The sequence below is a fragment of the Pelobates fuscus genome, chromosome 8, assembly GCF_036172605.1.
Source record: "Pelobates fuscus isolate aPelFus1 chromosome 8, aPelFus1.pri, whole genome shotgun sequence".
NCBI classification, from domain to species: domain Eukaryota; kingdom Metazoa; phylum Chordata; class Amphibia; order Anura; family Pelobatidae; genus Pelobates; species Pelobates fuscus.
This window is the reverse complement of record NC_086324.1, coordinates 37,490,171-37,634,349: the sequence shown is the minus strand read 5'-3', so window position 1 is coordinate 37,634,349 and position 144,179 is coordinate 37,490,171. Positions and strand designations below refer to the sequence as shown.

Sequence of the window (144,179 nt, the reverse complement as noted above, 5' to 3'; positions counted from 1 at the left end):
AGCGCAAGCGCCATCTGATCCATTCTGTGATCCATGGCTTCAAACCTAGGATCCAGAGAGGCAAGCTGACTGTTTGTACTCACAGGATCCATTGGCCCTGTCGTAATGTCAGGATCGGGACAGGGATCCAACACGCAGAGTACAAACAGTAGCCAGATACGTATACCGGACCTTAGAATGGCCGGACTAACGTAAGTAGCACAGTATAGAATGGTCAAAGACAAGCCGAGGTCGAGGGTAACAGAAGACAGGTAAGCGAGAGACAAGCCGAATCAAGGGTAACAGAGATAAGCAGAGTAAGGTAAACAAGCCGGGTCAAAACCAAAAGGGATAATAGAATACACAAGCACTGAGTGACTAGAACAAGCTAGAACCACGACAGGGCAATGAGCTAATGAAAGAAGCTCTGTTAAATACCCTGTTCAGAGCAGTAACCATGCCTCCGAGGCGTCTTGATTGGTCCTGCAGTAATTGACTGACAGGTCGTTCCGGGGGAGTGTCCTGATGACTACTTCCTGCCTAGATGCTGTAAAAGGCAGTCACTCCTTCGCGGCCGGCATAGCATGACCGGATAGACCGCGGGGAAGGGTGCCATCAGACCGTCTGGATGGAGGAACAGCTAAGTCTCTACCTCTTTCGGAGGTAGAGACCACAGGTACCCTGACACATATACACGTCCACTGATAGGAGACGCGGAAGGTATTAAACTGATATGAACATTTACTAAACTCACCACTCCGAGTGCTGTTATTTATTTAATTTTTTTGTGGTGAGGCTTTACAGGACAGAGTGCTTCTCCACGGGACATGTTAACTCACGGGCAGCTGGCTCATCAAGGAACCAGAGCAGCTTGAACGAGGTGACCTTGCTCGGGTCCCAGGTGTGCGGTTCCTAAAATGGCTGCCATATACACGTCCACTGATAGGAGACGCGGAAGGTATTAAACTGATATGAACAATACTCCACTCCTATCAGTAGGTCCGTCCCATTGTGATTTATGCCCCCCACCCACCGCGCAGGGATGGGGGCCGGGGGGGGAGGAAAGTAGGCCCCCCCATTGTGATTTATGGCCCCCACCAACCGCGCAGGGGTGGGGGCCGAGGGGGGGAGGACAGTAGGTCCCCCCATTGTGATTTATGGCCCCCATCCACCGCGCAGGGGTTGGGGAGGACAGTAGCTCCACCCAGTGTGTATCATGGGCTTTGAGGACAGGTGTCAATCCATACCTGCCAAGTGACCCTATGTAGGGGGAACAGTCCCTATTCTGCTCTGTGTAAGTGTGTATCATGGTCTCTGTGGACAGGGAACAGTCTCTATTCTGCTCTGTGTCAGTGTGTAACAGGGGTTTTGAGGACAGGTGTCAATCCATATCTGCCAAGTGACCCTATGTAGGAGGAACAGTCCCTATTCTGCTCTGTGTCAGTGTGTATCAGGGATTTGACTATCTTTATTCAGATTCAAAAATTACAATTCCAGGAAAAATTTAACAAACATTTACAAGAACATGTTATGCACATCATAGAAACAACGTGAACCTCTTTAAAGCCACAAACTCAAGACAAAAAATACGTACACACAATGTGTAAGGGTTTGAAAGAATATTCTGAATCCTTACATGTTTACTTTATCGTTTGTTTGATTTTTGTGAACCATATATAAACTACAAGCAGCGTGAAAACTATACAAACTCAAGTGGCCATGCTGATCAAATTAAATAGTATGCTTTACACAGCGTATAAGGGTGATGTCACAGCACAACGGGAATCTAACAGGGGAAGAGGTGAAAGTCATCCTCCCCCTCCCACGACCCCGCCATATCTGCCAAGTGACCCTATGTAGGGGTAACAGTCTCTATTCTGCTCTGTGTCAGTGTGTATCATGGTCTCTGAGGACGGGAACAGTCTCTATTCTGCTCTGTGTCAGTGTGTATCAGGGGCTTTGAGGACAGGTGTCAATGTTAGGTGATTTCTGCCCTTTATGGATTAAAAGCAGACTCTGCATCAACTGTGTAATTTTCCATGGGAGTTTTGCCATGGATTCCCCTCCGGCATGCCACAGTCCACGTGTTAGTCCCCTTGAAACAACTTTTCCATCACTTTTGTGGCCAGAAAGAGTCCCTGTTGGTTTTAAAATTCGCCTGCCCATTGAAGTCAATGGCGGTTCGCCCGGTTCGCCGGTTCGCGAACATTTGAGGAAGTTCGCGTTCGCCGTTCGCGAACCGAAAATTTCGGGTTCGCGACAACACTAATGACAACGTTGTCATAATCCAAAATCTGTGTTCCTGGATTCTCTCTGCATTTGGAAATATTAAGGTGGTTTGCCATCCTCTGAGCCTGGAGCACCATTATAATTATTGGTTTAATTACCTCGAAGGATGTGTGCATCCACCCTACTGGAAACATATTTGGTAAAAATCTATTCCATCAATTCAAGCAATTATTTAACACATTTATGGCTACATCTTGCAACATTCTCTTCATGTATAATGTCACATACAAGGTATAATATCACAGCCATGTATATTGACAAACACACACAGTTATTTAAGTGAAAATTCAAAGAATTCAAGAATTTTTCTGGTTCAGCAATTTTGACCTTAAATTTGAAATTCACTTTAAATTCTCAATTTCATAACTAACCCTATCCGAGAGCATCTGCTGATCTTGAAAATTGTGCAGAGTGTTTGGTGGTCTACAAAGCACAGTATGTATCAGCAGCCACCTTGTGCGTGACATCCAGTATCTCTACATGCTTCAGAAAATTGTTGATAGAACGACTGGGGTCATACTCTACAGATTCAGCCCAAGTTCAGCAAAAAAGACCAACAATGTGAAATAGCTGACATCAGCATTAGCTACTGATCAAGCAGGAAAATGCTGGCCTTCTCATAATGATATGTGTGGCTTCAGTAAATTACACAGGAGCATCATTTCTCAGTCAGAACCGTGTGTGTGTGTGTGTGTGTGTGTGCTAAAAAACTGGCATACAGTACTTGAATGATGAATAGAAGGACAGAGTGCAAACTATACATTAAGCCATCCTTAGTGCACATGATATATCACAGAACATAATGGACATACATCTATTATTAAGTGAAAGGTGTGATCAAATGTGACTTCCAGTACTGTACAAGTCATCTTATATTGTGCTCCGACAGTGCACAGCATAGAAGGACAGATGAATGCATTTGTCAGTGTTAAGGTATTGTGTGCAGATTTGCAATGCATTTCTTGTAATTCCCTATAGCTGTGCAGAGGAGATAAGGGGTTCTATACGACTCAACATAAATGAATGTCTAATTTGTAAGACGGTTTTTATTCTTACCACAAAACCTCAACACTAAACATTATTCTCAAATGTACATAACATTGATATTTGAGGTAAACTTGTTAGACAGTATAGAGTTTTAAAAATTAAATTGCTATGTTGAGTAAACCAAAAAATTAAGTGCTAGCTTTCAAATTAGCAATGAGATGGTCATTTCTTCATTTTGTGAGATCAAAAGTGAATTTTTACTTATTAAATATATTTATAATGCTGGTTATGATTGCTTATGTTTATCTGCCTAACTCTTTTTCTCAAAATTAAATCACTCTATGACTCTCTTAAATCTGGCTTCTGTTCCATCCCCTCTACTGATACTGCCCTTACCATACTGATTTTATCTCTGCTAAATCTAAAGGACATTATTCTCTCATAGTTCTCCTCAACCTCTATGCTGCTTTTGATAATGTTTACCATGCTCTTTTTCTTTAAATCCTCCTTCGCCCCATTTCCTGTCTCAGGCAGCATTCCCTAGAGCTCGGTTCTTGGTCCTCTTCTCTTCTCCATCTATATTGTCTCTCTCAGTAACATTGTTTACTCCTTTGAACACTTTACAAATGATCTTTCATCTATTCCTTACTGCATGTCTTCCTGTTATCTAAAATGTAATCTTTCTAAAACTGAATTCCTAATTTTTCCCCCATCAAATAGTCCTCTTCCTCTTCTATCTCCCTGCATGTCAATGGGACACCTATTACACTATGTCCTCAAGCTCGCTGATTTGGAGATACTTTTGATTCAGTTTTTACCTTTTCTCCTCAGATCCAGTCTGCCTCCAAACACTGTAACTTCACCTTAAAAATATTGCTTGCATTCGCCCTTTTCTTACTCAAGATATTAACACCTGTTAATGCACTCATTTACCAACTTGACTACTGCAAATCACTATTCATTGGCCTTCCAAATAACCGTGTTAACCTTTCTTCCGTCTCCTTCTGATGCCAGGCTTAACTTCCGGACAACTCGCTACTTCAAGATCTCACCCATTTGCCAATCATTACATTGACTTCTACTAACCTTCAAAATTCCAGTCTGACTACTAACATCTACCTACAAAGCCCTCAAAAATTCCACTCTTCACTATATTTTTTCTTTACTAACAAATACACTCCTTCTCATTCCCTTCGCTCTGCGAGCAACCTTGTTTTTTCATCTGCTTGTTCCTGCAAGTTGTCTTATCCATCAGACCCTCCTCCTCTCTGACATTCTGTTATATCTCTTCTGTGTCTTTGTCTTTACCCCTTTGTCAAAGACTGTAAGCAGGCTGAAATATATAATTCTTCCAGTACTGATGACAGGTGGAAAAACGACAAGGAGACCCATTCACCACTGGATAACATATAAGTTTCTTTTTATGACAGTAGGGGGGAGGAGGTTTAAAAAAATCAAACTAACTACTAAATTCTCTGCAAGACTTCCTTCTTGAAGCTTTATAAATAAACCAAGATACATGTTATCTTCCATTTAGCATTAATCTCAATAATACTGAAGGACAAGTATTCAAGCAATAAAGTTTCATGGGTAGACAGCAGATCAAAACCAGTGTTATAGCATTAAGTTATTCATAAGCACACTACAGTGAGAAAGTTAATTTGAGTTAGTTGCCAAGAATAAACAGTGTATGTTTGTGTTTTTGTTATCAGTGTATGCAGTTTTAGTACCACAAGTTCCATAGATTATGAGATTATTAATATATATTTTCTCTTTTTTAAAATGCCATTTATAGCTGATCATCTTTGAAGATCATAAATACAGTAGCATGTCCCTAATCATGTGCAGAACTTGTCATTAAGATGTGAATATTTATTTAGAGAAAAAAGAATATGCTTACTATATAATACACTGGAATAACACACCCCTCACAAGTGTACCTCACACACACTATACAAAGTAAACACAAGGACGTATATATAAACCCAAAGGCGATATATACAAAATAGAGGGTGGTTAGGAACAATACAACCTGAATATGGCTGGTAATAAACGTGGAATCTACAAAATAGTAAAATACAAAATATGGTGAAGTAAATAGGGCAAAGATGAATATTGCACGTGGTAGAGAACTTACAAGAGAGACATAGTCATCGCGCCTGTCACCCCAAAGATCCCAAAATGGAGATACACAAAATAATAAAAAAATATAAAGATAAAAATAACAAATGGACTATAATAATAACGTACTGATAATGAGCATAAAAAGTCCAAGGTAGTATCCAACGCGTTTCGTCACTATGGTGACTTCCTCAGGGATATAGATGTGTTGTAATCTACATGGTTTATATACCATGCCAAATTTTCAAATTCGCGGGGAAATTTTGCGATCACGTGTTACTTCCGGTTTTCGGCCATTCGGCTTCCTGCGTTCCACCTTGGAACGCATAATGTCACTTCCGGTTTCTGGTCTAATCCAATTGAGAGGGCTTTTTGCGTTCCACCTTGGAACTCATGACGTAATTTCGGTTTCTGATCTAATCCACCCTCTATTTTGTATATATCACCTTTGGGTTTATATATACGTCCTTGTGTTTACTGTGAATATTTATTGGTTACTTAATCAAATCTCAAAGAACATTTATATTCTTCGTCAAATGAAATTATATTTCAAATGGTAACAGCTACATTTTAAACCATAAATAGAATGTTATAAAATTAACCAAAACATAGAAAAAAACAAATGTAAGAATAAACAATAACTCTAATAGTTTGTCCTTCGATGAGTCCGCGCCCAGGTCTCAAGATAGTTTTTGTTCACTTATACCATTGCAGGGAGAAGCTATACAATTACATATCAGACTGACCCCACCCACGTGAGCAGTCGGAATTTGAAATCCCGACATGCTTCTGTTGCACAGGAAATGTTGCAATCCCAGATAATTATTTCTACCCTGGTGGGCATCATTAGCTATGTGTCGTGGACAACCCTCTAGGTAGAGTGAACAAGTGGTCTATGCTAGTTTAAACTTTTATCTTACAAAAGCCTAGTTATATGAAAATAAATCAAAACAGAGCGTAAGAAAGCACAGAAAACAGACAACATCTCTGTGCACACATAGAAGCTGCAGCTGTAACAACAAAAACAAAATGACATAAAAATAGATAAACTAAAGAGGTATGAGTGGAGACAACTAATGCTATAGTTTGGCTGATCCTGAGACAAAATAAGTAGGTCTCATTCACCTGTCTTCTAAAATGCAATATTGTCAAAATCAGTGTGTACATTTACTAGCTTGGCTTAAAAGTTATTTATCATGTCAAATGCGCATATGGCATCTTGTTTTTTTTTTCATTATTATTCTAGGTATGTCCACAGCATGACGGTGTATAAAAGAAGAGGATTTATGATGAGTGTGTGAATGCAGGTAGATATTTGTGTGGATGGTGTGTATGTAAATGCAGAGTTATATATTAAAGAGTGTCTAAGTGTCAGTTATCAAATCATTCCTTCCAGTTAACCTGTGGATTCATATGCTGGTTGGCCTGGTTCAGTGTCCATTCAACCCTATTGGTCTACAAAATCTGTTTACCCAACTGGTTGTGACCGAAACCATTAAAGCAGTTTTGGTGTGGATCACTATCACTTTGCACCCAGTATCTCGGGGAAATCAGGTATCGGGGGCTGTTAATGCTTCAATCTAATGTTATATTGTTGCAGATGTGCCTGTGTTCTGCTTTTTATGCACACCTGGAGATCACCACTGTGGTACCACCATGATTCCCACACTTCCTGTTATCATAACATATTTATATTCTGCTCCGTCCTCAGCTGCCTGCCTACATTACATTGTATTATCGTAATTGTCTCTTTTTTTTCGCAACAGTCATAATGCATCAACTATATACATATTCTTTTACACTCCAGCATTCACACATTTTTTAAACACACTTTTTTTTAACTGTGTATTTTATTTGCCTCTAAACATTGCCCCCTTCTGAATGTACATTCTATATTAACATTCTACATTCACTGGAAATCATAAATCAACTAGGGCTGTCTTATATTTGCTACGGCTTTCTAAAACAAATGACAAGATATAACATTTGTGGTTATAGACTATGAATCCTGTGATTCCGTTTGCTATGATACCTTTTCTGTTCCATCCAAATGCCTTGTATGAGTTTTGACTGTGAAAATGAATTACTGCTGAGTAAAGGAATGTCACACCTTGTCCCAGGAGATTAGTGACGTCAATACATCCCTATAATAAGAAGCGTATGTGAAGATATATATATGTCTATTGCACAACATGAATATATTATAACAGCAATGGCTTATAATTCTTCACACTTCATCATTTTAAAACAACGATTTTTATCTGAAACACATAGTTGATATTGTGATTACTGGGTTCAAGAGAACCCAAAATTTAATCAATAATTGCAATATGGTAGTTTGTAACACAAAACCATAAAAGCATTTAGATAAGTGAGGCAGGACATGGATTATTCACTAGGTTACTAACATGCACCTGAGCTGCATAATACTGAAACACATGTTTGAATTAAATGTAGGAAAAAGAGAGATTCCTGGCGCTTGTTTTGTGTGTTTGTTGCAGCTAGAATTTCCCAAACCAGAGTCTTTTCATTCTGGTCATATGTGAATACGGATAGGGGAATTCAGGGAATCAGCTCTTTCAATTAAAGTCCTCAGTTCTAGGACTTTAATATGGAAAATAAGAGGACAAGTACCGAAATATATGGAAAATAAGAGGACAAGTACCCAAATATAGTGTAGTATTTAGGGTATTGGTATGGTAAATAAAATAAATTGCACTTACAATTTTCTGGAGCTTAGTATTAGCTCCAGATATATGCTCCTGGATGGTATAATCCCCATCTGCGGATATCTTGTTGATACTGGTCCTGTAGTGGTGTCTTTGGGCTGGTAATCAGTGCTTAACCCCTTAAGGACACATGACATGTGTGACATGTCATGATTCCCTTTTATTCCAGAAGTTTGGTCCTTAAGGGGTTAATAGTCAGCAGTAATAAGGGTGCTCACATGAAGTGAACTAGTTTATTTTTAAAGAGAGATAAACAGAGATAAAATATTAGCTCCAACTTTATTTAAATTTTTTAAAGTTTTGATTTCCAGCTTCACTATAATGCTGGTCGACGGCAGCTATGTTAGTACCCCCATATTGTATGCCGCTTGGGACTCTTAAAGATACAAATTCATTTTACTAATTTCTTTTTTCAAGCTATATTAAATAACCTTGATTTAAGTATATTTAACACTATATAATTAAGACTTTAATACCTTTTCTTTGCTCTCTATTTTAATGTGTTTTATTTCTATATTTTAATGTCAATTGATTTTGGGTAACATGACTGACGACAGTATCTGACTGTTTAGTTTTTTTTTTTCATTTTAAGGTTATTTGAACAGTGAAGGTCCATAGTACTGTAACTCTTTGAAAAAGCCTTTATGTGGGTGAAATGCATTAGTGTTTTACTAGTGTTTTATGTTATACTTTTGGATTTTGGACCTTCCAATCTGTATCCTTGATGATTTTATCTGGAGGACTCTGCATCTCACATTCCTTGGTGGGGAACATACCACCTAAGCTGTTTAGGATTGAGTAATACCTACTTGCTCTCCCTTTCACTATTTACCAGCATGCACGGTTTGTGAACACCCTTATTACTGCTGACACCGCTACAGGACTAGGACCAACAACATTTCCGAAGATAGGGATTGTACCATCCAGGCACATATATCTGGAGCTGATCTTAAGCTCCCGAAAATTGTAAGTGCAATTTCTTTTATTTACCATACCTATACCCTAAATACTACACTATATTTGGGTTCTTGTCCTCTTATTTTCCATATTGCTCCACTGTGATCTGGAACTGAGGACCTCAATTAAAAGTCCTGCATTCCCTATACATTTTTAAATTAGCCTCGAGTACACAATGGTCACTGAAAACGCATCCCTGATATATCACATACCTGTCAAATACCCCATTGATCCTGTTATTCCCCCGAATTTGTCCATTTGGTGGCACATCCAGTTTGTTTGCTTACTTTTTGCAGTCAGTGTGAAAGATGTAAAGATTAGCAATCAATATACATCATTCATGGATATTGTGGTCGTTTCTTTCAATTTGAAGCCAATTTAGATGATGTGAAATCTTGAAAATGTTAGTATAAATTACCCTTACTGATCTATAATGCTACTATTTAAACTAGATATAAACCAATAAAAAAAAAAATATTTTCAAATGCAAAATTCACTCTTACCAACTACCTTTCCAGCGAATGATCAATTTAGAACATAAAATAATTCATCCTGGAATTGGGTGGAATCATGTTAGATTGTGGTGATTGTCAACTGTGGTAGCACAGTTAGAGAACCTATCAGTCACTGCCACATGACAGTAAGTGACCTGCTGTTGCAAAAAAACAACCAATAAAGTCAGTAGGCACTGAGACACTAGGCAAATGGTCAACAATGTATTGTGAATGACACATGGTAAATATACACAGGAGTTTCTTTCATATGATGTCAAGCGTTTTGTTGCTTTGCATTGCAATTTGTGAAAATTCTGCTATTAACTTTTGTTGCCATATTTTGTTTGTTCATTTTGTGAATATTAGAGACGTACTGGATACCGCACTCACCAAATAACCCAGGTTCTCTGAAGCCAGGGCTGGTCAGGCCTCCCTTCCAAGATAGGCAGAATAATTAACGGTTCAAGCACTCCGGGATAACAAAATTAGCAGTTTTATTGGGGCAAAAGCAGCAACGTTTCTCTAGCTTGATAAAGACCCAGTAGGATAAAACATTGCTGCTTTTGCCCCAATAAAGCTGTTATTTTTGTTATCCTGGAGTGCTTAAACCGTCATTTATTTGACATTTTGGAAAATAGAGCAGCCTCTGTTTCATGATGACACCATGACACGTTGCTGTGAATGCAAAAGAAAAATAATACAAAATGGATAAACTGAAAAAAATGCAACACAAGAAGGTCAGCATATATTCTTTAATAATGTCTGCACTAATAATTTGTCTGCCCTTTGACTTTAAAGGGGATTATTTACAAAGTGTAGTTTTAGATCAAGGTTGTAAATTTGAGCAATAAGCATGGATATTCATTTGTTTCCATAGTGACCATTCCCCTTTATGCTCAATAATTACTCTATACATACTTAACTCTCATAGAGTATCATATTAAATCTTTTCCTTAGTTTTATCCAGCATTTTTAGTACAAGCTATAGTCTAAAGCTCAGTCAGCAGAAAATATAATTTCAAAACCAATTTTTTTTATTGTGCATGAAAAGTACAAGTGGCATGTCATGCATGGTAGCAATTTTAATGAGTCAGACGGAATATCATAACAATAAGAGAGTGCATATAAAAACATTTGACATTCACATTTTTGTGTTTAATAGTATAACAAAGAAAAAAAAAAAAGAAAATGGCATGCGTAATGCGCGGTCTGTATGGCCACAACAGGTTATCATAGAATGTCAAACAACCCACTAAGCATTGAAAGTAAGTCGTGTTCCATTGTAACTATCTTGGGAGAAATAGGACATATCGGTTATAGAACAGCAAAAGAAAAGTTGAACCATTAATGACCAAGTGTGACATCACTCACCAAGAAACCAAAGGAAACTAGGAAAGCACCTAAAAAGAATGGGTATGTCTCCGATGTACCAAATGTAAGGTGCAAGCTTATAGCTCCTAAGACACCTGAAGAGCATGTTGTAAGAGTGGTTGTTGTAGACAAGGGCCAGGCAAGGTAATGGCATAACCTGCGGTGGGTACATGAGCACCACAGAGGCCACTGACCGAAGGTACGTCACCACAACCTGGATCGTATATGAATAAGTATGTCCTGTTACAATAAAAAGGTATATTAGCATGTCCTGGGGTAAAGAGGGGCATGAAGTGTTGGGAATTTCTACATCAATGAGTAAGTGAGAGAGCAAACTAATCAACACTGATTACCCCAGGGTAAAATATAATTTCATCATTTATTCCCTTAGTTTGTCTTACGTCAAGGAATTTTAATTCCTCATACATTAACCAATACTAGCGATCATTTTCACAATGGCTGCATAGTATTTAACATTAAGCTTTAATGTTACAAATAAGTTTAAAAGATTCATTAGCTTTTTACATTTGCCATTTTGTGCCATGAAATTCCTCCGAGTTATACAAAGCATCTACTAGTAAAAAAAAGAGAAAGTAGAAAGTATCAAACAAATGCAGCACAGACATAAAATTAAGGAGTCAAGTAAAAAAAAAAAAAAAAAAACAGAAAAAGGTTTGCACAAAGCAGAAAAAAAATCAGATCAGCCTAAAATATACATTGCCACATGGATAACAGCAAAACCCAGGTAGAATGCGGTCACTAATTGGTCTTCAGGCCAAGCAGCTGTACAACTTATGCAAACCATCTCCGTGTTTATTTAGGTGCTACTGAGTATGAATGGAACAGGTGGTTCCAGCTAGAGAAGTTAAGCCAAGATATAGGTATGAAAAGTATAGTAGAGATATAGGTTAAAAAAAAAAAATTGAATACAAGATATTAGTTTAGGATTCAGTATCAAAAATCCAGAAATTCCCAAAGTGAACCAGTCCTAGGATAATAGAAAAAAAGTTAGGTGTTACCCATAACATTCATTTTATAGAGGGACAGGTTCTATGGGGGATAGTTAGGAATGTTTGCGTGTATTTATCAAATGTCAAAATTAGATGAGGACCCACCAATACTGGGGTATTTTTGCACAGTGATGGGCTTAACATGGTATGCCTTAAGGCATGACCAAATCACCTTATGTTTCCATAAGATTGGTATTGATAAATAGCTGGGAAATATGAACATAGAAATTCTAACTACAGATAGTGTGGCATGTTCTTCCTCAGCCTAAACATATGACATTAAAATGTTATTAAAATTTTATTAAAATGTAGAGAAATGTATTGTATTAACCCAAGAAATGCAAAATAGCAAGATTATTATTAGTAATTTTTTTTTTTTTATTGCCATTTGATTTAAAACATACATAGCCGTTTGATTCCTAACTCGATTTTGAGTAGTGCAAATATTTAATCTTCAAATAAATCCTGATAATCTAGTAAACAAACAAAGTATAATTTTGTAATGTGATGCATCAAAGTGTACTTCTTTTAGAATGGGATTTTAAAAAACTATTTATTTTACACATTATTAAATGGTATGTTGACAGGCATCGTACCATATTAAATAGCATAACAGATATAAATATGAAAAGTTTTCACAATGTATCCATAACACTGATACACCAGGATATATCAGGTTTTAGAAAATTACATTTCTTTAGATGTCAGTCTTTAGCGAGCTTGTTCACACCGGGTGTATAGAGACTTTCAATTTCATGCATTTGAGCATTTTACATATATTTGATGTGCATTTTGGGTTTCCAGGCTGTGTGTATAAGACTGATAACATGTTTGTTTGGAAGAGTTAATTGTTTTCCATTGCATGGTTTCTAATGAGAAAAAGGAGAAATTATATCATTGATAAATTCTTTAATTTTCAGCACCATTTACAGAAACAGGTATTATAGAATTCCAGTACAGACTCTCTGGTTACAAGACAAATTAGAAGTTTCATTACAATCTAGTTCACAGATGTTTAACTAGTATACCCGGCCTATGGAGTATATCTATGGTGCTCTGTGGGTATTTCAGTAAACGTTTACGCTTCAAATATAATTGTGTGTAATCTGAAAAGTTAATGCTAATGGTAATTGTTGGCTGAAAAGTTAACATTAAGGGCACTTATTGAAGAACTCTGTAGCTATATGTGTGATTTCCATAATTACAGTGGGAATGCATGACTACCAATGGTCAAAGACGCCACAAACGTTAGGAGTGCATTATCCGAGCAGGGATGTGCGGCTGAGGGCAAATAGCAAATAGATAGTCTGTATCCTGAAGACCAAAACTCCACCCCTCAGCCACACACCCACTTACTAAAGCCCTTCCCACAACATTTAAAAATTTATAGATGTGAACATCCTACTTCCCATAGTTGATATTACCCTTCCACTGCTTCTCAAGTCTGTTTGCCAAAGAACAACTTCCCCCCGCTGATACCACCTGCCTTTATTTCAGTTTATAGAACCCTTTCCACTGCCCACACTTGATAAATAGACTGTAGCTTCCGTATATTCCCAATGCAGTCACCATCACAACTTAATACTGTTCTTAATTATAACTCCTCCTTATGAATTTTCTACCATTGCCATTAATCTCAATGTCCCACTCTCTCCTTGTTCTCTTGATTCAATGCTCTCAACCATATCCTCTCAGTTCATTGCTCCCAAGTCATACTCCTTCAATTTATTGCTCCTAAACTTTAGTCTCTGAATTTATCTTCCCAAGCAATACATTCCCTCGAATCATATCCAGTCCAGTTCATCAATTGTAGGCTAAATTCCATCAGTTCTTTGCCCACATACTATATTCACGTGAACGCATTATTATCAAGCCATATTGATTCCATTCACAATGTAATTTTTTCTAATTTTACATCAACACAGCACTTTCCCCAATTTCAGTTTCCTTTAATCTGGTAATTGTCCCATATTCCCGCAACCTACCATTAACTCCATTCTGTGCCATTATCAATTGACCCTTGTCTCAATTATAAAATGTTTCTCTTATTTTCACTCAACCTAGTTATACTGAATAAATTGTTAATTTATTTGACTCATTAACAGGTTCTTGCAGTGTGTTTTGGAAACAAGCACTCTACTGATTGTAACAACAGTGGGTCCAGTCCCTGAGTGGGGATTATTCAATGTCACTGAGGTTGTGCCAGACACAACTGGGTAATCCCTAAATCCTGGATTGGTAGGGGTGTCTTAAGGACTGGTTTGAGTACCACTGGCATAATATTTATAAGAGTGGTTATATCAATGTATTGGATTAAAACCTTTTTAATGTGAGTGCCTGCCTATACATATATATATTATTCTTTTCTTGTATGCTGGGTATATTTCTTTAGTTTCTTTTACTTTTTGTGTGTGATTTTTCTCTTCTTATAAGGTTTGATTTTTTAAGAGAAATATGCAAATGATTCACTGCGTGCTTTGTATATTTCTCTTTCATTTATATTTTATGCAGTTGCTTTCTTTTCATATTGGATTTTTTCCCTTAAATGAATGTATTATTCTTTGCCTGCATTCGGTATGAGTTTTTCCTTTTATTTGTATTCTTGAGTAGTTTAGTTTTCTCTTAGTACGGAATTTGTTTCTTAAATCAGATATCTGCAGCAAGTGACTTTTATGTATTTATAAAACTTCTCTTCCCTTTTACCAGTAACGATAAATCAGAATTCTAAGTTTATATTTGAACAGGTTTTTAACATAAAATAAAAGTTATATAAGGGTTTATCTAGCAGACATCGTTGTACTACAAGTTCAGTCCATCTTCACTTGGTAAAATAAGAGAGCACGGTATCAAATTAACTCTGTTAATGAACAAGTATTTGTCCACTAAGCATTCTCTAGGCAGCATGACCATCTGCTTGACTTTACGACCATGAACCATTCAGTAAATGTATTTCACATCCTTTTACTGCTCTCAGGTTACACTAATTTGTAAGAATTCTTTGATTTGCCGAATCTCAAGCATAGATCCTGGTAAGTTTGTGTCCATTTAGAAACAGAAACTATAGCCATTGTAATAAAAGTCTTTTAATGGAAGTGGTGTTTCACATTTAACTATAGTTGATTCTTTTTAACTAGTGATGTCCTTCTTTTTAGCTTTTCATGAAGATAGATTATTTTTGAAAAGTTCTCGTTGACTGTTTTGAAGCTATGTGAAATTCAAGCGTATACAAAATATATACACGAGACAAAACAAAGACTACTCTGAGTGCTATAATAATAGCAATTCCAGGCAGGTTAAGTTACTAGGTGCTGAAGAAGGATGATGGTAGAAAAGAGGGTGAACTTCCCAACTCGTCCCTTTAAAACTATACAAGCTGACATGTCAGCTTAAAGGGATATTTGCAAAAAATGTATAGACCCTACAAGTGACAGTGCCTCTTTTATTTCAACTAATCTGAACCAAAAATAAGAAAACTTGCGCTCAATGTAAAGTTTGTTAAAGAGCATCTTTATGCGGTTGTTAATTTGTGTTTGTTTGTGCTATGTTTGTTTTGTTTGTGCTAATAATGCACAATGCCATAGAACGAGCAGGCAAAATTCTCTTAGTTAAAACTCGGTTGCTATTTACTGTTATGGAAATATAAAACAGTTCAAAAAGACATGGGTCCAAATGATGGTTAACATTTCAAGCAAGATAAAGGCAAAATGTATGGCATCCCACAGGGTTGACTCAGCCCTTCATCCTTCCGAGGTAGATAAAATAAGTACAATTCAATTTGGTTATAGTAAGTGCTGGGGTAAAATTATTTAAACCTTAGGAAAGGTCACTACAAGTATAACAGTGAAAGAACATGATATCAAACTTGTATTAAGTTGGTATTGGAGGCAGTGAAGCTGAGACAAATATATCCGTCACAATTCTCTGTGCTTCCGAGGTTGTGTGTACGCCTGATGGTGGTGTGGTATTACATATATATATATATATATATATATATATATTTTTTTTTTAATATATATATATATATGTGTGTGTGATTAGACTTACTGCTAGACTACATGATTTACTGAAAAGAAAAAAAAAGAATTATTTGCAATATTCTGGGGCCCTCTAGAACATTTATATTGGTGGTATTGATGAAAATATTGGGACAACTCCATATTTCACCCGAATGGGTCCATAAGCCCTTAGCCACCTTCCCAGAAATGTCCCTGCCATCCTCACACTAATATTAGTAAGGGGAAATAAATCTAAACTATTAATTTTTTTTGTACATTTACATTTAAAAATGTGACTATTATTTAATATATTTCAGTAGGTAAACCACTTAGAAAGTTTTCCCAAAAATATTGAATCATAACGAAAGCTTATTAAATCAAGGGCATATTTGGAAGAAATCAGAAACTTTTCATGCAGTTTCTATGTAATATAACAAACACCTCTAAGAATATCTGATTTTTTTTATTCACAAATGGCTGACTTAGATATTTCCATATTGAATATTTCTGTATTTTTAAGAAAATATGAGTGAGAATACCAGTGACATATTGTTTAGTTTAGTAGACACCGTGATTTGAGCTCCTGGCATATGCTTCATCTGGAAACATGCATAATAGAAGTATATTTTTATCATAGTGACAAACACAGATAAATCACATAGATGTGTAGCTCGTCTTGCCAATAAATTTTGTTCAGAGACTAGAGAAGTAGAATTTCCAGATCTTATGAAATAATGCAACGTTTTTGCATTGCAACTGGTGTTACTTAAATGAGATCCTTGCAGAATATGGTAAACAAATGCTTTATATGAATTGGTCACACAAATCCTTCAGATTGAATTGCAGAACAAGCAACTGAAAAATTGCACTTTTCTGAAATATTAAAATGTAGTTGTTCCTTGTACTTATTGTTGTTTTGAGAACTTTTAAGGATGGTTTGATTTTGTAAAGAATTCTCATAATGTCTTCGTACGAACATGCGTTACGATGTTTGTGAACATTCTTTTTTGTAATATTAATCAACATGTACTAGGTGGTAAATGGAATATGTAATAAATGTAGTGTTTAGTAATTTTCACATATCAAGCATCAGTCAATTACTCACCAGTTCCAAATCTTGCATGATCCTCTATCAGGCATAGGCAACCTTCGGCACTCCAGATGTTTTGGACTACACATCCCATGATGCTTTGTCAGCATAGTGGGTGTAAGAGCATTATGGGGGATGGGGGATGTTCACTTTTACTAAAACTGTTACAAATGGATTGATTACCTTCATGTATATATTTGTCTCCTTGATATGTTCAAGGCTGCTCACGTTAAACCCTACCCCCCAAAAAAAAAAACATTGTACGTGATTTCTTTAAAGCTCATTGAGCAGGGCCCTCAACCCCTCTGTTCCTGTGTGTCCAACGTGTCTGGTTACAACTACATGTCTGTTGGTCCCCCCATTGTAAAGTGCTGCTGAATTTGTTGGCACTATATAAATAATACATTATAATAATAATAATTTATTATTTATCAATTCACAGTGCATTCTAAATGCATAATTTTACTCTTTAATGTATTATTTTAAACATTAGGTAATTCTTCCAGTTTTCAAATGTCATTGGTGGATTGTCAATGTCAAAATATTCACTTGCCTTTATGATGTAAACACATTCCCATAATTTAACCCCTCCTTTCTATGTTTTGTTCCAATAATACTGCAGTAGAGGAGATCATGACTTTAGTTTCTTTCGGTTGTTAGATTTGTACACTAGAACATGTCTCAGAAACCCTTTGATATGCTTATTAATCAGGCTAGGATACACTCAACTGTGCTATAGAAAGTGAGCATGATGGCTTGTTGAGTCACTTTCTGATCAAAGCAGAACCCACTGGAGAAGATGCAAAGCATCATAATGTCCAAAAATCTCAGAAAGTTATATAAAGTATTCTTAAAACAGATTATTAACCCACAATGTCGCATAAAAAGGTGCAATTAAATCTGGTATGGAAAAAAAATATTTGTAAACAAATATACCAAAGCGGCATTATCGGGCCATACTTCCAATTCAATAACGCTTTACAGAAACATTTTAAAATATGCCTTCCTTTAATTTACTTAAAATAGCAAGAGTCAGAAAAAAGTAAGATGGACAATCTGTTAGGTGTAATTATAAAATACTGATGTTATATAAAAATGCTATTTTGTTTTGATTTTTTTTTATAGGTTAAATTACGAAACAATGAACTGAAAACCACATTGGAAAGTTAAGCCAAATAGTTTATTTGTAAAAATGTTTAAAATCCGTATTTTCCAATATTTTATATTTTGGCAGACATTTTTCAATCTGTTTGATAATTTAAAGGGACACTATAGTCACATGAACAACTACAGCTTATTGCATTTGTTCTGGTGAGCATAATCATTCCCTTCAGGCTTTTTGCAATAAACACTGTCTTTTCAGAAAAAATGCAGTGTTTACATTACAGCCTAGGGATACCTCCACTGGCCACTCCTGTGATGGCAACTAGAGGTGCTTCCTGAGGCACAGTGTGCAGTGAAATAAAATTGAGGAATTGAAACACTTAGCTTTCCTCATAGAGATACATTGATTCAATGCATCACTATGAGGAGCTGCTGATTGGCCAGCACTGTGTTTGGCTTGGGCTGGCTCTGTGTCCGGGTTTCTTTGCTGATTTAAACAGCAACCCTTCCTTTCTCTGTGTCTGAGCTTTCAGCTGATTTTTGATGATCAGCTCCTTTATTAATGTTGCCATGGTTACGCAGTGCAGCCTATTTAAGCAGCAAGTCCCAGTATCTCCCGGTATCTCCTGGCCCTTGTGTAATAGTAGGGACCAGGAACCAGACAGAGACAGAACGTAGATGCAAAACACCTATTAATAAGTAGCAAAAATTAAATAAACCAAAAACAAAGTTCAGGAGGCAAGCAGGGATCAGGCACCAAAGCGGGTAGTCAGACGAGCCGCAATCAGGAGAACGGAGAGTCAGGAACAAGGCCAGAAATCAGGAAATCACAGGAAACAGGGAGTCTTCTGGGAAACGGGAAACTACGCAAGGGCAAGGAGGTACTGGGACGTGCTGCTTAAATAGGCTGCACTGATTAGCAGCAGGGCTGGTTATTAACAATCAGATGAGTAACCATGGCAACATTAATGAAGCAGTTGATCGTTAAAAATCAGCTGAAAGCTCAGACACAGAGAAAGGAAGGGTTGCTGTTGCCGTGAAAGCATTGCAAGTTGCTTAGAACACAACCTCTGGTGATGTCAGCCAAGCAGGCAGATCAGGGCAAGGCAGCAACTACAGACTTAAATACAAGTAAGACTTTTCTATAGTTAGGATGTCAAGGAGGGAGGTGGGGGGGGGGGCGGTGGGCTAGATGGTGGTTTTAACACTATAGGGTCATGAATACATGTTTGTGTTCCTGACCCTATAATGGTCCTTTAATACTAAATTCTGAAGTTTCTCAAAAAAGCCTTAACTATTTGAAAATATTAGATGGAATAACTTATAAGATTTTTTATTGTCTTGAAAACTTAAAGCTTAAGAAGGAAAAGAAAAGTAACCAAAAGCAGAGAACAACGATAAAGTAAAAAAAAAAAAAAAAGAATAAGCCATTTGCTGTTATTTGAATACTTTTTGGAATACTAAAAATCTTCTGTTTTATTTAGCACTCTGACTTAATGTGATGGTTGTTTTAATAGTGTTTTCCATATTCAGTAATGACATACATAAACCTGAAAATATGTAAATACTGACTTTTTACTCATCTCTTTGGTGCTAAAATGCTCTTTACGATACCTAATAAAATCAAAGACCTGGCAAAACGCATTTTAGTAATATTTAGAGCAGTTGGACAGAAGAAAATAAATCTTATCTCAGATTTTTGCAGCTTTTATAGACAGAAAAATTTAATTTAAATATATGTAGTGCAATTCTTCCCATGCATTTTTAAGAAAATGGTTAAAAAACCGGAATAACCTATAACATAAGTTGGTTGCTTTAAAGGCAAACTGTCACACCAACGGTGATATTCTTTTGTTCCCTCAATAAGTGTTCCCATTTGAAGTGCTCCTGAGGCACTGTGCTTTGGTTCTATTAAGTAAGTAATGCACGCATGAGATAATGGCCGATGTTATCACAATGTGAGCATTCTCCCACACAAAGCAGAGGGAACTCTTTGGTCAGGTAAGTGCTTCTCTTGACAAAGGATCACTTAACGTGACTAGTTTTCCTTTAATTAGTGTCTTAGAAAGCTGTAGAGTTATATTTTCTACACGGCTACATGTTATTATTTACCTAGTGGGATAGGCAACCTTCGGCACTCTATTTGTTTTGAACTACACCTCCCCCAATGCTTTGCCAGCATTATGGCTGTAAGAGAATTATGGGGGATGTAGCCCACAACATGTGGAGTGCCGAAGGTTGCCTACCCCTGAGTCCTAGTATAATGTTTATTTTCGTTTTTGAAAGTTATTTATTAGTATTAGTATTTGCATATCCTGAAATATTAGCAAGACTACACTTAAGCTTCAAAGTAGCCCCTAATTTGTGTGTCTCTGGTTTTAATCAAAATGTCTGAAGTTCCACCAGATGTCCTCTGGATCACATCCATAATCAAACTCAGGGCAAAACCGAAAAGGAATTTCTCAGCAATGGTGCTGCCATCAAGACCTTAATTTATACAAAATACAGATTAAGTAACAGTGCAGTGCACACATAACAATACAGTTTTGAATTTTATAAGGCTAGTTAAAATCATCTATCTCAGCAAGTACATGTGGGAATTCAGTTCCATTATATGGTCATATCCTATTAAGCCCACCACAATGCCACAGTACCCCAATATCGGTGAGTCCTACACTAATTTTAACATAGGAGACAGTGCTGGTACTAAATTAACTTACGTGTATTTAACTCATCTGTTGTGACAGCATTGTGAATACATATCATGCAAAATTAATGTGATAAAAACATTATAAATACAGTGTAATAACTAAATTAATAAAGTGATAGTGCTTTGATATATATGCTCACAACGCATATCATATATCTACTCTATATCAAATAAAAATGATTATTAAAGTGGCATTGCTATCCAAAACCTCCTCAAATTTATACTTTCCTCTGGTCACCTCCAAAGGGGCATCTGAAGCAGATTGCCGGTGTGGGGCGCACAACCTTAGTGAAGGAACCACCTTTATTGGGGTACTGTGACATAGTGGTGGGCTTAACTTAATATGGCCATTTGATGGAACTGAATCCCCGTATTTGTTTGCTAAGACAGGTGAATTTAAGTAGCCTTGTAAGATTAAAAACTGTATTTTTGTGTTTGCTGTTCTGTAATCTTAATTCTACTAAAATAGGGACTGTCCAGCCAAAATCAGGAAAGATGGGAGGCATGTGTTGATGGGCCAGGTTTGAATTTCCCTCTTTTTCTAATTGTGATCTGTGGTATGATATAATAAAGTTTTTGTTTTTTTTACTGACTTACAAATAACTAATTGTCTGAGTGGCACTGGTTTATGCTCTGACTACTACATTGAGTTCAATAGTTTACCTTTTGATGGTAACTCTCATTTGTTGAAAAGATTTTGTGGAAACATTCTTGTTTCTACATAGAGACAGAAATTTTAATTAATAATAAGCAATTCACTGCACTTACTGGGAAGAATTATTTTACACTGTCTGAAAATCGTGTTAACATTGTACTACCATGCAAAATGAATGGAATATGATTTCCATATTCTTTTTTTTATACAAGAGAACAAAGTGCCAAACATATTAAATAACGTTAAGACTGTTAAAGGAACACTATAGGGTCAGGAACGCAAACATGTATTCCTGACCCTAGTGTTAAACTAACTATGTACCTCCTTAAAGCTAGTAAAAACTCACCTTATTTCCAACGACACAACGGTAATTTCCTGCGCCTCTGACTCCTTGGCTGAGATCATCAGAATTGACAATCTCAGCCAATACAATGCTTTCCCATAAGAAAACATTAGATTGGATTGGATGAGATTGTCAATTCTGATGATCTCAGCTAAGGAGGAAGGCCAGGGGGCAGAGTCAAATGCCACGCTGGCCAATCAGCATCTCCTCGTAGAAATTCATTAAACAAATTCATCTCTATGGGGAAAGTTCAGTGTCTCCATGCAGAGAGTGAACGTCATGCAGCACTGATCCAGAATGCACCACCAGTGACACCAGACACTTAAACAGTAAGCTGAGGTAAGGTGGGTGCATCTGAATATTTTACATTGAATACATCATGTATATATGTGATACATGATGTATTCAATGCATTTGGGGGTGATTTACATTAAAATTAATATGTCATGAGAGTTTCACTTGGAAACACTGCAAATCATCTATAACTTGTGTTAACCATTTTTGATGTGATGCTTCATTTTTTTTCTTCATATGTGTATTTAATATTTAGAAATTAACATCAAAATCTAGTTCAATCCATTTCAGTCTTGGCATAGCCAGGGCATACATTATTATATTATAGGAGTAAAAACTGCAACAATGTTTAATCTTTTCCACTATATTCAGTGACAGAATTGGACAGAGGTTATAACACTGATTGACAGTGAGTTAAATGGACACTATAGTCACCAGAACAACTACAGCTTATTGTATTTGTTCTGGTGAGTATATTGGAATGCAGTGTTTACATTACAGCCTAGTGATATATCCACTCAGAGGCGTACCTAAGGTCTCTAGTGCCCTTGACGAGAAGCTGTATTGGGTTGCCTCTCCCCCGCCCCCCATGAAAAGTAAACATTTCAGGTGTTTTTTGATTTTTTTTAGATCAATTCCAGTTATTTTTTTATTGTCTGCATTTCCATAGTGAGCATGGTACTTGTATTTGAGCATAGTACCCAAATGAGATTTAGGCTAAACATGCTGTATCACATTCAAAAGAAATATAAAAGAAATATAAAAACCTGCCAATCACCCAAAGCATAGTTGCCAACTGTCCCGTTTTAGCCGGGACAGTCCCGGCAAGTTGGAAACTGTCCGGGTAATTTACTCTCCCGGGACAGTCCTGCCCCCCCTCCCCCACAATGTATGCTGGCCGCCAGTGTCTATCAAGCTGCAGGAGACACCCCCCTCACTAACAGCCATCCCCCATCCCCATCACTAACAAACACCCCCCTCTCCTCCATCACAAGCAACCATCCACTTTCTCCCCATCACTAACAACCACCCCCTCTCCTCCATCACAAGCAACCATCCCCCACTACCCCATCACTAACAGCCATCCCCCATCACTAACAGCGACCCTCCTCTCCCCCATCACCAACAGCCACCCCCTCTCCCCATCACTAACAGCCACCCCCCATTACTAACAGCCACTCCCCCATCACTAACAGCCATCCCCTCTTCCCATCACTAACAGACAGCCTCCCTTCCCATCACTAACAGCCATCCTCCACTCCCCATCACTAAAAGCCACACCCCCATCACTAACAACCACCCCCTCCCTATCACTCACAGCCATCTCCCTCTGTTACATCCATCCCCCTCTCCTCGTCACTAACAGACATACTCCTCTCCCCATCACTAACAGCCACCCCCCTCTGTTACTAGCATCCATTCCCTCTCCCCCATCACTCACAGCCATCCCCCTCTCCCCATCACTAACAGCCATCCCTTCTCTCCCCCTTCATCTCTCTCCCCCATGTCTCCCTCCCTTCCATCTCTCTCCCCATGTATGTCTCCCTTCCATCTCTCCCCTATGTCTCCCTCCCTTCCATCTCTCCCCCATGTCTGTCTCCCTTCCATATCTCTTCCCCATGTCTCCCTCCCTTCCATATCTCTCCCCCATCCATATCTCTCTCCCATGTCTGTCTCCCTTCCATATCTCTCCCCCATGTCTCCCTCCCTTCCATATCTCTCCCCATCCATATCTCTCCACCATGTCTCCCTCTCTTCCATATTTCTCCCCCATCCATATCTCTCCTCCCATGTGTGTCTCCCTCCCTTCCATCTCTCTCCACCCATGTCTGTCTCCCTCCCTTCCATCTCTCTCCCCACCATGTCTGTCTACCTCCATCCCTTCCATCTCTTTCCCTATGTCTGTCTCCCTTTCCACCTCTCTCCCCCATGTCTGTCGCCCTTCCATCTCTCTCCCCCATGTCTGTCTCCCTCCCTTCCATCTCTCTCCCCCATGTCTGTCTCCCTCCCTTCCATCTCTTTCCCCATATCTGTCTCCCTTCCATATCTCTCCTCATGTCTGTCTCCCTCCCAAATCTCTCCCCATGTCTGTCTCACTTCCATCTCTCTCCCCATGTCTGTCTCCCTTCCATCTCTCTTCCCCATGTCTGTCTCCCTTCCATATCTCTCCTCCCATGTCTGTCTCCCTTCCATCTCTCTCCCCCCATGTCTGTCTCCCTTCCATCTCTCTCCCCCATGTCTGTCTCCCCATGTCTCCCTCCTTTCCATATCTCTCATATCCATCTCTCTCACTCTTTTTCATCTCTCCCCCACATCTTCTTCCCTTCCATATGTCTCTACCCTTTACATCTATGCCTCCCCCCATGTCTCACTACCCCTTACATTTATGACCTCTCTCTCATGCCCTCCCTCCTCCCTCTTCATCCATATTTCTCTCCCTCCTTCCCTAAGGCAGACATCTTTTAGACTAACAGAGACTGCTCTATCCTATACATTGTTGGACCCCCTCCCAGCCGTTTTACCTCACATAGCAGGCGAGGGGGACCTCAGGACGTCCAAACACGGTGGCGCGCTGATTCATACTGAGCGCTGGGTGGTCACGTGACACCCTGCACTCCTACGCAGAGCAGTGTACGGTGTGTGTGGTTCAATTATGGCACCACACGCAGCCTGGGGGTGCAAAAATCACTTGTCACATTGACAAGTGATTTTTGCGCCCTCTCCCCTCCCCTCCTCCCCCCCCCCCTTCCCGGGTTGCGCCCCTGGTGGTCGCTGGTTTCATCAACCCCACAGCATGCCCCTGACTCCACTGGCCACTCCTCAGAAGGCTAACGGTGCTTTCTGGGGCAGTGCTGCACAGTGTGCAGTGAAATAATATCGAGGAATATATTTTATATAGTATAAGCAAATGTCAACATGGATTACATGTTAAAAACGAAATAATGGCTGTCTAGCTATGCTGTATTAGTCAGTTGTTTGTGTTAAGAAACAGAATAAGCACTTTTATAATTTTGCAATATCTAAACATTAAAATGGCTGCCCAGTACTTAACAAAATGTAGAGCAAGACACTGTGGTTCAAATTATATAGTTTCATTTTAAAATCGTTATACACAGATATGTATTATTATTTTTTTCTTTGGTTGGAAGCATCTTGAGGTGACATAGATTACAGTTCTTCATTCCTAAAAAAAATTAAATATGTCTGCTTTTTTCCACTTATGTATTTGTTGTGTACTTTTATTAGTTCACATGAAGAATGATTCATTTATTTGATGCACTGACTGACACAATACATTTAGGATACATTAAATCAAAAAGCAATGCTTTTTCTTGTTGTGGGTGTTCTGACATTATGCCAAAAGCTGATGGATTCCTGGACACTATCTGCTTTGCATATGGTGTTGAGTTATGTCATTCTCACACAGGATTGCCAGCAACCCAGGGAAACTCTCTCAGCTCTAGAGGCCATTGACATGAAACAAATCATAACCTACATACAGACTAGATCGTGCAAACACAATCCTCTTTAAAAACTTGGTGAATAGTGACTCAGTGTTACAAATCTCTACAGATCTCAACTTCTCACAACCATGTCTCTCAATCAAGCCCCATCATTCTTGAATAGATGGATCATTACAATTGACTGGATCTGTCCTGATTTAGAGAGGCAGAAAACTTCCTTTACTTTTACTTTTACATCACTGCTCTATTCCGTTTAAACATCACTAACCGAAGTATAAGCTGATTAGCATTTAGTTGGTACTGGGCACCGATGAAAAAAGCATAGTGTTATCCAGAGGCCCATATGCTGGAGAGGCCGTGATTAACTTCATATTGGGTGGAATTGACTCTTTTCAGTTTATCTCCTCTGCAAGCTTGTTTTGGTGCAGAGGAAGTAAACTGAAAGGGGAGGTAGGAGCTAGGTGAATACTTTAGTTAATCCCGTACACTGGAAATCTGCTCATGTACCTTCTTTTAAGGAATGGGTGCCCCGCATGAAGGATGTCTTGAGGAGCTTAACGCAGTCTCTAAGAACAGTATGTCTAGGTTCACGGACACATGGACACATTGGATACTATATACTTCCTCTGAAGTGTTTCTCGTTCTGTGTAGAATTAGATATTCTTTTCTGTCTTGCTCTTTTACTCTATTCCACCTTTACTTCTGTTTTATTTTTCCTATTCCTCTCTCCCTTTCATTCCTCCCAATCTCCCCCATATTTTTTCCATCTTTTCTATTTGTCTGTTGAATGGCGGGTGATTCCACATTGCAGTTAGTACTCTGCTGTATAGACTGGTTTAAAGATGCCAGGTGGTTCCGCATTCATATTTGCCTGTTATTTGTGTTTTAGCTTTCCAAAGACTTTTGTTTACTCTATATTCTTTGTCAACATTGTAGTTACATTGTACAGACTTTTTCTCAAATTTGCCTAAAGTTTAGAAATAAAGACAGCCTTAGACTTGCATCATTAGTTTTCACTAGCTTAGTTGGAAGCATCAGAATTCAAGAATGTCTTAGTTGACTTATTTGTATGTATTTGTTCATGAAAACAGTTATTTTTTATTTCCAAGTTCTTTTTTGTTAAACAGTCAATGCTGATATTTGTCTTAGTGTTTCTCTAAACATCCTTAACGTCTTTTGTGAATCTTTCTACAGGATCCTTCTTATATCTCCACTGAAGCAAGAATCTAATCACGTCACCAAATGATCCCTACCACCAGCAAAAGAGAACCCACTTTTCCAATACTTTAGTTTATGAAACGTGATTCTTCATTACATATTATTCATCAAAATTCTCCCTATTTACTTACTCCAATGCCCAAATACTAAAATAGTATAAAGAATCACTAGTAGAAATACCTCAAATGAAAACCTGCCGATCTCTTGTTTGCTGTTTTTGCAAACCCTCCTCTTCTCACCCCACCCAGACTTTCTGAAGCTGTCCAATCACAGACTTTCTAGTGCAGCTGAATGAGAAGTCTTTGCAAGGCAGGTGCCATGAGCAATTGCTGCCTCTTGAGTTTAGCTCCACTGAGCTAACCAAACCAGGAAGTAACATGACATGTTGTCCGGTTGACAGCCAGGGGGTGTAACCAGGTTAATTTATAAAAGTGTCAATTTCTATTGAAATCTGCACTGTTTGCAAAATGAAAAAAGATGACACACTATTTACACATAATGCTGTTCAGCAAGCTAAGTGATTTAGGACATAGACTTTACTTTTCACCCTGTAGGAGTGACTATGGTACCAGTAAATTATCGGCCAATCAAATTCTCACCTATTAACTTTTGTCTCATTAAACATTATCTCTTTCAAAGCTCTAATATTCACTTTCTAAAGATTTTTAGGGCTATTTACTAAATTGAGAATATAATGCAAATTTCAACTTTAAGGCCAGAGTAGATAAACTGAAAGCTGAACTGGCTTAGAGAATATTTCCAGTTCTGGTAATTTGACCTTAAATTTTACATTTTCTCTGAATTCACCTTGAATTCTCACTTTATGAAATAACCCTGTAAGTATAAAAAATACTGAACATACAGATGTGTAAGATTCTGTTCTCTACTGATTGCTATGAGAGCTTCAGGATTCCGTTGAGCTCCCTGCCATTCATTATATTTTTACCAATCTACTAAAAGTCTGATGCAAATCTGGAGGGTTTGTAAAATGCTAGTGATATAAATTTTATGTTATTATTTAGTTTGAAAAGTAAGTAATATCTCGATTGCTGAGATACTTTAGGGAGAATATATAATTTGTGAGTGCCTCGTGTGAGTGTTGACAAAACTTTCATTGACGGACAGATGGACAGACAGATGTATGGACTCGACTTGCAAAAGATACACAAAAACAAATCAGATGACCTGAAAGGGTACAAAAAGGGACCGATCAGTGTACTGCAAAATATGTACATATTATCAATGTAAATATTATGAATATATTTTGGGCTACATTGATTCATTGGGGCATTTTACCTCCATTTTATTCACAAATCAAAGTGAGAAAAAAGTAACCAATTGAGTGAAAAAGAAGAGGAGCACTAATACACCTTTATTTATATATATTTTACTGTTCCCACTTTTTCCCCCTCAGTTGGTGTATACATAAAATCATCATTTAGTGTCTGTCACATAGACATCATTCATCTTTTTTATAATCAATCATCTCTTTTTTTATTTGGCATTATGGGTGTACGCTCAATCACACGGCAAGTTAACATTCTTGTCCATTCTGCAACTCATTGTGATTAGTCTATACGACGGTTTGTAAATCAGAAATTTGTATGTTTACCCAATTGGTCCAAATTCCTATGAATTGCAGTCTGTAATGAAATTAATATCCAAGTCTGGTTGCTAAGGCAATGAGTACACTGATGGGGGGAGAAAAATAAATAAAAAGGAGAAAATATTGTGGTCACATAGCTGGGCTGAGAAATACTCGTGAAGATGAAATTGACAGTAGTTATTCCATAAAGAATATATGCATTGCTTACTATGTTTTATACCTTTATAAAAATGTATTAAAGGTGCACTATAGGGTCAGGAACACAAACATGTATGTCAAACACAGCCCTGGCCAATCAGCATTCAGCATCACCTCGTAGAGATGAATTGAATCAATGCATCTCTATGAGGAAGGTTCAGTGTCTGCATGCAGAGGGTGAAGGCACTGAATGGCAGTGCTGCTTACTCTGCAACTCTGCCCCAGGAAGCACCTCTAGCAGCCATCTGAGGAGTGGCCAGTGGAGTCATCACTAGGCTGTAATGTAAACACTGTGTATTTTCTCTGAAAAGACTGTGCTACTGCAAAAAGCCTGAAGGGGATGATTATACTCACCGGAACAAATGCAATAAGCTGTAGTTGTTCTGGTGACGATAGTGTCCATTTAAATATATAGAAAATACACACATTTATTTTCTTTACTGCACCTCATTTTCCCTCTATTGATCAATTCTTACTTGATCTGTTGATAAAATCAACATTTAGTGAGTGTCCCCAAGTCATTGACAAACTTTTTCCCATCAATCAACTCTTTTTTTGGTGCCACCAGTGGAAATCAGAATCACAAATCAAAACTAACATGCTGGTCCGTTGCACATTTTGTTTGTTTTGTGATTCGTCTATATTTCGGCCTGGAATTCGGGAATTCAAACAATCACCCTATCTAAGTCTAGCACGGACAGAGAGATTACATTTGTAGATTACATGTATCAGGAATGCACATTGTATGACATGCACCTGCAAATTCCTTCAGGACCAAATGGAGGTTAAATCCAATGCAGCTTGCAAAATTAATATCCCTTATAAACAAGGACAAAGTTAAAAGATGTGGAAAGTTATATGCCATCGTAGTTAATAGAAATTCATGCAGAGAACATAAGTCATGTGTTATTGAGTAATTCGGGCTGTGTTTAGGCACAATTTAAAGAATAATACTGTTACAAAATTCTGCAGCACCAACAAATTAGCATAGATCAATACAGAGTTAACAAGAGCAGCGGCGAGAGCCAGGAAATATTATTTTGCATCAATATTTCTCTAAAGGATAAAACCACTGAAGTATTTTAAAGTGGAGCATGTTATCGAGATGATAAAGGATAAGTCAATTGCAAAATACAAATGTTTTGATCTACAAATGGAACATTGTGTTACATTTACTTTGCCATTTAGGAGCACAATTATGCACAGGACAAAATTTAACAGCCTTAGGCTTACACGTTTAGCATCTCTTGATCAGAACTGATACTAATAATGAATTATGTCTTTATCTTCAGAGTTACGGAGTTACGGGAAGCTTTTTATCACCTGCTAGTTCTCCTGTTCTGATTTAGATTTCTGGTAGTCTTTAACACTTATGCACAATGTTTATTGTCATCATTTAGGGACATGCTCACCTTATTTATTGTATGCTTTTCCTCTCTCTTGGTGTTAATTTTTTAATTATTACACATATTTATTGACCTTTTAGGTATTACCACTGATCAGTTCACTTAATACTACATTTCCTGATCAGATTAAGGTATTGACCTGTTGCTAAGCAACCCCTTCTATTACTTTTTTAATAGACCAAATACTATAAAACTTCTCAGAGTACAAATACAAGAAAATATTCTTATGCAACACCTGCATATCCCAAGTTGGACTTTGAAAACTACTCCTTGAACATGGAAACTAGAGAAATCATGTATCTACAACAACTATTCCAGAGTTTTCTGCTTGACATGCAACTGGGCACACACAAGCATTGTGTTTCAGAATTCAGACTGTATTTCTGCACATGCCCTTAGCAATGGACACTGTGTTAAACACAGGTTTTTTTTTTGTTTGTTTGTTTTAAAAGCCAAAGCATGGGCTATAATCCAAAAGGATCAGACACCAGAAGCCAGCAATGGACTGTAGATTACACATTGTAGGTCTCATCAGCATGCAGTAGGAAGTCTGAAACACAATGTCTGTCTGCAAAAAGATCTGAGTGACTTTGACAAGGGCCAAATAGTGATGTCTAGATGACCACATTCAGCATCTCGAAAACTGCTAAAATTGCTAAAAAAAACAACCTGTGGCAAACCTAGCCACTTCTGGACTATAGTTACTAAAGGTTGTCCGTAGGCTGAATGTATACTGTGTATGTTAAACTGTGTATGTGATGTATTATGGCCATTCGCATGCTGGCAGCCGTACGCTGCCAGCATACAAAACCTGTCGTTCGACGAAACACGGCTATCCGGGCCGTTCACCATACGAATGCGGGCTCCCCAGGTAGACCACCCACTCACAAGTCGTGTGGCACCAATTAACCGATTGCAACAATGTTGCAATCGGTAATTAAGGGCTCTCCTAGGTGGCCGTCGTTCGGCTACTGACCATGCGGCGGTCGGCCATCTTGGATCCTTTGTCTCTGCAGCGGTGTTCGGTCATCGAGAGCCTGGAACTGAAAACGGCTACTCAATGATCCGAACACCGCTGGACTTCCAGAGCGTTCTGGAGTTCCGCGTTCGGCCCATTCTGTTCCCCATCGATGTTCGGTACTTTTAAACCGAACTCGATGGTTTAATGTATTTAGTGCGGTGTTCGGTTAGTTTAGCTGGGATCGGAGCGGTATTCTCACTAAATGTGCCCGCCGACCCCAGCTATCTACCGAACGGTCATTCGTCTAAAAGCGAGTAAAATTGTGTAAAATATAGATTTCTGTATAAATTGCCAGTTTTGCTGCACGAGGTGATAATCCACTTAATCGTCCATTTTAGTGGGAGTATCCCTCTCGTGCAGCAATGCCTGTTGGGATAATCCTGTTGCCTGATGGGAGAAATCCCCTGTATTATCTGTAAGGAAACCCCTTGCAAGGGGAACTGCATAAATATGGAAGTCTGTGAATAAAGCAAGTTAGTTGACTCCCAGACTGTGTTTCGTCCGGTTATTGGGAGGATTGGGGAACTTGTCTTACTTTTCAGCGCTGACTGTGGATGTACCTGTGTAACCAGCGGATATCGGGGATTTTACTATTGCCCTCCGCTACAATTGGTGGCAAGCGACGGGATCCGAACTTACAGCCGAAAGCGCAATTCGTGCAAATTGCAACCGCCGAATGAGAAAAGGGAATGGCAAGCAGAATCCAACGAAAGAACCGACTGCCGAAGTGAATGGAGACGGAGTACTCTAAACTAAAGAAACAGACATTAAAGGAACTACTGGAAGCCAGGGGTAAAGTAGCCAGCAGCAAAACCAAGGTGGTACTAATTGCCGAGCTGATGGAGGGAGACCAAGCCCGCAGCGCTACACCCCCAGCAGTCATGGAAGAAACGCTCTATGAAAGAGAGATGAGGACCAGGCTAGCATTTCTGCCGCAGCCTATATCGGAGGCCATGATGCATATGGTGATGGCAAATGTGCAGGAATACGTAATGGCACACAGCCCGCAGCACACCCTGACTCGAACCGAGTCCAACCCAGGGTCCCTCTACAACCCGGTAAAGCCCAAGATCCCGTACCAGGCCTTCAAAGCATTTTGCGAGGAAAAAGATGAGATCGATGGGTACTTGCAGGACTTTGAGAGACTGTGTGATCTACATGAGTTAGAGCGGACAGTATGGGTGCAACTGCTAGCAAGCAAGCTAGCAGGTCGGGCAGCCGAAGCTTACCGTGCTGTGCCCAGTGAGGACAGCAAAGATTATGAAAAGGTGAAACGAGCAATCTTGGAGAGGTATGCCATTACTCCAGAGGCGTACCGGCGCAAGTTCAGACACTTGCGCAAACCAGAGCGAGATTCGCACGCAGAATGGGCACACAAACTAGATCAAGCCTCCCAAGGGTGGATACAGGCCAGCAAAGCCACCACCATGGAGGAATTGCGCCAGCTGATGTTGCTGGAGCAGTTTTTTAATGGACTATCCCCGGAGACACAAGAATGGGTGAGAGACAGGAAACACATAACCAAGAAGTGGAAACCACCCAGAGTACGTCAGAATATATATAAAAATAGAATGACCTGTATAAAAGCGGGTCCTCCAAAAATGTGTTCTGTATAAATAAATTAAATGGCTAACATAGCGTGAAAAAGTTTAAATAGGAAATATAAATAAATGTGATATGAGTGCACTCACAAACAGACGAGGAAATCAAGCCTTTCACCCACTCAGGGGTACTATGATGAGTATGGGATGCAAGATGTAATTTTCTTCCAACCAGATATGTATAAAAAATAAAGGAATCAAATATAGTGAAAGTACGTTGTAAAAAAGGTATAATACATTTATTGGTCGCACTTACACTTTAAGAAGTAAAAAACAGCATGTCTCCAGATAATATGGACCTTTTGTAGTGTTCCAGAGTAGTAGTACTGGGAGTCCAAGGCAGTTATAAAATATAACACAATATAAAACAATATCAAATAAAAAGTTCACAAGAACAAGTATCCAACGCGTTTCGTCCGTGAAATATTGGACTTCATCAGGGATTTCTAGATGTTCTTCCTTGTGAGTCTTTTATAGCCGATGAAATCTTCAATTCTTCCGCACAGCTGAAATTCCGGCGTGCGTTTCATAGGTGGAACGCACAAAGCGCGCCGAGTGTCCGGAATGCTGGACTAGTGTTTCCGGGTATGAGGGCGCATGCGCGCAAAACGTGCATGCGTGAGACCAATGAGGACCGCAACCTACGAGGGACATAAAACATAAGACATAAGGCAAATTTTTACATATTGCTTGATTAAACCAATGTATTATGTGCCCGGTATGTATGTTTGGTCCAATATGTGGTTGTATGTGAAAATAAATATATATAGGTACTTGATGGGTCACAGTAGAACACATATGCCAATTGGAACTATTGCCACAGTGTAAATATACATGTAGAGATACTTATTTAAATTGCAGTCATTAACTTTTTATACTTTATATATTTATATGCTTAATCCATTTGCTCTCTATGCTCCCTTTGCCATATAGTTGGTTCTAGTGTGACCACATTAAATAATTCCACTTTCTGTACCAGTCTCCCAGGCGATTTTCGCCTTATGTTTTATGTCCCTCGTAGGTTGTGGTCCTCATTGGTCTCACGCATGCGCGTTTTGCGCGCATGCGCCCTCATACCCGGAAACACTAGTCCAGCATTCCGGACACTCGGCGCGCTTTGTGCGTTCCACCTATGAAACGCACGCCGGAATTTCAGCTGTGCGGAAGAATTGAAGATTTCATCGGCTATAAAAGACTCACAAGGAAGAACATCTAGAAATCCCTGCTGAAGTCCAATATTTCACGGACGAAACGCGTTGGATACTTGTTCTTGTGAACTTTTTATTTGATATTGTTTTATATTGTGTTATATTTTATAACTGCCTTGGACTCCCAGTACTACTACTCTGGAACACTACAAAAGGTCCATATTATCTGGAGACATGCTGTTTTTTACTTCTTAAAGTGTAAGTGCGACCAATAAATGTATTATACCTTTTTTACAACGTACTTTCACTATATTTGATTCCTTTATTTTTTATACATATCTGGTTGGAAGAAAATTACATCTTGCATCCCATACTCATCATAGTACCCCTGAGTGGGTGAAAGGCTTGATTTCCTCGTCTGTTTGTGAGTGCACTCATATCACATTTATTTATATTTCCTATTTAAACTTTTTTACGCTATGTTAGCCATTTAATTTATTTATACAGAACACATTTTTGGAGGACCCGCTTTTATACAGGTCATTCTATTTTTATATATATTCTGACGTACTCTGGGTGGTTTCCACTTCTTGGTTATGTGTATATTCTCTTAGGTGGCTGTGAAGTACACCTGGGATCACTTCCAGTTATACGTCTTTCACCTTTAGTGTATATACTTTCTTTTGTCTTTTTACACGAGAGACAGGAAACCCCTTACCCTAACTGAAGCGGCTAGATTGGCCGACCAACACTTCGATGCACGGAGGCACCAGGGACCTATAGCCAAAAGCTACTCCCGACCCACAGGACTACCTAGCGCTACACCACCTCCAGCGCCCACCGCCGCCCCGTTCCGTCCTTTACAAGGGAATGTACCTCCACCTTCCAGATACAACGGGCGGGCCAACATCCAATGCCACTCCTGTAAACAATGGGGGCATATGGCCCGAGAATGTACCCAAAATCGTGGCAAGCCCACCTGGAATCAGGGGCGTCCAAACCCAATGCCCAGGGCGGCTGCTCACCATTACCAGAGGGAACCAGCCACTCAGGAGTTGTGGAGTGTTCATGCGGAGGAACCCCTGGGCATATTGCATGAGGTAATGTCGGTCCGAGCCACCGATAACCGGCAGCATCACCGGCAGCTGGTAACCCTTGAGGGGAACGAGGTTCAGGGACTGCGGGATTCGGGAGCTACCTTAACCCTGATAGCACCCCATTTGGTATCTGAGGGCACGCATACTGGCGGATCTGTGGCCGTTCGGGTAGCCGGGGGAGCTGTATACCGACTACCCACGGCGCAAGTACATTTGAACTGGGGTGCGGGAGAGGGGACAGTAGAAGTGGGACTAATGCAGAACTTACCGGCAGATGTTGTTCTAGGGAATGATTTGGGCCAGATGACCTCTGCCTTTGTTCCACAGGCTCCCTACCAGGAAGCCCATCCAGTAACTACACGGCAGCAGGCTCGCACCACGGCTACCCCGATACACTCTGAGGCTCAGGTAAGAGACCATGACCCCCACCCGACTCACATGTCTTGGGATACCCCGACTACCTTTGTGACTGAAGTACAGACAGACCCTACCTTACAAGTATATAGGGACCGGGCACGCACTGACCAGGCAGGGCTAGAGGGGGAGCGATACACGTGGGAGAAAGGGTTATTATACCGTGGCACGGCAAAAGACGTGGGGGGTCTGTCACCTTGACCAATAAACAGTTAGTGGTACCGCAGAAATATAGGCAGGAGCTGCTTAGAATCGCTCATGATATTCCCTTGTCAGGACACCTAGGGATGACCCGCACCCGTATTGCACCTCCTGCGACGTCTGCCAGCGAGTAGGTAAATAAGGGGATCGCCACAAGGCCAAGCTATGTCCCCTACCCATTATTGCCGAGCCCTTCAGCAGGGTAGCTGTAGACATAGTAGGGCCCCTGCCAAAACCCAGTCCCTCTGGCAAAAAGTACATTTTAACCATAGTGGACTACGCCACCAGGTACCCCGAGGCTGTGGCCCTCCCTAACATTCATGCTGAGACCGTAGCTGAAGCCTTGATGAAAGTGTTTTCCAGGGTAGGGTTTCCCCAAGAAATAATATCGGACCGGGGCACCCAATTTACTGCCGAGGTCCCCCAACATATGTGGAAGGTATGTGGCATTAAGCCAATAGTTAATTCTGCCTACCATCCCCAGTCCAATGGACTATGTGAAATGTTCAACGGGATGCTGAAGCAGATGCTTCGGACGTTCGGGGAAACCCACAAAGACTGGGAGAGGTTCCTGCCTCACCTACTCTTTGCGTATAGAGAGGTCCCTCAGGAGTCGACCGGATTCTCCCCGTTTGAACTACTGTTTGGAAGGAGAGTGCGAGGACCCATGAACTTGATTAGGGAACACTGGGAGGGAGAGAGTACTACTAACGAAACCCCTATCATATCATACGTACTGGAGTTCAGAGACCGTCTGGAGGCGCTAACTCAGGCTGTACACACCAACCTCCAGGCGGCACAGCAACGCCAGCGACGCTGGTACGATAGAGGAGCCAGAGACCGCAGCTTTCAGGTGGGACAGAAGGTTTTAATTTTAAAACCCGTCCGCACAGACAAGCTGCAGGCCATCTGGCAAGGCCCATACCAGGTAGTAGAGCAGCGATGCGACACTACCTATGTGATTGGCCCCTGCTCAGGGGTAGGGAAGAGACGCATGCTCCACGTGAACATGGTCAAACCCTACCATGAGAGGATAGAGGATGTGACGGCGATCTGTGCCTCCGCCTTAGAAGATCAGGAGAATCTACCCCTACCTGACTTGCTAGAACCGGAGGAACCGATAGAGCCCTCCCGGGGAGTTCAGCTGGGGGAGCGGCTAAGCCCTCACGAGCGTACCCAGGTACAAGCGCTGATTGTAGCTAAAGGGGCTACCTTCTTCAATTTACCTGGGTACACTCCACTAGCCACCCACCGAGTCGAAACCCCGGGACAGCTACCTATGCGACAGGCTCCATATAGGGTTCCGGAATCAGTCCGGACCCATATGAAGGCAGAATTAGACGAAATGTTACAGCTAGGGGTTATCGAACCCTCAGATAGCCCCTGGGCATCGCCGGTAGTCCTGGTGCCTAAAAAGGACGGCACCACCCGATTCTGCGTTGACTAACGGAGGCTAAATGACAAAACGGTGTCTGATGCCTACCCGATGCCTCGGATAGACGAGCTGCTAGATAAGATGGCACGGGGTCAGTATCTCACTACCATTGACTTGTGTAAGGGATACTGGCAAATTCCTCTAGCCGATGACGCCATCCCCAAGTCGGCGTTTGTCACTCCGTTTGGCCTGTACCAGTTCAAGGTCATGCCCTTCGGAATGAAAAACGCTCCGGCTACCTTTCAGCGGATGGTAGATCGGCTACTGGACGGCTTTCAGGAGTATGCCTGTGCCTACTTAGATGACATAGCCATCTTTAGCCAGACCTGGGAAGACCACCTACGCCATATAGGGGCGATCTTAGACCGTATTGGGGAAGCCGGGTTAACGTTAAAACCTAGTAAGTGCCACATAGGTATGGCCGAGGTGCAGTATCTGGGACACCGAGTAGGGTGTGGGCAGCAGAGACCCGAGTCAGCCAAGATTGAGGCCGTAGCTAAGTGGCCTACCCCAAGGACTAAAACTCAAGTGCTAGCGTTCCTAGGGACTGCCGGATATTATAGAAAATTTGTTCCCGACTACAGCACCCTGGCCAAACCCCTGACGGACCTGACCAAAAAGAACCTTCCCCGACTGGTTGTCTGGGACCCAGAGTGTGAACAGGCATTCCAACAACTCAAGACAGCTCTGACTAATGCTCCCGTATTAACTGCTCCTGATCCAACTAAAAGATTTCTTGTCCACACAGACGCTTCAATGTTTGGATTGGGGGCAGTGCTGAGCCAAGTGGGAGCCGATGGCGGAGAGCATCCCGTAGCCTACTTAAGCCGAAAGTTGTTGCCCCGTGAAGTGAGCTACGCCGCCATTGAGAAAGAATGCCTGGCCGTGGTGTGGGCCCTTAAAAAGTTACAGCCGTATTTGTATGGACAACCTTTTTCCTTACTCACAGATCACAACCCGTTGGTGTGGCTGAACCGTGTGTCTGGGGACAATGCCAGGCTGCTGCGCTGGAGTTTGGCGCTGCAGCCCTTTGACTTCACCATCCATTACCGCCCAGGAAAACAAAACGGTAACGCCGACGGGTTATCCAGACAGACTGAACTCGAGAAGTGATCTGTGAGTACTCTCCCGGACATCCCCAAGCCGATCCGTTGGGATCAGACTGTGTATGCCGGCTTGGTTCTGGGGGAGCATTGTGGCAAACCTAGCCACTTCTGGACTATAGTTACTAAAGGTTGTCCGTAGGCTGAATGTGTACTGTGTATGTTAAACTGTGTATGTGATGTATTATGGCCGTTCGCATGCTGGCAGCCGTACGCTGCCAGCATACAAAACCTGTCGTTCGACGAAACACGGCTATCCGGGCCGTTCACCATACGAATGCGGGCTTCCCAGGTAGACCACCCACTCACAAGTCGTGTGGCACCAATTAACCGATTGCAACAATGTTGCAATCGGTAATTAAGGGCTCTCCTAGGTGGCCGTCGTTCGGCTACCGACCATGCGGCGGTCGGCCATCTTGGATCCTTTGTCTCTGCAGCGGTGTTCGGTCATCGAGAGCCTGGAGCTACTCAATGATCCGAACACCGCTGGACTTCCAGAGCGTTCGGGAGTTCCGCGTTCGGCCCATTCTGTTCCCCATCGATGTTCAGTACTTTTAAACCGAACTCGATGGTTTAATGTATTTAGTGCGGCGTTCAGTTAGTTTAGCTGGGATCGGAGCGGTATTCTCACTAAATGTGCCCGCCGACCCCAGCTATCTACCGAACGGTCATTCGTCTAAAAGCGAGTAAAATTGTGTAAAATATAGATTTCTGTATAAATTGCCAGTTTTGCTGCACGAGGGGATAATCCACTTAATCGTCCATTTTAGTGGGAGTATCCCTCTCGTGCAGCAATGCCTGTTGGGATAATCCTGTTGCCTGATGGGAGAAATCCCCTGTATTATCTGTAAGGAAACCCCTTGCAAGGGGAACTGCATAAATATGGAAGTCTGTGAATAAAGCAAGTTAGTTGACTCCCAGACTGTGTTTCGTCCGGTTATTGGGAGGATTGGGGAACTTGTCTTACTTTTCAGCGCTGACTGTGGATGTACCTGTGTAACCAGCGGATATCGGGGATTTTACTATTGCCCTCCGCTACACAACCCTTAATGCTAGCCATGATAGAAAGGTTTGAGAACCACAGTGCATTGCAGTTTGCTGTGATTAGCCGCACACCTTCAATAGGAACATGTGCGTCAGAACTGTACTATGGTGCAATGGAAGAAGGTTAGCTCGTCTAATGAATCACATTTTCATTTAGATCAGGTTGATGAACAGTCAGTTCTTTAATTTAATGTGTTGGAAGCAGGAAAAGTGGAGTAGCACATTGATCTGAGTGATGTCTAGATTACTGCGGGTAGCATTCCCAAAACTGCAAGTCTTGTGAAGTGTTTCACGGTATGCAGTGGTTAGTACCTATCAAAAGTGGTGCAGGGAAGGACAACCAGCATCAAGGTCATGGGTGCCCATGGCTCATTAATGCACACAGGGAGCAAATGCTACAGAAGGCATCAGAACTGGACTATGGTGCAATGAAAGAAGTTTGCCTGGTCTGATGACTCACATTTTCTTTTAGATCAGGCTGATGGTTGAGTGCATGTGTGTTGTTTACCTGGGGAAGAGATGGCAGTAGAATGCACTATGGGAAGAAGGTGGAGGCAGTGTTTTGCTCTGTGCAATGTTCTGTTTGGAAACCTTGTGTCCAGGCAGTCATGTGGATGATTCGTTGACACGTACTGCCTGCCTAGAGATTGTAGCAGACCACGTGCACCCCTTTATGGCAATAATGTCCTATTTCAGCAGGATAATACACCTGCCACACCATAAACATTTTCAGGAATGATTTGAGGAACATGACAAAGAGTTCAATGTGTTGCATTGGCCTCCAAATTTCCCAGATCTCAATCCGATTGGACATCTGTGGGATGTGCTGGAACAACAAATCCAATCCATGGAGGTTCCACCTCGCAACTTGCAGGACTTAATGAATCTGCTGCTAATGTATTTGTGCCAGATACGACAAGACACATTTAGAGGTTTTGGGGTGTCCATGCCACGGCGCATCAAAGCTGTTTTTGCAGAACAGTGGGACCTACACAGTATAAGGCAGGTGGTTTTAATGTTGTGGCTGATCAGTGTATCATCAAAGTTTTATTATCTTTCCCCATGCTTAATCTATGCAGAATTAACTGGATTGTAATATTTATTGTTTGCATTGCTGAGCTTTATTTATTTAGGAAATGTAAAATGCCTCTGGTTTGCAAGTATCTCCTGGGAATTGTCAAACAATTTAAATAGGTCTGGATGCTTTTATTTGAAAACACTGTTTACTCATGTCTATAATAATTAATATGCACAGCATTAATAGCGTGCTCCAAATCTGACTGCCACTTTAGAGTGACAAGGGAATTGTGTTTGCTTTTGTACCACAAGTGAAAATTGCAGTAAGTTTTTTTTCTTTTACTTTCGAAACAACAGCTGAAACATAAATGTGTGAAAGGTTGTTCTTCATGTACTTGGCATTTTTAAATTTTTAACTAATTACCAAATGCTAAGAGGTTAAAAATAGAAGTGGTAAGGAAACACTGCTACTTCTTACTGTTATCCCATGGATTTTGGGGGTGAGAGTGTAGTAATAATTTGACGGGAACAGAGCAAATTTCCGACCGCTGAGCCGGACGGTCGCAGGCAACAGAGGCTCCTGCTACACAGAACGAAATATAATGAAAAAAAACGATACCTTCTTCGAAAAGCTGACCGAAAACCACACTGCCCAAAGCAGAGGATCTGCTGGTGCCAGGGTGAGGCTGGCTTTTCAGGCTACAGTCCCCTGGAGGAGGAGGCTCTGTCCCGACTGGGGCTTTCTCCAGCGGTGAGCGGGGCGGACGGCCGCCGCACCGCTCTCCTGCCACACAGCACCCATACTGGGGCCCGAGCTTGAGCGGACCCAGCCCTGTCCCCCCCCCTATGGACCGGGGGGTGATCCCGGTCCTCGCCCGAGGGCATGTCAGCTGAAACACCAAGGCGCCGCCGACACACTCGAGCGCCTAACAGCACTGCATAAGATGGCGGCTGCCACGTGCGCCGCAGACAGCAGAGAGGAGCGCATAACAGTGAAGCACAGAACACACAGCACATCCAGCGACACGACCAGATTCAGGCCCGAGGGGCCAGAGGAGTTGGCGGCTCCACTACATCGATGCTCATCAAGTGATCCCCTACCTGTGACGGCAACCTGCCAAGAGAGAGGCGGGCAACAATGGAGGCCTACCAGACCCAAAGCGGCAGTTGCACCAGTGCGCACCACACTCACGACCCTGCCACCGGGCGAAGAGGGCCACATAGGGACACGCTGGAATCGATATTGCTATCGGAGAACACCCTCCCCTTGGTCCCCAACAGAGACTAGCCCAAGAGTCACCCATTGAGAGACGTCGCTAGCACCTCAGCCTAAAAGAACGCTTGCACCGAATAATGCCGACAAGCTGAAGCAGGCATTGGCCGACCGTCTGTCCTCTACCACACACGAAGCATCGGACCCACCAAGACGGCGATTTCTGAAAGCGTATGCAGACTTATGAACTTTTGATCAGTCCGGGTGACAGTATTTGTACCTGTAGATCGCAGCCTGGCCTTAACACGATTGAGTTTGTACACTGAGCGCATATCTAACCGGAAAGTTATAATCCATTATGTTAACCATGTGTGTGCCCACTGTAACGGGTGTCCTGCCTTCCCGGGCAAGCAACCTGGGAGTAATCCCAGATAAGCGACGCCATCACACAAATATAGCACATGACCTAGCTACCTTTTTTTGCATAACACTATTAATTGAGATGCTTAGGGCAATAGTGATGTTTATTAGCTAAGAGGAAACTACTGTTAAGCTATGTGTATTAACCTGTATAACATAAAATGTATAGCCTGGCTGGCTGTCTCAATGCATGGTTGTCGCAACTAGCTAAACTCTCAAAGCGAATAAACATATGTGGTTACTTGTCAACCGGCTACAAACCCCGGGTACCCCCACACACCCAGCCTGTTTAACATGAGACGTTATCTTGTAATACAATACTGTTACTCGTTTATGCTAGAACATGTGCTTGAAGCTCATTAGTTATACTAAGCCTGTTTTAAAAAACAAAATCGATGCAAAAAGATGTGCACCTACTAATGCCACTGTTTAACCTGTCTAATTCTATATACACTGTTGTAGCATTGGACCCTAATGTGTTATCTTACAAAACAAAAAATGTGCTGTATACTCATATGCCACGCTATGTTATAACTGTTTGTTACATTACTGCTTGGGACTGCTATTGTGGCTGACCAAGCCTATTGTTATACCACGCACAACAAAAATAAAGAATTAAAAAAAAAAAAAAAAGTGCTGCATGCTGTCAGCTAATGTATGTAATCACTGTGATTGGTTCCCAGAGTGATCGCACAGCCTGAGAGCCAACTGACATCATTGTTGGACTGCCTCACTAGTGACGAAATAAAGTAAAAGTTCTAAACAAGCCAACTGGCATGTTTCAGGACTTCCATTACCGTAACATAAAATATTTAATATAAAATGTATTGTAATATACACTGAACAAAATTATAAACCCAACACTTTGTTTTTGCCCCCATTTTTTATGAGCTGAACTCAAAGATCTAAAAAAAAATTCTATCTACACAAAAGGCCTATTTCTCTCAAATATTGTTCACAAATCTGTCTCAATCTGTGTTAGTGAGCACTTCTCATTTGCTGAGATAATCCATCCACCTCACAGGTGTAGAATATCAAGATGCTGATTAAACAGCATGATTATTGCACAGTTGTGCCTTAAGCTGACCACAATAAAATGCCACTCTAAAATTTTTACTGTATTAGGGGAATCTGGGAGGTCCGAAAACCAGTCAGTATTTGGTGTGACCACCATTTGCCTCACACAGTGCAACACATCTCCTTCGCATAGAGTTGATCAAGTTGTTAATTGTGGCCTGTGTAATATTGATCCACTCCTCTTTAATGGCTGTGTGAAGTTGGTGGATATTGGCAGGACCTGGAACACGCTGTCGTATACGCCAATCCAGAGCACCCCAAACATGCTCAATGGGTGACATGTCCGGTGAGTATGCTGGCCATGCAATAACTTGGTTTTCAGTAGACATGTGCAATTAATTTCGTTCCGAATGTCAATAGCTGAATTGCAGAAATGCCGAATTTCCGAAATGTCGAAGTTGTGAAGTGCTGAAGTACAGAGGTTGCCTAAGTTCCGAAGTGTTGAAGTTCCAAAGTGCTGAAGTTCCGACGCACAGTATTGCTGAAGTACTAATATACCTACCCAGTGGAAGAATGAAGAATGTTACACTGTATACAATTTTAAATAAAAAGTATACAAGCATAGCCAGGATTCAGCTGTAAGCATTTGCAACACTTACAACAATCAAGTAACATACATTTATATAAAATGTAAGTTACTTAGCCAGGCAATGGAATGACAGGAATGAATAAGTAGATAACTCCCTAATTCCCATGGTATTAGGGAGCTATCTACTAAAAGGCTGAAAGACCTAAATTGGTCTTTCATACAAATTTACTAATACTAAGTAAAGATTACTTAGTATTAGTAAATTATGCCCCTACTCGCTATACTGCGAGTAGGGGAATGTCTACTAAACAGTGAGCAGCCTGTGGGTGGGTCGGGGCCCTAAATTAGAATAAGGGGGTGGACCTATTGTCCTCCCCTCAGCCCTCACCCCTGAGCGGTGGGTGGGGGCCCTAAATTAGAATAATGTATAATTGATGTTAGCACGTACATTAGTGATGAAGATGTACGGGGTACATCCACTATTACAAAGGGGTTAAATCAAATTCCCCGTTCACTCTTAATCCCATCTCTTGTCTTTAAACACCTCTATCCTGTCTAAACATCTCTAGGTAACTATTTTCTTAGGAACATCAGTGATTCATTACTTTAGTAAACACTTTGATATACTCATGAAGCTAGTGTTAAAAATTTCAACAAATGGACTGTGGAATTCTCAGTCATCTGAAAAAGATAAATAAACTTGTAGCCTTGTATGGCCTGCGTGACCTATTTTGGCTTTTAGTCATCTTGTATTTGTGAAGCTATTTCTTGGGTCAAACCATTACATAGCTAAATTTGTCAAATGGCAATCTTAGTCACTGATGGGTAAACTTAATACTTCAAATGCCTTTTAATTATATTTTCAAAAATGTGTTTTATTCACATCTGGTGTCTTTTAACCACTTTTCTCAGGAGGCTTAGCCATTATTATGGCTGACCTTAGCATCATGGGAAATGTGGTTTTGCAAACATCTGAAATGGTTCGACATCACTGTAATAATGGAGGACAACGAGTAAGATATAACTGTATTTTACTTATATTTAATGACTCTTCAGTGCTTTGCAATAGAAATTATTATGTTTCCAGTTATTTATCAGTTGAACAGATGAAAGAATAATCTGATAGGATGAGTAAGAAGGGGGATATAAGGGAGTTCAGAGAGTTTAATGTTTAAAAGAACACTCCCACTTTACATGCTTTCACTGCACACTGTGGCAGTAGAGACTTGCTTTAAAAGGAAAGTAGCAATTTAAGCATTAGCCAGTGACTCCAAGCGCAACTTGAGAACAAGCAAACGGAAGAAAACCTTTGAATCCGTTCTGACAGGGAAGAGATTAAAATAATCACACGTAAGACATATAATCTTTCAAAGTTTCCAAGGCCAGGAAAAGACTAGCTCCTGACACATTGAAACAAACAACATTGTTTTAAATTGTAATTTTATATATAATGAGTCAAACAGCTGTCAGCAGGTGGGGGTGTTCGAAGCAGCAGGCATGGGCAGCGAAGTAAACCAAGAATCAAGTGGAAGTCTACGTTACTGTAGAAACTGTCCTCGTACTCTCTTGGGGCAAATGGATTAAAGCCAAAGGATGTCTGGAGACATTCATAAACCAGTCAACTTCTCATGGTTTACAATGATTTCTGCAGAATTCCTTAATGGCATTATTTCCTGAAATTATACCCAACGCTGTAATGTAAAATATAATTATTACTGGCATTTATATACCACCAACTTGTTCTGCAGCACTTTACAATAACATAAACGGGGAAATTTAACAATAAATGAGACAATTACAAAATGTTACAACAATAGTGATGTGGAGTATATCATTTAAATACATAAATAGAAATTGAATGAATATATTTATGCCTATAATTACTGTCCAGAAACAGAAGAAAATGATGTGATTAAAAACGTTAATTAATTAATAAACAACACAAATAACAACAACTGTTGGTATGTATTTTATAATCAGATTAGTACGTTTTACTTTTACAGAAATATTATTTCAAGTCTAACAATTCCCCTTGATATTATTGCAGTTTATATCTCACACATAGCATCCCTGTACTATTGTGTATTTGCTTTCTAGTTACATTTTTAATCTGAATGCAAGCACATCTTACATTAAACGTCATTGTATTTAAATTAATTTTGCTGTTATATTTTATCAGTATTTAGCATAATATAACAATTATGTTTATAGTTGAATTCAAATGTTCTGCAATAAAAATAATGGGTTTTTTGTTACCGCTGGTGGGTGTTTTCTTTTTATTAAGAATAATCTACTTTAATAGGAAGCTATTACAAGCTCTAGTTATAATCTAGTTACTAACTGTAGAGTAACATGTCCCATTTATCAGAAATTGTGAAATTAATAAGAATGCTTCTAGTTGATACATAGTTATTATATTGTTTTGCACCTGGAGCTTGGAATTGCAAAGCCTAATATTGTGTAGGTCCCCCTTGTGCTGTAAAAACAGCTTTGATGCATCTTCGCATTGACGCCACAAAACCTCTGAATGTGTCTTGCCATATTCGGCAAAAATACATTAGCAACAGATCCTTTAAGTTCTGTAAGCTAGTGCCCTCCATGGATATGATTTGTTGTCTCTGCACATCCCACTGATGCTCAATCAGATTGAGATCTGGGGAATTTGACAACATGTCGAACTTTTTGTCATGTTCCTCAAATTATTCCCGAACAATGTTTGCAGCTATTGCAACAATGTATCCTGCTGAAAAGAGCCCACTGCCATCTGGGAACTCCATTGCCATCAAGGGATGTACTTGGTCTGCAACAATCTCTATGTATGCAGTACATGTCAAAGTGACATTAACATGAATGCCTGGACCCAAGGTTTCCCAGCAGAACATTGTGCAGCTCCTTTGGCCTCCCATAGCGCACCATGCTGCAATCTCTTCACCACTCAAACAGCACATATGCATTGAGCCATCAACCTGATCTAAAATAAATTGGCACCCTTCTTACATTACTCCATGGTACAGTTCTGATGCTCAGATGCCGATTGAGAGCGGTTTCAGCAGTGGACAGGGGTCATCTTGGGCATTGACTGGTCTGCAGCTACACAACCTCATACACAGAAAACTGCAATGCACTGTGTGTTTTCAAAATTTCTATCATAGCCAGCATTATGTTTTTCAGCAATTCGCGCAATAGTAGCTTTACTGTGGGATTGTACTAGAAGAGCTATCCTTTGCTCCAAGCGTGCATCAAGAGGCCTTGGGCACCCATGACCCTGACACCAGTTTACCGGTTTTCCTTCCTTGCACCAGTGGCACCAGCGCCTGCCTATTGTTGCGCCCCCTAACCCATGGAATATTAGCACTCACAGAATTCCTTCTACTAGTCCAGTCTTTCAAATATTTGTAAAGGTGAAAGAATGTAATACGGAGTAGAAAATCTTCTATACACATACTTAAGGTGTAGGGTGGTGTAAACAATTATGCAAAACAACTATCACTGTCCCACACATCACGGAGACAAGGTAGGTGGGGAAAGAAGAGTGAGGATATCTAGCCGCCCATTATCGATGTGGTGGTATGGAACCATTTGATAGGCATTTACATAAGGTCTACTAATAGCATGCCGGCTGTGTCTTCAAACGAGAACTCAAGCTATTAATAGGCGTTATGCAATTCACCGATAAGGATTATATGAGGAGATTATGGTTGTAATTAGCAAGAAAAATACTGCAAAATGTTACTTGGCAAAATGTATTTGCCCAGTTCAGTTGAAAAACCTGTATGCAGTGTTCAAACATTGGGAGGATTTGTACTTTTTTTTATTTATTAAAAAAAAAAATTCTTCTTAAATTTTGGCACATGCACATTAGGTCTCCCCTGCCGGCTGATGTCTCCTAGTGATCTTGTGTAATCTGTGAGGTGTCATGTACCATATATAGAGGAGCTTCCTGTGTGCCTAAATGTGGGTGTAGCATTTTGTCCACTTCGACAACCGGTTAAGCGCCCGAAGCCATGTGGCTTCAGTTATTTTTTCTTCGCAATCTGTCTCCCAGTGATCTTTGCAGAGTAGTGGTTTACCAGGTTGTAGTTCCAATCCAGCTTTGTAGTATAAGGATAACACTTTCAGCTTGGTTGGGGCCGACCAGCACCTTTGTAACACCAGCTGAGAGGGCAGGAGTGGGGGATCAGTTACATTGTGAGAGTTTGGGTATGCGTGGGAGGTCAAGATACTCTTCAATTGTAAATAGAGAAAAGTGTCTCGGTCGGGGATGCACCATAATTTTTGCAATTCAGGGAAGGTTCTCACCCTTCTGTAAGGGAGGATGTTAATGCCATGCATTTTTAAAGATACATGTTGTTTTTCAACTGTCAAGAACCTACCTGCTTCATCAAGAAACATGAAAACATGGTTTCCATTTAAAGAAAGTGCATTTTAAAGAGCTTTGATTGTCATACATCCATCTGAAAGCAATTCAAGTAAATCCTATCCTCCTTCCACCTGCCTTAGAGATGCATGGGAAAGTATATTCTGTTTATTCTTAATAACAATACAAGCTACAATTTTCATAACTAAAATTAAATTTGGAAGAGGCACATTAATAGAGAATTATTCTACGGAATTAATCAACTGCATGTACCCAGGCACTTAAACAATATTTAATCCTCCATTTCCATAATGTCTTCCATATTGTATTTATATCCTTTCGTTTACCATGTGGTCAAATCATATAATATTTCTTTTTTGCTAATTTTATTTCTCACTTATTATCAGACATCTCTTGCTATAAATAATTCCTTATTTTTTATTATGTTTCCCTTGGAATGCAATCTGCATTCTCAATTTCCTTTTCATTCCCATATTTCATCCCAAATTACTTTATTTTATCCCACGTTCACTTCATTGCCTCCTACGAGCCATAATATTGCCCTATTCTATAATTCACTATGTTTATGTCTTATTCAAACTCACAAGGCTTGATGTCCCACCATCACACCTATGAGAATATGCAAATTGTTTTGTGTAAAAAGGTCAAAGATAGAGCACCATATGTTTAGAACCTTCCGAAAAAAAGATGAGATGAGAGAGAGTGAAAGATGAAAGAGCCCGGCTGATTGAATTTGCTTAAGGACCATAGATAGGTGTCTAAGGTAGTCCTCCAATGTGCGGCTCTAGATGGCTATGTCATCTAAATACGCACATGCAAAGTCCTGAAACCCCTCCAAGAGCCTGTCAGCCATCTGTTGAAAGGTAGCCGGGGCATTCTTCATCCTGAAAGGCATAACCCTGAACTGGTATACCCCAAATGGGGTGATAAATATCTCTATCCTCTCGAATAAGGGTTCTAACATGTTCACATGAAAGGATCGTCGTATCCTTACATCTGAACATTTCCTTATAATGTAGGTAGTGCCGCTTATGCACTCCACTACCCAGAAGGGTACCTGCTCCACTACCCGGAAAGGTTCCTCTCCTCCTTGGGATCTTCCATTAGTCCTACAATTTTTAATGGAACCGCCATATGCTCCTCGCTCATAGATTTCTGTACAACACCTTTCCTATAAAACTATCTTTTTGGTGGCCATTACTGCAGCTAAACACATTTCTGAACTTTGGCCAAAAGTGGTTTCTAATTTCCATTTGGGACAAGAGGTAGTAATACCATCCTTCATTCCCAATCCTGAATCTCAAGAAGAAATAAAACTCATGAACTAGATGTTCGAGAATATTTAATCCAGAACCTGGAGAACAGTAAAGAATTTAGGAAATCTGAGAAACTGTTCATACTACCCTCCGGGTCAAGGAAAGGAGAGACAGCCTCCATGTCAACCCTCAGATGCTGGATTACGGCAATCATAGCAGACGCATACCGGAAGAATAACATACCTCCACCAGACAAGATTAGAGCCCATTCTATTAGATATCGATCCATGACTTGGGCAAATTGGACAGAGGTGCCTCCTGATGATATCTGCAGGGCAGCCACATGGTTTTCTCCAATGACGTTTATTAAACATTATAAACTGGATCTGGCCTCCTCGTCAACTTCTTTCGGAAGGGGTGTTTTGGCTGCCATTTACAAGCTCAAATAAAATCTCAAAAATTTGTGTTGCAATCTCAGTTGTAATGGTTGTTGTTTATCCTCCCCTTATTATTTTTGTAAGCTTAGGTATTACCCATAAGTGATGCTGCCATGATTAGCCAGGAATAAGGAAAATGTAAACCATACTTACCATAATTTTGTTTTCCTGGCTATTATTCATGGCAGCATCAGACTCCCTACCGAAATTAGCTTGATAATTGACTGGTGTGTGAAGGGAGCAGGGGCCCTTTATACACTTGGTCTCATTTGAATTCTAGTTCCTGTCCTGTTCTGGTCCTGAGGGCAGAGCTGCCCATAAGTGATGTACCCATGAATAATAGCCATGAAAAGAAAATAACGGTAAATATGGTTTACATTTTCCTTATTGTAAATGATACACAAAAAAAAAACCCCAAAAACTTTGTTCTAGATTTAGACATTTAAAACCTAATATTACAGAAAAGAGGTTGCATGATTTGATTTACAAGTTTGTAAATAATTTAGACTATAAAGATTATTCCTTGGAACAGAACATCACATTTCATTATGATATATAATAAATAATTTTGAATATGTTGTAAATGTTGCTTTATGCAGCATAGCATTATATCTGGTGATATGGGCTGTTATTCCTGTTTGAAAACACAACTTTTGTATCCTGTTTCTTGTGTCATGCTACAGAAAATCCACTAATATGTCTTCAAGATTATATCTGTTTCAATGAAAAAATATACCTTCAATGTTGTCCTGTGGCTTGAATATAATTCTGCAGACAGAGTATCCACACGCAAACCTCCGAGATCAATTTTTAATTTCAAGGCTGTTCTTTTTTTTATTGAATAATTACAACAAAGCTTTGTGAAATTAGTTTTATTGTGCACAACTAACATTTGAATATATTCTCATTGCTTCATGCAAAATACAGTATAATGATATAAGAAATACACACACATCTCACACCATACGGATTACAGTCATTTATGAATTGCTGGCAGTACTGTAAATTACTAAGTGGTGCGAAACCGTACATAGGTAGGCTGAGAGATAACCTTAAGGTTTGGCACAGCTTAGTACACATAGCCCAAATGGCCTGCAAAAATACATCCATCACTTTACTTAATGTTGACATTATATGGGCTATAAGTTATCCTTATGCTTTAGAGAAAGGATTGTTGGTACAGTCGTTATGTGAGCAAATATCACAAATTTAACCTGCAACTTTTTGGGGGAGGAAAAGCAATGTAGGACAATAATACTGAAAGCAACGAGCATTAATACCTAATTTACCTACCAAAACGAAATGCCATGCATTAATCTCAATAACTGTGGCTTTAAACTTGTTTATGGACTATGCTGTTCATCATCCTGACAATTTTTAGGAGCAATGTTAGGGACAATGTTTTGGAAACCCAGACATTTTCTTTTTGCAAACAAGTTTTATGAATAACATAATAGTGAAAAACCTTTGACTATTGAAAACTCAAATATCTTAAGCAAAGAACATTAAGATCAGTTATTTTAGTAAATCTGGATTTGTGTTAAACATGTAAAACAACTCAGAAGATTGCAGTAAGCTTTTCAGCTGCTAGAGGAATGCGACCAAATATATAAATAGCAGTAAACGTTCCGACACTAATTCTTGATAGTGACGATATCCCCTCTATTATACCAACAACAATGATTCAACCAGTATGTGATCTTTATCAAGCAACATATCCCAGTCTGGATTTTGTTGTTTGTTGTAACTAAAAAGATTTCTTCGCTACTAAGGTGTATTGGACCTTTTATTTTTCAAGAAATGTGTAGTTAATTGTGGTGAGACTGAAGACCATATATCTTACACATTTGTAAAATAGACCTTTGATGAGTGCTCACTGTTTCTTTGCACTGCAAATATATGGGCATAATTATTTTGAAATAAAGATGTTTTTGTAGTTTTAGCTTAGTTTTTGAAAGGGCACAGTCAAATGTTTGAACACATCACAATTCATTTGTTGTGCTTATCAAAATTGATCCAAAGTACAATATAGCCAAATAGATGGAAAAAACATTTCAAACAAGATAATTTCGACACATCGTTTAAAAAATGTATAATGCTAGTATTAATTTTTTATAAACCCAATGGCTCCAATAGACAGCTATCTGGAGGAACTAAAAGCTCAGGGGTCTGCAGGAAATGTTGAAGGGGTGCAATTAAATTTTATATGGTCTGGACAGAGACAGAATGCTGCTTAACAAGAGATAATTTATGTGTCTGAACAGTGCCCCTAGTGGATGATGATGTAAATAGTCTAATAACAGTTAAAAAGTCACTAGTTAAGCTGTCTTACTTAAAACTCTTCAAACTTGAAGGATTTTAGTCGTAGGTTCCTGACCCACTTTTGTTTAAAAATAGTTAAATTATCTTATAGTTTAAATATTATCTGATGTTATTAATTTAAGTGAAGAAGGATACTCTAAGCAATGCCATATTGCATTGTAAGCCCTTTCTACACCAGACACTGTACATGTAAAGAATACTGAGTTGTAATCCTTCAGGATATTACATCTTCTTATACAGAAAATACTGGTTTTATAAAAAAAAAACAAAAAAAAAAAAAAAAACTCTCAACATCATTCTCGTGAAACCAATGTACATATTATGTCATAGATTTTAAGAAAAACACATTCAATTATCTTTCAATCTTTTAGGCACACCGGGTGCTTATATAATTTTATCTGAAACTAGAAAATAAAACAGCCGTACTTGATATATCATCAAGAAAGCCGTGTTTTGATACATTTATATTATATAAAACTGAATAAAGACCTGATGATTATTGCATTGTTCTCACCATGAAAAATATAACTGTAGAATTATGTTTCCTAAGCACACTGACTGTGAAATTATAAAATTAATAGGTATACTGTACCAATCGCTGCTTAATATTTCTCTGTGACCTTTATGATTATGCAATTTCCCACAAGGAGTTTACACATTAGTTAAGATAAAGCTTAAATTGCTTTTCTTTAAATTATTTGTTTCCATAAGAGTCATAGAGAGGTCAATTTATATGGGCTAGGAACCTCACATAATCAATTTAATATTTCTCATAGGCGTTATTATTTTTTCTCCAAGTCATGCTCTGCATGGATACCTTTTTACACTGATACCTCTTTTTGTTTTATCATAAATATTTTCATTGTTTTAGACACAACAGCTGATTGTCCGTTTGTGACAATGCCTGCAATAATTTGTTTTAAGTCATGATTTTGTTGAAATATGCTCTAAATCTTAACTGAAAATACATTGTGCAAATAGAGCCTACAGCATCTGGCTCATTGGCACCACGTGTTCTGCGACCATTTTTTGAGTGTAAGATACTGTGATGGCAAATCATGTAAAACAATTATTTAAGCCAAGGTATCAGTGTAAGGAAATATCATGGCATCACTGTTGTCAAAATTCAGAGCTGTCTTTGTAACTTGATCCAAGCTGAATTTTTTTTGTGAGGAATACGGATTATTATCTGTTAAGCTCAACTTTTCCATTGTGTGATACAGTAGTAATTTCCTATTAATTCTTAATAAAAAAAGCCAGTGAACTCTATAAAATAAAGCATTTTTATGTGACCTCAAAATCATGACCATGTTATGTATAATTCTGAATATTTACATTTTTTATTGACATTGTGCATCTGTGTCCCAAATTCAAGAGTGTACATGAATACTACTATACATGTTGTTGTTATAATTATTATTATTATTACTGTTAAAGCATTGCTGATTTTTTTCCTCATTGCCATCAATCTTTGTAACTTTCAGTAAATCATTCACATCTTTATTGTCCAGTTTCCCAAAACTTCCTGTACTCAATCTGCACTCTCTTTTACTCGCATCAAGTTCATTATCCAATGGATGATGTCCACTCACATTTTCATCTTTCTCTAATAAAGAAACTTCCATTGCCTGGTTTTGAACCACATCTGTTTCACTTGAAATATTAGCAAACTTTTCACTTTCTGCTTTGCCTTGTTCACCTCCCTCAGGTGGAGGTCTTTCAGTATCCACTTGTTTCATACGACCTTCTGGTACATCTGTAGTAACGTGTGCAACAGTTATGTCTGCATTTGAACTGTCTGTTGATGGAGGCCATGTTACTTTCAGTTTTCCTCTTTCAGTAGATCTCTTCAAACTGTCTTCTAAATCATCATGGTACATTTCTTTTTCTTTATTTGGCAAATTTTGAGGATCACTCATCATTTGGGCTTCTGCTGTTCTTGTTTTACCTTGATGTGTTTTGCTGGAAGCTGAAGTTTGAGTTTTTGGGTTCCATAACTCTTTGTGGGGTTTATATCCAAAACCTTCATCATAATTTCCTTTTGATTTGAAAAGTTGCTTGAAGTGGGGTTTACAGTATATTTTTCCATGGAGAGATGCGTAATTTCCTAAGCTGCAAATATACAGAAAGAACAAATAAGTATAATACTCAGTGGACATTTTTTTAATACAACGCATCTTAATATAATTGTTTGTAAAGTTTTATCAACACAGTTTGGGACAATATTAAAAAGGTTAAACTGGGCAGTCCCGGGCAAATAGATACCAATAAAATACAGATTGTTCCTAGATGAATTATCTTTAGTCCTGGCCTCTGTCACATAGTGATTGTAAGATGTGATATAACATTGTGTCCATGTTCACTATCTCCAAGATATCACCTGACATGGAATCTTAGTAATAAGCCTGGAGCTTGAGGATAATGCACAGCTAAGGCACTGAGGGCTCCATCCAACTCTTACAAAAAATCGGGTTGGAGTAGATGAAAACAGTTAGATTAACGAGGGGCATTTGGCCACTAGATTCCTTACAGAAGGTGTGATGTTTGAAGCATTAATTCTAGTTGCTGTTTTGTGACTGGACCTCCCAAAGCCTTCAAACTTTGGCCCATGACTCATTTGACTGAGTACAACCTGTTCAACCAAGTTCAACCCTGTAAAGCTTTATCTAATTATAACCAAACCTGCTAAAGGGTGGACTTCAAAACTGTATTAGAGGCTATGTTACAAACAACCATCAGAGTCAAACTGTTAAACTTCAGGTTGTTATAAGTAGTTCTGGTAATGCTCTGTGAAAATCATGATGACCACCCCAGGTCATTAAAAATATCCTTAACCTCAACATGGTATAACCCAGGTAAAATAAAAGTGTGCAGAGAATAATTAAAGATTCTCAATGCATATTAAATTCACCACTACCTTTACCCAAGTATGATCCAAACACACTCCAGCCGTACTTAAACTGCTTTTAATTTTAGGTTTTCTTAAGTACAGCAAAAGTAGAATCCATGAAAAAAGGATATGGTAATTATATGAGGAATACACAGTAATACACAAATGTGAGTGAAAACATTTATCTTAATTTAAGATTGGCAATTTTCGAAGTATTAAAAATTCCATAAATAAGTAAGCGCTTCACATAAGTTTTCTCTCTGTACGCTATCATCAAGTAAGGGTCTGCTAAGTTTAACTATGGCCAGAGTCTATAGTCTTAGAAGAGGTCAGAAGAAATATCACCTGGAGCATTCAGTAAAAGTAGCTCATTCTCACATTGACCTGACATGGAAGTGAACTTTGTAGAGCCTATCAGCAAAGTTTGGTTGAAGTGAAATCTATAAAGTAAGAGTAGTCAAAGTTAGATACCAAGATGCTATGCAGAATTACAACTCTCATGATGCTTTACCTGTACGTAGAATGGCCAAGCATCACAGAAGCTATAGTTCTACAAGATCTTGAAATTTACTTTTTGGGCCATATGTAATTTTTTTAAATATACACCACTTAAATTCCATTAACCCCTTCAGGACGGAGTCAATAGTACATGTTCTGATCAAAACAAAACGTAAACAAAAACTGGAATTTGCGCTATATGTCTGTTCACCCGTAGTTCCCCTCTTTCATATTAAATGCACCCACACTTATTATATATCATTTTGTTCAGGAGAAACGGGGCTTTCATTTCATATAAAATATTTGTATTTGAAACAATTTATTATGAATAAAATAAAAAAAAACTGTGAGAATTTTTTTTTTTTTTTTTTTTAATTTGTAGTTCCGCCTCACATTTTAGCTGTAAATGTCATAATACTGTTAGGTTTTACGGCAACAAAATGCACATATTTGTAATCAGCGATGTCTCACGAGTACAACAGTACCCCCCATTAACAGGTTTTATGGTGTTTTGGAAAGTTACAGGGTCAAATATAGAACGTTCAATTTTCAAATTGAAATTTGCCAGATTAGTAATGTTACCTTTGAGACGGTGTGGTAGCCCAGGAATGAGAATTACCCCCATAATGGCATACCATTTGAAAAAGTAGACAACCCAAGGTATTGAACGTGGGGTATGTTTAGTTTTTTTTAGTAGCCACTTAGTCACAAACACTGGCCAAAGTTAGCGTTCAGATTTGTTTTTGTGTGAAAAAAGCAAAAAACTAATATTTGGCCAGTGTTTGTGACTAAGTGGCTACTAAAAATGACTGGACATACCCCATTTGCAATACCTTGGGTTGTCTACTTTTGAAAATGGTATGCCATCATGGGGGTAATTCTTATTCCTGGGCTACCATACGGTCTCAAAGGCAACATAACTAATCTGGCAAATTTCAATGTCAAAAAAATGAAATGCAAGCCTTATATGTGACTCTCTAACTTTCCAAAACACCATAAAACCTGTACATGTGGGGTACTGTTATTCTCGGGAGATTTCACTAAACACAAATATTAGTGTTTTAAAACAGTAAAACATATTACAACAATAATATAGTCCATAAAAGTGCCGTTTGTTTGTAAAAAATGCAAAAAACTTCACTTTTACTTAAAATATCATCGTTGTAATACAATTTACCAGTTTTAAACACTAATATTTGAGTTCAGCGAAGTCTCCCGAGTAAAACAGTACCCCCTATGTACAGGTTTTATGGTGTCTTGGAGAGTTACAGGGTCTAATATAGTGCTTGTGAATTAAATTCTCTGCACTTTCTCCCTGTGTTGTCAGGCATGTCAATCAAATTTTAATTAATCAAATGACATAATTATGTTAAAAAATTACTTAAATATACACGTAGAATTTTAATATATATGCATTTATAGGTATATAAATTCTACGTGTATACTAATGTAATCTTTTATGTAATTATATGTATTTATCTCTATATATATATTTGCGGTTATTTGTATTTTATATATAGATAGATATATATAGAATGTCATTCTAAGTGTATTCTGTTTCCAATATATATATATTAATAACAAAATACAGTTAGAATGAAATTACATATGAATATATAATTTATTTTATATTTTGTTTCAATATTTTATTTTTTTATTTAATTATTTTATTTATTTATTATTGTAATTATGCGTATATATATATAATATATATATGTAGATCTATTATATATATAATATATATACATATTATATATATGTAACGTCATTCTAAGTGTATTTTAATATTAATATATATACTAATATTAATATTAAAATACATTACGTATGACGTTACATATATATAATATGTATATATATTATATATATAATATATATACATATTATATATATATAAAAAGGCATTTAATTTATTTTATAACATTTTAATATTTTTTTTTTTACACTACCTACCAGCAGGGGGACTGTCTGATATTTCAGACAGTCCCCCTGCTGGCAGATCCACAGCCAGCTATAGGGGGCCATGTGATCGCTCTTTGAGAGCGATCACATGGCCCCCGGGGGCCTCATTTGCCAGAGGGGGGCTGCCTGGGCTCTCAGACAGCCCCCCAGAAGAGGATCGCGGCGGAGGTGAGTACACCTCTGCTCCTGGGGCTGCAAGCCGTTACGGCGTTCTATGCCGCCGCAACGGCTTTAAAGCCCTTTAAAGCCGCGACGGCATAGAACGCCGTAACGGCGTTAAGGGGTTAAGTCTACTTGAGATAAGTACATACACCTCTTGATAAGTGTCCATATTATCTTGCCGTAGATCAGGGTTCTCCAAACTCTGGGCCTTTAGATGTTGCTAAAAAACAACTCCCATGATTATTTCAATTAAATAATTCAGCAACATCTGGAGGGCCAGAGTTCAGAGAACCCTGCTCTAGATGAAGATGCGCTGGTATTAACACTCACTCTTGTACTGACCATCAAGTTACAAAAAAAGTTAGATCCAAAACAAATAAACAAAAACAAAAAAATAGAATTTGTAAAATAAATAAGAAAATGTTAACAGTATAGTTTCAAACATATTACTCTGTGTAATCTATGGTTCAGCTCACCTTAATTTACTGCCACAGTGGCTGCAGCCGAAGCAATTCTTATGAAAGATCTGCTTGTCTGCTGTTAGGGATTCCATTGGATAAACCTTCTTTTGACAAACAATGCAAACTTCCTTTTCCTGATGCAGCATTTTCTAGTGGAAGAAAAAAGCATACTGATGACAATCATAGACTTAATATATTACAGAACATAAAAACATATCAATATATTCATGCAGGACTTGTATGGTGTCATTGAGATCTATAAATTTTTTTGAAACTGCAGCGTTTTCGCATGGGTTTAAATTACTAAGTGAGTAATTCTACAAGCTAGTGAATAATCTATTATACAATATATTAAAAGCAATTTTTCTTTTTTTAGATTTTACTTTTTTTTTTTTAAATGAATGTAACCAGCATCTGTTTACATATGATTAAAATAATGCTGCTGTCTATGCAGGTTGCAAGCGAATAATTATTTCGCATTTAATTTATATCCACAAATCTCTCTAAAAAACAAACGTGCAGAATACAGAAGCGAGTATACTCAGTAGTGGGAAATAAAGAAAGTAAAATAGTTTGATGTACAGAATTAATAAGTTGTATGTTGTAAAAAAGAATAAAATAATGTAGGCATTGTGCCAAATTAAGAAGACTGTTCTTGGAATTATTTGCTATAAAAATAAAAATGTAAAAAATAAATATATATATATATATATATATATATATATATATATACATACACAAAATGTTAGTGAATATAAGGAATACAGAGCTGGTGGTATTTATATATGTCTCTATCACTTTACTATCTTTTAAACCCTAGATAGTAACTTACCTGGAAGGTGAGTCTACAGTGAATGTATTTAAAGGGACACGCCAGAGCCCTAAAGTAATTTAGCTTACTGAAAAGCTATAGTTGTGAATGGTGTGTCACTTTTATAAATTATACTGGTTACATCCCCCTATTTTGTCACGTAGACAACGGGTCCTGTTACTTCCTGGTTTGGTTAGCTTATTTGCACTGAACTCAAAGAGACAGCAATTGCCCAGAGCACCTGCCTTGCAAAGACTTCTCATTGAACTGCATTGGGATTTTTGTGATTAGACAGTCACTCAAAGTCTGGGTGGGGTTAGAAGAGGAGGATTTGCAAAGGTAGCAGGGAAGAGTTCTGCGGATTTGAAAGCAGTTTTTAGATATAACCCCAATGACATTTCTTTTTTTATTAAATGCATGCCAGTTTTCATTTTGGGTATATCTACAAAATAGTTTAAAAAAAAATTTATTTTGTATTTGGGCAGTGGAGTGTCCATTTAAATGTATATAACACACATCCCTGCACTTATATATTACACAGATTCCACTGAACTTATATATTACACAGATTCCACTGAACATGAAACACAATGCAATGCTAATACACATATATAGTCTAAGGTTAGACATGCATATATGAAATCATACACGCACGGGAGCAGTTAAATATATACTTCTTGATACCTAATGTTGTATTTATACTATTTGTATTCACACGGGAGTTGTCAAAGCATCTATTTATTTTATCAGACATATATACATTCTGCATGTTGCTGTCTGCCACATTTAGTGCTTCCCAACAGTATCTAGAATCCATACACTCACAGAATGAAATCAATTAAATATTCTAGAATTCTCGTAGGAACCACTGTAATTATTGAATTGATTTGTTCCTGTGAGCCAATTTATTCAATGGACAACTGGACATAGATGTAATAGTGAGCAGCATGTGAATATTATATATATATATATATATATATATAAATCAATGCCAGATAAATATATATATATATATATATATATATATATATATATATATATATATATATATATATATATATCTATATATATATATATATATATATATATATATATTTATATATATATATATATATATATTTATCTGGCATTGATTTATTTATTTATCATAAGGTAACTTTGCAATGAGCAAGTATTTTGGTGGAAGCAAAGATCCATCCTTTAAAATCAATAAAAAAAAAAAAATCCCACTTAGGTTTAAAAAAAGAAAGAAACATGAATTATTATTATTATGGTATTTACTATGGTATTTAATAATCATATAAGTAAATTAGCATCAATTTTAAATATGAAATATCTTATTATGTACATATTCTTCATCTAAGGCTCCAAGTTTTAATTGGACATTACATACTTTCAGTAGTTTTTCCTGAAATCTACCTTAATAAATAATTTGAAATGTATTGAAATGTTGAGGGAGTACCAACAAGTCTGTTTACTAAGTATCGAGCAGTAGCCAAATGCTATTCAATTGTCAAAATTCAAAACTCAAATTGAACCTATTTAACTATTCACAGAGTCTACAATATACTATAAAGTATATATTAAGAACCTAGAATTAAAACAATGAAAGCACAAATTGTACTTCCTGGCCATTCACAACAAATGTGGAAAATTCTAGTGAATATACATTTTTATGCTATTTACAATATTGTTTTTGGCTTTTTTTTATTAAAAATGTTATACATTTTATTTGCATTCTAATGTTTTTTTTTGTAAAATGCTTAAAATGGTGAGGTGATCAATAGTACTAGAATATGGAGGGTTAGTCAAAGATTAGGATTTTGTTCCTTTAGTAACTAAGGTAAAATAATTTTGCACTAGTCAGTGAGGAAAGAAAAAAAAAAAAACGATTACATATTCTGAAAATATTTATGAGATATACTTAACAATCACTAATTTAGGGGAACTATCATGTTTCTGGAGTTTCTCCTATAACTTGTGCTAACCCTTATTCATGAAATTTTCTGTTTTCCTTTACATTTATATTAAAGATTTAAGAAATGTCATCATAACACGGTTCGAGAAAAACATGCTTTATCTGTTCTGACTTCCAAGTCAAAATGGAGAGCTTAGAAAGATAATGGAGATGGATCTGAGATGGAGGCACCCAGTTGTAGGATAAACCGATTTAAGTTTAATTTTTTACATTTATTTTTGAAACCTCACAAATAAATATCTGTTAAATATAAGGATAAATAACATAATATTGAAGTGACAGTTTCCCTTTAACTATGTATACTCTTTTTCACCCTCTATTCAAAGAAATGCATAAAATTAAATTTTTCACCTGGCTATGTAAATCTCAAGCTTGTTTTGCTTTTTTTTTTTTCATTTCCTTTATAAGTGATTGGGAAAAATTATAATGTTAATTAGAAGCGTGCTATAAATGTCACATTAATAATACATTCTATAGTAGGTACAATAAACTGTATTATTGAAAATATATCATAAACTGTGCAACCAATTTAAAAAAAGTTTAGCACAGCACATATGGACAGTTCCTTAATAATCTATTGATTATTATGTCTATTGTAAAATGAAAGATGACGAGGACATGGAAAGTAATCCTAATTAGAACAGATTATTATGAGCAGTAACAAAAACGAAATGGACATGCTGTAGTGAATTCCAAATCAATGTGGAGGATACTCTATATAATTAATTTTACTTTAATGGCCATTGTAAATTAGGTTTAAACCACCTTATTCTGATATCCCCTCCTCTCCTGGGTAGTAGAAAATGCAGTGAAATACAATCCATCAACAAATGGGGGCAGAAGTGGGATCTTCCAGATTGAAGCTTTGTCAGATTGTATTGTTATTCAATAAAAATCTGCCATTCATTTATTTGTAAATACTTTTATAATAGCAGTGTTCAAAATTTTCACAAAGGTATGCTTTAAAAAAAGTACAAACTAAAAGACCAAAACATATTTTATTCAAAGGGCAAACGCATTCAATCTTTCACAAAAGAATGTGCCACTAAAAAACACGGGTAACTGAAAATGTGATTAATTCTCTTTGTTGGTCTCAGGCCTCACTAGTAGTACAGACATGTATGGAAGGGTCGCCTGTTCTTATTTGATGAATTTATGATTTGTATAAAGGATGATTAACTGTACATATCTGATGAAAATATGATGTATGCATTTAGAATTGTGTGCTCACTTGATGATATTCTCTAAGCTTAATTCTCTAAACGCGCTATGTTGCAGGTAGTACGTTTGTCTTGTTTATTTTATTTTTTTATTTTTCCTTTCCTATATAAACTATATAAACTAATGACAATGACCATGAAGGTGTTTTTTTTTATTGTTTGCCATGAAATTACTGTTTTACACTATTACCTGTCTGCATTGTGGTTGTTGTGAGTGGTTAACCACCAATTGCACCTCTGGTTGATCTGGTTTCCATTTAATTTTCAACCTACCTTTTTTGATTTAAATATTAGGGGTGATCTGTCATCTCAAGACAACTATTTGTTTAATGAGTTGGATGTCATGTGCTGGTTGTATATCATAATATTAATGTTTTTTTTCTAATCAGAAGATACTGATGCTCAGTTTACTTTAAGTTACAGGTGCACCGTCATAGTTGAATGTGGCATGTTGCAAGTAACACTGTCACTAAAGAAGCGATTGTGGCAAATTTGAACTGTGAATTCTAAGAGAATTTCAAATATAAATTAGAAAAATTCCCCAAGTCAACTTTGTCCGTAGTTTCCAAAAACTTAAAACACCCTTAAATATCTTGGAAAAGTACAGTGAGATGAATTGTAATATACAGTTACCCATTTTCACTTTAAATCAGTAGATAAAAAAGGACTCCTCAATATCATTAAAAGCAAGCTACTTACACAAGTATATCTACAGATAAAACACAAAAAAGATGATAGAATAGTACTATGAGAACATCACCAAATTAGAGTAAATTAAATACACTTTAGTTTGGCTACTTTCACTTAAAATTCACCTAACATTATCACGCCAGATAATCCACATTTTAGTGAATAACTTTGAGAACAAAAGTACAGATAGCAGTTATTCTACTCTATGTGTATTCTTAAATTTATTTATTTAACTTATTCTATTCAGTTATTATTTGTTTTAATTTAAACAACATTTTTCTGAGTTGTTTACCTTTATCACAGCCGGTCCAGATCCATGAACAAATTATTTGAAATACAGCCTATTTCAATCAGCCTAATTTACTTTTCCCAAGTCCACTGAGAAATATACGTTGACCCAGAGACATTGGTTGCTTCTAAATGTCACAATGGAAATATCTTTCCATATCTGACCATTGGGTAGGTCTGAAGAGCACAGAGTGAGTCTATCCATAAACTGCCAAGCATACATAGAACATTTATAGTGATTTATTTTTTTACCTTCAGATTACAAGCTGTTTATTTCTTGCACAGCAGTCAATGTTAGTGACAAAACACACACAGCTTATCGTTAAAATAGAAGCCTTTAGAAAAAAGAACAAGGAAAGTAACAGTAATTAGAAAAAAGGTAGATCACCACTCAGGGAAACAGCAGATTAGTTAGTTTTCACCCAGGCATTATATTTTTGAAAAGAAATCCACACATTTCACAGTCTGGCAGTTTTATTTTTAGTTAGTTATCTCTCTCGCAAACTCTGCATGCCTATTTACCAGTAATAAATTCTTCCTGATGGTAGCTACTTCTTATTTCAGCTGTGTCCGAGACAGAATAGCCTAGACTTTTAAAGACCCTTTCACTTTCTTCCCATGTCTTTTGAAAATTCTTTAGTATTTCCTCTGGGGACTCAGTAGCAGAAATGTCTAGCATGTGTTCAGATATAACATCTTCATATGTTGGAGGTGCATGTTTAAACTCAAATCCAGACTCTATACCATCAGCATTGAGTGATGATCTGATTCTGCCTAGATTGCTTTCTACTGTTCCTATACCAGAAACCTTTTCAGTGACAGAGATTGTTTCAGAATGTAACACTGGGTTTAGTATGTGTTCTCTGTGTTCATGTTGCCTATTTACATATATTTGCTGAGAAGCATTTCCTTTAGGGCCTTTTAACTGTTTTATCGGAACAGTTCTGGTTTTTCCTTTCATGTTATCATGCGGAGAAGACTTTACTTCTGAGACGTCGGAAAATGATTTTTGGATTCCTTGATGTACCACTTTCTTCTGCTCAGTTTGAAATGTACCTTTGCTTGTCCTAAATGCACTTTTTCCAGAGCTCATTTCATCTGACTTGTGCAATTTAGCCTTGCTGTCTGTTACTGACTTTTCTTGTAAATTTGCTTCCTCTCTTGAGTGAACATTTGTGTCTTTCCTTTCGAACGCATGACTTGTGGGAACTTCAAATTTCTGTGTGACTGAAATTACATCCAAACTATCCATATCTGTACCTTGCCATTTTGGAATGTGTTTTGGATCTTGCTGTAGGTGCGTTTCATGCAATTCTGATTTTCTAACTTCTTCATGTATTTCTCTTCTGTCCTCTAATGTACTAAATGCAACCTCACTGGCTGGTGTAGGTGTGATGCTTACTGAGCCTTTGGTATGGCTTTCTATTTTGAACTGTCTTCTTAGAGTAGCAGGAGAGTGTATAATTTCACACTTTTTTTCAATTACAATGGGAACTGGGGTGACTGCTCGTGCCTGTGCTGTCCCATGTGATAGCTTTGCAGTTGTGTCTTTCAGCTTTGCCAGTTGTTCAGAACGGTTCTTTTGTGGTGTTGGGGAGGACGATGTTGTTTTAGGTGTCATAGATCTTTTTGGTGGCATAGGTACTGTTACAGAATCTTTCTGTAAAGGAGATTGGGATAAATGCCTTTCTTTCTGGGGTGAGTCTGTTCGTCTCATAGTTGACTCTATTGTTATGTATGTAGGCGATGGAGATCGTGTTTTTAAGGAAGGAGAACATGCCCTATAATCCATTTGTTTGAAATCACTAGAGAATCTCCCAAGATCCTTACTGATCTTTGATTTCTCTTGAAATACTTGATTGGCTTTCTCGACCTTTCTGGAAATAGTGCTGATCTGCTTCTGTGATACAGTATTCTGACCACTCAATTCCAGTCTACTTTTAGCAGTGGTGGAAGACTTCATAGCAGTGTGTATATTATCTTTAAAAGATGAATGCATGTTCATTGCATGATTTTTAATGTAAGATATTTGCTCTGAAATACCACTGGAATCATTGGAGGCAGCCAATTCAGCCATGTCATTCTTTTTGTCTTGGTTAATTAACCAGGTGGGAACAATTTTTAGAAAGGTTGTAAATGTTTGTATATTCAGTGTATGAGGATCTGACTCAAGCTTATTTGCCTTGGATACTGTCTGCTGTAATTCCTCACATTTCCGTATGTACTCAATTACATCCAGGGAATTAAATTCATGTTTGTTTTGTGCTTCTGGTAGTAATGACATTTGCTGTTTCTTTTCAGAAATTTCTTTTTTTGCAGTTGTTTCATTGATTTGCCTTTCTTTTGCAATATTTTGAGAACTCACTTTATTTTCTTGAATCGTCTCTTTCGGAGGAAGAGGAGATGTTTTATATTGAGAACTCACTTTGTTTTCTTGAATTGTCTCTTTTGGAGGAAGAGGAGATGTTTTATTTTGTGCAATGAAGCTCTTTGACTTTTCAGAATGTTCATGAACACCAATACTTTTTTGCTTTTGTACACTATCCATTTTAATCTGTTCTGTTACTTCCTGTTCTTTCTTTAAGATTGGTGGACTTGGAGATTCGGCTCCTTTGAATACTGAGATACCTACATGCTTGATTTGCCCTTTTTGTGTTTCTGTCTCATTGGACAGAGTTTGGCTCTTTCTTGATATACTCAGGTGTTGTTCCGAACTTTGTGAAATTGACTGTGCGTTTACTTTTTGGCTAAACTGCTTTTCACTGAAACGTACTTTGTGTTTTTCTTCAGCATCTCGTTTTTTCTGTACATTTGTACTCTCATTTTGTAAAATATTTCCAGTATGTTGTATCTGTTTCATCTTCATTTCTGACTTGCTTTTATTTTGAATGTGTTTATCAACATGTGTTACTTCAGGTTTAGGCGAAATACTACTGTCCTTGACCAGTTCCAACTCATCAACTTTGTTAGATATTTCTGATTTGCTAAGCTGTTCCTTTGTTTGCTGCACAATATTATATTCCTGAATGATCTTCAAAGTTTGTTCCTGTTTCACTTGTTCTTCTTGTGTTGATGCTGTATTTGAAAGACTACTCAGATCTGATGTTACTGTTAGTGTAGCAGGTTCATGTTTCCTTGTATTAAAATTCTGTTCAAACTCCTTACTGGAAATTGTATTTTCTCTTGCATTTAATTGGGCATTGACATGACCAAAGTCATTTGATGATATTTCTAACATTTTCAATATAGAATTTCCTGATTCCAAATCTTTGGTGACATGATTTGCTTCTGATTTGATGGTAGTTGTTGAAATAACCTGAGATACAACCTTTGCTTTATTATTCTCCATTTCTTCCCTTTGCTGTCTGTACTTTTCTTCTGCAATCATAAGAGGTGTTTTAAATTTTCTAATGTATGTTTTAGGCTTTGCTGTTGGAGTATCAGTTCTAATTGCTGGAGAAATTCTTGGTGGAAAAAACACTTTTCTCTTTGGTTTCAAAGATTCTTCATGAATTCTTTCTAGTTCACGATCGCATGCCAGTTGATCCAAGTCTTGCTCACTTGACTCACTAGCTTTTATATTGTGTGTCTCAATTGACTTAACTATCTCCAAGCTTTGTCTCTTACTTTCATTCACTTGATTGACTGTTTTATTGTCTGTTTTACATTTTGGGGGTGGAGATGTGGACAATTTTTGTGAAAAAACTACTTTTTTCTTGTCTTTTAATGTTTCCTCATTATTTTTTACTAATTCCTGATCACATATGTGCTGATCTATGTCTTCTGCATTTAACTGACTTGTGCTTACTTTTTCATCAACTGACGCCATGACCATTTTACTGGAGGGAAGTAAATATTCACCAGTTTTTGTAATTGCAGGTTTTATTGGCAATGTTCCGATCACTGCTGGTGATAGTTGTGGTGAAAAAACAACCTTTTTCTTGGGTTTCAAACTTTGTTCAATTTTTTCTAATTCTTTGTCACATCTAACCTGATCAATGTCTTGAGCATGTGACTTGTTTGCGCTTACTTGGTCTTCCTTGATTGTAATTGATATTTGTTCATTGATTGAAGGTTTTGATGGAGGGATGTCAGGTTTTGATACTTGAGATATTTGTGGTGAACAAAAAACATTTTTCTTTGATTCCATAGTTCCTTGACTAGTTATCTGTAATCCATGCTGTCGTATATGTTCAGATGTTTCACTGTGTGAGTGACTAGTGCTTTCCTTTCGTAAAATTGTGGACTTTTTTTGGATGTTTTTACTTTCATTTATCTTGGTTTCTGACCGATCTCCAATTTTAGGTTGGAAAATAGGTAGTCTAGATTTCTGTGGCAAAACAGATGTTTGTTTTTCAGAAAATCTACTAATTTGCTCTGTCTTGGAGGCCATTTGGGACACAGAAATCCCTGTTTGGTTTGCAATATTAGAATATGACTGCAGCTGTTCACTTTGTGATGTCCTCTGTTCTAATGGTAGAAAGGTCACTTTTCTATTAGCTACATCTTTATGCTGTATATGTGGTGGAGGTGTTTCTGGTGGTGGTGTAAGCATTTCATTATCTAACTTGTCATCTACTGGTGGAGGTGGTGAAGGAAAATATTCAGGCTCATCATTATACTTAAAGGATCGAACAACTGGTAATGGTGGTGGTGGAGGTGGTGGTGGAGGTGGCAATGGAAGCTGACTGGATGATGTCTGTGGTAATGGTGATGGAGGAAGGAAGAAAATTTCAGGTCTCTCAATCTGTTTTGATATATTTGCAGAATCAATCTGATTCTTTGTTAGATGTTGATGATTTCCCCTGGAGGATACTATTTTGCTTTTTTCCCGAGCCTCTTGAGCAGATTTATTTTTGACAATGTGGACCATCTCTACATTTTCTGTTTCTTTTGCTTTTCTGTGTTTTTGCTTGATGTTCTGCACATCCTCTGCATTTTCAACATTATTATTGAGTGAATCCAAAGATTGAGTTTGTTGAAAATGCGCCTCACCCTTGGCAAAAGTTTTTCTTGACTGCTGGGCATGCTGTGTCTGTTGGCTAGTGACTTGTTTTTGAACATGGTCTGCTGCATGATGACTTCTTTTGTTAATCACATTGATAGGTTGCTTATATGTAGAGGATTTAGACATACTTACACTGGCTGACAATTTTTCCTTTTGCATCACCTTAGTTTGATTGATTAGATCTGTGTGTGTTTTTTCTATATGTCCTTCATTAAATCCTTGAAGTAAACTTATTTTACCTTCAGATATCATTTCTGCGTTTTGAACATCAGATACTGTGTTATGTTCATCCCGTGTTTTGCATGTTTCATGTTTTGCTCTTGGTAATTTTCTTTCTTCCACACTAGAGAATGCATCCGTGTTATGTATATCATAGCTAGATATATCATTCATTTCCAACTTCATGTCATTTTTCAAAGTTGCATTATCAACAAAGATGTTATGTGCTTCAATAACATTTTGCCGTGAAGAATTAATGCTTTGTTGATTTCTGCAATCATTTTTTGCTGCAACAGTTTGGTCACTCTGACCTTCAAATATTATATTCTCACCTGATATTCCATTTTTAATGAACATTTCATTTTCAGATTGGGTTTCTTCAGTAGACTGCAAAAAATGTTTGATTGTGTTCTTAACATTACCTTCCACACTTGCCCTTCGTTGAGTTGTTTGAAATGATGGCTGCAACAAAGTCTTCAAGGTGCCCTTCACATTGCTCACATTTGCTTGATGTTGAGTAGTTTTCTTTTCTGAACATGATTCTAGAAGGTTTTGCACTGCAGCATTTACATCACCTTTAACTAGAGTCTCTTTCTCTGCGTGTTTTATGGTTTGTTGTGATTCTTTTAGAGATTTTAATGTTGCTTCAATGTTGCCACTAATAACATCCTCTCTCACAAACTCCATCTTTGTTTTCACTGCTTTTTCAAGAGACTCAATGGTTCCTTGAATGTCACCAGGAATGACATCTGGCTTTTCACTGTCTCTCACTTGATACTGTGATTCAGTGAGAGACTTCAGAGTTGCAGGGAGATCAGCTTTAATAATTTGTTCTTTCTCGACAAGCACAGCTTGATTTACAGCTTGGTTAAGTGATTGTAAGGTTGCTCTCAAATTACCCTTTACAACTTCTTCTTTATTTACATCAAACAATTTATTCTCAGGCTCTGTCATAAAAACCTTAACTGTATTATATACATCTCCAGGGATGATGTCTGTTTCATCAACAGTGCGCTCCACTGGAGATTGCTGTTTCTTCAGTAATAGCTTTGTACCTTCAACATCACCTCCAATGATTTCTTCACTTTCTCTTTCGATTATATCTTCCGATGACCGCTGTAATTTTTTTAAATAATCTAAGGCTCCAGATTCAATACAAGTTGTGTAAAACTGGACATTTCCTCTTTCTGACTCCCCTATTTTTACTTTTTCTGATCTTTCGTTGTCCATTGCAGAGGATTTCAAGTTATAAATTGTGCGTTTTATGTCACCTCCAAGAACTTCATCACGCTGAAAGTTTGTGTTGTCACTTTGGTTAAGAAGAGAGTAAACTGTCATTTTAATGTCCCCTTTCTCACTTTCCTGAATTAGTATCCCCTGTTTTTTAAAATCATCCCTGTCAAAAAGGTTTTTAATGGCTTCTTGTATATCACCTCCTGTAATATGCTCTCTTTCAATCTGAGCATCAGATGACTGATTTAATAGCTGGGATTTTGTTAAAGTAATGTTGCCTTTTTCTTCCTCATTTAACTGAACCATTCTTTCTGTGGTTGAGTTTTGTGATAGTAAATTCATCATTATGTGTTGAAGATCTCCACTTATAATTTCTTCTTTTTGTATTTCTGGTGTTTCTTTGTTCATGAGGTGGTATTTAGCCATACGCACATCACCAATTTCATCTGCTTCTATTATTATCCCATGGGATTCCACTATGTTTTGGCTATAGAGCTCTTTTAATGTTTCATGGATGCTTTTACCAACAATATCTTCTCTTTCTAGTTTGTGATCATTAAATTCATGCAAAGGTGTTGTTTCAAACAACCATGTTGTTGTTTTAACATCAGCCTGTGGAATTGTTTCTTTTCTTATATTGGTAACATATTCCTCATCATCTCGTATTGAATCCAGATTTTGGCTTTCAAAAAGCCACACTGCTTCTTGGACATCTCCTTTATGGATATCTTCCATTGCTACTGTTTTTAAATTGTGATAATCTTCTGTGTGAATTTCATCAAGGGTATGTGTTTCAAACAGCCAGGTAGAAGTCTTAACATTTCCATGTTTAATTTCACTAATGCTTACCGTTCTCACACACTGGTTTTTGCTCTCTTCATTCTCAAATAGCTCTTTATTGGCTTTTACATTACCACCTTCAACATAATCAACTGTACGGAATTGTGCTTTGACATCATCAGAAATGGCATCCAATGACTGTGTTTCAAATTTCCATCTCACAGAGTTGACATCTCCTTTTTTAATATCCTCTTGGGTGACTGCTTTAATAACAAAAACTTCATCTGATTCATTAAAAGAGTCCAAAGGTTTTGTCTCAAACAGCCATCTTGTTCCACAGACATTTCCGTGAGATACTTCTTCTTTCTTCACTGTTGTAACTTCATGGTAATATCCTTCTTTGTCTTGAATAGCATAAAGAGGCTGAGTTTCAAACATCAATGTGTAATTTTTAACATCCCCTTTCATTATCTCATTTTCACCAACTGTTTTTGTAAGTGAGTCTTCAGTACTTGCATCTCTTATTTGATCTAAGGAAAATGTTTCAAAAATAAAACACCCTTTCCTTACATTTCCTCCTTGCACATCCATGATAGCATAAGATGATTTGTTTTCTTCTAGGTTGCCATTGATTTCATCTATGCAATGATTCTCAAACAGCCATCTGCAATTTAAGACATTTCCATTCTGAAGGTCCTCATGTTTCATGGTTTTTATTTTTTGTAGTACTTCTTCTGAACTTAAGCTAATCTTATCCAAGGGCTGGTTTTCAAATATATATTTCATAGTGGATACATCACCACTTTGGACATCAATTTCAACGATTCTTTTAAAGTCTTTTTTATCTTCTCCTTGTATATCTTCTAAATTTTGTGTCTCAAAAAGAAAGCAAACTGTTTGGACATCGCTTCCTTGAATTCTCTCCTCATTTCTTACGTGTTCGTTCATACTTTTCTCAGAATCATCCTGTATAGAATCTAGTGGCTGGGTTTCAAAAAGCCACGTGCATGTTTTTACATCTCCTTTTTGAATGTCCTCATTGATAGTCTTCTTGACTTCCTTTTCATAAAGATTTTCCATAGGCTGGGTTTCAAATAACCATGTACACGCCTTAACATCTCCTTTAACAATATCACTGTTATTTTCTTTAGTAATTTCTTCATCTTCTACATTACTAAAATATTTGATTGCATCCAGAGGCTGAGTTTCAAAAAGCCATTTTCCAGTTTTTACATCACCAGAAACAATTTCCTGGGAAGAGATTCCTTTGATAATTTGACAGTTTTCAACACTTTCCCTAAATTGATCAATGGGTATTGTTTCAAACATCCATTGGCAACTTCTTACATCACCTCTTACAACCTCTTCTTGACGAATAGTTTGGACTTCATGATAATGTCCAAAACGATCTTCGATAGCATATAAAGGTGTTGTTTCAAAAAGTTTTCTGTTAAGTGTTACAGAGCCCGTATTAACATCTTCAACTTGAATTTTAGAAGAAAATTCTAAATTTTTCCAATCTGCTTTCTCAAAAGCAAGTTTGTGGCTGTTTACATCTCCTTTATGGATTTCATCTAGCTGCACAGTGCGGATATAATCTTTCCTTTCCTCTCTAATATGTTCTAGAGGTTTTGTTTCAAAAATCCATCTTTGATGTTGCACATCTCCTCTTTCCTCTTCTGTGGTAATAACCTGTTTAAGTTTGCCAACAGTAATACTTTCTTTCAACTCATCAATTGGTACAGTTTCAAATAAATTTTTTGTATCACTGACATTCCCACCTATTATCTCCTCACCTTGGAGAGGTCTCTCATTATCTTTATCCTTCAGCAAATCCATTGGAATTGTTTCAAATATCCAACATTTTTGGTATACATCAGCACCAATAATGGCTTCTTTTTCAGTAACAGATGTTTGTTCTTCTTTAATTGAGTCTAAAGGTTGAGATTCAAATAGCCATTTTGCTTTCCCTACACCACCTTTAACACTTTCTTCCATAGATATGCCTCGAACAACCTTAACTTCATCTTGGTTTATTGTGTCCAACGGCTGAGTTTCAAACATCCACCGTGCAGTTTTAACATCTCCTTTTTCAATGTCCTCTTTGCATACAGTTTTAATTTCAAGTACTTTGCCTGAGCTATCTTTCAATACATACTTGGGTTCTGTTTCAAACTGTTTTATGGTTCTTTTAACATCTCCCCTAATTTCTTGTAGTTCTGACCTGAGTCGAAGCATATTCATTTCATCCACAATACCAAAATTGCTATCATTAAACTGAGTTTCAAATAAATACTTTCCAGTTTTTACATCCCCTCCTGTTATTTCTTCTAGAGAATGAAGCATTTCACATGAGTCATTCTCCTTGTAAATCTTATTCAGGGCATCTAATGGTTGTGTTTCAAATAACCAGGTAGCTGTTCGAACATCTCCTCTTGCAAGTTCAGGAACTTTTTCAACACCTTCAGATGAGTCAGAGTTGTCTGCACTCAATGCATGAATTGGTTGTGTCTCAAACATCCATGTTGTATACTTTACATCTCCACCAGCTATAATTTCCTGTTCTCCGATACTTTTAAAATGGCTTTGCTCTTGTGAGTCATCTTTAATTGAATCCAGAGGTTGGTTTTCAAAGACCCACCTCATAGACTGAACTTCCCCTTTCAATATCTCATCCCACTCTAGATATTCTCTTTCAGGACTCATGCATTTCTGTGGACTATCTCTTGAATTTTCAAATGCATACTTAGCTTGTTGCACTTCACTTGATACTATACTTTTTTGATCTCTTTGGCTTGCCACAATGTCAGTTACATCACTTATAAATTCCTTTTGTAAATTCTTTCTAACTTCTGGGTGTATGTGTTTGTACAATCGTTTCAGCTCATACAGGTTTCTTTGCTTCGAGTATACATCTTTTGATGCTGTTGGCACTTGTCGTTCTGTGTTGCTTGCAGGTTCTGGGGACTGGGAAAATTCTGTCATATCTGGTGTCTCTAAAATGTCTGGAGGAGGTGGTGGGAATTCTTCTAAACTTCCAAAATGAAGAGAACCAGCATTAGCAGATGTTGATGTATGTTCTGCTGATGTTGCTGCACTTGTTTCATCAACGACTCTGCTAGTCGAGTTACTGAGGTTGGTATTAACCACTGGCCATTCAAATTCTGGATAGTCATTATAAATCTTTAGGGAATAAAATGTACATATTTTGACTTTTGCAAAACGTAAAATACTGATCTAAACTTTTTGAATTCGGTGATACAGGTACAACTTCATTAATTTATTTATCATATCCTTTTTTCACCGTATGTTTAGATCACTTAGAGCATGATAAAATGCATAATACAGAATATTGTTGCACTAGAGGGATTTTTGAATTTTTTTACTTCTTATTTAGTAATGTAAAGGTTTAAACACAAATCATTGAATAAAAAAAGTGATATGAAAGGAAAAAGAAAAATATTTTAACATTTTGTTATAGATAATCATAGAAAAGAAAAGATCAAGATAAAGTTTTTTTGCTGTTAAATTTAAGGTTGTTTATTAATTTTCTTCATTAGATACTGATTATATTTTTTTACATTTACTTTTTACTACTACTACTTATGGTGTATTGTTTACAACTAAACATATTAAATATTTGCTTAAAAATTGATTTTCTAACATACCTTAGTTTTTTTTCCATGTGCAATGTCCTTTTCCTTGAATGGTCTTTCAAATTGTTCCTTTAGAACCTGTGTAGAGATCTTTGGGATTTCTTTATAATCTGAAATAGGAAGCTATATATAAATAATTCAAACTTGCTACAATATATATATATAACAGTTGGGGTGGTATAACTTAGGACTTTTATGAAAGTGATGATTTCTCTTTAAATTGTCCATTTTATAAAATAAGTCAGAGGTGACCTCCAGTAAATCCGTGACTGGAGTGGACTGGGGTGTTACTTCAAGGAGGCTTTAAATAAACAGTGATGTTTGGCGAATTGATAAGGTGAGGTAAAATGTACCCTTTATATTTGAAATTAATAATGAATAATTCTAGTTTCATGATTAGTCAATGTTGTTATTTAAAAAAAGTTTGAGATCCAAATTCAAAAAAAGATTAAAATAAATAAATATATGACATAATTAGATGCAATGATGGAAAGGGAATAAAAGTGCAAAATATTTGTGCAAGTTTATAAGCAGTAGGAATCTTTGCCTCTAAATAAAATATTTTATATGCCTGTCCCATTAATCCAGCCTGCATGTAGTGATCTATAGAGTTTATTGAACTGAGGGTAGTTTCCTTTGTGGGGCACCTTATTTACTCAAGGACCAAAGATCAATATCAGACTGATATTTACAGCTGTCTTGCAAGACTTCTCGTTTTGGTAAATGAAGCGTGATATATTGCGTGCAGAATAATGGATACTTAACACCTTTCCGTGCAATTGCGTTTCTGACCACCAACATTGTTGCATCACTAGTTTGGCGCTACATCAAGTATGAAAGTGGATATCATATAAGAGTATCACATTTTCTTTTTTATTATTCATAGATTTGTTTTACTCATAAGCAAAGTAACACATTACATTTTAAAGACTTTAATTTGCTACCTCAATGACTTCTGTTTTCTCGCTTTACCAAACAAATTTAAAATATCATTCTTACCTACTCCATCAGCTTCATGATTATAATTAGATGTTCTGCTTTTCTCCTGGGTACTTTGCTCATGAACAGATACCTAGATAAATAAAATTATGAAGCTCAGAAAATAGTGTTATTACTACACTGCAAACATCAATAAGTATAGAAACTAGATTGTAAGAATATGCCATAAATATAGCTTTAGAGCGTACATGATCTACACTATATTATAATTTTTTGAATTGTTATATTAATATACTTATAGTGACCTGTAACTCTTAAACCATTACTGGACTACCATTCCCATGATACATGGCATCAAGGAGGGTTATTCTGGTCCTCCTATAAGCTAGGCGAGCATTGTAGAAACTGTAGTTTGATAACAGATTAGATGCTACAAGTTGAGTGTGTTAGATTCTTTACTTATCACTATCACCTCCAGTGAAATCTGGAAACCGGAGCAACACTCTATGGAACAGTTCATTATTTAACAATCTGTTAATTAAAGGGTTCAATTTTTAGTGCTCCCAGATGATTAAACTAAATATAAGGCATGATTCCAATCACACTTTGATGTACACTGAAGAAATAATTATGTTTCAAGTACTCATGAGCCTCTCAGCAGAGGAAATATAAATATCTAAAGGCTTGGGCTATTGAGTATTATTGCCTCTACCTACTAGAGCCACTTTTCCTAATGTCTACTTACTTCGTGTTAACATATTTACTTAGTGTTTCTGTCCTTAGGCCCTGTACTTCCCTTATTAGTGGCCCACCACTTATGATGCAATATTTCTTTAGTTGAACTCCATACTTCAAAGTGGCCACATTTGTCATTGATGTTGTCCCGTGGTCAACTCTTCGGTCCAATCTAACCAGTCAGATCATATATATTTGTTCATTTTTTTTGTCTGTTTCTATTCTTTGTACGATTTGAGAAGTACTGCAATCTTGACCTCTTACTGCTGATAATTATGTACGCCAATATTTCCCAAACATTTAGCATTAGAACAATCTGGGTTTGCTCTCGAGACCCAGGTTGCGCCAATAGGATACGTGGGTATTTTGGAAACTAAAAACTAGAGGTGGGTTATTTTATCTGACCCATTCTCTGCCTCGCGCTGTTCCTTCCTTTAGATGTGATCAACCATTTTTAATTAGTTCTGTACACTTAAATAGTCAAAATCACTATCTAGCTAACACATAAGAAAATGTAAAGGTTGGTTTATGAGTTGATAGATTTGCCAAAATATACACATTCCCCAGCATTTTCTTTCTGCAGTCATACCTGTTCTGCCCCAGTAGCTAAAAATTGGGAATCACTTTGAGAGACATGTTGTTCAGCAGACTGAGAGCTGCTCATGAATGTAACTTGATTACTTTTCCTTGTTTCCTAAAAAACACACAGAAAAACTGTTAATGAAATATATAGTTTAATTTCAACATACAAAACATAATTTAATAGTCATAGAAAACAAATTATAGCAGATCTAGATGAATATGATCTTTCAAGGTGTATTGGGCTTACCATTCCCACAATACTCTGCAATCTTAAGACAAACAAGTTAACTTTCAGAGTATTATAGTATTGTTAGATCAAGGGACACTGTCGGCTGGAGTTAACCTCCAGTTTGTAATTCATTATATTAATTTTTTTTCATAGGATCCAAATGGTCGACATGAGCATGGTGACACATTCTTCAGTTGTATAATCAGCTTGGTGATCCAGTGCTGCTACATGAAACTACCTATTATGGGTAACTGTCTGGCACCTGATAAATATGATGTGCAAAAAAACAAACAAACAAATACATATCTTTTCCTGCGTTTGCTCCAAACTCTGTTTATATTGCATGCTTAAATGAAAGGGCAGATATTCAATATTGCTGTATGCGTCCCATATATAGTAACCTCACAACTATCTATCACTGCTAATTATGCATGAACACCTATTGCATGTATTATATCGTGGATTTCCTACTTCCAATAGGTAAGTGTCATAATCAAGCCTCTTACATAGTTTGCTACAACCAGCATATTCCTAAAATGTAAAAAGCATTCATGAGACATGTATTAACAATATCAAAACTTTTTCAAACCACACAGCTAACTACATCATATTTAAAGGGATATTGTAGGTAGGCACAGCAATTGCTTAATCTTCTTAAGGTGGCTATAGCGTCTGGAGGCTCGAGGTGTCAGTCTACCATTTGGCCTTGAAACATTTTTTATGTTTTAATGGTAAATAAGAGTCGCCAGCAGCCCATCCCCCCTATTCAGCAATGGTCACTTTCAGCTTATAACATTTGTCCATTGCTTGTATGATCCTTAGCCATACCTCAAGTGGGGGTTGTGATTTGGGTGATAAAGGGCATTTATTTAGTGTTAAACTTCTTCAAAATGGTTTAATACTGAATGAAGGGACAGTGCCAGGGCGCTCTGGTCATTACAACCAATTCAATGAGATGAAATGCTTATAGTGCCTACAGTGTCTCTTTAAGGCACTTTAAAGCTTTTACTTGCACTGAGTAATTAATTCCCCTAGGTAATTTAGCTCTTTTTAAAGTGGTACATACATGTGAGATGAGCATTTATAAATTACGGATGCGTTGATTCAATATTATGATGAAATGGAACAATAATTGGAATTGTATGAGCTGGGGGTGAATATATTTTGTTGTGTTCTGCTGCCTCTTAGATGTTCTATTTGGAAGGTAATCATTTGTGAAAAAGCATTTGAAACTGTGTTCGTAATGGCTAAATATGCCTCGTGATATCCCAGTTAAACCACTCAACATTATTTTTCAGATATAGATGCAAAACAATGGCTTATCATAGCATCACATATCTTAATGGAGTAATAATGTAGAAACAACAAGCTTCCAGGAGTCACTCTCCAATAATTTCTCAGCTGATAAAGGGAGTAACTAAAAAAAAAAAACCTCATTGTTAACAAACACCATTTGTCCAATGAAAATGGACGTAAACTGCCCAAAAGGATTGAAACAGCTATCAGTTATAGGGTATTAGTTTATTAAGATCATAAACTGTTGCTCGGGTGAAAGGTGATCAAAACATTTTTTCAAATAGAATCTATAGCCACATCTTACTATTTCTTGCTAAGGGAACCAATTTAAGGCCACAGTAACTGAAATAGAAAATGTATTCCAGTAATCTACACTTTCCTGTACTATTACTGTGGCCTTAAATATATAATTCCTGACAATTCTCACTTTAGTGAATAACCCTGTGTATTTCTGAGAGATAGATAGATAGATAGATAGATAGATAGATAGAATGATACTGTGTATTATACGGTAAGTAGAATGCCTTATGTAAGCAGAAAATCATTTACTTACTTTTAATGATGCTCTATGTATGTTGCATCAATGCAATAATTCAGAGTTGCTGTGTATGAGGCATTCTACTTACCATATAATACACACTATTTATCTATCTATCTATCTAGCTATCTCACAGAAATACACAAGGATATTGACTAAAGTGAGAATTGTTAGGAATTGAATGTGAATTTCATATTTCAGGCCACCGTAGTAGAACGGGAAACATGTCTTCTGAGATACCTTTTACAGTTAAGTTATTATGGCCTTAAATTCGAAATTCACTTTGAAATCTCAACAATTCTCACTTTAGTGAACAACCGTACAAGCACGATGGTATATATATACACAAACGCAAATGTATAATTAAGCTAATTAAATGGACATGAATCACTTTGAGACACCTGTTTTATTCAAAAGCTTTAGCACCCCTCCCTTTCACAGGTGCCTCACTCAATGGCTCTTTTAACCTTGTACTGCAGAGAGTCCTAGGAGGAAGCATTTTTCCAAGTAAGTGGAAGCAAGGTCTAGAGAAGGACCTGCCAAGAATGGGGTACATTGACGTTGTGGAAGGCTTATGCAATGTATGATCATATACTGTAACTAAACCCCCATAATTGATTTCTTAGGTGAGGTGTATCTAAATAAAACTATTACATTCTGTGAGACTTAAAATTGCAGTTTATTAAATGAACGAGGTGAGGTCTGACCAGAAAAAGTCCTTCCACTGTTAATATACGAGAACGGTTTGCACAACATAGTAAAGTGGACTGAAAGCGCATATGTGAACAATGATGACTTCACTGTACTAGCTAGTAGGAGGCGCTAGATGCTGTTGAGTGAGCATGTGTACTCTGTGGCCGTCACATTCAAAAGACTGAGCAATTATCTGAATTACATTTTTCGTTAAGCTCGAATATTCCTTCGTGGAAACTATTTGGATAATTCAAAAGGCTTTCAGGGTCTATGATGTGAGTGCAACACAAAGCTCTTTATTTTGGGCTTTTCCCAGAAAAATCACCTTTGAAAGGGAAGAGTTTTCAGACTGTCGATGAAATTCAAGTAAATACGATGAAGCAGTAGATAGCGATTTAGCATAGTGTTTTGCCCAGTGGAAGAGTCGCTGGGAGAACCGTGTCCCAAGGTGCTTGCTTTGAAGGGGACTGAGGCGTCATTGTCCTATGTACAATGTTTCTTGTATCTTCTTGTGTGTGTCTCTATTTTTCATATTACATTACTGGATACTTTCCAGACAGACATCGTATATGTCTGTCTGGAAGTTTCTAATTTTAATTGGAATAAAATTTAGGTATAGCTTCTTAAAGAATGTAAAGCTTATAATTTTATATGAACATCTGGTTTGTTTTGGAAAACATGGCAACCAAGATGAATAATAAGAAAAATGTAGGTTAATATTCATTTCCTGATACAACATCTGGACAATCAAAAAGATAATCTCACAGCAGTAAGATAACTTGTGTTCTGTGCTCTGGATTTGATCATAATCATGTAATGAAACAGAAGCATTATTATACTGATCTACTACTATACTTGAATTGCATTATATCTTGTGTTTTGTCGATTTCACATCAATAAAGATTGTGATGGCAGTAAAAGTTCATCTGGCCTATCGACTGTTACAGCATTGAAATCTCACGCATATTTTATTATTTGCACAGCCCCTCTGGGCAAGGGACACACAAAAGCCTTGGTCTGTCTCTTTTTCTCCTTCCCCAGCCCCTATTTGGCTCTCTGCCACCCTCCCAGCCCCTCTGTGTGTCTCTTTCTCCCCACAGCCTCATTTATGTCTTTCTTCCCCCAGCACCTTGTCTCTTTCTCCTCCAACCCCTCTATGTCACTTTGTCCACCCTCAGTCCCTCCATGCATCTCATTTCCCCAGTACCCCATGTGTCTCAATTCCCACAGCCCTCTGATATGTCTCATTCGCTCAACCCCCCCATGTGTCTCATTTCCTGTCCTCCCTCCCGCATGTGTCTTACCCGCCAGTGTTAATTTTGGCAGCAAATTTCAATTTAGTTTTAGTCACAGTCTTTTGACCCGAAAACCATTTTAGTTTTAGTCGTATTTTAGTAATCTGAATTGTTTTAGTTTTAGTCTAATTTTAGTCGACTAAATCTCCAAAATCTCAGTCAACTAAATCTGAGGAAAACTGTTAGTCACTGAAATTAATTAGAGGTCTAGATGCCTACATTTGTATGCCTTGGTTTTACAGTTCTTTCTGTTAATTCTTATGTTCATATGGTACCACTCAGTCTACCAAACTCCAACCTCAAATCGTGCCCACTTGTTTTAAGAATCGTCTTTTTTTTTTTAAAAAAAATTATAATCTCTTGAGTTTTGTGATGCACTGTGTCTTGATGGTTTAATATCAGGTCAGACATTTTTTTCCAATACTATTATGGGATTTATTCTTACTGCTAAATGTCAGGGTTCACAAAACCAAATTTTCAGGTCAGAGACAATCTTTAGAACAGAGTACTTGAAAACATTGCTTTGAATTAGAGGTTGGGCGAATGTGTGTTCTAAACAGTAATATATGAGGAAAAATCAATTAGTTTTTTTTCGCAGAAATCAGGGAAGCATTGATTTGAAAACCATTTTAAGCTGTTTGGGACAAGGATTTTAATCTCAGAGATTTGAATTTTCATATCTACTCTTTTTTCAAAAATCTTAATATCTCTATACACATTTTTTTCTTTGTATAGCAATAAAGAAAATAAACTAAAATTATTAGCAAACACTTGAATGCATGGTTTGACATTAATATATAAAGACTATAGTTAGAGATTGCGATGTATCTGAGATATGAAATTAGCTAGTCTTATGTATTTAAAAACAAATACAACACAGGCAAAGCTGTAGAACACATTTTTAATTTAATTAAGAACCCACAAGTGCTGTCCTAATAGCCGTCATTGTGGCATTACTTATATGTGATTTAAATCGACCTAAGAACATATACAGCTGTTAAAGAGTGGGTGTGCATTAATGAATGTTAAAAGCATTAAAACTTTAAAGTCAAATTTTTATACAAGAAAATACTTTTTCATGTGAGTAAAGTTGTGTGGCACAGAAGAACCGACAAAAATAAAGAAAACGTCCAAACTTTGCATGAAAATGAAAGTAACTCTCTGCAACGTGGACATATGCAAAGCGAAATGATTTAGTTGCCTGTAAAACGGCTCAGATGGGAACAGTTGAAGTTATTAATGCTTTAATATAATGTGGAAAGATAATGTTATTTCTCACGGTATATTTCTTGAGAAAGATGCGTTAATCAGTTAACAAATCAAAAAGAATCATATCACATATAATGGGGCTGTATTTCTAAATTAGAGCATATTTTATTTTTAACATTAGCAAGCTCCACAACGTGAAATAATTATCAATATATTTTACTGGTCACTGATTTTTGTCACTGTGAATTCGAAACTTAGAACTCTACATATGTAGATCATCACTCTGTTGGCTCATAAGAGACATAGACAAAATAGAATGCGGCATTGTTGCTTTTTATCTGTCTAATGTTAGAGGTTTTGAAATCCAGTCATTAATTTGTCAGAGTTATCGGTGTTATCAAGCTGCTATTATAATGTATGTACAATTCATAGTAGGATTCTCAACATTTCGTTCCTGCCTGTTAAAACACATCTCACTAGCTACGCGTATGGTCTTTTCTGCCTATTGTAAATATTGCAGACTTTGGGATCAATTAAATGCTTGTAGATAAAAATTAAACAAAGAGCAGCTAATATCACTATTTGCATTCAGTTTCATTAAAATTAAGCAAATTGTGCAAATGTTGGGCAATTGGCAGTTATAAAGAATCCCATAACTACAAAACCCTATATGTATCAGTAAACAACTGACAAAAAACAGGTAGTGGGTCAACAGTTTTGTTTGTTTTGTTCTTCAGGGTTCCATCCATAGTTCCCAAAAAAATGTATTCATTATGTGAAAAAGATGATTTATGGATAGAGGACAGACACTAAATGTTGATTTTATTCACACATCAAATGACAAGTGACCAATTCCGGAAAAACAAAAGGAAATGTAGAATGAAAATAGGGCCCATGGTGTTCCTTTATTGTCATCAACTTAGTCATAGCCATCATTAAGCTGTACAGTGACAAGTATGCTCATGCAGCGAAACAAGAAGATATGAACTGGAAACAGAGTTTCAAAATTTAGGATAGAATAAATGGATGAGTCAAAATAAATAAAATAAACTCCAACTAAGTCGACATGACTATATTTTTCCATCTTGGCTGGCTTAACCTAATAAATGCAAGATAGTTATGGTACCATAACACATCCGCTTGTAATAAATGAATCCTCAGATTTAGCAGACAATACAAGTTAAGAAATATATAAAAGTAGAAACGCCTTTGTCAAATGAATATTACTAAGTGTGCAGAACAATGTGTGAAAAGACTCATTAGGAAGATACGAACTGTGCAACTTTCAGAAGTACGAATTTATCATCTAAAGTAGAAATTTAACACCGATATCCTTGAAAAATTGCAGTTTTATACTCAATATTATAACCATATTTGAATGGCAGCATTGCTGATATCATGTAAATAAATCAAGACATAATGTTCTTCCACTGAGCTGCCTAACAGAGGATTCGTATTGTTTACCTGTTATAGCAGAAACGTTAAACCATTTTTTGTATAAAATCTCCCAAAATTCTTCAGCAAGGTAGAGGCTTGCAAAGCATTATGGGATTGGCTGCCCAAAGATATCTGGCAGGCTTTTCTACGGAGGGGCCCTCAATTAACTGGATTATACCAATCATCTCAATCACTCTGAATAGCAGAGCAGAGCGGAATCGTAGCAGTCATTTTTCTTCTTGATTGACAAACTTTGGGGAATAATTGACCCATGTTTGACTTTGAATATTTTCTTTTTATAGTTTTATAGAATCTTTAGTCACAATTACAAAGTTTCATAAGTATTTTACAATCCTTCCTTTCCTACATTCAGTTTTCTCATAAATGCATCTCTTTACCGTGCAATTACAATTTTTCATTATGTGCTGTATATACATAGCCTGATGAGCTTTATTATAAGCCTGCTCACATATTCCAAAATCATTATCTCTTGCAACAATTTACTGAGATGTATGATAATGAAGTAATAAGCTCTACAAACCTCTTATCTGAAACATTTGCTAGCTGCATTATGTGTCTTCATATAGCATCTGTGTTCTTCACAGTAATATTTGATCTGTATAAGAATTCTGATGAAAAGCTGCTGGCTCTGAAGGGACTGCACTAAGTGGAGTGAACATATCCTCAGTTCGGTCAGTGTCCTCATGATCAAGTTCCATAACATCGGAATTGCCCTTCGCAACTTTGAATTTATAAATGTGAAAAGAAATGAGGTTGGTATTGACTACAACACTTTCATACTTTTAATTTGGCCTCTTCACTATTAACTTGTATTTATTAAAAATAGAACCATTACATTATTTTGAAACACGGGATGGGTTGGCTAAAACAATGAAATGACGTAAAGATTGCTGTTAAAGGGCCATAATGCAACTTGCAATGCAGGGTGTACAGCGTACTCAGAGCCCACCTTATCGCTCTTTCCCTGGCTATTAGAATGCAGGAGACTTAAAGATTAATTTCATTACGAATTGCAATTTATTCAAATTTGGACCGACTGGGTGATTGGTCTAATTCACAGATTTTGAGCTAGAAAAAAAGATAATTGATGGCTAGGGAACAGTCACTAAATGGTGATTTTATTCACAAATAAAGTGAAAAGTGACCAATAGAGGGAAAAAATGAGGACCAGTAAAAATAATATATATATATTTGCAAGTTATACCGGATATACTCGAGTATAAGCCGACCCGAATATAAGCCGAGGCCCCTAATTTTACCCCAAAAAACTGGGAAAACTTATTGACTCGAGTATAAGACTAGGGTGGGAAATGCAGCAGCTACTGGTAAATTTCTAAATAAAATTAGATCTTAAAATAATTATATTAATTGAATATTTATTTACAGTGTGTGTATATAATGAATGCAGTGTGTGTGTATGAGTGCAGTGTGTGTGTATGAATGCAGTGTGTGTGTGTGTGTATGAATGCAATGTGTGTATAAGTGCAGTGTGTGTGTATGAGTGCAGTGTGTGTGTATGAGTGCAGTGTGTGTATGAGTGCAGTGTGTGTATGAATGCAGTGTGTGTGAGTGCAGTGTGTGTATGAGTACAGTGTGTGTGTGAGTGCAGTGTGTGTGTGAGTGCAGTGTGTATGTGTGTGTATGAGTGCAGTGTGTGTGTGTATGAGTGCAGTGTGTGTATGAGTGCAGTGTGTGTGTATGAGTGCAGTGTGTGTATATGAGTGCAGTGTGTGTGTGTATGAGTGCAGTGTGTGTGTGTGTGTGAATGCAGTGTGTATGAGTGCAGTGTGTGTGTATGAGTGCAGTGTGTGTATGAGTGCAGTGTGTGTGTATGAGTGCAGTTTGTGTATGAGTGCAGTGTGTGTGTGTGTGTGTGTATGAGTGCAGTGTGTGTGTGTGTATGAGTGCAGTGTGTGTGTGTATTAGTGCAGTGTGTGTGTGTGATGCAGAGTGTGATGCAGAGCCTTGGTGGGGGGTGGGCATTTTTATTATTATTTTTTATATTATTATTTTAATATAAATGTTTTATTTGTTTTATTAGTAATATTTTTTATTATTATTATAATGTTTTGTTAGTATTTTATTATTATTATTATTATTATTATTATTATTTTCGTCCTCCTCCCTGCTTGATACATGGCAGGGAGGGGGGCTCTCACTCCCTGGTGGTCCAGTGGCATTGGCAGTTCAGTGGAGGGGTGCTGGCAGGAAGCTCTTACTTACCTCTCCTGCAGCTCCTGTCAGCTCCATTCTCCTCCGCGCCGGTCCGGTCAGCTCCCTTGTCAGCTCCCAGTGTAAGTCTCGCGAGAGCCGCACTATGACCCCGCGGCTCTCGCAAGACTTACACTGTGAGCTGACAGGGGAGCTGACCGGACCGGCGCGGAGGAGGAGGGAGCTGACAGGAGCTGCAGGAGAGGTAAGTAAACGCACACAGCCCCATTGTCTGTATTATGGCAATGTAGATTGCCATAATACAGACATTGACTCGAGTATAAGTCGAGTTGGGGTTTTTCAGCACAAAATTTGTGCTGAAAAACTCGACTTATACTCGAGTACATACGGTATATTTAATTAACACATGATATATAAACATAGATCCGTCAGTTTTTCCTTCTATTGATGACCTTTGCTGACTTGATCTGTGAATCAACTAGCAGAAAATGGCTTCTATCAGTGTACTCAGGGCCAGTAATAAGCCTGTGCAGGCAGGCGTTTTGGGGTGGACTGGCTTGGGGAATGCAAATGTTCGTGACAACACCGACTGGCAGGAGAAGCGTGTCCTGCACTCCCCCTCTTACCAGTCACTTCATGTAGTGTGGCCGATCGGATCACAGTACAGAAGTGGTCACCACTTAAAGCAGTGAACAACTTCCTTTCAGACCGGGTAGAGGATACAGAAGATCCTCTACTGTGGACTTCGTGGCCAGGTTGCATAGCATGAAGTAAACAGGCACATATCGTGGGGGGAGAGACACAAAAGGGCCTGGGAAAGGTTGACACAAACACACAGAGGGGCTAGGAAAGAGAACACAGAGACACTCAGTGTAGCTAGAGAATGAGCCAAAGAGACACTCGGGGACTGGGAAGGGAAAGAAGTGACTCTCGGAGTCTGGAGAAGGGGACAAAGAAACACTCAGAAGGCTTGGGAAAGGGACACAAACACTCAGAGGGACTTGGGAAGAGGAAAAAGAGACACTCATAAGGGCTGGGTGTCATGATATGTATACCCAAATACGCAGGTAAATGAAAGCCCAACAGAAGAAACAAAGTTTGACGTATTACCGGACCTTAGAATGGAAGGGCTTAACCTATAAAACAGAAAGAGTATGTGTATCTGAATGTGTGTATATCTGTGTGGCTATATAAGTGCATGTGTGCATATCTGTGTGTGTATATGCATGTCAGATGTGTGTATGTGTATCTGTATGTGTGTGTATCTGTATGGCAGATATGTGTGCATCTAGAAGTATGACAGTGTATGTGTATTTGTGAATATACCCCTACATTCGAACACTAGCACTACACACAAATACACCTCTGCAATCAAACATTAAAATAACAAATATATACACCTCTTCATACAAAAGCCAGTAGTACACACACATACACACCATTGAAACTCCAGCACTACTGCACACGGATGCAATCCTGCTTTCAACCATTTATACTCCATACAAAAACACATTCAAAACAAACAGACAGTCCACGCAGCTGCAACCATGCAAGTATGGAAAAAATCTAAATCCTCAGCTGGCCAAACATTGTGGTAGTTGTATGGCTGTTGATGATCTATGTTTTTGTTATGCATACTCTATAGGGGAACCCAAATAATCTCTTATTCTGAGTGTTAACCCAGAACTCATGTGCAAGTTGACAAGGAAGATTACTTATTTCACCACTGTTAATGAAATATCCTCGCAGAGCACATAGGCTGTGCTTTTGCAGACATGGTACATGCTCAATAAAAATTAAAGATTGTAAAATAAAGTAAAAAGATTGTAAAATAAAGTTAAATAAAGATTGTTTGTGACCACACACTGAGCACACACAGACCTAGGTGGTCTTGTGAATAGTGGAAACTCAGGTTTCGTTCACATCAGCACATTCTTCACTTACTTCCTAATACACCAACTGACCACAAAGGGATACAAGGTTTGCTGACAGCAAGCTGAGCACATACATAATGGAAGCGTCCAAAACCAAGATACATGTTTTACAAAAATTTTTATTATTCTGCAACAATGAAACTGAATCATTATCTTAATCAACAGAAGATGGCCTTTTAAGCATAGGTTTTACTATGCTGATATTAATCCTAATGAAATTTGAAACAAAAATCTATTTTTACATGGGTAATTATTTTCTTAAAACGTGTTAAAAGAAATAATTAGATAAATCTTGCTAGAAGTAAAGTAATAATACAGGTCATAGATGTATCAAAGTAGAGCCGAAGAAGTGACAACTGACTCGGGTTGAGTTCGTAATAACGTTTACTTTTACTTAGCTCTCAGAAATTCGTTAGCAGTTTACAAATAAACTGTAGTAACTGCACAATAAAATATACAAAAAACATAATATATAATAAAGGAATGACACAATATAATTCCAATGCATTAATAAATGTGTGATTGAAATGTGGTTCTAGCACAGAGAACTCAAACTGTAGCTGTCAAAAAGCAGTGACAGCCCAGGTTTTAAGTCTGAATACAGGTGGTATAATAAGTACCTTTGTCATTTTACCTGACTAGCCTCAACTTAAAAAAAAATCTCATATTTTAGAATTTATTGTGCTGCGTAGACTCAAGGCTTGAGGTTTGATGGCCTCTTCAAGCATTCAATGTCACCTTTATATGAAGAACCCAAGCCCTCAAAAGTTTCAACTGATATAATTGCCTCACCTTCACGGCTTTGTGCTGATACTGATATTGAGTCAAGGTGCTTTGTGAAGACGCTACATCAGACGTTTCAAACTGTTTCTTCATATTCGCCAATCCACCAGGCACCGAACACATTTCCGACTCTTTCAGGACCTTGAAAAAAATAAATCAAATATATAAAATGTCATATGATATTTAATTTATTTAATTTTACACAATATTAACATAGTAATACTTTGATAATTTAAATTATACTATACTATGTGTGACAAAACCAATCTCGCCACTTTGCATTGGAGGAGCCTGGTTGCCTGCCAGCTGCCTTTGGACTATGGACCAGCCTTTAAAATACTTATTTTCCCTGCAGAAAGGCTGATTCGTGCCTTTTCTGCCGGGGTGTTCGGTAGACTTTATCTACCGAACAAACTACCGACTGCACGACCACCTGGGAGCTGGAGTGTGCCGCCAATTGACCACCCTGAAGCTGCGGTTAACCGCAGCTTAATTGACGAAGGCAGGGTGGTCTTTGTTCGTCGACCGAACACGTGGCGGCGGCCATTTTACAAATCCCGTACGGGCAGTGGTATTCGGCACCTAAACTATGGAACTATAAACGGACACTTATTTGCACGAACACCGCTGAGCCGTCCGTCTCCTGGTTCCTATTCGTGGGGATGTAGCCGAACAGCCGTTCATACGGTAGTTATTTTTATGTGAACTGTGGTAACCCAGATAGCTATGCCATGGAGCCTATTCGTGTGATTAAAGACTTTGGCTCCATGGCGATTAAACTGTATTCGTGTGGTCTGGGTGCCATTCACCTAATAATATGCACCCAGACCTGAGCTATCTGGGGATATGTAACATGTCAGTGTGTAATATAATAAAAGTGACTTTATATATTTTAAAGCATAATACTGTATTTAGGTCCCCACATGTGTAATGGAGTTTTGCCTTTGTCCTTGGGAGATAATTGGATTACTTCTCCAATTATCTCCAGGGCAGAAGGGAGGAAGCCAGGATGCATTGTGGGGATGTTTTGCTTCTGTGAGTCTGAAATGTGATATATGTCTGTCTGTGTTACAGTCTTCCATTTGGTCCCCTAGGGGAGTGTCCACCACGTGGGAGACCTGCATAAATACTGGGGCAGGTAGCCCTCAATAAACAGACCACTGCTTGACCCTCAACACGGAGCCTTGTCTCGTTCTTGGGGGGATTCACTGTATGCTGTTGGAGATTGATTGCTAGGAGTGTAAGCTGATGTATGCTTTTCCTGTTCGTCTGCTAGCAGCTATTCGTGAGGTTCCAGTTTGGAGTGCTACCTTATTCCCTTGTATGCAGTTCGGGAGTTTGATGCATTCACCTATATCCAATTCGTGAGTTTTGGTGCTTTTACAGTAGCTGTGCCTGTCTGAAAAAAGGGGATTATCGCCTAAACGTATTTTTACCCTTTTATGCTGAAACGGTCCGTTACACTATGCAATGTCTTAACTAAGGAACAGAACAAAGGGAGAGTATAACATCCCTTGGAATTTACTCTACCTATAATCAAAGGCTACATGTAACGGCACCCCGAGCATAAAAGTGTTAAACCGCCATAAGATCTCCCCCTTCCAGAAATACAGGCACAGCTACTGCAGAACACCAAACTCCCGAACTGAATACAAGAGAATGCTCCAAACTCCCGAACTGCATACAAAATAGCACTCCAAACTCCCGAACTGGAACCTCACGAATAGCTGCTAGCAGACGAACAGGAAAAGCATCCAAGCTGCTTACACTCCTAGCAATCAGTCTCTAACAGCATACAGTAAATCCCCCCAAAGACGAGACAGAGCTCCGTGTTGAGGGTCAAGCAGTGGTCTGTTTCTTGTGGGCTACCTGCCCAGTATTTATGCAGGTCTTCCACCTAGTGGACACTCCCCTAGGGGACCAGATGGAAGACTGGGACACAAATTGTAAAATAACCAATCACAGGCATACAGGGTTAAAACACTCCCACAGTACATTACAATCCCTCCCCTCTATCCCGGAGATAATTGGGAAGTAATCCAATTATCTCCAAGGACAGAGGCAAAACTCCATTAACCACATGGTTACAGTAAAACAATAAAATACAATAAAATACATAATATTACATTTGTCACATAAAATATATCCATGTAACCCAACCCCAGATAGCTGGAATCTGAGCGCACAAAAGTACCGAATAGCGCTCAGATCCTATGCACACAGTCCAATTGCCGTGGAGTTAAAGTGTTCACAAAGTCTGTTCTCCATACGAATAGACTCCACGGGATGGCTATCTGGGGAAATGCTGATCATAAGGTTTAAACTACCTAATGAACAGGCATCCGGTTAAATGACCGACCGTAAAAGCAAGGAGGCTGACGGCTCAGCGGTTTTCGCGCAAATAAGTGTCCGTTTCCAGTTCCATAGTTTGGGCGCTGAACACCGCTGGCCGCTCGGGACTTTAAAATGGCCGCTGCCACGTGTTCGGCAAATGAACAAAGGCAACCCAGTATTCGTCAATTAAGCTGCGGTTAACCGCAGCTTCTGGGAGGTAAATTGCCGACACACTCCAACTCCCAGGTGGTCCAGTCATTCGTGCTCTAGGTCGGTAGAAAGGCACGAACCAGCCTTTTCTGCAGGCGAAAGGAAGACTTTTAAACATGGGGCCATAGTCCAGAGGCAACAAGCGGGCAACAAGGCTCCTCCAATGCAATGTGGTGAGATTGGTCTCGTCACACTACATAAAACACTTTTGCTGTATAGATTATTCTCCTGTAGTCTCACTGCTCAACTCTCTGCCATTTAGAAGTTAAATCACTTTGTTTATGCTACCCTAGTCACACCTCCCTGCATGTGACTTGCACAGTCTTCCTAAACAGTTCCTGCAATGTGAGATCTAATGTTAACACTTTATTTATTAACCCCTTAACCCCTTAAGGACACATGACGTGTATGACATGTCACGATTCCCTTTTATTCCAGAAGTTTGGTCCTTAAGGGGTTAAGGACCAAACTTCTGGAATAAAAGGGAATCATGACGTGTCACACACGTCATGTGTCCTTAAGGGGTTAAACAGTCTGTTTAATGTGATTTCAGTTCTAAATGGCAGATAATTGAGTAGTGAGACATCAGAGGCTTAATCTATAAATGAAAACTGCTTTAATAAGCTGAAGTTGTTTTGGTGACTATAGTTTCCCTTTAAGCTCAAAGCTTAAAGCAAAATCTGTAAAATGTTACACCTGATAGAGCAGAATCGGAATCAGGATTATGTGTGAAAGGAAATAGAGCGGAAGGTTGATGTGATAGAACCTCACTAGGTTTAATTGAACAGCAATGCTTCAGGGTTACATATATTATAACTTTTTTTTCTCTTTTTAAGAATCAATGAAAAACCTCAAACATTTTGCACACACCTTGATAGAGATAATTTTATGAAAATAATTGCAGTAAAAAGAACAACAATATTTCTCAGAGAAAAACAGAAGGCATTTAAAGGGACACACTATCTTGCCTCCTTGCTGGTGTTGAAATAATAAGATGTTTCACTAGTTCCTTATTGTTCATTCCAATTATTGTTTACGGTCCCTTGCTGCTTAGTTTTACCAGCAGCCGCTTCCACTCTGAGTTTAAAAGCTATCTCTGCCTGCTGGAAATCACCTAGAAATCACATTAAACTTCCTGTTAGGAAAACTGAATGACTCACACAGAAATGATTACAACTCACTCCCTATTAATACAATACATTTTTTTTTTTTTAAAGCATGGGATTCCCCTGGACGTAATAATAACAGATAGAGACTAGATTAGTGTCCCCTTATCACTTTTCACTCCTTTAGCAGAATGGTAAAGGATAATAATACATAATGTTGTAAAGCACTGCGGAATTAGTTGGCGCTATATAAATACCATTAATAATAATAATAATAATAATACTAATAGAGATGTCCCTATGATGCCCTTAAACACAGGAGGCATTACTTGCCAGTCAGAGCTCTAAAATTGTTTTAACCCTACCAATCTTATTGTTTTGACTAACTTTCAATGTTTGGGGGCACATATAAGGGATTTTCAGGCCTTGGTTGATCAGTGTGTGGAGCTCTAAAGTAACAATATCCTTCTGGAGATACGGTCTCCAGTACTGCGTACAATACTCCAAGTGAGGTCTCACCAGTGTTCTGTACAATGGCATGAGCACTTCCCTCTTTCTACTGCTAATACCTCTCCCTATACAACCAAGATATATGCTAGCATTTCCTGCTGCTCTATTACATTGTCTGCCTACCTTTAAATCATCAGAAATAATTACCCATAAGTCCCTTTCCTCAGATGTTGAGGTTAGGACTCTATCAAATATTCTATACTCTGCCCTTGGGTTTTTACGTCTAAGATGTATTATCTTGTACTTATCCACATTATGGCCTTTTGATTATCATTCTTTGGGCCAAACATATAAGACTGAACAAAGAGGACTTCAAATGGTAAGATTTTTACATTTATTCGGGCTCGCTCACTATTATTAGTGTGAGTGGGGAAGGAAGTGACATATTTAGAAGATTCTATGGTTTGAAGAGGCTAGGCATCTCCAGGGTACCATTGCAAGGGCATCATATATTAATTGCCCAAGGATCCCATTATTAACCTATACCCCACTGGCAATTAAGTAAAAGATGGGATAGAGGAAACTTACTGGGACCCACCTGGTATTACTGGTTTCTGGGGGGGAGGGGGAAGAGGTGGCTCATCCTTTATTGTGCTGCTCTCCACTGCAGAACTGAATGGGTTAATTTTGTTCTGGGTTGTTGTTACTATGTTAAGTTATTGTTGCATGAACTTTTAAAAATAACATTTTCACAATAAAGATGTGATGATTGTTATGGTTGTGGCAGATGTTAATAACGGTAAGCCACTAAACACAAAGGCCACTAAAAATATTGGAAACCTTTCAGTACTTTTTGTCTGCCAATATCTACCAGCTGTTTTTAATTAAAACAGTTTATGGCAGATATTTACTGGCAACATCGGAAACAAACCCTTGGACGGCAATGACGGAGCTGCAAGACGTGGAGTAAGCTGCCCCTAACTCCCCAAACAACACAAAGCATTTTGACATAAAGATAGGACGCAAATACTAATTGCACCATTAACTCTATAATAAGCTGAAGTGATTATGGTGATGAGAGTGTCCCTTTAAGTATGACACAATCTTTTACTGCATGGCAGTTTTCATATAAAATAATAATGCATGCATTTGATCATTTTTAAGTGAATATAGTTTATTTTTGACAGGTTGTTTTTAAAAGTTCAAACTGCAGAAAACTGCAGGAAAAAAATGCTGATCAACAAAAAAACATTTTACATATTTTTTTACCCATGCTAATGGCGTGACCATGTGATTACTTATGGAAAGACAGCCTGTCGGGCAGGAAGGAAGAGGCAGCAAGATTGACAGTCTTAACATATTAGTTTTGACGGTTCATATGCATCACCTATCACCATATCACACTGACAAGCCATCTACATTTTCTTCATAGCATTTTGATCCAATTTGGTGTGCTTCTTAAAGAAAGCTGTGTGTTCATAAAACAGAGTGGGAGGTAATGAATAAAAAGCCTACAGCTTCACAGTTTTCACATTTCTCATGAAAAAAGACTGACGTATGGGTCTCTGACATATTTTATCATCTCAAATAATAGCATTTTAAAGTACAGCCATTGACCATTGCGTAAGAAAAAGATGGGTTTAGATGGAATGACTTTTAAACTCTGCTAGTTTTAACACTATCAGGTATAGATTAACTCAAAAAAAAAAAAATCAGAACAAACACTTAAAATATGCTCTTGGGTATATTCACTATATAGTTAATTATAGTGAGCTGAATTTTGAAATTGTAAAATTGAGTCTAAATAGCCTGATTATGCCAACTCCGCTACCTTAGCCTTAATATTGCAAATCAGTGTTCAATTCATTACAAATTACTGGGTCATAAATTATTATTATTATTTATAAAGCGCCAACAAATTCCACAGCGCTTTACAATGGGTGGACTAACAGACATTTTTTTGTAATCAAACGAGTTGGACTCACAGGAACAGGGCCCTGCTCAAATTAACTTACATGCTAGAGGGAGTGGATTACAATGACACAAAAGCTAAGGGTAGAGTAGAAAAGTATGCTGGAATAGTATTCACTATAAACACTACAAACAGAGGGTTTAGTGGTTTTTTTGTTTGTTTGTTTTTTAGACCCAATAGCCTTCCTAACAAACACCAATGGTTTTATTCACTGAAGAGAGAATTATGGGAAATGTAAAACCAAGAAGCAAATTGAATGCCACAGTAATTGAATTAAAACATTTATCCTTGACAACTTTAGCATGAATTTTGCAGATTGGTTTTTGGTTCATCACAATTGACCACAATTAAAATCCTGTAAAGTCTTCCACAGCCTAATAAGTATGTATGTAAGTACACCGAGTGATCAATGTTGGATTTAACTTCAGATATTGTTGATGGAGTGGTGTCCTTCACTACTGAATGATCTTCCACTACTTTGATCGTCTTCTGCTAGTGGCCGCAGTCAGGCAAAGGATCTTGGGAAGGCTTATCCCAAACAAATTAGGAGGAATGCACACCAGAGAGCACCATATCCTGTCACTACTGTTAGTATAGTTATGGAGCAGGCTTGCAAGTCTTAGAAGTAAACCCAAGGTTCCAAATGATTAAACACTTAGGAAGTGGTATTTGATATCTGTTAAGTTGCATGTCTCACTCTAGTTAAACACTAATTAAAGGACAACTGTCATAACATGTTCACTTCTTGTTTTTAAAAGTTTTTTTACATTTAATGAAATGTAATTATATTTTTCAACATCGTGTATTGATTTGTTTGAAAAAAGTTCACTTTTTTATCTGGCTAAGCTGCCATGTTTGGTCAGACTCTACTGTTATCTGACCACTTACTGCTCAACATAACTTGCTGCTGCTGTAATTGTTCTGTGTACAACTGCAGCAACGGCCAAGCCAGGTTGAGGAGCTGTTGGTCAGATAAAAGTAGAGTCTATTCTGTGTTTTTTTTTATCTCCTTTTTCTATATGCTACAAATTATTCAAATGACCAACCTACTGTTATTGGAAGAAAAGCCTAACTACCTCTAAAAAGCCTTGTTTCATCCCAAGGATCATCAACACATCCATAGACAGGGATTATACCATCCAGGCGCATATATCTGGAGCTGAATATAAGCTCCCGAAAATTAGCGTGGGAATACCATCACAGGCGCTGCTTTCTGACCCTATTGTTCACACCAATCGTATCACCAGAAAAGAAGAGACTCTGGTTTTTGGGAAGTTCAGCAGCCACACACTACAAAAGTAGGGTCTGACCCAAAATGACTTCTCAGCCCAAAAATGAAATACATCATTTAAAGAATATTATTAAATTTTTATAATGAACTAATTTTAATAATGAAAAGTGAAAAAAGAGAGCAGTTGTATTTTAAGCTCTGTGTCTGAGCATTGTCTAAGGATTTGCATGAGCAAAAAAAAAAAAAAAAACAGGAGTCATATACAAAGGAGCTCACCATGAAACGCCTTTTGGCTAAAAACTCAAATTGGGTTGAAAACAAGAAACAGTGTCTACATCATGATTATAGATCCTTTATTTGCAATAATTGTCTCATTTTCTCTCTAGCCATTTAATCAACCTTACATATAACAGAAAATGAGCATCTGGCTAAAAGTCACATATGTGTCTGTGGGCGTTAATGCTAAAAGTGTTGTTTTGAAATCTATATTTTGCATAAGGTAATCGTTTAGAAATTGCAGCCCATAACTAAAATTAGATTAGCAATAATAGATTGAAAATCTAAGCGCTTGTAAGCAGAGAACGGTCTCAATATGTTTACATTTATCACATCTACTGTCAGTGAGATAGCTCAGTGGGCTAATGCATCATCAGGAGAATCTGTTCAAGCCTTGGGGGTTGCAGGTTCAAATCCTAGCAGGGTTGACTCACTCCTACACCCTTCTGAGGTAGATGAAATGGGTACTGTTAAATTGGGTAATAGTAAAATTGGCAAATGTAACATCCTTAGGATGTACTTGGTAACCAGAGTAATCTGCATCTTTCCTGGTTAAATACTTTGTTGTTATTACTGCATTTTTTCAATTCTGCAATATATACTCAGTAGCTCTACAATTAACAAATAAGATGCATGTAAAATATAAAAAGCTACATAAAATAATAATTAATAAAACATCAAAGTGTGAATTCTCGAAATTGAATCAAAAAAGCCACCCATCATCACAAGTATGTTTTGCATTCTCTTTGCATTTTATATAATTCTACAACATTCTCTTCATCTATCACATCTATCATATTTTCTTTTTTTTTTAAATGCACTGGGTGAAAGGTATGAAAGTACTCTGTCCTAACAAAGTGGAGGAGTAAACAGCGGAATGTTCCTGGTGATGGCTTCCTAGGTGACTGCCTCATTTTAGTACTTTATCATTCATTAGGAATATTTTGATAAAGCTCCCTTTATATATCTTGCATAAGCTGTAAAAGGTTTATGAATTTTGACCATGACACAAATAGCTAAATTAATCTGCGGCATTATACTGTACTGAAAGAATCATAGTGTAATTACTGCTTGATAATATATTGCTAATTAACTATAACTAATTAACGGAAGCGCAGTATGCTTTTATACCGCGTAACAGACTGGAGAGTCTGGACACCTATAAGTGCTGGATAATAACACTGCATGTTTGAGATTCAGGATGAATTCTAAACCAGATTTATTAGAACATTCCATCGGTTTTGAACCTGCCCAGAAAAGAAATCCTATTTATTTACATTTCAGCTGATCATTAAAGGGAGGGAAATTACTTTTATTCATGTGATTTTATTATCTACTGTACATAAAGTTGCCAATTGCACAGCATACCTCTTCTTGCACTAATCATAATTGGTTTAACAGAGTGAGTCATTGCCTGTCTACCTCATTTCTATGTTGATTAGGCTACTCCTAATGGATTTAGTGTGTACTGAAAGAAAGAAAAAAGCAAACGGTACTGCTAGAGAATTAAAATTAGATTTAAAAATGATGCTAACATTCTGTAGCAAATCCAAGACAGATCTATAGCTGTAAAATCTCCTTACAGGGAACCTGTTATGAACAACAGTATTTTTGTTCTTTTTCAAGAGCATCAAATTCCATCTATACGTTGTGGTAACATGCGCTGCGGTTGCTTTGGTAACTCCCTAACCAATGGTTCTAGAGCAGGCTAAGGAATATAGAAATAAAGTGACTGAGAACATCGAGGAGGAGACTTGTCATGCCTGGGGAAGCATCCTGAAGCAGGGCAAATCAGAAACAACTGCGGGATGAGTGAAGGACGACCGAAGGTGGGACAATGAAGTCTGTGACAAGTTTATTTTAAAGGAACACTATAGCATTAGAATTACAAATCTATATTCCTAACACTATAGTGCTCATGTACTTAGTTATACATAGGTTCTACACATGTGTGCTATAAAAATTAAATTTAAAATAGGGTTTACTCACCTTTTTCCAGCACCAAGCTGCGGTACTGCTCACTTCTCTGCAGCATGGCTTCCTACTGTGATGGTCCATTCCAATGGTCCTTATAGAGAAGCATTTGGGACCTGACCTGCTGAATCTGGTCCTATTAGCTGTAGTATCACATTACTTAGTCAGTGCAACATAAGTGCCTCTATTGGCATTAATAGTTAAACCTACAGGACCATTGCGCAAAGACCTCATATGCAGCAGACTGTCGTGTACTGTCTGTTCTGACACCTTTCTATGATGGCCAACATTCATTTTTTCAGTAATTTGAGCAACAGTAGCTCTTCTGTGTGATTAGACAAGATGGGCTGGCTTTCGCTCCCCATGTGCATCAATGAGCCTTGGGCACCCATGACCCTGACGCTGGTACACAGGTTGATCAGTGTAGTCTTAATGATCATATGGAATTGGATTATTATGTTCTATTAAAAGTAAAGGTGTGAAAAAATAATATTACATTCAGAAATTCACACTTTTTACCCAGCATCTAGGCACTTCTATCTTAGCTCCTGTCAACCATAGTTGTAAGCTCTGTAATTTGCACCTGGCAGTCAGCATAGAAAAAGCCCACAGAGAAGAGGAGAAATTAAACAATATTTCCATGTCTCCTCTTCACTTGTATTGTTTGCCCTGGTTTTGCCTTGTCTGAACTGAATTATGATAGAATTAGCTAGATCTTTGACATGTATATAAGAAAACGGATCATCGTCTCATGTAAAAAAAAAAAAAAGGTTAACGCATGTTATAGGTGATTTTCCATTTTTTTATGGCCACTCCGCAGATGTGGCCAAAATAGTAAAAAACAAAAAGTTAGCATTTAGTAATTATAAAAAACCCAGAGTGAGGAAGACAGAATGACCTATAAGATTAGGCAGAAAGAGGCTAAACAAGTTATAAGAGCTTCCAAATCACACACAGAAGAGAAAATAGCACAGTCAGTAAATAGGGGGACAAAACTTTTTTTAGATACATAAATGAGAAAAGAAAAGTAAAACAAGGATTAGTCAGATTAAAAACAAAAGAAGGAAGGTATGTAGATGAGGATAAAGGTCTAGCTGACTGCCTCAATGAATATTTTTGTTTGGTATTTACAGATGAAAATGAAGGAAAGGGACCTCAGTTAAGAAAAAGGATAAATGAGTCATTTATTACACGTGAGTTTACAGAGGAAGAGGTTCTATTTCAACTGTCAAAAGTGAAGACAAATAAGTCAACGTGACCTAATGGAATACACCCAAAGCTATTAAAAGAGCTTAGTGGTGTACTAGCAAAACCATTAACAGATTTATTTAACCAATCATTGATAACAGGAGTAGTCCCAGAAGATTGGAAGTTAGCGAATGTTGTGCACATTCACAAGAAAGGTAATAGGGAGGAGTCGGGCTATAGGCCAGTAAGCCTTACTTCAGTAGTGGGGAAAGTGATGGAAACCATGTTAAAGGATAGGATTGTTGAACATCTAAAAACACATGGATTTCAAGATCAGAGACAACATGGGTTTACTTCAGGGAGATCATGCCAAACTAATCTTATTGATTTTTTTGATTGGGTAACTAAAATTATAGATCAGGGTGGTGCAGTAGACATTGCTTACCTAGATTTCAGTAAGGCTTTCGACACTGTTGCACATAGAAGGCTTATCAATAAACTACAATCTTTGAGTTTGGATTCCAATATTGTTGAATGGGTAAGGCAGTGGCTGAGTGACAGGCAACAGAGGGTTGTAGTCAATGGAGTATTTTCGAAGCTTGGGCTTGTCACCAGTGGGGTACCTCAGGGATCTGTACTTGGACCCATTCTCTTTAATATTTTTATTAGTGATATTGCAGAAGGTCTTGATGGTAAGGTGTGTCTTTTTGCGGGTTGATGTTCCAGGAGGGATAAGCCAAATGGAAAATTAATTAGGTAAACTAGAAAAATGGTCAGAGTTGTGGCAACTGACATTTAATGTGGATAAGTGCAAGATAATGCATCTTGGACGTAAAAACCCAAGGGCAGAGTACAGAATATTTGATAGAGTCCTAACCTCAACATCTGAGGAAAGGGATTTAGGGGTGATTATTTCTGATGACTTAAAGGTAGGCAGATAATGTAATAGAGCAGCAGGAAATGCTAGCAGAATGCTTGGTTGTATAGGGAGAGGTATTAGCAGTAGAAAGAGGGAAGTGCTCATGCCATTGTACAGAACACTGGTGAGACCTCACTTGGAGTACTGTACACAGTACTGGAGACCCTATCTTCAAAAGGATATTGATACCTTAGAGAGAGTTCAAAGAAGGGCTACTAAACTGGTTCATGGATTGCAGGATAAAACTTACCAGGAAAGGTTAAAGGATCTTAACATGTATAGCTTGGAGGAAAGACGAGACAGGGGGGATATGATAGAAACATTTAAATACATAAAGGGAATCAACACAGTAAAGGAGGAGACTATATTTAAAAGAAGAAAAACTACCACAACAAGAGGACATAGTCTTAAATTAGAGGGACAAAGGTTTAAAAATAATATCAGGAAGTATTACTTTACTGAGAGGGTAGTGGATGCATGGAATAGCCTTCCAGCTGAAGTGGTAGAGGTTAACACAGTAAAGGAGTTTAAGCATGCATGGAATAGACATAAGGCTATCCTAACTATAAGATAAGGCCAGGGACTAATGAAAGTATTTAGAAAACTGGGCAGACTAGATGGGCCGAATGGTTCTTATCTGCCGTCACATTCTATGTTTCTATGTTTCTATGTTTCTATGTTTCTATGTTTAAATTCCAGAAAACTGACATGAGTTTACAACATATTAAAGGACCACTCTAGGCACCCAGACGACTTCAGCTTAATGAAGTGGTCTGGGTGCCAGGTCCCTCTAGGATTAACCCTTTTTTTTATAAACATAGCAGTTTCAGAGAAACTGCTATGTTTATAATGAGGGTTAATCCAGCCTCCAAATCCTCTAGTGGCTGTCTCATTGACAGCCGCTAGAGGCGCTTGCGTGCTTCTCACTGTGAAAATCACAGTGAGAGCACGCAAGCGTCCATAGGAAAGCATTGTAAATGCTTTCCTATGCGACCGGCTGAATGCGAGCGCGGCTCCTGCCGCGCATGCGCATTCAGCCGATGACGTCGCGATCAAGATGGAGAGGAGGAGGAAAGCTCCCCGCCCGGCGCTGGAAAAAGAGGTAAGTTTTTTTTTTTATTTTTTTTTTTTTTTTTTTTATTTATTTTTTTTTAAATTCTTTATTTTGGTTGTGCGTAGAGTAACATATAAAGTCACAGTGCCACAACAGCTGTGCGACTTGGAACAGTAAACAATAAACAGTTGGTAACATTGCGTGGCTTGTTATATCATACACATTTTTTTTTTTTTTTTTTTTTTAAAGAGGTCAGTTTAACCCCTTCCTCTCTCCAGAGCCGGGCGGGAGGGGGTCCCTGAGGGTGGGGGCACCCTCAGGGTACTCTAGTGCCAGGAAAACGAGTATGTTTTCCTGGCACTAGAGTGGTCCTTTAACATAATTACTAAAAAAGATTTGCCACCAGTGGTCTCCTACATATGTATTATAGCATTCCACCATCCTATACTGACCCTTCAGCTCCCTAAATCACATGTAAGATATGAAATATGCAATGAAGGTTAATTTACTTATCTGAAATCAATATAAAATTTGAATAAATTTATTAGAATTGATTAAGATATACTTGCGTTAAAATGCTTTGCATAATTTTATTTTGAAAACTATTGTACGTGACAAGGTTATGCATACAACGATCATTGTGTACATTATTTATAAAAAAAAAATGTTAAATATACAAACAAAAATGCTCAGTATACTGTTATCCTGTGAATCTGGAATTGCAGGTAATTTTCCCCTCTTTTTATATTTTGTTAGGCACGTTTGAATCTACACGCGGTATAGATTTCAAGAATGAAACACCCACAGTGAACAGATCCCACAGTGACCCCACAGTGAACAGATCCAGAAGGTCATGGCTATTTTTAGATATACCAATTGGTTCATAGATTACTACATCCATCTTTGGACTTTAAGATTTAGGAGAACAATGAGTAATGAACAATGAAGAATAGGTTTATTTTTTTCTGTTTTGGTCTTTGTGGGGCAATCTAGCCACTATAGTGACTTCATCCCATTGAAGTGGTTATAATGACGTAGCACTTGACAGTCCATTTTGAAATGGTTTAACTCTTAAATGAGGGATTCAATGAACAAGCAACTTGGTCACTTTCTTCTCAGGTGGTTGCTTCCACAATGACTGCTCATGGCCTATCACAGCCTCCGATCACTGTTGTCAAAAACGAAGGGTCCAGGCACTCCAATGTATAAATAGGCAAATTTTATTGGACTCAAGTGTCCTGCTGGACACTAATATCAAAAAAGAAGGGTCCAGGCACTCCAATATATAAATAGGCACATTTATTGGACTCAAGTGTCCTGCTGAACACTTAACTACAATAAATTTGCCTATTTGTTTTAAATACTGATGACATTTAGGGGCTTGGTGCTGACCTCTGGTTCGAATGGAACCTCAGTTTATGGATTTGGAAGAGTGCAGTTACTGGTTTGGTTTTTCCAAACACTGATGTGGTTTGAGAATCTGACATGTATGGCATCTACATGTAATCAATTCATACTGTTAGCGCTCTACTTTATGGGAACTTGTAATAAAATGTTATTCAGATATCTTTCATAGCCTATACTAGTACCACATTTAAAAAACAAGGTTGTTTTTTTCTTATATAATACAACTCGGACATATTTGGAATCTGGACCTTGAGCAATTGACAAAAATTAAAACATTCCAACAACGTACTTGTGCTGTGGAGCTTTGACTTCTGGTTGAAGCTGCTGCTTGGTACATATCCATTCTTTCTTTCAGTGATAATGACTCTTGAAAATCTAAAGGTATAGTTCCACTCCGGGTGGTGTCCTCTTTTGATTGTCCTCTTTCACTTTTAGAGGAACCTAGAGAAGATGAGGTGGTACAATACAAAGAATATGGTCAGTATGAAAGATCCATACATTATCATTGAATGTGTTTAAAATATATTGATTTTGTAAAACATGTACATGCATTTCCTTTATATTATTAATCTTTATTTTCTAGGTAAACAGAAGAAGAATATTATTCAATATTTCATTTCAATTATTTATTTTAACAAGAACAGTAGATACAGTATATGAGCAGAATTTTACAACCAGCCTTCTAGCTTTTTTCCATTTAAAGAAGACAATCTTTAAAACTGCAGTAAACTCCTTACTTAAAGGACAACCGTCACCTCAAAAATATCTTTTACATAAACCTCAGATTAGGTATAAAAAACATGAAAAAATTACCCGTACCTTTAGTATATAGCAGGATCCCTAAGCGATATACATGCACCTCTGGTCATACATTATTTGAAAAGTGACAGTTAGTCTCTATGGTTTTCCCAGCTTCTGTGCATGAAGTGAAGAAGGAAATAGAGACTAACTGTCGCTTTTCACACACTGTCCAAACAAAGGTACATGTATATGGATGATGGATCTTATATTATATAATAAAGGTAGGGATGACTTTTTCTAGTTTTTTTTTTTACATATATTTCATTTAAAAATATATATATTTCCTTTCAATACTTGATGAAAGGATTATCATATCAAACTTACTTTTGAGGTGGCAGTTGTCCTTTAAAGATCATTCTAGTTCCTTTAGTTTGTTGGACTGCTTCGTCTACTGACACATCTTAGATATATATCTGTGAAAGTCACAGTTCCTAGCTGTTTGTCAATGAACTTCTTAGATTTTTTCCATATTATTAAATAGAAAGTCACCTTTATGGTCTGATATGCACATTAGATGTGCCTATAATAATAAAGAATCCCATCGGTTACGTTTGAGCTGATATCTCAATTGGTTAATTGTCAGGTCCTGGATTTATTATTACTATGCACAATCTCTTGTGGCATTTACAGCCAACCTGCAATGCCACCTCTGATAATTCATATATTTCTTTGTATAAGAGCTGACAAAATCTATACGAGACGTCATCAATTAATTTGCATTGTTCTGCAACCTCCTACATATACTCTTCCTATATACAATGATAGGCTACAACATTACAACCACTTGCCTAATGTCGTGTATGTCCTCTTGTGCTGTCAAAACACCTATGATGTGTAGAGGCATGGATTCCACAAGACTTCTAAATGTGTCCTATCATATCTGGCACCAAGACATTAGCAGCAGATACTGCAAGTTGTGAGGTGGGGCCTCCATGGATCGAATTTGTTGTTCCAACACATCCCACAGATGCTCGATCGGATTGAGATCTGAGGAATTTGGAGGCCAAGACAAAACTTTGAACTCTTTGTCATGTACTTCATACCGTTCTTGAACAAATTTTGCAGTGTAGAAGGGTGCAGTATCAGGCTAAAAGGGGCAGATGACAGGGAACACCATTGACATGAAGGGATCTGCAACAATCTCTAGGTAGGTGGCACATGACAAAAAAAATCCACATGAACGCCCATGACCCTGATGCCAGTTCACCAGTTGTCCTTCCTTGCAGCACGTTTGGTAGGTACTAACCACTGCATACAGGGAACAACCCACAAAATTTGCAGTTTTGGAGATGCTCTGACTGAGTCGCTGAGCAATTAGTATTTGGCCCTTGTCAAAGTCATTCAGCTCTTTTTGTTTGCCCATTGTTTCTGCTTCCAACTCATAAAATTCATCAACTGACTATTCGCATGTTGCCTAATATATTCCACTCATTGACAGGTGCCATTGTAATGATAAGATCACTATTATTCACTTCGCTGTCAGTGGTTTTAATGTTGTGACTGATCAGTTATATTCTCCTCTGTTTAACTCCTGAGACGTGAAGCTCTAACATATAGTGTTCCTATTTGTTATTACTCATATCTTAGGATTCCTGACTGCTAAAATACTGATTCATATCCATAATGTGAATATTCCTATATACTCATTTATTTAGTTGAAGTTAGTTCCAATACTTTTAGGGCTGGCATACTTGCATTGCTTAACCCTTGAGAATGAGTGGTGGAAGAAACACAAGATATGAAAGTCAAATATGTAAAATCTAAAGCATGGATGTAAAATGATACTACTAGGGGAGGTAGAGGTTGGAAAACCAATTATAGAAAATAAGAAATAAACTAGCCATTATAAATGAGATGGATTTGGGAGAACATAAAAAATGATGAAAGAAAAAAAAAAGAGGAGTATCAAGAAGGCAGCAGAGAAACCAGAAGAGACTGGTTAAGGCTAAAATAGACAGAAGAAAACAAATAAATAGCAGGAGACTGGCAAAGCGAAGAACTGTGGTGGAGAGAGAATGGGAAAGGAGAGCAATAATACTAGATGATGACATACTATTTACAAATCATTTAATAAGCCCTACAAGCAAGACATTATCTTCTTGTTTAAAGCGGCACTGTCACTATCTGGGGTCTTTGCAGAATTGTCAATGACCCCCGACAATGACATAGTCACTGGGGGTCCAGTGGCTTGGTGGGGAACTAAAAGATAAGTTTTACTTACCTGAACCTGTCCCTTGTGGGTGCCATCATCTTCTCCCAGTGGGTGCTCTTCAACTTGTGGCACTTCAGCGCCATGAGCCGATATCACTGCAATGCTCTTGCGCATGTGCGAGAGCACAGCATTGAGGTTTATGGTGGATCCCGTGAGACTGTGCGATCTTCCATAGACAGAGCCTATTCCATGCAACTAACACTGGTGACTAGTGATGTCGCGAACACAAACTTTTCGGGCGAACCGCCATAGACTTCAATGGGCAGGCGAATTTTAAAACCCACAGGGACTCTTTCTGGCCACAATAGTGATGGAAAAGTTGTTTCAAGGGGACTAACACCTGGACTGTGGCATGCCGGAGGGGGATCCATGGCAAAACTCCCATGGAAAATTACACAGTTGATGCAGAGTCTGGTTTTAATCCATAAAGGGCATAAATCACCTAACATTCCTAAATCACAATGGATATGGATTGACACCTGACATATGACATATTGACACCTTGACATATGGATTGACACCTGTCCTCAGAGACCCTGATACACACTGACACAGAGCAGAATAGGGACTGTTCCCCCTACATAGGGTCACTTGGCAGATACGGATTGACACCTGTCCTCAGGGACCCTGATACACACTGACACAGAGCAGAATAGGGACTGTTCCTCCTACATATGGTCACTTGGCAGGTATGGATTGACACCTGTCCTCAAAGACCCTGATACACACTGACACAGAGCAGAATAGGGACTGTTCCCCCTACATAGGGTCACTTGGCAGATATGGATTGACACCTACCCTAATGATCCCTGATACACACTGACACAGAGCACAATAGGGACTGTTCCCCCTACATAGGGTCACTTGGCAGATATGGATTGACACCTATCCTAATGATCCCTGATACACACTGACACAGAGAGAATAGGGACTGTTCCCCCTACATAGGGTCACTTGGCAGATATGGATTGACACCTATCCTAATGATCCCTGATACACACAGACACAGAGCAGAATAGGGACTGTTCCCCCTACATAGGGTCACTTGGCAGATATGGATTGACACCTGTACTCAGGGACCCTGATACACACTGACACAGAGCAGAATAGGGACTGTTCCTCCTGCATAGGGTCACCCCAAGGCAGCCCAAGGCAGCTCTTCTCATCAGGCCTTTTTTAGTTGAATGTATCGCCCACTGTCAGTCCCTTCGGGATCCATCCCTTATTCATCTTAATAAAGGTGAGGTAATCTAGACTTTTTTGACCTAGGCGACTTCTCTTCTCAGTGACAATACCTCCTGCTGCACTGAAGGTCCTTTCTGACAGGACATTTGAAGCGGGGCAGGCCAGAAGTTCTATTGCAAATTGGGATAGCTCAGGCCACAGGTCAAGCATGCACACCCAGTAGTCAAGGGGTTCATCGCTCCTCAGAGTGTCGATATCTGCAGTTAAGGCGAGGTAGTCTGCTACCTGTCGGTCGAGTCGTTCTCTGAGGGTGGATCCCGAAGGGCTGTGGTGATGCGTAGGACTTAAAAAGCTCCGCATGTCCTCCATCAACAACACGTCTTTAAAGAGTCCTGTCCTTGCCGGCGTGGTCGTGGGAGGAGGAGGATGACTTTCACCTCTTCCCCTGTTAGATTCCCGTTGTGCTGTGACATCACCCTTATACGCTGTGTAAAGCATACTTTTTAATTTATTTTGCAAATGCTGCATCCTTTCCGACTTGTTGTAATTTGGTAACATTTCAGCCACTTTCTGCTTATACCGGGGGTCTAGTAGCGTGGACACCCAGTACAGGTCGTTCTACTTCAGCCTTTTTATACAAGGTTCCCTCAACAAGCACGACAGCATGAAAGACCGCATTTGCACAAGGTTGGATGCCGAGCTACTCATTTCCCGTTCCTCCTCCTCAGTGATCTCAATGAAGGTATGTTCCCCCCAGCCACGTACAACACCACGGGTACCAGATGGGTGACAACGAGCACCCTGGGATTTCTGTTGTGGTCGGTCCTCCTCCTCCTCCTCAAAGCCACATTCCTCCTCTGACTTCTTTTCCTCACAATCCTCTTCCACCGTTGCCTCTGGTCCAGCAAGGGATGCTGATAAGGCTGTTTCTGGTGGTGATGGTGACCACAACTCTTCCTCTTCACGCTCATCTATGGCCTGATCCAGCACTCTTCGCAGGGCACGCTCCAGGAAGAAAACAAATGGTATGATGTCGCTGATGGTGCCTTCGGTGCAACTGACTAGGTTTGTCACCTCCTCAAAAGGACGCATGAGCCTACAGGCATTGCGCATGAGCGTCCAGTAACGTGGCAAAAAAATTTCCAGCTCCCCAGACGCTGTCCTAGCACCCCGGTCATACAAATATTCATGAATGGCTTTTTCTTGTTGGAGCAGGCGGTCGAACATTAGGAGTGTTGAAGTCCAACGTGTCGGGCTGTCGCAAATCAAGCGCCTCACTGGCATGTTGTTTCGCCGCTAGATATCTGCAAAGTGCGCCATGGCCGTGTAGGAACGCCTGAAATGGCCACACACCTTCCTGGCCTTCTTCAGGACATCCTGTAAGCCTGTGTACTTATGCACAAAGCGTTGTACGATCAGATTACACACATGTGTCATGCACGGTGATTGTGCTGCTTCAAGTGTATTTATGCCGTAGGTGATAGAGATGACAATGCCTATATCTCATTTGGAGGTACTTTTCTCAGACCTAATGCTGCTTCTTCAAACCCTAACATTTCCAAATCATTCTAAAAACGGCAAGTTAATAAAAAACATGATGCTGTCAGAATGCAGTTCTGATCATGTGATATATTTGTAATATTAATTTGGAACCCTCAACATTTGCTGTATGCTGAGCTAATTTTTTACAAGTCCTAGCAAAACATTTTCCGTAACTACAGCTGGTAATTTGGACATCAGAAAAATTATTCTTTCGACCGTGCTTTCTTATTAATTTTCTTCAAACTAAAAGCATTAGGAAATATCCCAAAGGAATATTATGATGTGTAAAGATAATTTGTGATAACAAGATATTTTCCTTAGTGGATACTCTTGTAATTTCTCATTTATTCTACAGCTCATCAATAATTTGCATAAATTGCTATTTTGACAGTTCAAAATTCTTCACCTCGGTTTTTAAATTAGTTTAGTGCTCTTGCAATTTTCCTATTGTAGAAGTTTAAGATGATACATAATAGGATACTAATTTCAAAAGAAAACAGTAACTGAGTAGCTACATTCTCATTATTTTTCAGTAATGTACAAAACGTTATTGTATACATGTAAGAAATGCACGTAATATTATAGTTATTAAAATAATTTCAACCGTGTCTTAACCCATTTTATTTTGATACTTTGTTACAAAAGTCGATCTTGGAAAGATAGTTTCAGTAAAAATGTACACATTGGTATATATAGTCAAGGATTTTGAGAAGGAGGATGAACTTTGGGAAACAAGAGCAGGTCTGTGTAAATCAAACTGTAAAGCTATTCCAGTGCACCATATTGTAGATATGTGCAATTCATTTCATTCTGAATGTGAATTCAGATGAATTTCGGGCAATGCAGACATTTGGATGCTTTTGAATGTCTGAAGTGTAAACCTTAGAGTGGCCGGGCTAAGCACACACAGAATAGTCAGGAGACAAGCCGAGTAAGGGGAACCAGAAGACAGGATAACGAGAAACAAGCCGAGGTCAAAGGGTAGGAGAAAGTCACAAAGTCAGATTAACAAGCCAGAGAGTACGTAGCCAGAAACACAAGTTCAGTATCAATACTAGTAAGCGAAGACCACAACAGGGCAGGGAGGAACAGGAAAGGTAAGTATTTAAACCATTAGATCAATTCTGATTGGATAATTTCCAATCAGAAATAGTAATCACATGTGGGAGATATCTAAACCTCCCACTGCGATTGAGGCACTGTGCCTTTAACGCCGGGTCAGGTGGCTGACCGCCGCGTGTACAAGACTGGGCGGTCCCCCAGCGTTCAGCATCATGCATGCTGCCGCTGGGGGACGGAAAGGAGGACGCGGACGGCATCCGAGGCTGAGAGGATGCCGCCCAGCAAGCGTATGCCGGGAAAGGACCCGCGGACGGCTGGAGGGTGAGAGCCGCGAGCGGAGTGCAGCCTCCCCTCGCAGCCGCCCGCGGGATCCTGACACCGAATAGCCGAAGTGCCGAATTGCCGAAGTGCCAAATATTTTTTCTTACCTGAATTTCCAAACCAAACCAAATTTTTTGCCCATGCACATTCCTACCATATTGCATTTCAGGGAAAATCTGAACATGGTTTTGTAGTTCAGTTTAAAGTGTTACCATCATGGTTCTATATTTATTTAGCAAATAGAGAGGACATTCAGTATATACATTGTGCAAGCAGAACTGCTAACAAATGTATAGATCTTTCAGTAAATCTCGAAAAAAAATAACAAGGCGCTAAGATAATAAAGATATTGAATTGAGTGACAAGGAAGAAAAAAAGTACCCTCCCACAGTCTCCTGTGCCCTGCTATAGAAACTAATGTCTCATTATTTCCAACCGAGGGTAGTAAAAGAGTGAAAGACGTAATTCTGTTTTGATTCAGGTGTGCTGGCAATTAACCCATAGTGTTGCCACTAGGCATGGGTTGGTTGTTAAATTAGTGTAAACATGCCTCCCAAGTGTCCCTATTTAGAGCGGACAGTCCTTATTTTGGACCCAAATCCTTCTGTCCCTCTTATCTTTCTCTCATGTCCCTCTTTTCTAGGAGCTCCATATTGTTGGTGTGTCTGAGTGTATACAGGGCTCTACAGCAATACTGCTCACAGTAATGTGTCTCTAAACTACAATAAATTAGTTCAGAGTTCAGTCGTATAAATAATAAGTCTTATTTAAAGTTGCATTTCAGTCCTATAAATTTTTATAAGTAAGTCACTGAACAGTTCTCTATACAGCCCTGCCCATGGCCATAGCCCCAGTCACATCCCTAAAATGAAAGTGTTCCCCTTTGTCCATTTGAAATGCTGGGAGGCATGGTGTAACATCCAAAAAACACAGAATGCGGAGCCAGCTGCAGAGCAGGAGAGGAGGTAAGTAGTGAAATGGAATCTCTTAAAGGATTAAAAGATATAATATATCACCAGATATCATACTTTTTCAATGATAAAAAACAATGATAGAAAGTATGTTAGAGAATATGTTACAAGTAAACATGAACCTGTTATGAATTGTACACTTTAAATCAAAATTTACAGTAGATTGACACTAAACTAGTGATTTTACCAAGGCAGACTGGACACATACAGGAACAAAAGGTTGTGAAGGGTGGTAGATTAAATTAATTGTGAATTTAACAACTACAACCAGATCTGACAATGTTTTCTAAATTGCACCAGTATTAAAATCTTCAGGGGCAATTATTGATAAAAAAAAAATATCATACGCAATTAATCCTACTAGCCAATAAGAGCGGTGGACTGTTTAGCACACTGGTCCAGATACTTATTGTGCTATGAAGTGGGCATAATGGTTTGTATTGCATAACATTATTGAACATTATTGAACATTATTGAATATATATTTATATATATATATATATATATATATATATATACACACACACACACACACACACACACACACACATATATATATAAATAATAATACATTTCTAGTTAACAGAAACTGTTAACAAAGGCAATTTTTGAGCAGCATAGTAATAGTTAAAGGCCACTTAAGGAGAGAATGCTGTTTGGAATTATAAGTAAATATTCCTGTAACTGTAATAAGTTAAACCTTAGTTTCAGTATGAACACTCAGGGAAAGATATGTGACCTTACCCATGCTCTTTCTCAAATGACTGTCAAAAGCATTTTTCTTTCTATGTACTAATGTTCGCTTTGCTCAGAATATACTTAGGAAGTGAAATGAGCAAACGGAAATTAAATAGCTACACTTTCTGAAAATTAATATAATTTAACTTATATCAGCAGTAGGAGGATCACATGAGAAATGCAAAATGTTCTCTTTTCTTTTCAAAGCTGCAGTTGTGTGTTTTATACTATAGTTTTCTGAATAATGTATCAACCATGACACACTGTGAGTTATGATGTAAATAATTACAATAACAATTACACAGAAATACAACAAAAAGCAGTTGGGCATTTGCTTGGTATAGCATATAATGAGAGAATAGTGTGTCGGGAGGAACAGAAGAACGTGTAAGATGTTCCAACTGATAGCAAGCTGCTGGTTAAGTATATTTACTTACAAACCTCTTACAAAGGTTAAGTTTTATAATTTACGAAACAACAGTGATAAGGTGATAAATTACCCTTTTATTGGCTCTGTTTGGCCATAGCAGGGATAGATACTTTTTTATTTTATTTTGTGGAACAAGATTCCTTCCGCATTGGCTTAATGTAGATGTGGGCAATAGACAACTCTAGTGTATTCCATTAATATAAACAAGTCATATCAGTTACATTATAGCCATCATGTAACACAAAGCAATACTAATACAGTCCAAAGGTTCACTTGTTAAAACTAGAGGGTTTAATTGCAGCTACACTCTTCGCCAGTCATATTTTATACATACTAAGTAGCCTGTAGAGTATGCTTCCTGCAATTTCATTACTGCAATGTGGCATTGGTATGCTGAACCTGTCAAAACAGGCAAGTAAATAAAGGTATTGTTGGTATTATTCTGTCAGCTGAAAAGTTTATGTCAATAGAGCCTGAAAAAAAATAAAAATAATCTTACATATATACGAAAATGTGTTGCTGACCAACAACTGCACTTAAATAATGTGTGAATATTTCTATATACCTTTAACTTGAGGTCATCTTTAATATGAAAGGGCAAATGTAGTTATTGCTAGATTTCAAGCTTTGTAGTTGGATTGGATTGCCTCAAACAGATCTCAAACTTGGTTCTAGTTCTTAAAGTGTATGTAATTATATGTAGTCAAATAAATGTACTTGTTTAAAAAGGCCAATGTACACATTGCACACAAAACTGGTATCAGATGTATTAAAAACAATACTATCTTTATGGGTGTAATTCTATTAAGAGTGATCTGCGATGGTCAAATAGTGATGGCTGGAAGGGTGAGTCAGAGCATCTCCAAAACAGCAAGTCTTGTGGGGTGTTCCAAGTATGTAGTGGTTAGTACCTACCAAAAATGGTGCAAAGAAGGACAACTGGTGAACTGACGTCAGGGTCGTGGATGGCCAAGACTCATCGATGAACATGGGGGCCAAAGGCTAACCCATGAAGTCCACTCACATAAAAGAGCTACTGTAGCTCAAATTACTTAAACGTGTACTGCTGACCATGATAGAAAGGTGTCAGAATGCACAGTGCGTTGCATTTTGCTGCGAATTGAGCTGCGTAGCTGCAGACCGGTCAAAGTGGTCATGATGACCCCTGTCCATGATAGTCAGTGCAAGTTGCCTGGTCTGATTAATCAAATTTTTTTTTAAGATTAGGTGGATAGACAGACGCTTGTGCATCGTTTACCTGGGAAAGAGATGGCAGCAGGATGCACTATAGAAAGGAGGCAGGCTTTTCTTCTGGAAAATCATGTGGATGTTACTTTGACATGTGCCACATACCTAGAGATTTTTGTAGACCATGTACACCCCATCATTGTAATGGTGTTCTCTGATCTGCTGATAATGCTTGGTGCCGGGTTACACAGGACACATTACGAGGCCTTGTGGAGTCCAGCATCAGAGCTCTTTTGGTAGCACGAGGGAGACCCACATGATATTAGGCAAATGGTTTTAATGTTGTGACTGAACACTGTATGACCGAGTTTTTAAGGCAGGTGAAGTCCCTCTAGTGGCTGTCAGAAGGCAACCACTAGAATTGGACTTAACTCTGCAATATAAACATTGCAGGGTTAAAATGCCAGGCCACTGAACCCAGGCATATTCATAGAGATATATTGTTTATCTGCATATCAAATGTTAAATTTGTTGGTCTGGTAAATCGTATAAGTTAAGACGAGCTTATCATGACAATTGTTCATTCTCCCAGACTGCATTGTGCATGCAATCAAAATACAGATGAAAAGTGAACTTCATAATCGAATATCAAGTTTTTCAGATATTCAGCTCAAGCAATATATAGATTAATTTAAATTATTCACTGACATGGAACGAGTCACCCACATATGTCTGTACAACAAGCCTACTTAACAGTGTGTGTTAATATTAATCACACTTTCCAGTTTTTATAAATAGTTCTAAACTGAACACAAACTCTTCACAGCCCTTAATATACCTTATATACCACTGCTTGACACCAGTACTTTCAACAATTTTTAAATCTTCTATAACAGAGGGTCAAGTATATGCGTTTTGATTGAGCTCAGTTTGAATATATTTACACTGGTCAAAGTCTCAGTGAGATTTGTTTGTCTGATTTAACCTATTTCTTTAGTCACTAAAACACATTTGAAAATTACCATAATTAGCTTAAAGTTGTATTGATTTAAAATGTAAGAAAAGGGTACTATTCACTATTTTTAAAGTAGATTAAAATGTAAAATATTTCTTAATTAATACCACCTGTAGGCTCAATAAAATAGGGTCCATGACAGCCAAGAGCAGCACACACTGGTATTAAGTCTATATGGCTGATGGTACTCTTATCTACTTGGTCAAAGGAACACAATTAAATATACACTGCCAAAAAGTATTTTTCAAATAGCTTTACTGGAAAAAAAAAAAAAAAAGATCAACAGATCCTCCATTGAGGAAGGAAGCATTTGGGTTACTCTGATAATGAGCAATTCTGGGGTACTTTTTTTTTATTTTTTAAAGGAGCCATCATTATCAAAACCCGTGGAATGTTCCATCCAATTGTTTCACACAGAACATGGTAACTTGCATCACACAGTATACTTCATATTTTTTCACTCCTATTAGACATTTTATAATGTAAGGGAATGGGGCAGGGAGTTTATTGGAAGCACATGGTAATGGCGCTAAGATTCGCACAGGTAATCACACATGTTCAAAACTGCAATACACATGTATCCATTTTTCCAGATACACACATACAGGTACACACTGAGATATATACTATATATGTTGTTATTAACAACCATTATGTTTACCTTTTGTAGACAGGAAGATGAGCACCCTGTGGGCCAGTGGGAGTGGACTGGAACACCTACTGTTCACCTATACCAGTACAAGGGGAGTCACATTTTAATCTGGTAAAGGTCCGTCTGCATGGCAGATTTTCAGAACAGTTAATTTAGGGAGTGAGGCAACATTGTGTTATGTGGACCACGTTGACTCTATTATTTGAGTAGGCTTCTGGCAAGATAAATGCTTGTTTTCCCCTGATGGTGGCCCTAAGACACACTATTATGAGCTTTACTCATGATAGTATATATATGTCAAGGGTGGAATAAGACTATAGAGACATGAGTGGAGTTTGGAGTATATAAGGTTTTGCTGTCGGTTCAAGCCCCTGATACCTTTGGAACCTAGCAACTTTCCTGTTATCATCCTTATTCTGAAGGTTTGAGAGTTGGTATAATTTTGAATCAGAGGAACTATTTGTTGCTCTTGTACTCTTTGGAGGTGAGCATCCTTATGGCATTCTAGTTAAAGGGGCCATGTGATACATTAATGGAAGACATCCTGGCTGTTAAAGGGACAATCTAAGTACCATAACCAATAACTATGTTTGACTGGTTAGCTGCAAAAAACTGGAGCCTAAAGTCTGACAACTCTGTGTCTTGGCTAACGCAGAATTGATTTGACTTTGAACAGCAACAACCAGCACAGAGCACTGGGCTAATGCACCCTCGGTTTTCTCTGCCTATTAACCCAGCTGCTGTCCAAAATGTCTTTATACTTAACTTCACAGCATTGGAGGTGCCAAAGGAGCTTCATGTGTAGTAAATGGGGTAGATTGTTGGAAAAACAGATATTTGATTCTTGATTACACTCATAAACCTCAGGCAACCCAGTACAATCATGTCACTGGAACCGCAGGCAACCTAGTACAATCATGCCACTGGAACCTCAGGCAACCTAGTAGAATCATGTCACTGGAACCTCAGGCAACCTAGTACAATCATGCCACTGGAACCTCAGGCAACCTAGTACAATCATGTCACTGGAATCTCAGGCAACCTAGTACAATCATGCCACTGGAACCTCAGGCAACCTAGTAGAATCATGTCACTGGAACCTCAGGCAACCTAGTACAATCATGTCACTGGAATCTCAGGCAACCTAGTACAATCATGTCACCGTACCTCCCTTCCACCGGCATCCTGATTGTGAGAATATTGGAGTTGGAAGGTATATTAGAGTGATCATTCAAGCTTTCAGTTTAGTAAAATTGTAGAAAGAGACAGAGATATGTAGAGAGATAATGCTTTCTTTTTTGCAATATTTTTTAAGATCAATATAAAATGGTTGTAATGTATTAATCTTTGGTGTGTTTTATTTTAAAATATTTCATAATTTAACGACCTTGCTTATTTTAGTGTAATTTACATATATCAGTATGAGATAGCTTAGCAAGCATTCTAATGGGTGATTATGCAGTGCTTGCAAAACATGCAGCTGTTTTAAGGGAATTAATTAAGTACCCATTGAAATTCTCTCTAAGACACCTGTTAGTCAAAAAAAAAAAAATCATTGTTATGCATTGTTCTTATTTATTTATTTGTAATTACGAGTTTTAATCAGCACCTGTTAAGCTGTGTTTTAATCACTAATTAGTGAAAAATGTATGTATTAAGTAGTACTCGATGGAGCACACTTTAAAGAGAATGCAATTGAGTATTATGAGATATACCCACTAAGGGCCAGATGTATTATCAATGTGCCAATGTATCCATAGCCCACCTGCAAATTAATTTTGGCAGATCTAGATTCGTAGATCCTAGCATGGTCTAAAATCCATAGATTTTACTGGAATCCATAGCAAAATCACTGGAAATGTATTTATATTAAGAAACTGATGAAAACGAATGAAATATGAGCAATGCCCCAAAATATAATATTTCTACATCTATGCTCTTACAGTGGAAGGTAAGTGGCACTAGAGGACTACCTTGATGGGGTTATTCACTTAGGTTAAAATTTTAGTCAATTTAAAAAAAAAAAAAAAAAAAAAGACAAAAAAAAGGGGTTTAAATTAGCAAAGGTGTGACTGTAGGTTTGTTGGGGGAGGTTTGAAATCAGCTACTTAGCTTCATTTTACTTTATTTTTTGGATTTAATTGACTAAATTTCAAAGTTTAGAGAATAAAAGTTTATGAATAACTCTAAAATAGACATTTTAATTCTTCTTCCTAAAAAACAGTGGCAACTCTTTTCCTAAAAATAAAAAGTAATTTATTTGTCAATATCTATACACTACACATTTATTTTATAACTTAAATATAAAGATAAATAAGTAACGTGTCATCTATATCTTCAATAAAATTTGGGTGTAAGCAGCATGATTGGAACAGACAAGGTATGATGTGACCTGGTGTATTCAACTGTCATGATAAAGGAGATTTATAATGTATTTGTCCTTCTACAATTATTAAATTGTAACTATTATTTTCTGGATAAAAGCCCAGAATCTTGCCTTACAGAACTTGCAAAAGTAATGCTTGCCCAAATGCCTTTATGTCATATTCTTTATATCTGTTGTAAGTATGGTTTTCCTGGACAATATTCGGATGGCAATAATATGAAGTTTCTCTGTTTGTCCTTTGAATGACACAGGGGTGAACAAATAATAGAACCAAAAAATCTAGGTAGTACTTGCACACAATCACATAAGGTGCAGGTATCTGGGTAACCATTAAAAATCCAAAATCATATAATACAAAAATACCAAAGGATACCCCACTCTAGTTGCAAGAAAAGATAATTAAATGCAAATGTATTAACACAGCAGAGTACAATTAGACAGTTAGTCTATCCCATACAATGTTACATATACTTTGCAATGCAATGACTTCCCCACCATAGTAAAAGTGCAAAAGAAAACTATGCTAAGTGCTAAAAAAGTGCTAAGTGCCTAATCACCATAAATACAAAAAAATATTATAAGTAACCACAATATAAGATATACAACACACTGCCTGCCAATGATCCTCTGAGAAAAAAATGAAGGGCACACAGAAATAAGTAATCTGGGCAATCAAAGTACATGAAGAGTGATCTACGAGTCTATTAAATTGTCCCAATCTGTAGTATGTAACTGTAGATCCCCAAAAAAATGAACGAAGAAGCAAAAAAAAAAAAGGGAAAAAGAGAAAAAAGAAAAAAAACATGGGAAAAATAAATAAAAAAATATATAATGGAAAAAAAATAAGCAAAATATAAGCAAAAAACTTTTTGTGTTAGGGTCTGGTCAGATCTCACCCATGAAGAATCAAGGAGGCCTCCTGATAAGTTAGAGATGTAATGAGATGTAAATTCTTCAGAGTCTTCAGAAAACGGGAAAGGGACTCCCGGAATGTTTCCACAGTATCTCTTTACTGGTATGTATGATCTTGTCATAGCAGGATGGAGGCAGGCAAATTCAGGGCTGTGCGCTCTATCTAATTTTACTATGCTGTGTTAATACATTTTCATTTAAATCTCTTTTCTTTCTACTATAGTGCGCTATCCTTTGGTATTTTTGAACAAATATTATACATTAACTAGTTAAATTGAGGTCTAAAAATATAGTCAATACAGCCAAGACAATCAGACACACAACATTCCCATCAATTATTATTGTTGCTGTTGTCATATATGAGAAGTGTAATATGAGCCCTAAACACTGCTTAGGGTGAGCACAAATTGGGGCATTCTTGGTAAATATTTAAAAGGAGAATAGGTATAGAAGTGCATAAAAATGGCTGTCTCTAATGAAACCTGATCATTGAGAAAAACAAGCTTAAACTGCGGCAAAAGCAGTACAATAATTTTACAATCATTCTTAATATATAAATACAAATATGTAACTTAAATCTTGTATTTGGAGAATGAGTGATGAAACATGAAGATCCCACATTTCGGCTTCTGCATATGATGTAAATTTGTTGCAGGAAGTTTCTGTTAACCTTTTAACCACTAATGTGCAATGTCAATCAATTTTCCTTTATTATGGCGTAAATTTTATATGCTTTTCAAAAAAATCAATACTCTTAGTAACATTTTCCAAATGATTTATTTACAAAAATGCCCAGAGACTTTAATGGTGACTTCTGTAGATAAATCACTTAGAACACAAATGGTGAGGTTACTAGCGCTTGTTAGATCCATGTAGGGTAGCTGGTACTTCCCAAATCAGAGTCTCTTCTCTCTGGCCGTAAGTAGGAAGAGACTCTGATTTGGGAAGTACCAGCTAGGAAAGGGTACAGTACGTTTTTCTATCAGTATGGAATCATTTGGAAAACTTACTTCATTGAGGCCCAAGTCCGATAAAACAACATCATTGTTCTTACAGTAAAGATGCTTTTTCTCTATATAGGTAAAATCTCTTTTCTTCAACTTTCAATGAATACATAATATGATTTTAAAAAATTAAATATTTCTGTGTTGCCAGTTTTCCAGCTTTTCTGGCACTTTGAGAGAATTTGCATGTTATTCTAGTCTGCAAATACTAAATATATAACACATCCAAAACATGTAATAAAATATGAGGAATATAACTTTTAGACTACACAACAAAACACTTTTGTAAACAAATGTTATTATATTTATATTTACTGTAAGTTCAGCTGTTAAACTTTGCAGTAACATTCCTGGATGTTGCAACTAGCTCAATTAATTATCCAGTTCCAGAGAGGTGCTACGTGACATTGTTATGAGCAAATACTAGCTATTGGTGTAAGATCCCTTCATTGGACACCAAAGAATTCCAAAGTTTTACAGTGTTTTTTTTTATGTTACTATTAAATTTCAGGGGGTAGAATTCACTTACAAAATGTAACTGTATTTCAAGAGCATACAGAAAGGGAAGATGGTGTTAACATTACATAAAAATATAATTATTTTATTTTAATGACTTATGGCAGACAAATCTATAGCCATTTTAATATGTATATTGATTAAACTACTTTAATTTTAATTGTGTGTACTTTCTATGGGTTTTTTTTTCACTGTGTACGATTAATTTCAGAACATGATTACCAGGATACTATTTAATAATCTGTATAATTACAAAATTTGCATATTGTTTAAAATCTAAACAAAATAACAAATACAACATCAATCAAATAATGGTATAAGAGAAGTAATGGTGCACAATTCTCCACATTTTTTTGATTCCTAAATAAAATGATCTGTGCACTTTTAAGGGACAGCTTGAAGAAGTGTTTTACGTGTAAAGAGTGTGTCCACTTTTTTTTTTTTTTTTTTTTTACAAAAAGTGCAGATTTCAATAAAATGTAGCACTTTTATAAATTAATATTTTTCCATCCCCTGTCAGACAACTGGTCCTGTTGCTTCCTGTTTGCTTAGCTCAGTGGAACTAAACTAACTCAAGAGGCAGGCAATAGCTAAGAGCACCTACCTCGCGAAGACTTCACTGAAATTCCAACCCAGTCGAGATATATAGAGACACAGTCAGGGTGGAGTCTAAGTGTCAATCTCTACAGTCGTAACCAGTGACAGTTGAATGGAATTGGTGGTGTAAATGGAGGATCCAACAGTCTTGCAGGGTCCATAGACCTCAATGCTGTAATCCGCCAAAGCGCGAGAGTACAGCAGTGACATTGGAGAAGACCTGTCTGGGACAGATTTTAGGTAGGTAAATCACACACTTACATGTCCCCACCGCCACCAGACCCCCAGTGACGATGTCAACGTCAAGGGTTTTTGCGAATTAAGCAAAGTCCCGAGACATTGACAGTGCTGGTTTAAAGCATAGGTAGATATGGCAAAATGCTATTATGTTTTATATTACCAGGTAACAATCATTGAACAATGTAATAATAATTTCAAACCTACACCAGAAAACAGAGAGACAGAAAACATAACTTTATGAATGTATAAGTATCTTTGTATTAATTTGATCTAAAATAAAAGCTGATAAAAAGGCCAAAGAGAATCTTATTAAAAAGACAATTCACAATACAATTTTAATTTTCATGTCTTCATAGAATAACTTGACCCAATATTCCTTGTTTTTTTTGGACAAAAGAATACAGGAAACCGGACAACACCATTACTTCTAAAGAGTAGCTATTCAAATGAAAACATTTCAAGAACAAACAATATAACACTCCAGGGGCCACAACAGTTCCAGGATAGTAACTAACTACAAGCATATATTTTTATTAAATAATGTCTACATTCAACATCCTTATTTTAAGTCTGTTTAAATATTGAGGCTTTACCCAAAGCATTCAGCCAAGACCCCAAAGCCGTAACAAAGGGTAACAATACATTTTTAAAATACCTGCTAATTACTATTTATATACTAATTATTGTTATTACGAGTATGTAAAAACAGTATGTAAAAACAGGGTTGCCATCAGGGGGTAGAGCCGATATGGCTGTACATGACCCGGTCTGCCCTGGGGGGAGTGGGCCCTACATTCCCAATGGGCATATATATCGCTATATATATCTATGCCCCAGCAGGCCCCCGTCCCACTGACTACATGTATAGTGAAGAGGAGGCCCAGAAAACTCCATCTGCCCCCTCCATCAGGTCCTCTTCAACTCTTATCAGCCTGCATGTCAGAGTGTTGACTCGGGTTACCATGGCAATGCTCCAACGCGGCATGCATACTATGTTCTCTTCACTATACAGCAGCGGGCAGTCTGCACAATTCCACTGGACCATCATAGAATGTAATGCCCCTCCTCCCTGGCCATAGGTAAGAGGCATGTGGGGGAATAAAGTAAACATTTAACAATAAATTTAAAAAAAGCTTTTTGCAGTCCCTATCCTACACCACATATTTACACACACGCACACATGGCATCCACTATACACACATTGCAGCAACTACACAAACACACTTAATCCACTACACACACACTGCACCCACTATAGATGTTTCGGGTTTCCCCTTTGTCAATGCCCAAAATTTCATTTTTAAATTTTTGGCATTGACATAGGGGAAACCCAAAAAACTTGTTTATTTTTGGTCCTTCAAATAAATTGTATGTAGCACTTTTTTTTGCATCTACTTGTCCTTCCTTTATTTCTTTATTTTCTTTCCCTGAGAACACTGCAAAGACCTTTGCTGTGAATCCACCTTTGGCAGAATCATTAGAAAGTCCAGAATGAGAATTATGGTCTGCCTAGTTGATTGGGAAGACTAGATGGGCCAAATGTTTCTTATTTGCCGTCTCATTCTATGTTTCTAATGTGAATTCTCTGCATATTTAGTATTTGTCATCAGTAGCAAAGCACGCTGGCAACAAATAAACAAATGGCGGCATGCCCCCTCACTTTGTGCCACCCAAGTCCTCCGCTCATCCTATTCTCAGAGATATACATACCCATGCAGTAAGGGAGAGTGACATCACCAGAGGAGGACCAGGCTTAAGGGAGAACTTGGCCTCAGCTTGGAATATAAAGGTGACTATATCCTTTCTTTCTTGATTTCTTTCATTAATTAATGTTAATTAATGTCTTATACTCCATTAATGTGCTTTCCTCTTACAGTTAGAATTGGGGTTTCTCTATTCTGCATATGTTAAATGCTTGTCAGGAAAATAGCTTGTCATCTTGTCACTTATTTTGCTACTTTAGATTTTTGACTTGTTTTCTTCTCAAAATCGAGCATATAATAGAACATAATAGGCCATTTTCAACAGCAAAGTTACATAGCAATGCAGAATAGACCCGTTCACTCCCAATCCCATGTAGGCACATTGTTGGTTACAATTTAGAAGGGCTGAAAAAAAGTTGACACCCAGGACTAAAATTTAACACAAAGAGGGTTATGACAAGCAATTACTAGGAAATGGTGATGGGACAAGAGAAAATGACAAATTAAGCTTGACAGATGTAAGACCAGGAATAGGAACAAAAATCTCAAAATATAAAAAAAAACATGCACAGGAAAAAAAAAAAACTGAAGCGACTCATAGGTTTGCCAATCTAATCTATCCTCTCAGTGAATAATGAGAGGTGAATGCACTTTTATTTGCAGGAATGTTGTTGTTGACTGTCACCATTAATGAACAGAATCACCTACAACAACTGCCTAAACAAGTTACAGCATGCCATTTTCTGTAACGAATGGTAGATTACGTTTTATAGGGTAAACTATATAATAATATTAATTTGATAATAACATTTATAACTTGTCCTATCGATCTGCATTAACCCTTTAATGGTCTATAAATAATAAAAATCCCTTTTACTATATGTACGAAGCATTATATAAAAAAAAATTATATACATTCCATGTATTTTTTTCCTGTACTCCATGTTGTGGGACATCACAACACTATATTGTATTGTAGGTCATACCAGGTTTGGTTAGAGCAAGATTGACAGAAGCCACACTATTAGTTATTTACAACTATCATCATTGTATGCACCACCTCCTGTTACTTAAATGCTGAGTGAAAAGTTATGGACAAAGAATGACAAAGTGTGCCTCCCTCCAATTTGTAATTTACAGGGACACAGAGGAAATTTCTTAAAGGAATACTATAGTGCCAGGAATACACAATAGATCCCTCTGCCCTCAAAGTCGCCAAGCATATAAGAAGTACCTCCAGTTGCTGTCTTAACCCTGCAATGTAATTATTGCCGTTTCTCGTAAACTGCAATAATTAACATTGTAGAGTTATGGGGACAGGGACACTGCAACCAAACCGCTTCAATGAGCTGAAGAGTTTTTGAGCTGAAGAGTAGTAGCAGCTAGAAGTGTGATTCCAATTCATCTTGGAAAGAACAGGATATGAATTGTATGTGTGTGTCTGAGTGTGTGTAAAACTGCTTCTGTGTGTCTGAGTGTGTATGTAGGAGTAACTTTGTGAAGTGTATATAATGTAATCACCCTTTAAAATAATTATGCCTATGTAGAGGTTTGGTGCTTCCTGTTTGCTCTTCAGTTGGACTTTCAATGTGGTTTGTGATTCTTAGTTACTTTGTATTGTATCACATTGCTGCTATGTGATATAACTATGTGGAATGGTTAACTGCCCATAATAGAAACCCTCCAGACACAGAGTCTACTGAGGTTACTATAAAAACTGTCACCTGACTGCTGGCTAGAATGTAAACTAGCAACACTGTGCATATTTTATCTGTCACCCTCATACAGTGTTAATTTTGGTGGCAAATTTTTATTTAGTTTTAGTCATAGTCTTTTGACTAAAACGCCATTTTAATTTTAGTCATATTTTAGTCATCTGAATTGTTATAGTTTTAGTCTAATTTTAGTCGACAGGACTAAAATCTAATGAGTTTAGTTGAAGCCTCTATCTGTCTCTTTTGCCCCTTCCCCAGCCCCTTTGTATCTCTTTGTGTCCTCCCAGCCCCTCTAGGTCTCTCGCCCAAATCCTGGTCTGTCTCTTTTGCCCCTTCCACAGGCCCTCTGTTCAGTGTTACATTTTGGTGGCAAATGCCATTTTAGTTTTAGTCGTATTTTAGTCATCTGCATTGTTTTAGTTTTAGTCTAGTTTTAGTTGACTAAATATCAAAGATTTTAGTCAACAAAAATTTGACTACAATTGTTAATCGACAAAATTAACACTGCTTTCGTAACACATTACTGGGTATAATTTGAATAATGCTACCATCACCATAGTGCACAATTATATACATGTTAAATGTTTACTAGATATGAATACTTCATTGCTAAAAGTAGCATCTTGCTTGAAAGGGGAATAAGAAAATACAGAGAATTTAGAGGTTTTTACGCCGTCGACATGGATAAAGCATGATGAATCAATGTGACAAAGGAGCTTATCTTAAATGAAATGGGAAGAGACAGCTGTGTTTAAGAATTTTAAAATGAGAGATTAATTGATAAAGTATTATCAGAGGAGATTTTATTTGTACGGCTTCACAAGAATAAAGATGACAACAAGGTGACACGTGCATTGTACGTGGCTTTTAGTGGTGATAATGGTAAAATATAAGTCATTGTGGTATACGTCAAATGGTGTAAAAGATAAGCAATAATTATTGTTAGAAATTGATGAGCATAAACTATTTAATAATTATTTACTTTGGACTTTTGGTGGAAATATTTGACACATGTTTGACACTAGTTAAATCTGAGTTGGCATACTGATGATCATTTTCTCAACTTAATGTTTTCTGTAAGTATTTGGGTTAGTTACCTACAGAGCAATGTGCAGTACGGAAGAAAGCCCTCTAAGGCGGTGGTTCTTTAAAGGGACACTATAGGCTCCAAAGCAACTTTAGCATAATGAAGCAGTTTTGTTGTAAAGATCATGCCCCTACAGTCTCACTGCTCAATTCTCTGCCATTTAAGAGCTAAATCACGTTTTTTTCTGTTTATGCAGCTCTAGTCACACCTCCCCTGGCTGTAACTCACACAGCCTGCATGAGAAAAATGGTTTCATTTTCAGTCAGATGTTAACTTGTTTTAGACGTTTTTATCTCCTGCTCTTTAATTTAAACTTTAATCACACACATGAGACTACGGCTGCATAAAAAAGTAATTTAACTCCTAAATGGCAGATAATTGAGCAGTGAGACTGCAGAGGTAAGATATATTCACCAAAACCACTCAAAAAAGATATAGTGGTTGGTATATAGTTCATGGGAACTTGTCTCCAGAATTGCTTTGACAATAGTTTTATCTTAGGCTTCGATTTAATTCAATTTTAACTTTCCAAATGATTAAATACTGTTAGAATTTTTTTCCAAATTATTTATTATTGGAAGTCATCATTAACGTATTTGGAAATGTTTTCCAACAGTATTGAATCATTTGGAAAACATATTAAATTGAGGCATTAGACTAAAAGGCACATCGCCAGATCTTATAAAGATTTCCATTTATATTATATCAGTAAAATTAAAAGGACACTATAGTCACCAGTACAACTACAGCTTGTTGTAGTTGTGCTGGTGAGTATAATTATTCCCTTCAGGCTTTTGCAGTAAACACTGTCTTTTCAGATATAATGCAGTGTTTACATTACAACCTAGGGATACCTCCACTTGCCACTCTGCTGATTGCTTGCAACTGTGTGTGTGTGACTGTGTGCGAGTGATTATATGCCTGGGACTGTGTCCATGTGGCTGTATTTGACAATATATGTATACAGTGGCGTACTAAGAGTGGGGCGGAGGAGGGCGGTCCATCCAAGGTGTCACTAACTAGGGTGGTACCATGAGTGCCTGTGCTATGATCCATCTATTATTATACCGCGAGCCTCAAGGGCTGCAGCCAGGCAGCACTATTTAGAGGAGCAATGGGAGGAATTTGGAGGCGCGCAATGTCACACCAACGTGACGTTGATGTGCACCACTTGTCTGTCTTCACGGAGTTCCAGCAGTAGCAAAAAGGAGGGTGCAGGGGTTTTGTAAAACAGGGGCAGTAGAGGGGTTTTGTAAAACAGGGTCTGGAGAGGGGTTATACAAAGTTTCCAATGAAATGAAAACATTTTAAAAATGTTGCTTTTTAAATGAGAGATGTGGAGAGATGGGGGGAGGGAATGACAAACACAGGATCCGCCCCGTGTGCCAAATGCTCTAGGTACGCCCATGTAGAGGAGTATTATGAAATCCTTAGGATTGTTGGGCTTAATGCTGTGCCTATACTTAAGCGAAAAGACAAACAAGTGGTCCATAAAAGTCGAGATCAAGGGAGAACAGAAATAACATCAACAATGACAAAAAATTCATTCAGTAAGTGCTAGATATAAGGGTTAAAAAGAAGTCAGGTCAAATACCAAAAAAACTACACAGAACAAGGAACATGCTTTGGGGATATCCAGATGCAACAGCTTAGAATGAACTTAAGCATTTAATGGGTTTGAATAAGTATTATTCAGTGTACGTTGGCTTGCCTCCTTTCTGCTCACCCAGAATGTATGCATGTATCAGTCACATGGGTTTTAAATAATTTTAAAGGTTTTGTATAATATTTATAATGTATATTATTATTATCAATAGGTAATTATGACATAACAAGTAAAGTGTCACTATATACTTTTATCATCAGTCCACTTGGATGTCTTTGAATGTTTATGGATATCAATATTCTTTAGGGATTTGCAGGTATCTGGAAATGGAGCATGTTTTACTGCTAAATAGGTTGTACCGAGCAAATGTTAGAATGGCTTGAACCCCACCCTTACATCATCTCCTATAAGGGACACTATAGACATCTCCCTTACTTACTGTGTCAGTGGGATTTCTAGTTCCCCTTATACCTAATATAGTCAAACACCTAAGTACAATGCAAGTGGAGTCCCTTAAAAAAGTACATGTCTCCCTACAATGTCACTGAATGTGCATGTGGGAGGTGTGATTCCCAAATCATAAAATCATTGTGAAATTAAGAATATTTTTATACTCGTATAAATTGTAGACTGCCAATCAAAATACATGAATTGATGCCCATTGAAAGAGGCATGTATCGGAAATAAAAAATCCTCAAAAGTGGCAGCATGGCGGCAAGCAGATGTATTTTACACATTTCCATTTGATATGGTCCAGCCTACATACTGAAGTGTAAATGAGTAAGTTAATAGCAATGTACTATTGTCAAAAAGCAAAACAAAAGTCCCTCTGCCTGTTCCCTAAACTCCTGATTCATCAGAGTGCATCATGTGTGCAGTTAGACATCTTAACCTTCCATTATCCCATATCCTGAGGGGGGAGCCCATCGGGTGGCTCATGCACTTAAGGTAATGCTGAACAAGGAACCAGGTGGGCGCCATGGCCCATTAAGAGCGTGGCCGGGCCACTCTAATATCGGATGCTAGGAGGAAGTGAGAGCCTGTAATTTCCTCCCAGCTTAGAGAGAGTGCCACTCGGGAGGGAGGAGGAGATGGCCACACAGGCAGCAGGGAGGAAAGAAGCACATAAAAGAGCTGCTGCAGACCAAACACTCATTCTCATCAACCTCAGCCAGCAGCAGGATTCTAAGTAAGTCACCCTGCTGCACACAAAAAGTATGCTAACAGGAGTGTGCTTGCAAATATAAAAAAATATGACATGTATTTGCGTATTTGTCTATGTTTACGTCAGGTTGTGTGTGTGTATATGTCAGTTTGTGTATCTGTGTCAAGATGTGTGTGTATGTGCCAGTGTGTTTATTTGTGTGTCCGGGTGTATGTTTCAGTGGGTGTATCTGTGTGGCAAGGCATGTATGTGTAAATCTGTGTATGTGTCAGGGTGTTTATATGTGTGTATCTATGTGTTAATGTATATCTGTGTAAGTTTCAATATATGTGTGTATGTGCATACATTCCAGCAATCAAACACCAACTCAACATGCAAACACACCCCTACAATCAAACACAAACACCCCTTCATTCAAACATCAACACTTCACACAAAAGCACATCTGCTTTTAAAAGCCAACATTACATACAAACAAACCCATGCATTCAAACACAAACACTACACACAAGTGCATCACTGCATTCCAAAAGCAATAGTACATACAAATACAACCCTACATGCACATATACTTTACACAAACACATGCTTACATTCAAACACACAAAACCTGCTTACAAATACAACCATGCAAGGATGGCATATCCCCAGCTGGCATAGCATCGTGGGAGTTGTACGGGAGATGAGGATCTACCTTTTGGGCACTCTTGCGCAAGAGAGGGTCCCAAAAAATGTCTTGCATAAGGGCCCTCTCTACATTATTTCTGTCACTGTTGTACTGTAATTAGTTTTATTTATTTACATTCCCCCAAAAAATGTATACACACATACACATTGGATCATAATAAAAAACTTATAGCAGTTTAAAAAAAATAAGATAATTTTTAATAGTCCAACAAGTTAAATACACAGACAAATATATAGGTAGCAAAGCATGTATTCCTAAACAGATACAAAGAATGACTTCAGGAAGAAGATCAGCAGATAGGGTTTCACTGGCAGCTAAGTTGGGAATTGCAAAGACAGAGTGTGACCTTTGAGATTCAGCAGCACTGAAATCAGACCATGATTTCACACCAAATTCCTTTGACCAGTTTAAAGGCTTGTTTCATTTCCAGAAATACCTGATGCCAGACTACAGACATGTTTTGTACATGATCCTGCAGAGCTCTAAAAAGAAATAGAACAAGACTAATATATATTTCACAGGATCTCTGAAATGTTCCAGAACAAAATCAATTCAAAATAAAGCTATATACTGAAAAAATGATACAACTTTTAGATTACATAATAATCAATTAGCCTGAATTTTCCAAGAAAATGCATATTTGAGAAACATGAAAGATGAAGGGATTACAAAAAAAGGTAAATAATTTAAATATTATTATTATATACACTCACTAGCCACAACATTAAAACACCTTGTCTAATATCGTAATATCGAGAAGGTCCCACTTGTGCCGCCAAAACAGCTTTGATGAGTTAAGCCACGGACTCTACAAGACCTCTGAATGTGTCCTGTGGTATCTGGCACCAAGACATTACCAGCAGATCCATTAAGTCCTGCAAGTTGCGAGATGGGGCCTCTATGGATGGGATTTGTTGTTCCATCACATCCCGCAGATGCTTAATTATATTTGGATGTGGGGAATTTAAAGTCTGAGGCAACACCTTGAACTCTTTGTCATATTCCACATCGTGGCAGCGGTGTATTTACCGCAAGGCTGACAAGGCATTTACCTTGGGCAGCACTTTCAGTGGGGGACGGCAAAAAAGCCGCCCCCCCAATCCCCCTGGCAAATGCCTTGCCAGACTCTTTTCTTGGGGGGCCAAGGAACAGGCAGGCTTGCCACCTCAGGGCCCCCACAAGGCTGGCATGCGCTGATGTGGCGAGGGACACTGTCCCCTGAGTTTTCCCTGCTCAGCTCCCTTGCGTGCACCACAGTGATGCCGGAGCCAAAATATGATGTCACCCAAGCACCGGCATCACTATGAGGTACGTGAGGGAGGTGAGCAGGGAGATCAGAGCTCCCTCGCTGCCTCCACTGTGAGCCTGCCTTTTCAAACGACCGCCCGACCACCTGCCTGTGTGCAGGGATGTATTTACCACAAGGCAAACAAGGCATTTGCCTAGGGCGGCACTTTCAGGGGGGCGCCAAAAAATGCCACCCCAAGCACCCAGACAAATGCCTTGTTTGCCTCATGTTCTGGGGCTGTCCTCCTTACAGTGAGTGAGTGAGTGTGCCTGTCAGTGTGTGTCTGTTAGTGAAAGTGTGTGTCGGTTAAACAGTGTGTGCCAATGACTGTATGTGTGTGCCAATGACTGTGTATCTGTCAGTGAGTGTATATCAGTGCATGTATCAATGAAGGCATGTGTCTGTCAGTCAAAAAAGTAGCCTTGACACGAATTGGGGGGGGGCAAATTTAGATTTTGGGGGTGCCCGAATTTAGTCTTGCCTAGGGCAGCAAAAATCCAAAATACACCACTGCCTGTGTGCCTGCCAGCCCAGCCAGCAGCAACCCCATTGGACCCCATGGAAGAATCCACTCCAGCAATCCCAAAGGTAGGGAGGCTGGTTGGATTAAACTTAAAAAATATAAAAATGTAAAAGATTGTGAGTGTGTTAGTGTGTGTCTGTTAGTGAGTGTAAGTGATTGTGTCTTTTAGTGAGTGTGTTAGTGTGTGTCCATTAGTGTGTGTTTATTAGTGAGTGTGTTAGTGTGTGTGTGTCTGTTAGTTAGTGTGTGTCTGTCACTGAGAGTGTGTATGTTGTTTGTCAGTGAGTGTGTATGTGTGTTTTTTCAGTGAGTGCGTATCGGTCACTGAGAGTGTGTGTCTGTCAGTGTGTGTATGCGTGCGTCAGTCTGTGTATGCGTGGTTCAGCATGTGTAACGTGTCTGTCAGTGTGTGTATGTGTGTCTGTCAGTGTTTGTATGCGTGTCTGTCAGTGTGTGTATGTGTGTCTGTCACTGATAGTACCACTGCCATCAGGGTATACCTTTGCCATGTGTTGTATGTGGTCTGCTACCACAACGTGCACCTATCATTATTTTGCTAGAAGGGAGTTACCACAATTACAGGCATTCTCAAATATTAGATAATAATTAAATAGATAGTTTATAGCTTAGTAGCCCTGTTAGTGTCACTATAGATTCCATTAGGATATCTTCCCAACAAACACAATCTAGGATATTGTTAGGTTTAACATAAATCCAGATATTTGTGTAGAAGATTCATACACAAACAAAATAGACAGAGGATATTAATCAAATAGCCAGTGGATTTGAGATATGGAATTTAGAATCAATTAAAAAAGCATTATGTTCTCTTGCATTGAGGGAACATTGAGTTGGAGTTGGAGATAATATTTGAAGTCATACTCAAATCTTTCTGGCAATGTATCTTAACCACGAATGATACAAAGATCAGAATTCCTTATTGCTGAACCTTATCATTCTGATTTCAGCCAGTTCTAAGCTGGATTGTACAATGATCATAGCAATATAAGGACTTTGAGGGTTGCCACCTGGCCGGTATTATACCTGCACAGCCAGTAGTTGAGGCTGCCCAGCCAGTTTTTTATAAATATTGGCAATGCAATTGCTGGTACTTTATTCCATCATCAGCATTCAGCAAGGAGTCTGCTCTGTACAGAAACAGCCGCCCAAGCTGAGCTGTGTGTGTGATTTGCTGCTCTCCTTCCTGTCCTACTCTGCATGGATGTGAACTGATTACAGTATTCAAACATCTGTTGGGCAGCTTAGCTTTCTGCCCCATGCTTCCGATGGCGACCTGACCTCCCATTTATCAAAAAGAAGGCTGTGGAGTTCTGAACGCTGGAGGAGAGGGTTGGGGAAAGGGGAAGTGAAACAAGGTCAACGTCACATCCCTTCCCCGCTCTGACTGTGCCATGCTCCAGAAAGGATCCAATAAGGCTGGGCAGAAGAAAGAAGTCACAGACAGCAGCTGCTGCTCACATAATTCATTCTTCTAATTTATCTACTGAGCCTGAGTGAGAAAAGTGACAGATCACTAAGCTTAGCCAGACAGCATGTAACTACAGTCACAGTTCAAAATTGCAAACCTAAAATCCCCAATTACATTTTATTTGCAATAGTTTTTATGTTTGTTAACTAGTTAAAACTCGTTTTGCTTCTTTGAATTATCAAAAAGCATTAAATAGCAATTGCACTTTAAAGGGACACTGTAGGCACCCAGACTACTTCAGCTCATTGTAGTGCCCTGGGTGCTGTGTCCCTGTTTACATGGCAGCTCTAAGTCTGCCCTCAGTGGCTCTCTACCAGACAGCCACTAGGGGTACTTCGGAAATCTAAACTGACTTTTGGTCCGTTATCTGACGCTGGACCTCCAGCATCAGATTTTCCCCAAAGGAAAGCATTGAATAATGCATGAGCATTAGGTCTCCCCGCCAGCTGACGTCGGTGGTGGAGGAGCATGGGCGGAGCCAGACTCAGGACGAGGGACATCGGCACTGGATTCAGGTAAGTGGCTTTTAAGTGGTTTTACCCCTTCAGCCCTATGGGAGGGTGCGAGGGAGGGGGGAGACCTAGTAACTCTATAGTGCAAGAAAAACTGGTTTGTTTTCCTGGCACTATAGTTTCCCTTTAAGTAACACTTCATTGGCATTTATTTAAAAATCCCTATTTAGTATATATTCCCTATAACCAATTTAGTATATCCCTTATATATTTCATATACATCTCCTATATATGCAAATGTACTTTAATGGGAAAAAACTAATCACTATTTAGTATATATATATATATATATATATATATATATATATATATATACACTGTATATTCAGTATTTATACACAACTACTTGACCAGAACACCAAACTGACTTAAAAAAACAAAAAATCACTATTTAGTTTATATATCCCCAATGAAAACATGCATTTATTTCTGCACACTTTCTTTGAAATGAACAGCTTAAAAAACTGCAGATCAGAGAAATCAGGACGCCAAAGACATGAAGAACATGAGACTCACTGACTAGAGATTGATGACCTAAACCTCAATGTTTCAGCTCAACACCTTTCTCGAGGGGATCTTACTTTTACCCTATATCCTCTGTCTTATTTACATCCCTAAACCATATATATACAATTACAAAGTTGAGGAGAAGGGAGGGAAGGGGAATGGACCAAATGCTTTCATCATCGCCCATCCCAATGGAGCGCGAAATGTCATCATGCATGGAGTGCCTGGGGCACGGAATGCCCAAAAACTACTCAGTCACTGAAATTGTGCTCCTAAAAAAATCATGCATTCCTTGAACAATGAACTCGTTGGTTCAGTTCTTGGCTCCCCTTTGCTTTCCTCAATCAGTGGACAGTGTGTTTCATAATGATAGAAAGTAAATATCCTTAACACATTCAAACCTTTATGCCATCTGTCTCTAGACCTAGATAAATGTACAACACAACACGACACATGTACTACATATTCAAACAAAAACATCACATCTAATTGACCCAATATTGTCTGGGTCCTATGATAACTATAGCTATAAATCTTATATCCCTAATATAAAAATGCAAAATAATAAATGAAATAAAATTGCAAAAACACAACTTTTTAAGTATATGAAAAAAAAATAATATATATAATCTAAGTTTTACGCTATGACCTTTTTCTCTCTTTTATTCTGTTTATTAGCATAGTGTATTAAGTGACAATATACTGGGGTGATTTTAAGCTGCACTGGTTTATATTTTGTGATTTTAGCTCCTTTATTTCCCTTTTTACATTGTTTTGTATTTTTAAACAAAAATATATGTTTGTAAAATTCATGTGTTAAGTGAAGATTTAACCCAAGACTGAAAGGATATTAAAATATCTATTCCAGTTATATTTCAAAAGAATACATCTACTCCGTCCAATGTAATTAAAATGTAATTAGATAGATATTGAGCATTTATTTTATCTATTTAATTTTCAACATGTACATATACAACATTTATTATTGGATGAATGTTAACATTCTTATTAATGTTTTTTCTTCACTTATTGTTCATTGTTTTATACATTTATTAAAAAAAATTGTCAATAAAAAATAGTTGAAAAGATATTGAAACATAGAAACATAGAATGTGACGGCAGATAAGAACCATTCGGCCCATCTAGTCTGCCCAATTTTCTAAATACTTTCATTAGTCCCTGGCCTTATCTTATAGTTAGGATAGCCTTATGCCTATCCCACGCATGCTTAAACTCCTTTACTGTGTTAACCTCTACCACTTCAGCTGGAAGGCTATTCCATGCATCCACTACCCTCTCAGTAAAGTAATACTTCCTGATATTATTTTAAACCTTTGCCCCTCTAATTTAAGACTATGTCCTCTTGTTGTGGTCGTTTTTCTTCTTTTAAATATAGTCTCCTCCTTTACTGTGTTGATTACCTTTATGTATTTAAATGTTTCTATCATATCCCCCCTGTCTCGTCTCTCCTCCAAGCTATACTTGTTAAGATCCTTTAACCTTTCCTGGTAAGTTTTATCCTGCAATCCATATAACCAGTTAAGTAGCCCTTCTCTGAACTCTCTCTAAAGTATCAATATCCTTCTGGTCATACGGTCTCCAGTAATGAGTACAATACTCCAAGTGAGATCTCACCAGAGTTCTAATGAGTATTTGAATATTTACTACAAAGATTATGTAGGGAAATGTTCGACATTCTAAATACATTAACACTATTCACAGGTAACCAGCTTATCCTAACGCAATTTGTAATGCAATTTGGGCTGTAGACTGGATAAATATAGAAATGTAGATATTGATTGATAGTTTATACATTCCCACCAAGCCCACTGATCACTTGTTATTTCCTTTCTACATAGTGTGTTAGCCTGACAAGGTCATACTACACGTTGATCAGAATTTAGCAGTTGTATCTAACACGCATCAATTACACATCAACTTAATACATCATTCTCATGAGAAAAATGGAAAGCAACTTTCCTATATTAATGTCAAGTTTTGTTTAATGTAGCCTTATGCTATTTTATTAATGTGAATACAAGTTTAATACACACAATTTATTCTCGTAAATATTCTCGGAGGTTAGGGAAGCTGTTACTAAGTAAAAAAAATTACCTGATATATAAAAATATATTTTATATTCAGTGAAATGTATGAGCTAATGTTTTATATTATACAACGGGTATTTTAGTAAATGTGACATTAGCACATAAGTCATACCTCCCCAACATTTTAAATGGACGTAGAGGGACACTTTTAATTTCAGGGATGTGAGTGTGGGGATGGCCAGAGATGGGGTTGTTCTCAGATGTTTTAGGCGACTTACTAAACAATTTATGCAAATAATATATATTTTTGAACAGGAACACTACATTTATTTTTAACATAGACTGATTTCTAAACACAGTTATTGTAGTTTAAATACACATTACTTTGTGTATTATGACACATTCAGACACAACAACAATATGATGCCTAGAAAAGATATTGATATTGAGACAAAAAAAAGAGGGACAGAGTGATTTTAGAAGCAGGTAAATGGGAAGATTTTTATTCTTAAATACACACTCGAAAATCCCCAACTACTACAACATATTGCATGATTCTGTGATTGGGATGTGTCTTGGTATGATACTAGAATACTGTTAGTGCAGTTCCTATAGTTTGTGTCAAACCGATTAAAAAAAAAAGATTGACAAAACTGAGTGCTCCCCCCCGCCACCCTTATCTGGGGTCGCCTTCCTTGTTATGGCATCTCTAATGAATCGGCGTGCTAAGGGTGTTGAGATATCAACTGATTTCAGTTTCTATAAATCTGCTTCATGTACAGAGATGAATTACAGGGTTATCGAATGTATCCAATTATCCAATGCTGATCTTTTAATACATTAATCTATTGCACCTGTCACTGTGTACGGTCTTTTTCAGCGTATCTTTGTTGTGCTGTCTGTCATTAAAAGTTCACCTAGGGATATATCTACATCTCTCTCTCTCTGATCTAAATTACATTATCCATGGTATGATAGTTTCCATTGGGGGTATATCTAAAATAGTGTTTTTTTTTTGGGGGGGGGGCAGTGGAGTGTCCCTTTAAGTGCATTATAAATCCTAGACCTTGAGTTATTTAAGAGAAGATTAAACTACCAATTCTAGCTCCAAACAAAATAAGGGTAAATATTATTATATCATACATTGACCCTTTTCTAAAGGTAACTTGAGCAGAAACTAAACCTCTTGGTCTTGGCAGGTCTTGGCCGGCATAATTTATATATTGACAAGAACATCACATTGAGCCACATTGAAAGATAATGCTACAGCGAACAAGTGATTGCCAAAATGGATCAAGTAAACAATGGAAGAACATAGCTTGGTCTGATAAATTCTGATTGTTGCTTTAAGACTCATAACATATGGTAAGAATTTAACATAAAATATATAAATCCACTCAGAACCATATTAACCATTAGCCAGCATAGGTGGCTGCATGGAGCTCTGGCTGTTAGGATGCTCTGCTTGAGTCAGCAGGAAATCAACAGAGCTCTCTTCTCAGTCCTCTGTCCCCTCATCTGCTTGAGGGAGCTTTAGGGTCTGCACCTCTATTGGGTCTAGATCAGTGTTCCCCAACCCAGTCCTCAGGGACCACCAACAGTCCAGGATTTATGTATTTCCTTGTTTTATTCCAATTGAGATACAGACAAAACCTAGACTGTTTGTGGTCCCTGAGAACTGGGTTGGGGAACACTGGTCTAGATCACTCGAAGAGCTCCCTCATGGTCCCACATTGCTTCCAAAGGACTCTGAGCCCCACCGCCAGCAACAGACCACAATGTTCACTCACCTGAGCACCTGGGATTCTGCTCCCCAGCATGCCTCCACTGGACCACAAGGGATCCTGCTCCCCAGCATGCCTCCACTGGACCACCAGAGATCCTGTTTTCCAGCATGCCTCCACTGGACCACCAGGGATCCTGCTCCCCAGCATGCCTCCACTGGACCACCAGAGATCCTGTTCCCCAGCCTGCCTCCACTGGACCAGCAGGAATCCTGTTCCCCCATTTACCTCATGCCTTTGATTTAGATTGGAGGCCTCGTTTGAATGCATAACATGGTGCACATACAATTTATCATATGCTCGTAGTATGAGGTGGGCTGTCTGTCTAATGTTGGAAGATTACATGGATCCAGTTTATTTCCTACTGGATTAACAGAGTCCTATTGACTGGTAATTACCTGTAGTTTGAGGACTGATGGGATCTGAGTGTCAGCAGTTTTCGGCCTTTCACATTTTTAGCTCAGTAATATATGACCCATTTCACTGACTTTTAATTGTATTTATATTGTCACTGTCATTGCATTATATTGCTCATGGCTTTGTTCTCAAGAAAAACATGAGAAGATGAAATGTTTTTGAGATGCCTTCTGTGACACAGCTCTTGGACCAACTCAATTGCCTGTAACCGAGACTATATGACACTGCATAGGCAACAGTAACAGACATGATATTTCCATATAAGCCATTATACTTAATTATTTACTTAACAATTTGGGTCTTTCAAATAGCACTGTTTGTACAGACAAATCTATCACTATAGCTATTTCAGAAAATTAATGACATGATAGACATCTATTCTTGTGCCGTACTATAAAGCAGTACTTGATAGACACAGATTGAGTGCAGCTTACCAAATGAAACTCACAAACTCAGCACCATAATGATACATGTATTCAAAGTACCTCAATGCTTTTATACAAACTGGGAACTGCATAATAAAAGATGTTAATAAAAACTATATACGGTATGTTAATGTTAAAAAAATAGGCAAGCAATAAATAAATAAAATGATGAATACAATAATTCTGAATGAGAAGCGAAATGAAAATTGGGGTAGCCAACACCTGTATCTGCACAAAATCTTTAGCACAGCATGTAATGTGGTTCATTTGGTTAATGTGCCAACTGTTGCACCTGTTCAAACCACAGCTTCTATTCTCAAGCACTTCTCAGTCACTTCGTCACTACGGGACAACTTAGTCTTGCAAACCGAAATATCTAGTAATTGGTAGTTACACTATCAGATTTCCCACTTACCTAGCAGGCCAATATACTTTGAGCAGCTGAAAAGCCTTACTGGCTGGCTACATGGCTTTATCAGTCTGCCTTTTATCCTTTCAAGGTCAATAAAATGAGTACAATTGACTTGTATTATTATAACAACACTTTTAAACCTGAATTTACTTTAAACTGGGAGAAAAATAATATTCAAGTATCATTTCTTGCATGCACGTTGATAACGATTAGAATATGATCTCGGTAACCCTAAAAAATGCCAGGGGCATACATCAGATGAGAAAGCCTTCTCCCAGGCAATCAAAGAGTTAAATTATGCTTCACTCGCAGTAAAAGTAGTTACAGTATATTTTTCCCTTCACAGTATATGAAATTGACGACGTTTTTTTCTTGCAGTAAAACTTTATAAGTTTATTAATTAAATACGAGAACATAAAAAAAGATAGAACTCTATACAGTGAGTGCATTTAAGTGATTTTCTGCCTATTTCTCGGAAAAGGCCACTTCGGAGCAGTTGCACCTTTAAAACAATAATGGAGCCTGAAATTGGACTTTTTATTTCTGATTATTAAACATTGGTAAATCCCATGTCGGAATAGATATCTGACTGCTCTAACAGAATCGCAATGCAAACCAAAAATATATTTACCTAATGGGGTGTCTCTCGCTTCTATAATAATAGTATACAGAAGTTTCCTACATCGGTGACTTTCCAACTAAAAGCAGACAGGCAGAACACATTTTATTATGAAACAGAGAACATGTCATTGAATCTTAACTTTGGCTGATTTAAAACAAAGTTTATCCTCTTTGGTTCCATTACTTGTTAAAATACCCAGGTATGGCGCATAAATCATTTTAAACTGCAATCTCTCTACAAGCAAATACAAAGTAACAGAAGCTACAAGTTGAGCGGTTGCTTATTTTTCTTTTCTGTTGACAGTAATCTATGTACATGAATAATGCGACCACCGGCATTAATTTTAGAACTTCAAGTATTGTAACTTGTAGCTTATAGCTTAGTGTTTCAATAAATTTTATTTTAATTTTATTTTTGCTACCATAGCACGCCGGATCTTGTGTACCATCCTTACAGCAGTCTGAGATCTAACACAAAACCAATGTTCTAGACTCACAATAGGGCTTAGAATTGCGAAGAATTACATATTTTATGTACAATAGCCAATCAGGATAAATAGCGGAGTAGAACATTTGCCCAGTGGCTAATTTGGCTGCAATTGTCAGTTGTCAACAGTTTTTATTTTAGTGAATCCATTTTATGTATTTTATCATACAATTCACAAAATTGTGAATTGTTGGAAGTCTCAGGTGAATACAAAGTAAATTTTACATTTTAAATAAGTCTCATTTTTGTTTAGCTATTTTGTTCTAAAATGTAAAATAAAATTTTCACATCTTTGCATCAATTCCCACACTTTATTGAATAAACCTTTAAGTGTTCTATTCACTAAACAGAGAGCTATAGTTGCTGCTAGGTGTTTCTGTTCTACAATTTGCTGTAGATTTGTACAAGTTCTGATAAGATTATTTAAAAAAAAAAAAAAAAAAAAACCTTCCTGCGTTTAGTTATTAGCATGTTTCTTTGAGGTTTCTTTTACAAAACCAGGAATTGTGGACGTCTGACCGGGGAATTAATGAAGTCTGGTCCAAAATAGCAGAGCTGGCAAGATAGATGAGTTGGATATTTTTCTTCGACAAATGTGTTGAAGCTTGTTTATTCAGGAGTGTCTTAATTACTTAAACCATTTGAAGCACTCAAAAGTTACAGAATTAATTTGACACTAAACTCACTTTGTAACTCCTGCCTGTCAGTGTTGTTTAAGTCATCTAATACACCAGCTATTTAGATACAGATATTTTCTGTAATTAAACAATATTATCTTATGTTATGTTTAAAAAATTAATACACACAAGCATTAAAGCTCAACACGATGATCTTACCTTATCTGTTAATTTGCCTTAATTTCCAAGTGGAAATGAGATGCTTAAAAAAGGGGGGAAAAACAAGTAAAAAAAAAATCTTCTTCTCCCCCTTGGGAGCTTCTAACTTTTTTTCAGTTCAGGATTCTATTTGAATTTTGAGTTTAGTAGAATTCCCAGTCCCCGGTATTACAGCAAGCTTGTGGAGACCAGCTCCACTTAGAAAGTCTTCCTTCTCCCACATGAGTTAATAGTGACAGCTGACTTTATTTTTGTTACTTGTAAAAAGGTGGACCTACAAGACTATTTTTAGGGGCTGAGTCTTGTATGCCAAGCGTCTGAGTCAATTACTGAGTTAGAAACCTGTTTGTGAAGGCACTGTTACCTTATCTTGCTCAGTCTATTACAACCTTAATATTAGATTGAAACATTTGCCTTAATTAAAAATAAAGATGTGACAATATGTATGACATATCTAATATCTATGGTAAATTATGCTTAATTTAGAGTCAGGTTTTTACAAATAGTGATAATAGCAAAACTTTTTATCAATGATACAGATGTGAAGATGATCTCATGTTCAAAAATAATTGGGGACTATTAACTAACTAGCGAGTTTTTAGGAAGATCTAAATTGTTGAGTTATAATAAATATTTATGAAATTCGCAAATGTTAGTAACACAACTTAAGGAGTACTTTGTCTTAAGGAAAAGTCTGAGATTATCAAAACCTGACAAAATATCAAAACCTGACTATATATTTATATATAGATAGATAGATTTATTATAACTCAACAATTTAGATCTTCCTAAAAACTCACTAGTTAGTGAATAGTCCCCAATTATTTTTGAATATGAGATCATCTTGACCTCTGTCCCACTGATATATACAGACAGTTTTTGTAATATCCCAGCAGCCATTGCTAGCAGTGTCACAGGTTGTCCCTACACCATAGTCTTGTACTCGTGCATATGCAGGAGAGTAATACAGTGACTCCCGATGGTTAAAATACCTGGAGCCCATGGTATTGATAACATGAGGAAAATGCCAACACGCCTGAGGGAGAAATTCAGGTATGTTTATATCCTGTTAGCTTCTCCTCCTAGAATGCAGCACCCTCTAAGTCTTAACCCCTTAAGGACCAAACTTCTGGAATAAAAGGGAATCATGACATGTCACACATGTCATATGTCCTTAAAAATAAATTTTTCAGGGGCGGAGCCTGGCAGCCAGACTGAGCGGTTGTGCTGAACCTCAGCTCCCGCTCTACTCGACACTTTCTGGGGGTAATTCCCCGAAAAACCAGCACAATCGCCCACTGGAGGACAGCTATAATGACGGGGACACCCGGGGGAATCACCCGACACCAAAACCAAGCCTGTAACCCCCCGGGGACCCGTCCACATACCCTGAGGCCTATTGGAGGTCGAGCAGCGGGGAGACGGCCGCTCCCTGCGCTGACTGGCCCGGTCACGGACCCCTCGGGGTTGCCATCTACCCCCCCCCCCCTGGACCGAAGGGGGTTATCTCGGTCCACAACAGGCATCAGGAGTGGCAGTCACAGGCAGAGCACAGAGCCAGCTACAACACAGCACAATGGCAGCCAAGCACATGGTGCACCCAAAATGGCGGCGACCTGCACACCAAGTGAGCCATACTGCATGCCCGAAATGGAATCCCACAGTGAGGACATGCGACGCATAGAAGCCGCTTTCGCCCGGTTCTGGCATGCCTTGAATGAACAGCTGCAAGTACCTCAGGCAGCGCAGCACACCCTGCCGGATCCAAGCGAGCTGCAATACCCCCACGGGGAAAAGAGTAAGGTACCACAGCGCAGGCGGGTGGGATGCGGGAAAGGAGATGGGAGCGGAGGAAAGGGGCGCCCTGTGTCGTACAGAGCCACAGCCCCCAAGCTACCAACCCGACAACCGCCGCGCAGGATGAGAATCCACCGCTGCTTGCGGCGACGTCGCAGCAAGAACACAGGCTATCCATTGCCACAAAGAAACCCGGCCCAGAGACAGAGAGCCCGAGCTGACGGATTCACTATGCTGCCCATGCGTACCCACCAAACTGATCGCCCACCCGGGGTGAAGGCCCCCAGGGGTATTGCCCCCCAACAACAGCCGCACACACAGACACTCCCGCCGCAGCCACAGCAAGCACACACATACGCCAGTCAAGGGAAGGGCATGGCACTACAGGGCACCCAAGCCTGCGGATTAACAACAATTACCCACACATGGGCCAGAGGTTGGAGGAGAAACCAACACGGCTTCACCTTGGCTGCTGCTCACAGGGACATCCCCACGCTTGCCCTACCGCTGAGGGGCATCGGCTGACCGGGTACCCATCCCCGCAAAGGGGTGGCTGAGCAATTGCTGTACCTGCAAAGAGTCCCTTAAGTTCACGCAGTTGCCATATATTACCTCCCACTCTATAATGGACTTACCTAAACAACTATCATCACTGCCGTTAACAGGGATCGGCTGATCCTGATGCTGGACTTACCGCTAGATTCCAGGGCTACCTGCCAGGGACATAACGCTGAGGGTCCATTGCCAGCACCCACGGCTGGATTACCACATTGCTCGCCGCAACCGTAACATTGATGTGCCAGCCTGGTTGCTCTGATGTGCTGACTAAAGCTCCTGCATGTATGGTTAAATAACTAGAATGTCTCTATATTAGAATGCCTTGCTTTTGTCTAAGTTTAAAAAAAAAACTCCTAGCCCACGACGGACACACTACTATAACACTAACATGAAGGCAGACTTAACCCTATGTTGATAGCTTGCTATTGCATAATAGACTACATAAGAGCAGCGCTACCTGTATGCACATCACACATAAGCCAACTACTGAAATCGTACTGCCACTCTACACCTATGCAGGTATAGCTAATCTAGTACTGTTAAAAGTTGACTGTTATATCTTATTTTGTTTTACTTTAATCTACCGATATCACTTTCTAGCCAGACTTGTTATCATTACATAAAATATACAATCTCTTAAGCCACGGTCTACCCTTATAGTATAAACAACATACAATCTGTGTTAAGCTTCACCACACTGTTTAATCATACATGCTGGTTTAACCCTTCACATGTTTCCTATCCTAAATATAAAAACTGTGCAATGTCTTTCAATGCCATACCTATGTTACTATATGTTTCCATACCTGCTTGCACTAGCTATCGTGGCAGTGCAAACATGATTGTTCCCGCTATGCACAAATAAAATAAAGAATTTAAAAAAAAAAAAAAAAAAAAAATAAATTTTTCAAACATAACACAAGATAATATTGTTTATTTATAGAAAATATCTGTATCTAAATAGTTGGCGTATTAGATGACTTAAACAACACTGACAGGCAGGAGTTACAAAGTGAGTTTAAGAGAAGGTCATCATAAACCTATTAAAGGGCTACTCCAAGCACCATTACTACTTAATTGGTTTAAAGTGGCCTGGAGTCTGTATGTGTAGCATTTCACTTTGAAACACCGCACATACAGAGATTAACCCCTTACCTCCACATTGGGCAGCATCATTAACCAGCCAAGAACAAAGCTACGGGCTGGCAAAAGGCAATCCTTTACACGCCATGCTGGTGTCAGACAACCAATAGCAGCATGGCCTTCCCTTCTACCTACACCTGTCTTTCCCTCAATTCGTTCTCCCTGCCTTCACTCCCCTCAGGCAAAGTGGATTGAGCTGCAGGGACAACTTGGACTCAGCGATGAAACAGAGGAGTTTTTGGCGTTTATTTAACAAAGAAATAAATGGGGCCGACCACCTCAGAAAAAAACGATTCTAACAAAAAATAGTTTTATGTAAACACTGGCTTTTAGTTGAAGTAACTCTTTGACCTAGTAAAAATGTATATAACAAAAAAACTACTTTAATACTTTAATTTTAGATCAACATTTTAGAATTAATAATCTGAAGATTTACCCCAAAATCCAACAATAATGCAGTGAACCAGATGGAAAAATAATGTTGTAGAATACAAAAAAAATTACACTGCAAGGTAGTGATAAATTATTATATGAACACTGCCTATAGGTGGCAGCACATAAATAAAGCAGTCCATTATTTATTTATCAAGACAGATGTACAACAAAAACTATTGTTATATATTTAGTTTAGTTTTTTTTTTTTGTTTTACTGCTATTCATGTGCATTATTGCTTGTCTTTTTATGTATATTATAGACTAGATTGTGTTTTTTTTTTCTTTGATAATTTTTAATACTAGTAATATTATATTATGCATGTGCAAGATGGTTCCTTTTTTCAAAGAGCACTTTTTAAACAAGTTTTAAACATTAACATTTGTATATATTTAATAATTTTATATTTATAATTAATAAAATATTTAATATATTATATTATCTTTGAATCGATTTTATGGATTTATCTAAATATTTATTTATATATATATATATATCTCAGATTACATAGATACATTTGTCATGCGAGGAGACTGACATGAGGCTGTGTGCAAAAAAGAAACACCAAAGAGATACTTCATGCTATTTGGTTTTATACAGTGAACGATTCAAGTTCATTTATTCTTTCTCTTTAATATTTTTACTAGTGATATTGCAGAAGGTCTTGATGGTAAGGTGTGTCTTTTTGCTGATGATACTAAGATATGTAACAGGGTTGATGTTCCAGGAGGGATAAGACAAATGGCAAATGATTTAGGTAGACCAGAAAAATGGTCAAAGTTGTGGCAACTGAGGTTTAATGTGGATACGTGCAAGATTATGAAGGAAAGGGATTTAGGGGTGATTATTTCTAATGACTTAAAGGTAGGCAGACAATATAATAGAGCAGCAGGAAATGCTAGCAGAATGTTTGGCTTTATAGGAAGAGGTATTAGCAGTAGAAAGAGAGAAGTGCTCATGCCATTGTACAGAACACTGGTGAGACCTCACTTTGAGTATTGTAAGCAGTACTGGAGACCATGTCTCCAGAAGGATATTGCTACTTTAGAGAGAGTTAAAAGAAGGGCTACTAAACTGGTTCATGGATTGCAGGATAAAACTTACAAGGAAAGGTTAAAGGAACTTAACATGTATTAGAGGAAAGACAAGACAGGGGGGATATGATAGAAACATTTAAATATATAAAGGGAATCAACACAGTAAAGGAGGAGACTATATTGAAAAGAAGAAAAACAACCACAACATGAGGACATAGTCTTAAATTAGAGGGACAAAGGTTTAAAAATAATATCAGGAAGTATTACTTTACTGAGAGGCTAGTGGATGCGCGGAATAGTTTTCCAGCTGAAGTGGTGGAGGTTAACACAGTAAAGGAGTTTAAGCATGCATGGGATAGGCATAAGGCTATCCTAACTATAAGATAAGAGATTAGTGCCACTAATAATATATTGGATCTGGATTACCACCAGATGAGGACAAGAGGATGATGATGGGCTCAGGCTGCAGTCAGGCTCCACAGGCCTGGTATAGAAGAGGCTCTCTGGAGACTGTTTGTAACAGTGCTCACAACAATTAATGAACAGGAAGCAG

The 144,179-nt window shown here is 38.0% G+C and overlaps 1 protein-coding gene across 1 annotated transcript; it reads right to left on the bottom strand.

Moving 5' to 3' along the window:
- Window positions 1-53,754: 53,754 nt before the first annotated feature.
- On the bottom strand, window positions 53,755-138,864 carry XIRP2 (xin actin binding repeat containing 2). Its single transcript, XM_063429694.1, has 9 exons — window positions 138,659-138,864; window positions 101,863-102,014; window positions 87,462-87,593; window positions 75,853-75,957; window positions 74,589-74,661; window positions 73,602-73,699; window positions 63,216-73,116; window positions 57,722-57,855; window positions 53,755-53,845 (listed from the first exon to the last, which is right to left on the bottom strand). The coding sequence occupies exons 2-8, from the start codon at window positions 101,914-101,916 to the stop codon at window positions 57,761-57,763; spliced, it is 10,458 nt and encodes a 3,485-aa protein (XP_063285764.1). The 5' UTR covers window positions 101,917-102,014; window positions 138,659-138,864; the 3' UTR covers window positions 53,755-53,845; window positions 57,722-57,760.
- Window positions 138,865-144,179: the final 5,315 nt, after the last annotated feature.

What these genes read in the sequence shown, in the direction of transcription:
- XIRP2 (XM_063429694.1), bottom strand. Translation starts at nt 101,916, where the DNA reads ATGGATATGTACCAAGCAGCAGCTTCAACCAGAAGTCAAAGCTCCACA. An exon ending in GTCAAAGCTCCACAGCACAA is followed by an intron (nt 87,594 to 101,862) that starts GTACGTTGTTGG and finishes ATTTTTTTCAAG; the next exon opens with GTCCTGAAAGAGTCGGAAAT. An exon ending in TCAGGAAGAATTTATTACTG is followed by an intron (nt 57,856 to 63,215) that starts GTAAATAGGCAT and finishes TTCTTCCACTAG; the next exon opens with AAAATGCTGCATCAGGAAAA.